Raw genomic sequence first — 144,179 nt, forward strand, 5'->3', positions numbered from 1 at the left:
TTCGCGTGTGGAACTTCCCGCGCACCCCTGAAATACACGCGCCCAGGCTATTCGCGTGTGGAACTTCCCGCGCACCCCTGAAATACACGTACCCTGCTGAAATCGCGTGTAAAACTTCCCGCGCACCCCTGAAATACACGCGCCCAGGCTATTTGCATGTTAAACTTCCCGCGCACCCCTGAAATACACGCGCCCAGGCTATTCGCGTGTGGAACTTCCCGCGCACCCCTGAAATACACGCGCCTAGGCTATTCGCGTGTGGAACTTCCCGCACACCCCTGAAATACACGCGCCCAGGCTATTCGCGTGTGGAACTTCCCGCGCACCCCTGAAATACACGTACCCTGCTGAAATCGCGTGTTAAACTTCCCGCGCACACCTGAAATACACGCGCCCAGGCTATTCGCGTGTGGAACTTCCCGCGCACCCCTGAAATACACGCGCCCAGGCTATTCGCGTGTGGAACTTCCCGCGCACCCCTGAAATACACGCGCCCAGGCTATTCGCGTGTGGAACTTCCCGCGCACCCCTGAAATACACGTACCTTGCTGTAATCGCGTGTGGGACTTCCCGCGCACCCCTGAAATACACGTACCCTGATGGAATCGCGTGTGGAACTTCCCGCGCACCCCTGAAATCCACGCGCCCAGGCTATTCGCGTGTGGAACTTCCCGCGCACCCCTGAAATCCACGCGCCCAGGCTATTCGCGTGTGGAACTTCCCGCGCACCCCTGAAATCCACGCGCCCAGGCTATTCGCGTGTGGAACTTCCCGCGCACCCCTGAAATACACGCGCCCAGGCTATTTGCGTGTGGAACTTCCCGCGCACCCCTGAAATACACGTACCCTGCTAAAATCGCGTGTAAAACTTCCCGCGCACCCCTGAAATACACGCGCCCAGGCTATTCGCGTGTTAAACTTCCCGCGCACCCCTGAAATACACGCGCCCAGGCTATTCGCGTGTGGAACTTCCCGCGCACCCCTGAAATACACGCGCCCAGGCTATTCGCGTGTGGAACTTCCCGCGCACCCCTGAAATACACGCGCCCAGGCTATTCGCGTGTGGAACTTCCCGCGCACCCCTGAAATACACGTACCCTGCTGAAATCGCGTGTTAAACTTCCCGCGCACCCCTGAAATACACGCGCCCAGGCTATTCGCGTGTGGAACTTCCCGCGCACCCCTGAAATACACGCGCCCAGGCTATTCGCGTGTGGAACTTCCCACGCACCCCTGAAATACACGCGCCCAGGCTATTCGCGTGTGGAACTTCCCGCGCACCCCTGAAATACACGTACCCTGCTGTAATCGCGTGTGGGACTTCCCGCGCACCCGTGAAATACACGTACCCTGATGGAATCGCGTGTGGAACTTCCCGCGCACCCCTGAAATACACCTACCCTGATGGAATCGCGTGTGGAACTTCCCGCGCACCCCTGAAATCCACGTACCCGGCCAAATCGCGTGTGAGACTTCCCGCGCACCCCAGTATACACGCACACGTATTTTTTGTCAGCGTGTCCGTGTTTGTCGGTACCCCTTTGCACGTCATTTGTCCTGGAGGGCCACAGTATAGGACATTCATCATGGCAGTATATAGGTGCTATTTGTTGGCGCACCTTTTGGCGCACATTTCTTACAGCCGCAGAGACGCTACCGCCTGCTTTCTTGTTGCGGTCGTGTTTGTGCCTTTGCGCTGGTTTGAGCGTGCGCTTTTTTGCCCTATTCTATTCCATGAATACGTGTTGTAGGCGAGCGTGTGGGCGTTCCGCGCACTTGTGCCCTGTACTTCCCCCGTGACGCCCACGTTTTTGCACGTTGTTCCCCATTCCGAGTGTTACGCCCGTGTTCCGCCTACTTTTGTTGCGTGCGCCGCGCTATGTGCGAATTTCGCTGTGGCCTGTGCGATTTTCGCTGTGACCTGGCGCACGCTGTTAGATGGCCTGTGCGCCAACGTGCGCGGCGCACTTTTTTATCGCACATCCGCTGGTTTTCTCGCGCACGGACTTCCATGAATCGACGTGCGCTGCTTTTCGTGCGATTTTCGCACTTGCACTGCGATTTTCGCTATTCCACTGCAATTCGCACGTTTTTGCCCACTTGCGCCGCGCTAATTATTCCATGAATCGGCCTCTAAATGTATAATGGCGCCACCAGGTTAAAGCATAATCAAACATAAGTGTGACTTAACAAAAGTAAACGACAAGTTATTTTTTGTTATCTTGGTGAAACGCTCTACGTGTTAAGGCACACACCTTTAGAAAAGGAAGTCAAAAGTGAAGCATAGATAGATAGACATGCAATAGATCGATCCAAAGATAGCTAGGTAGCTAGATAACCGACCTACAAAAGGATTGATACACCTTAAGATTGATAGATGGACAGATACATAGACATCTATAATAATATAAGATGGATGATAATAAAATAATACACAAAGTGTCAATTTATGAAATCCAGCTACATGCGTCATAACACCCATATGACAAGACATATCAATAGCTAGCTAGCTAGATAGATAGATAGATAGATAGATAGATAGATAGATAGATAGATAGATAGATTTATGGATTGGAATAACTATGTATATATTGTTCTTTTATTCTGTTGACTGGAGAATATTCAGTGTGTAGACCAGGGGTGCACAACTGATTTTGACAGAGGGCCAAAAGTACCCTACATGATGGCTATAGTGGGCCGAAAAGTAAATGTGAGTGGGGCGGTAGGCGCAGTGGGGCGTGGCGTGGCAGGAGGCTTTTTTAACCCCTAATTTTAATTAAACACTATGCCCCATAGCCCCCACCCCTCAAGCAAACACTATGCCCCATGGCCCCCACTCCCCAACCAAACACTATGCCCCATGGCCCCCGCCCCTCATGCAAACACTATGCCCCAAGACACCCACCCCTCAAGCAAACACTATGCCCCATGCCACCAAGCATGCACCATGCATACATACTCATACAGACCCCAACCCCCCATCCCTGCATACAAACTAACAAGCATACACCATGCACCCATGCAGACCCAAACCCCCACCCTCAACTCAGCACACAAACCCACAAGCATACACCATGCACCCATACAGACCCGAACCCCCACCTCCGAACTCAGCACACAAACCCACAAGCATACACCATGCACCCATACAGACCCAAACCCCCCCCACCCCAACTCAGCACACAAACCCACAAGCATACACCATGCACCCATACAGACCCGAACCCCCCATCCCCAACTCAGCACACAAACCCACAAGCATACACCATGCACCCAGACAGACCCGAACCCCCACCCCCAACTCAGCACACAAACCCACAAGCATACACCATGCACCCATACAGACCCGAACCCGCCACCCCCAACTCACCATACAAACTCACATGCATACACCATGCATCCATACAGACCTGAACCCCCCACCCCCCAACTCACCAAACAAACTCACAAGCATGCACGCATACAGATCCGGACCCCCCACCCCCACATCTCAACATACACTGAACGTGCACACAACAACAACAAACATTCAGGCAGACCCGACCCCTCCAACCCCCCCACCCCCCAGCATCTCAACATACACTTCACTTGCACACAAACACATTCAAGCAGACCCGACACACACCCCACCCCCGCATCTCAACATACACTGCTGACATACAAATACAAACACACCCATACACACCCGACACACACCCCCACCTCCGCATCTCAACATACATACAAAAACAAAAAACACAGTCAAAACAGACCCGACACACACACACACACACACACACACACACACACACACACCCTTACCCAGACGTGCTGGAACGCTGGCGAGGCTTCTGGCACTACGGCTGGCGTGGCAAGCAAGGCTGAAATGCCTTCCGGCATCAAGTCTTACTGGCCACGCCAGTCGTAGTGCTGGCACTCCATTGGTGCAGCACACAAGCACTACGTGGCTCGTGGGAGCTGCGTGGTTGGTGTGCACTGAACCAATGAGGGCCAGTGTTTTGTCCGGCACGGAAGACAACAAAGACTTTCCTAATGGAGGGCGGCCGATGCTGCTTGCGGGCCGCCCTCCATTAGGAAAGTCTTTGTTGCTGGCGGGCCGGACAAAACGGAATGGCGGGCCGCAACTGGCCCGCGGGCCGTATGTTGTGCACCCATGGTGTAGACTCATCATACTGATGGCCCTGTTTAGTTCATTTAGATTATTCCCTATATTTAACATCTTCAGGCAAGCAGCTTGCTGTCGAATGATGTCATTGTGGAAGTAAAGGTCACATGAGGGCCGACGCTCTTGGTGTGAGCTTTCTTGTGCTATTCTGCTGTAAAATCAAATTTGGAATGTAAGCAACTGAGCACTGTTACTTCGATTAATATGCCTGTGGCGTGCCACGTGGTTTTCGCAATGCCAATTCCATATGGCAAAATGTTTATATAGGTGACGTATAATACACACTTAGATACATTTGTTGGATTTAGGAATTACATAAACATTACCCAAGTTGTGTTCCACGCTGACATCATGCTAACATAAATGAGTGTTCATTAAGTGAGCTAAGTAGCATAAACGCATCCCTCCCTCGGTGTACACCTGACCCATCAATGCATATTTATAATTAAGATAAACATTCTAAGGCAATGTCATACGTATTACCGCATGCCGACTCCCTTCCACAATAACACACATGAGCAAAACAATGGAAAAGAGGGCCCAGGTGCATGTAAGTGAACTTCACAATGGAAGTATTTGTAACTGTGCTCTGTGGTGTTCTAAAGCAGCCAATAGAAACTCCTTGCATCTTGGTACGAAACGTGTTTTGCTCTCATTGTTTATTTGTTCTTTCGTTAAAATATATGGCAATTGTTAGTTCTACTTTGATAAGGAACTTAGGTGTGCGGGTGGTGAGACGAGACTCTACGTTATTGTATCACGTTATGGGTTCCTCTAAGGGGTTTTATGGGTTTATTTAGGTATTGAGACGGAAGAAAGGAGACAGGAGAAAACTAACTCGTGTTCTATGCTATGGGATATCAAACTCGTGAGGTCATTTGAGATGCATTTCTGAGCGCATAGTGTTCTTTATAGTTGTCTACGCTTCTGTCATGTTTTCTGGTAAAGCTTGTCGTCTGCAAGGTGGGTGGTATGCCTGTGCATGATGCATGCCTGTGTCTTCAAGCATTATGACGTGGCCTATTCATTGATGAGGTGTATGTAATACCAGTGATTTATTTTTGACACTGATCGTCGGATTCCCATAGGAACCTCGAAAAAAGGAATTGCTAATAATGTTTGACTCTCGATGGGAGAGATAGCCGCAGCTATAGCCGAGGGTATCAGAAAATGAAATGCAGGATAAAATCCATTTGCATGAGGACACCAAGTGAATTTTGGCAGTGGGTGGGCAGGGGCTACATGGACTGCGTTTTCAATACAAAGCATTTCTGTAGCCTTGGTTATGGACAGAATAACCGTGAATAGCCGCCATTTAAAAGCAAACAGCATCTTGGAAACAGCATGTGTTTTGGGGGAATGGAAGAGAGTGTCGGAGGTGTGTGGGGAGCAAGAACACAGAAAGTGGAGACTTGGTGAGGTCCTCGGGGAGCAAGAACATATTTTTTTGTGGCCAGTTTTCCAATATTTGCTCCTATAATATGACTACAGATAGCAGCAGGTATCTGCAGTTCTGTACCCAAGGCTAGAGGAGGAAAAAAAGGGACAGACGCTGCTTAGATTCAAAGAGAGGAAGGGGTAAGCCACCTTAGTCCATGTTGCCTAATAAATGTGCCAAAATTGCAAGACCACTTAGAGCAACATGGCCTGAGAGGGTGGCCCTTCCTCGCTTTCAAGCTAAGCAGGCTTGGTCCCAGTCATTGTATGGATGGGAGACAGTCCACAGTCCTTGATGCCGGATGCCGTGTGTTTTAAATATCTCATAACACACTAAGAAAACGCACAGCTTCCGCATTATTTTTTTAAAAACTGTGCTACTGTCAGTCCTTGAAAGTATTGCACTCACAGACAATTCTTTTGCCTTTTTCTGAATTGCATTCTGGTATTTCTAGTCTCTCAGTCAAGATGGGTGAATAATGCCACAATTGTACACTTGTTGCCTAATGTAGTTCTATAGGGATTTATATATTTGAGTGACCCTATGGTATGCCTACTTTTCAAGTTATCTTTATAAATCAGAGTATTTTTGAAAGCCAGTCATGGGGTGTGGAAGGAAAATTATAAGAGGGCAAGTAAGTCATGAGTATTTGCCCACAATGTGGCAAGTGAGTTTGGAATCCTAGACATTTGTGCAGTTATTTGCCCGTGGTTGTGGCTGCTTTTCAGGGCACAAGTAAAGGGCGCACGTGGGTGGACAGCGTAACTTTTTTCTAGAGGGCAGGCAAAATCCCTTGTTTTTTTAGGTTTGCACACTTGCTCAATGTTGTATAGTGCTTGGGATGGATGCATGAGGCTGGTGATGTAAGTTAGCATGTTGTGGTATGAGTGAGAGAATGTTCTATCTAAAGGTTACACACAAATGCAGTTAGAGAAGCTTGCTTAGGTGATGGGTGCCAGTGATTTTCCTATGTTACATTTTATGTAACTTATTGTAACTGAATAAAACAACTTACTGGCAACCTACCTGAAGTGCCTGAGGATCATGCTTTACAACAATGGCGACAAGCTGGTCTCTGTCTGAGGCCTGGAAACAAACCTATGTGGAAGAAGAAGTTTAAGCAGACAAATATGCTGCAGGAGGTGCAGAAAGGAAAAAAAAGAGGAACCACTTCCCCTAAAAATAAGTCCCATCACACAGGGTGAAGAATAAGAAAAGGGAACGGTGCCCCACTAGTAGACCATGAGTGAAGAAAAAAATGAGCTGTAAGATGTACCAGGGCAAAGAAAAAGGCAACTGTGCCCCCACTAGAAGATTCAGGGTATAGAGCTATTACCCAGGGCAAAAGAAGAAGCAAGGGGTGTTATGTCCCCTATAGAAGAGCCAGGGTGAAGCAGTACTGCATTCAATAAAACCCAGGCGATTAGTTGGATGTTCCTAGGAAGAGGCAATTCCCATGGCTGAAGTAGAAATGCACAGAGATGAAGAAGGTCTGCGCTCCCCACACACATAAGTATCAGGGCGAGTGGGGGACCATTGGCTGGTTCCTGTACATTTTATCAAGGATGAAGCAGTAATTCACCAGGATAATTAGCCTTTGTCAGAGTCTCGGGGACTCTGGAGAATTCGACCTTTAAAGAAATATGGTATGCCTAGGAGTTCAAGGAGCGCTTGATGCTTTGGAAGAAGCCAAAGTTAATTTTACCACTTGTACTGCCATGGTGTGAGTGACGGTAGAGCATCCGCCGCTTACATGGGTGCTGGTGGAAGGAGTTACGGAGCTCCGCCGTGCTCCATAGCCTGATACAACCAATTCATCACTTTGTCTCAACATTGTAATCACAAAAAAGGCATAACATATTCAACACATGACGTCAATTTGACAAACGTTTTACTTACGACCATGTAGCATAATGGGGGAATGTGGAGTCTGCAGGGGGTCAAGGCATGTTTGATAGGGACAGCTTTGTTTTTCCCAGACCTCAACTTAAACTCCGGTCACCGTCAGGGCAATGATGTACTGCGGAAGGTAAATGATACAGTGTTTGTTCTGTTACTTGTTCGCGCCTAGTTGCTCGTGAGATCAGGCCTTCAGTGGAGCCGCCATGATGACGTCATGTAGCATAATGGGGGAGATGGCGACCATGTGGAACGTGATATCCTCACCATTCCATAGAAGTGACACAAAGAGACGAGCGCTGGGAGTATGCTCATTCTCAGAATGTTAGAATAAAGGACCCTATGGCATCTAAGCATCGTTCAAAAAATTGTGATAAGATCTATGGGAAGATGCAGCAAGTGAGGAGCGTTTCTGTTAATGAAGGGTTGGTGAGTGAAAACGAGATCCTAAAAGAAATTACCTGAATGTGGTGAAGCCATACAAAACAACCAGCATTGTCAAGAGGCGGAAGGGCTTCTAAGCAAGTGGAGGTCGCGGGTAAGGAGGAGAACAGTGGTGGAAGCTGCAGTGACTGCTTTGAACTACAACCATTGACTGATGTTTGATGCTTTTACAGTAACTGACTTCCTCCACATCGGGTGATCGAGAGCAGGATTTTGGTTGAACAGAGACAAGAAACTAACAATAGAGCGCGTATGTAGTGAGCCACCCATCATTGGTATTTAGTGTTGATCCCATTTAGGGTAGTGTGCAATTATCCTTAACATGTTGCTGCCAATCTGATGGCAATGTTTTGTTTTCTCCATACGGAAGTGGAAATGTGGCTTAAAATGCTTCTGTGAGTTCAGCACCAAATGAAGGTGAAAGTGCTTACTGAGCACGTGGTAAAGAGTAGCCAGAAAGTTGCTGATGATAGATGGCACAATTGGATTTTGAAGGCATACCGCATGCAATGTTATAGCGTTCTTATTCTGTTAGAGGTGTGAAAATGTTACGGCTGATGTTAGAGTACATGCTGTGTGGTTGTGTGCATGGATGATGCACACATGGGAAATTGTGTATTTTGTTGAAGTGGTGGATCCGAATACCATCGGATTGCTTCATGTGCATTTTAGTTTAATCAATTTTGAGGCATTTCGCTTATGCTGCAGGGAAAGAAAGCAACAAGGACTCTTTGATTTAAGCACATGTTTTGCAGATGTCAAAGTTGCGATATTAAGGAGGGCAAGTGAGACTGTAAAATGTCTTCACATTTTGATTTTCCATGTAACATGTGTGATGTGAGTCTACGTTGACAATTGTTTTTGCGCGCCATGTCTTGCACATTTGTTTTGCTTTACACCCTTTTAGATGGGCTTGGGGTTTATGTTGTATGTCATGCAGATGAACAATTTTAACATGGGCACTTTTCAAAATGCTTCTGTGTCAAGTGTAATATAGTGCCTCATCACCACTATTGTTTTACATTACACATGCATGTTACCACCTATGGTCGTTCAGTGTTGCTGTGGTATGGGCATAATGTATTTGGTGAAGTGGAGTCAAATTTTATGCAGGTAATTTGCTGTGGATGTTTCTATGGATGTAAGTGGTGTTCATCACTTGTTGAGAACTGTTGTTGTGAGTAGACGTGAGAAAAGTTGCTGTAGTGGCCCTGTCACACTAGTGGTAGTGTTCTCGTAGAGGTGCAATTGTGTAGCATGTGGGCTGACAGTTATGATATTTGGCAGTTGTGTGACACTTGTAGTAGTGGAGGAGATTGTGTGTGAAGGACACTGGAGGACTTTGTCCACCAGAATTGCTGCCTTGCTGTTTGCCTAGCAGACCACTGGCAGGTTGAGCTTGTCCCGGTGTTTAGTTTGGAGTTTTTGTATGGTGGCAAGTAGGTGTTGTTTTTTAGGCTAATGTCAGGAAGTGGACATTTGTGTATTGGTGTGCAGACAATATTTGCGTTTATATCAGTGAGTGGACGAGAGTACACTGTTGTGTAGGTAGCTTATAAGTGGTGTATGGGAGCATATATAAAGTAACTATGTTTGAGTTTAGACGTGGCATAGGATTGACAAACCAAGGTTTCCTGACTGACATACTGACATGTTGAGATTTTCGGTCAAGGATCCAAGGGAGAAATGGTTGGCCTCGATAGGCTAAATGCAGAGGGCTGGCCAATCAGCTCCTAGGGGCCTTTCACTGCCCTGGAGGTGCGAGAATTCCTGCGCCAGCCATCTGAATGAGTGTAAACCTTGCGGTTTACTTGTAGTAGAAATGTCTCAGTCAAGCTCATAGAAGGAGCAGAGCCACAATATTGCATTGTGAAGTTAAGATGCAATCAGCAGGTTGGTTGTGTAGTCGGATGTCCAGTACAGCTGAATAAGGTGAATAAGCACACAAGCTTACCTTAATGTATCCGAATGTCAGGTTAGGTTGGTACGCAACTCCTGCAGCGCACGAAGGATGGGGAGCCCTGGCTCCTGGGCTTCCACAGGATGATGAGTAGGAGGCTCAGACAGGAGTCTTGTTTGTGCGCTTTTTTTGGGGACCGGTTTCTGTCTGCCGGTGGCCCACAATAGGATAAATGCAGAGGGCTGGCCAATCAGCTCCTATGGGCGCATTCACTGCTCTGGAGGTGCGAGAATTCCTGCGGCGGCCATCTTAATGAGTTTAAACCTCATGGTTTACTTGTAGTAGAAACCTTTTTAAAAACACATACAGCGGTCTCAGTCACGCTCATAGAACGAGCAGAGCCACCATATCTAATTGTGAAGTTAAGAGGCAATCAGCTGGTTGATTGCGTGATTGTTTAAAACCATGGGCTCCCCAAAGGCACCCCATCTCCCTTGCTCACTGCAATATGCACCTACAAACACTGACCCGTGCACTCCCTCACACCACACTACCCATGAGCACCTCCTACTGCAATTATAGGCCCTGCTCTAGGCCAATGCACCACAAACCTAAAGTCTCTCACTCACCCAAACAAAATCCCCAAATGCTGCTCAACTCACAGACTCCCACACCTCTCACACCTCCAGATCTCCCTACAGATAATAAGACAACTCTGACTATGGCCCATAGGCAAGAAACTGCTCCTGCCATGTCCACACACAATGAAACAGCCAAAAACACTGACAACACTGCCCATACCGAGCAAAACGCCACACTATCGTACACCAACTCCATCCACACAGTCCCAACCATATCACTTCACCTCCCTCTCCTCATTACCCCTCTCCTAAATGCACACTAATCAACGCCCGTTCCCTCCCTGCTCATGCAGCAGACCTACACGATCTGATCACAACCCACAACCTAGACCTTTGTGCCATTACTGAAACCTGGCTTCATGAAGCATCCAGCCTAGCCCTAGCTATAGCACTCCCTATGGGCTATACCATTTTCCTCGAGGATTTCCCACTCATTAAAGGTGGTGGGGTATCTCTCATAGCCAAAGTCTCCATTGCCATCAGAAAGATTGACCACTCATTCACAAACAACTACAATCTCTTATCTCTAAAAATATCTACCTCACACAACTGCACCATCACTCTACATATTGTATACTGCCCACCGGGGCCACCAGCTGACTTCCACTCATCCATCACACACCTTGTATCAGACAATCTCAAAACATCTTCCAAGGTCATCCTAGCAGGCGACCTTAACCTAGGGCTTCATGATTCCAACAACACCCCAGCAAAAAACCTTGCTAAATCACTGGAAACACTAGGATTCTCACATTCCACTATTAAACCAACACACAACAAAGGCTGCACTATCGATTGGATAGCCCACCACAACTGTCTACTAGATATCACAGCCAACTCTCCCCCTCGATAGACAGAACACCACCTCATCCTCTTCACACTCTCCACACCTAAGTCCAAAAAGCTACCGCCACACCTCACCCCACTCCCTCCACCAGAAGTGCAAGCCTACTCACCAGGGTAAAGTTAGCCCCTTACCTCATGGTCCCAGCCCTTGATGAGCCTTTCTCTAAAGATCCAAATATCTTGGCTCTCTCCCTCAAACACCAGTCTCTCTGAAGCTATTGACGGCATTACACCCCAAACTGTACGCAAAACCAAATGGACCAAATATTGAAACACCTGATTCACTCCGGAACTCTCAGCTCTTCATGTAAAAAAGCATGCAGCCCTATCGAAATGGCAAATGAATCAACTTGCCTCAGAGAAGCTTGAATTTAACAAACTGTCCAATGAATATAAAAAAGCCATCATCCTCGCAAAAACTAATTCATTCAGCACTAAAATTGATACTGCCACGTCCAACTGCAAGGACATATTCTCTATCTTCAGAGAGTTAGAAACTCCAGCACCCCCTCTTCAATCCATCATAAATAATGAAGCATGGTGCACGGACATACAATCACCTGTGCTCCACAAGCTTGACACCCTACAGAACAAAATCAGAATAAATCAACTTAATCTACTCCACTCCAAGACTGCCCAAACATCCACCCCTTTCTAGCGGACTACCGACACAACACTCTTCTCGTTCAGAGACTTCAATGAGACAGATGTTGCTGCGATCATGAAGAGCATAAAACCATCCATGTGCAAAGATGACATCTGCCCAGCCTCCCTTATCAAGGAATGTGCAGACTTGCTCACACCTTTCATCACAGCATTCATCAACACCTTGTTTGCCTCAGGATTGGTTCCTCCTAGCCTAAAAGAAGCCTGGGTTTGTCCCCTTCTAAAAAACACACACTTGACCCATCCAATCCCAATAACTGCAGACTTATAACCACTGTGCCCTTCTTGCTTAAGATTCTTGACAAAGTAGCATACCTGCAAGTCCAGGAATTCTTAGAATCAAACAACATTCTAGGTGCTCGTCAATCCGGTTTCCGTGCTGGCCACAGCACTGAAATGGCCCTATTGAACCTTAAAAATCAAATGGACGATATCAGAGATTCAAGTAAACCTGCCCTATTCCTTTTTTAGATCTATTTTCATCATTTGACCTTGGGGATAACAAACTACTCTGTCAACATCTCTCAACCTCAGCCTTCTCACCTAACGCAATCACCTGGATTGCCTCATTCTTACAAGGAAGAGCTATGCGTGTTTTCTCAGACCAACCAGCCGCTAATCCGGACACCACCCTCTTTGGAGTACCGCAAGAATCCTGCCTATCCACCATTGTGAAAAACAAAATCAAAATATCGAGGCTGAGTACCCCAAAAGGAAATACACCGAACATGGGTTACAAAGGAACATACAAAGTATTGCATTCTTGGTGAGGGACTGTTTGTGATGACACCTGCTGCAGTACAAAGTACTTTATTTTATACTGGATCCAGTTACAAAAACAGAGCAAAATCAGATAGCTATCGGCCCTTAGTACAACACAACGAACTCCAGCCTGGTTCAGTGTGTTCAGTGAGAGACGTTGTACATTAGAATGCATTCGCTTTTTATACACTTGGTGGGCACGATGTCCAGCCCCACTTCGGGTCAATATTCCACTTAATACATCACCGATCTAGGGTTCGTGCCAAGTCTCGAACAACCGCATATAACTGGTTTTGCCTTTAATACATGTATCAACAAGCCTATGCAATAACTGTGTATTCTAAGATTTTCCATGCAGGCCTTCTCAAACATTAATACAATGTAGTTAAACAGATGTTCTACGTTCAGTATTTGAATACATTGCTTCAACATATGCTCGTGGATTAGTTTCATTGCACAAGTAATCCTTCTACACACAGGTCAACGAAGGACAAGATCTCAGTTCACGACCTCAACAAGTGGCCTGCAGGCAAGTTACATATTAGCTATGTACAGAGGTTAAGACAGCCATATTGTAATTCTGCAATGACATCGTCCACCATTTTAAATCACAGGGTGACTTTTACAAAGGGAATCCTAAAATGGCGGCTTACATTGTTTTAAGGTCAGAACCTTGCGACGCGGATTCTTTTGCGAGCTACTTTCGAGCAGCTTGGCGTAGGCCAATATTAATATATTTATTGCAATAGGAGGCACGATATAATTTCACTTTTGACACCATGGTCTACAACATTTTCATTATCTCCCTCTTCAACTTACTTGACTTTTTCGGCATTATGAACATCAACTATGCCGACGACACTCAAGTCCTCATCCCTCTCTCCGGCAAATATGAGGCTGATTCCATCACTCTTAACTCCATTTACGCCACCATCCACACATGGATGGCTAAAAACTGGCCATGCTTGAACGGGGACAAGACGGAATTGCTACTGTTAGCCCCCACTGACTCACGTTTCATTCTGGATGACCAGTACCTATCATTCACCATCAACATCACAATCCCAGTCTCAAATTCTGTCAAATCACTCTGAGTCTACTTAGATACAAACCTAACTATGTCAAGACAAGTAAGCGCAATCGCCACCTCTGCAGCCTACTACTCCAAACTCCTCAATGCCACCAGACCGTTCCTCTCCACCACGAACTGTCTCACCATTGCTCAGGCCCTCATAGGCTCAAGGCTGGACTACTGTAATGTACTCTATACAGGAACCTCAGTGAAAAACGTAGACAAATCACAAACCATTCAAAATAACGCTTTTCACGCAGCACTGGGCATCTCCAAAAGAGAACATATCTCAGCAGCGAGACAGCAAGCGCACTGGCTGCCAGTCTGCCAGCGCATCTTTTTCAAAACACTTGCAATTACGCATAAATGCATCCATCACACCGCCCCTCCCTACCCTCTCTCACAGAGTCATTTTGCCTCCTGCTGCAAGACCCACTCGCACGCCATATGCCAACCTACTGCCTGTCCCAAGAATAAAACGTTCTAGAAGCAGTGGCGCTAGCATCCCCTTCATTGCCTCCAGGAACTGGAACTCTCTGCCCCACTCCATTAGAGTTCAACCCTCTCATCTCGCCTTCAGCAAAGGCAATCAAAACCAGATTGTTTGTTTAAAATTACCTAACCTGTACCCTGTGCATGATTGCAGATCAACATGTTGCCCTGCTGCATTTCACACATGTGAAATGGAACCAATGTAATTAAACTTGCATACTGTAACCACCCCAGCATACTGTAACCAAGGCAAGAGAGAAAGTAACCAAGCCACCTTCCTAAAAATGTAAATAAGAAAAGTACCTAATGGGCTAATGTAACCTAATAACCCTCTCATGTTTTCTGAAACTAAGATATAATCTTCTAACATCGCCTTGATGCCCCTGGACTGTGTGAGTGTTGTATAAATGTGAATAAATAAATAAATCATAAGATCTAGGGTGTCATTCCTATTCTGCATATGTTTCGGGTATGTTGAAGGCCAGTAATTTTTTCCCATTTTTGTTGCTGCTTAAATGCGGTTAGTTGGGGTTGTGCGATATGTGACACCAGTCACCAAGAGAATGGCCATAAGCCAAGGGTCTTGTAGCATGCTACTTAACCGAAGTGTGTGACCCTTGGCAAATAATTGAATCTCACTGTGCAATGTCTAAAAACATTGTGAGTTCTCAAAACCTGCAATCTTTCATACGTAACAATACCACTGTCAAAACATGTCAAACTTAGTTTGTGATTGATGAATATACTTTGAGCGATCGTTGCAAGTGTTTTCAAATAAAGAGTAGCCGTGCCCACAGGCTAGTTGATCGGTAGTGTTCTAAATGGACATTGGACACGGCCGAAGGCTATACCCATCGGCAATGGCCAAAGGCTACTTGTCCGGTAGTCTTTTAAAATGGACAGTGGGCAGGCTGAAGGCCATGGCTAGTGGTCTGGTAGTGTTCTAAAATATACAGTGGGTCAGCCATGTGCATAAAAAAATCAATGGAATAACTAAACCCTTGAAAAAAACTTAGGTTCCAGGGATGTTAAGGTGAGCAATGCATTGTAACAAATCCTTCGAAATTCAGGGAAAAAACTTTTGTTGCAGTGACGTTAAGGTGAGAACTTAATGGTACAAAGCCCCTGAAATTCAGCTAAAGCTACCTTAACTTCACGGGTCCTGTTGTGCAGCCTATGACCACAATGATGACATCAAAATGACATCACAGATAACATAACTGATGACATCACTGGCAACATCACTAATGACATCATCTATGACATACACACACGTATTGTATTAAACAATTGGATACTATTCAAAGATTACTTTTACTTTGTACAGTTTGTGTATAATTTGAATTTCAACATGTTAATCACGTATAAGTCACACAGAAAGAAATATACCTCTATGTGCATGTTTTCAAGCAAAGGTTGAATTTTTCATTTATTTTCTATACGTATATAAATGTAGAGCAATAAATACTTTTTCTCTCAACAATCATGTATGCAAATCTTAAAATATATCATAATACATAGTTGTTCCCTGTTTAAAAACACTTATGTCCTATAGATAATTATACGTGTACACGTTTTTCTTACAATGAAACGATTGAGTATTTGCACATGCTTATTTTAAAACTTAATAAATAATAAGGGTTCAACATGTGTGTCTTATGTTTATTTCTATTATTTGTTTTGTAAATGTATATACAAATTATATTATAATGTACATACCTTGGATATATTTGGCACAAACAGGAACATTCTAAGCAGTGTACTATTTATAATTCAGATATCATCTTTTAGCAAAGTATTACAAATGAAAGCTTCATAAGTAGTAATATGATGAATGTGTAGCTGTTTACTGTTTTAAACAATATAGTCATTGTTATGAACTATTCCAAAATGCTATTATCAAATAAGTACAAACATAAGGGTGGCCTTAATATGGGAAAATACCTAGAGTGATCTTATGTCTGATGCCATTAGTTAAATACACGCTTTGTTCCTCAAACTCTTGCGTTTCTCCGATTTATTTTTATCGACTTCATCTACTATTCAGACCTTCCAGGATTTTGCGGCATGAAATGGCAAATTTTGTGGCATGAAATGGCAAATTTTGCGGCACAAACCTTTATTTATTGCGGCATTTTTGCGGGACATTTTGTATTAACTGGAGGGTGTAAGATTGCCACATTGCAGGAAATAGGCAGAGTGCAAGGCTACAAGAGAGCCAGGGTATCATTATTATGTACCTTTTGTATTAATTTAATAGGAAGAGTCCCAGATGTCTCTGGCTTGGCAGAACAGTGTTTGATATGGCTACATTTCTGGTTTAATGTTCAAGCCTATTTAATAGTATTTCAAAAAAGGTGGCAGGCACTCCTCTCCAGAAAGAACATGGCATGATTACCTGTTCTGAGATGAGAGTTTGCAGCACATGCTTTTTGCTCACTGTACCTTTCACAGATGGGAAATGTCCATTTGCATATCAGTCTTTGTCTCGCCCACATGGGCAGTCCAGCACCGAAACGCTATGGCAATTCCTCTCTGAACAAGAGTACCAAAAGCAACCGCATACACGTGTTATCATGCCATGTTCTTTCTGGAGAGGAGCGCCTGCTACCTTCTTTGAACTATTTAATAATATTAACTAAATTGATCATTATAAATTGTAATGCTGAAAATATTCCCCTTCTATGTTCTCCAATCCCCCAAACACCCACACACCTCTCTCACCAACACACATCTCACCAACTCTCCATCCCAACTTACATTCCTTAACCTCTCACTCTGTCATACAAATACTCACGTGCTATGTCACACTGTCAAGTCACAATTTGCACTGCCCAGCCCCTGCCACACTCCAAATCATACTCCCAACTCACACCTTACACTCTACAATTCCTCCCGCAATATACAGTTTCATTCTTTTGTGCTGCTTCTGCATCTTGCATCCTTTCTCCCATTCTATCACACTCTTCCCTCATACTTTTTCCCAATCTGCAGCTCACTGCCTCTTTCTGGCCAACCGCTTCCTCTCTGCTTTCTGGCTCACTGACCACACGCTCCCTCTACTTTCTGTACCTCTGTTCGCTCTTAGATTTCTGGCCCACCGCATCACTGCTTCCTCTGCTCTCTTGTGCTGCGCTTCCTCCTCTGACCCACTGCTCTCCCTTTGCTTTCTTGCCTATCACTTCACATCTCACCCATCACTATCCCTCTTTCATAGTGTAACCATTATTTTATATTTTTTTTAAAATGTAGATTTTGACCCAGTTCCTCAAATAGTGGGGCATTTAAAAAAAGAACGGAGGATATGCTATTCTTAGACAACCCATTTTTGGAAATGAGCAGGTCACCTTATTCTCAAAGGTGACCGGCGCATTTCCACAGGCTTGAGCTGTAGCGCAAATTGTGCGCTGGCCAGCTGCCTTGAATGGTGTTCTGGGTTGTTTGACCGAAGTGTAATTATTTGCGGCAGAATTGACCGTAGTCAATTTCGCTGCGAATTGATTTGCACTTTAGCCAAACAACCCAAAATGTACCTTTCACCACCACCCCATCCCCTCACCTACTTAACTGCTTGGTCGCTGCCACTTCCCCTGCAACCCTGCGGTGCCAGATCCGTCCCTCTAACGTGGGTCGGATCCGACTCTGCAGGGTCCCTTTTTTGTTATTTTTTGTTATTTTCTTTTTTTTTTTGTCCCCGGCTCCAATTTTGAGGAAAAGGGGAAAACACTTATGCAACCACCCTAGACCTAAAATGCGGAACATGGGGAGCGGGTGACACCCACGCAACACATGTTCAGTATTTATAAAAATTGATCGAATAGTACTGGACGAAATAGGTCAAATTGTAACATTCGATAGATTTGTGTCATCAAAATGGGCAGTACTTTGAATAGAATCGCTCTCCCGACAGTGTTCTGCAAGCTCCTAGCGCCTTTCACAGGGACAGGCCCTCCAGGTGCCTGCCGCTGTAAAATGCGACCCAAAAATTGCATTTTTATCCTGTTTGAGGAACAGAAATGCAAGCGGCACAGCAGCGGTTCATACCTTAAAAGAAATGCATGACAGGGTCAGGAAAGACCCTGCCATGCAGTGGCAGCCCCACATCCCGTGCGCGTAGGGTTGCCTACAATTTCTGCACATTTAAAAGTGCATCTTGCTTGGAAATGAGGGATGCGCTTTTAAATTGACAAAAACGCCACTTTATTTGATCAAGGAGGTGAAAAAGGCCATCTGAATGGGCGCGCATATAGAATGTGCCCATTCATGCGTCCCTTGTGAATTGGGCTGCACTTTTTTGGTGCGCAAGTGATGAGATATGTTAGCGCATTTCATTACTTGTGTAAAAAAAAAATTTGAGAACCTGTCACCCTGAGTATTATTTTTTTTAAAAGTAGTTTTTGCAGATTACTTAAAAAAAAAAAAGTAAAATGTTTTTTTTTTTAAGATGCAATTTTTGCACAAAACGGCCGTTTTTGCGGCATTTTGCACAAAACGGCCGTTTTCGCGGCATTTTGCGGGATCGCAAAATCGCTATAAGCTGGAGGGTCTGACTATTTCATCATCATTACACAATCACATAAAACAAGCAAACAAACAGACATACTCGGCCATCCACATGCATTTTGTCTTCTCTCATAAGACTCATTTTATCCCCTAAAAATATACTCCATATGGAGTGTGAACAGTTCTCATCTTTAATCGAACCCATCTCCTACTGCTTGCTTTAGGGGATTTTAAGTACTGTTCCTTCTGTTACGCTCTTTAAAGCGCAGGCACTGGGTTATATTCTCTACCGTGTCTCCTCCTCATAGTACTTCTTAAATTGCTTGGCCTCCCCTCAAGTCAATTTCTACTCATGTTTAACACTCATCGTTCCTCAAGTTACATCATCCCTACCTCTCTCCATTACATATTTTCCCCTTATCGTTCTATTTAACCACTGCCCATTCACTCTTTTGCCACCTGGCTCAATTTGCACTCACCATTCGTGTTTTTCAGCTTCCGATTCTCAGGATCACACATCTCTTCAGTCGCCTCTTCAACCTTCCATTCGTTCAGCTTCCTGTAGACACCGGGAGGGGTTTTTGAGGAAACTGGGGGAACCCGTCTTACCCTAGCTTGTACAAGTCTTACTTTACTCTAAAACCATTATCTACAGGGAGCTTCACGTCCGTTCAGCCGAATGGCATAGGTCGTGTGATATTGCTGGGACCCCAAAGCTTACTTTTCTCGATGGTAATATCTAAACCATCTAATCTCTGCTACCACATGAACTGAGGTTCCTCCTCAGCCCTTTAAGATGGGTTAGCAATTCCTTAGAGATGGACGGTAGATGCAGAGCTTACTCAAACATCAATACTGGAAACAACTCAGATAGTTGGCAAAAGATTTTTAATATCAATTATCTAAAACAGGGAGTACAACGGATATCAACAGACATCCGTCTCTCTCTCTCTCTCTCTCCCCTTATACCTCAGCGTTGCTCTGTATGACGTTGATGGTGATGACATCACCATTCTTCTTCATCATTCTACCGTCCTGTTTCTTCCGGAATTTCATTCAGATAACCATCGTATTGTCTCGTATGCAAGTATGGTTTCCTCAATGGGAACCTTGCCTCCCAAATTCTCCTTGGTATCAGTAATTTCACTGGTACCGCACATCTTTCTCACTCCCACTCCGGCATCCAACATACAGGTGCTGTGGGAGAGATGGTAGAGGTGGGGGTACTAACCTCCTTCTCTACACTAATATGGCATGCTACGCCATAGCCCAACAGAAAGGAGAGAAAGAAGAGCACTGCACTGATTATTGCCTAATGATGCCATGCTAGAATGCTACATCACACTCCACCAAATAGGAGACTAAATGGAGCATTACACTGCTTATTGCCTAATGACACCATGCTAGCATGCTACATCATTACCCAACAGAAGGAGGAGGGACCAATGAGCATTGCGCTGTGTATTGCCTAATGATGCCAATATGCATGCTACATCATAACCCAGTAGAAGGGTGAGAATGAGGAGCATTGTACTGCTTATTGCCAAAAGAGTACATGCTCTATCATGACTCAACTGAAAGGAACGAGGAGCATTGCACTGCGTATTGCCCAATGATGCTATGCTAGCATGCTACGTCATAAGCCAAAAGAAAGGAGAGAAAGAGGATCATTGCACTGTTAATTTCCTAATGATACCACGTTCCTCGCATACTACATCATAACCCAGCAGGAGATGTAGAAAGAGGAGCATTGCCAGGGGTGTCATTTCACCAAAATGACACAGGTAGCACAAGTGACATCACCCAACCCTTGACCTCTAATGGCATCGCAGGAAATGATGTAATTTGACCCTACCCCAAAGGGACATCACGGGACGTGATGGAACATGACCTTTCACCCCATGACAAAACAGGAAGTGGCATCACATAGCATTGTCCCTAAGTACACAACGAAAGATATGGTTACAATATCACTGTAATGTGATATACATTTCATTCAAGAATGGATCACCATATGTATCGTTAATATCAGTGTGTATAGGCCCATATTACCGAATTACTGTGAATGCAAGCAAACGTCCAAGGCCAAATGATAATGTGTTATTATATAGCACGTACAATTAAGTGCTTTGTGTAGAACAAATGTACATACAATATCACCCAACCTGTGTTGGTATTCATTTATCAACCTCAGAAGGATGAAAAGGCTGAGTTGGCCATGCCGGGATTTGAACCTGCAACCTGCAGATCACACTCACCGGCTATAGTTAGCTTACCAGCTATAGTAAAAAAAAGCAATTACATGTCTGAATGTTCTCAAAGTCAGAAAGCAAATTACACTCTGTATTGAATACCATTAAACTGGTAACTGAGATTTAACAGCAGGCCAGTTCATCTGCAGGTCTAATCCAAAGGTGGCCTCATGTCAAGCCTGTGTGGATCTACTTTTCAGGCTTCAGAGGTTGGCAAAATACATACCATTGGGAGGGTTCATAACCGTCTATTAAAGAAATTAGAGTAGCGCAGGGAAAGCAGTGCACTCATACGGCATCCCGTACTCTGGTCACTTGTTACCTCCTACATGCAAACAAACATCTTGAACAGCATGCGTGGAAATTATAGACACATCACAACAAAGCATTAATTGTGGCACAATGAAATCAAGGGCCACTTTATGTGCTATGGTCAAACATTTCTACACTGTACACAAGCTTTTAGGCACAAGGATTTTGTCAAGTGACCCAGGACACCGATATGGAATGTCTTGTGATGATCGTAACAGAGACAACGGCAGAAAAAAAACATGCTATAACTGCAACTTGAGAAAAGCAAAATACATATTACGAAATGGATGCTATTCTACTCTAAATGCTTTTTGGAGGCTTCTGTCTGCATTGTGAATTTGAGGTGACTAAGAACAGACTAAATCAATGACTCATCCCCTGAACTGTGTCTGAAATAAACCTTTAGTGAGTCTAGCAATTATTGGATAGAATTCCAGAAAGATAATTATTTGTCATTCCTATTCTTTCTTATTTAGGGTCACTGCTCGAAGTGTTACACTTGTGGAACCCCCTGTATTTTTAATAAGCCTGAACAAGAAAGTCAGCCACTCCAGAAACAAAGAGCCACATGGCACACATCCCAGGAGCTTCCATTTGTAAAAAAAAAGAAAAAAAAAATATTTTTTTAGGGGTTCCACGGAAGATTACAGGGGTAGCAAGGGAGACCTCAGGGGGCGCAGGTGGGACAACTGGCAAACCCCCCTCCCACATGACGTCTGTGCGTATTGCACTGTCCATTGCATAGTTAATCTGTGCTTACATGTTACAAATTGCCTTTGCTGTTCAGCAGACCAACAGTAATACATTGCGAAAAGGTATGCATTTTATCGGGAGCATTCAGCAAGAGGGCGCATATACTTTATACTATGTATATCACGCCCATAACAACGCAACACAGCGCTTTTGAAAATCAATTAAAGAGATCTTAGCACTAGAAATTTCCTAGCAGCAAATGCATTCATTTTCATGTGCAGTCTCTAAATTCCTAAGTACCATGTATTTGTTTTTTCTTGCTAGATGACACTGTGAGTTTGAAAGTGTAATATTTCCTCTCGCAAAAATCGAACTTCATGTATGTGTCTGGGTGCATGTTAAATACTGTGCTTGCGACTGTAATGTGCACTCAAAGTGTAATTAAATTATCTCAGCACCTTTCGTGTATACATTAGTTTTAGTTTTAATAGCCAGTGACACATTGAGTGAAAACAGTGTGAATTTCTCAGGCTCGTAAATCGGGAATCTGCCAAAGCTCACGAAACCTCACACATTTAAAGCAACTTAAAAATAAACCTGACAAAAAGACAAGAAGGCTGCCTCTCTCTGGATGCATTGCCTGTTATTTCGACCCTTAAAATGAAACTGCTGTTGTGTCTTTCCTTGGAATGTAAATAACAAATGATCTAGTTAAACCCTCTGGCCTTCTTATGTAAATGGTTTGCACCATTCCAATCCTTCCTAGCAGAGCGGCCATCTTGGTGATGAATTACCAATATTCCTATGGTAGTAAGCCATGTGAAAAATCTACTGCAAATGACAGCCTGCTATGGAGCCTGAAGTAATGTTGTACATCATGAGACGAGACATTAAAAAATACATCAGACACCACTTCCTGCACAGAGGAAAGGATTGCAGGTTGTGGTAATGCCGGCAGAACCCCCACAGGCTTATGAAAGGACGAGCTAACCGGAAATCGGCCTCTCTAGAAATAGACTTGCAGAGAGAAATTGTTCTTTAAATAAACATCAGGGAGGATTGTCCTTCAAGGAGGCTGCTTACGTGCACATACTGTGATCTTGAAGGAGGATGCTTGTTTGCATATACTGTGATCACCTTCAGGCCACACGGAGGTGCTGCTGCTTGCGGTGGTGGCTGGACGTTGCGCCCTTGTACCCATATATCTGAGCTTCTTAGGGATGCAGCACTCAGAGTTTGGAGTATGGAGGCTGGTTTGGTATTAGTATCAATCGGATGTCAGAGAAACTAGTAATCTGCACCTGCTATTTTGAAGGCACGACTAGAGCCGGCGTCAGTGTTTGCCTGGTCCTGTCTGTGCCGTGGTGCTGCCTGCATTTACAGCATAGTCTTGCACCACGGGCAACAAAGAGGTGAGCGTGATCATTATGAGGATCTAAACGAGGGGTGAGTAGATGAGGCAACACCATTGGAAAAATATGGAGAAAATGGAGCAAACATGTTCCTGACCTCCCCAGTCTGATTTTGGGTGGAGCATAATGAGAGGCAGCAGGCACCACATCACAAAGCAAGCCTACCAAGCTACTACAACACAGACATTAAATATCTGCTAATGGGCATGGCCGATGCAATGAAGTTTGTTCAACCTTGGAACAAGTGATATCCTTGATATGTGGCTTTTGGCATTGAAAATATTAAGCATTATGGACATTTTAATCTGCTGGATTTATTATTCAAATGAGTTTCAACCAGTCCCAGCCCTAGTTTTCAGAGCACCTCCCTGTGCTGCATGTTATCAATGTCAGAGTTCTTGGCTTCACACCACTGTGCTACAATTATGAGTGTGGTAGCAGATTGGAGCAGATTTAGCGGCACAGACAGCGCTCTAGTACTTCGATTGGAGAAGAGCGTGGGTCTACGTCAATATGCCAGATTCTTGGTGTTTCCAAGAAAACTGATGGCTGCCGCAAACGCTTGTGGAGGGCCTGACATTGCCAGTCTGTGGTTGTCAACAGGGGACCACGGATTGAATGTCCTCAGGTCAGCATTGGACATGTACTACTTATCCCTTGTTGTCAGAAGAGCCCTTTCATCATCAATCTGATTGAAGCAGCTGCATCACATGCGCCCCTTTTACTTTTCAATGGAACATGTTAAAAAGCATGCTATCTATCTAAATATATATAAAGGTAAAAATGTGTTTGTGGCGGGATTTGTGGCGAAGCTTTGTTCCTTATACATTTCCACACCATTCCAGCAATCTACACCACATTTTGCATAGTTTCCTGTTAGGACACTCCGAACATTACTGACTACATGACATTTGGACACCCCTCCCCTTTCCCCGAATTTCAGCAAAAGTCAAAAATCTTTGTGGGTTTGTGGCAAAGTGTTCCTTTTACAATCCCACACCATTTCACCAATCAGCAACACATTTTGCATAGTTACCTGTTAGGACCCTCTGGACATTACTGGCTACATGACAATCGGACACTCCTCCCTTTTCCCCGGATTTCTGCAAAAGTCAAACATTTGTGTGGGTTTGTGGCAAAGCGTTCCTTTTACAATCCCACACCATTTGACCAATCAGCAACAAATTTTGCATTGTTACCTGTTAGGACCCTCCGCACATTACTGGCTACATAAAATTCAGACACCCCATCCCGTTCCCTGGATTTCAGCACAAGTCAAAATGTGTGGGTTTGTGGCTTGGCAAAGAGTTGTTCCTTCTTCAATTCCACACTGTTTCACCAATCTACACCACATTTTGCATAGTTACCTGTTAGGACCCTCCGGACATTACTAGCAACATGGCATTCAGACAACCCACCAGTTTGCCCCAGATTTCAATACCTTCACACATGAGACGGTTGCCTGAAATCGTCAAAACTACAATGTGGTCGTAGAAGGACCGGTCCCGACACGAGGAACAAAACTCGAGGTCCAGGCCCTAGCATGCAACAAGATTTGTGCATCAAAACGTACCACAACTAACTGCACCATGCCAGGGTGAGGCAACAGGTGGGGAGGAAGCACAGAAGGTCGCAGTATGCAGCAGCAGCACACCAACGCTTGCCTTCCGCAATCGTCTGCTCTGTGGTATGTCAGCCAGCCACAGCGCTCATTCTCAGTGCAGTTTAATTCAGGGTGCAAAGTACACCAAGTGATGAGCAATCCGGAACAGCGACCTACAGGATCAGTGCTATCATGTTTGTCTAAAGAACCTGTTCATAGAACGGGTACCTCTGCTAGTGACATATAATTTGAGAAGGAAGAAGCAGTTTGCAGAAAGTCGTAAGAGAAATATTAGTCTGCTGGATTCATATATAATTGATATAAATAAATAAATAAATTAATTAAGCTGTCCGCAAGGGAAAGGATCCTAGGAATTGTGCTGTGCAAGGACCAACTTCACCACTCAATGATGATGCAAAAATGTTCACAAGGATATTTGAAAGTCGGTTGGATCTTATCCTTATTTTGAGGTAGTTACGGGCAGACAATATCTGTAAAATTCTGAATTGCTCCAAGTCGAGCGCTGTTGGGCTGGCTAGAAGAAGGAGAAGTGGAGGCCATGTGGGCTTGCCTTAAAGAAGCTCACTAGGTGCCTTGCAGCGGCACCAACGTCCACGCCAAGTCGAGACCTTTTGGGCTGACTGGAAGAAGGAGGAGTGGAAGCCTGTGCTCCGCACTGAGCCCTGTCCCCTGGGCTCACCTGAAAGATGCTCACCAGGTGCCCTGCACCAGCACCCAAATCTGCATGAAGTCGAGCACTGTTGGGCTGATTGTGAGAAGGAGGAGAGGAAGCCTCCGCTCCACACTGTGCCCCACCCCCTGGCCTTGCCCAAAAGATGCTCACCAGGCACCTAGCCCGGTGCCAAAGTCTGTATCAAGTCGAGTGTTGTTGGCTGGCTGGGGAAAGGAAGAGAGGAAGCCTGTACCCCGCACAGAGATACGCCCCCTGGGCTTACCTGAAAGATGATTATAGCGAAGAGAACAAGCACACCAATATGTATGTTTTGCTCCTGAAGAAGAGAGATTTCTCTCGAAATGCGTAGAGCCTCATTAACATTATATTTTTTTATATAAAATGTTGACTTTAAATTGAGTAGCATCTGTCCTTTCTGTGATTTAACATACATTAATATGTGTTACAATTGTTGGATACATTAAATTAAAGACACTTGGGAATTGTATAATTTGATGAATTTTTATGTGCTATATGATTGAAATATACAAACCTTTTTCTCTTTTTTATCGAATAAGAGACTTGAATTAAAAATCGATAAAATCGTTTTTTCTCCTAAATTTATATAAAGCAGTGTTGTCAATAGATTGACATTATTCATTGAATTCTGACTGAAAGTTTTCTTTCAGTACATTTATGTGTGCAGGGGACAGGAGTGTCCATTAACCCTGGGCATTTTGTTTGGTTCACTTATCTGAAAGATGCTCACCAAGTGCCCTCCGCCAGCGCCCAAGTCCATGCCAAGTCAACCATATTTTGACTATTGTTTGTGGTTAGGTTTTGGTCAGGTTATTGAGATTCTGCTACTTGTCTAACGATTTGTCAAAGCACAAAACCCTAATTAGTTTATCCCTTGACAAGGATCCAAAAATGAAAACAGCACATATTCTGCCCCCCTAAAAGAAGTGAACATGCTTATTGACCAAATTGAGGTATTGTGTGATGATTGTAGGAACGACAATATAGGTGCTAAACATAATATCACTGCCTCTACCAACGTCTTATGAACCTTGGACCTGTATACAAACATGTAACACCAAGGGACAATTTGATGATTACAGTCCACAATTCCAGCCGAGATACCCAGACCAAAAGAGAGGTCAACGTGTGTCCTTTCCCATCGAAATGTATAAGGGAATCACTAGCCAATCACCAACCCCATCCCCTTCATTACTACTTACAAGAGGAAGGGTTGAGCAAGGGAGAACCAATTATAATGAACTATCACTGGTAGCCTATCCATTGAAGGAGCTAGCAATGTCAAGTTATCAAATAGGTTTCTCTGCTAATGGACAGAGACATCGGCACTACTGATGATGCAAAGGAGGTACTGGAGAAGACAGTTTCCGCAGATGAGGTTGGGGATGTATCCGAAGACCCTTATCCTCACACCCTGTGTTCACAGATATTAATGTCAGATACCCAAACTAACGAATGACCATGCACTAATTGCACAATTGCTGCTCTGGAGGTCAAAAACTTATGTGAGCTAATAGAAAACCTAACTAAAGTTGTAAGCAAGCTCACTGGTTAAATTAGTTTACTGAAAGAGAGACCTATGAATGTCATAATATATTATACCCTTACTCCACATATACAGGAGACTAGGAATGATAGCCAAGGGGTAAAGACAGGGGAACATTTTGCCAACATATAAGGAGTGATTGGGGAATTTGTTAGGAACCACCCACCACTGGCAGGTAACTTTAGTGTTGGGAACACCTCTCACTCCAATCCAGCTACAAACGTGCTCTGTTCATTGTGAAACAAGGGGGGGTGTGAGTGCTAAACTCAGCAATACACATAATACTTAGAGTCATTATAATTCCCAGTATAGGGTCAATGTGGAAAAATGTTGTAGCAGGTGACCTGCAGGGATAGACTCATTATGCATACACTGGATTAGATCCAAAAAGTGCTACTATTCTGTGATCAGAGAAGGTATTAAGGAGGTCGCCCATTCCCAAGATCCAACACATGCAGGGTATGATTACATCAAAATCAGTTTCTATGACAATGATATGGACAATAATATCTTTGCTAGTGATAATAGGATATTACCCCCTTTGGGCCTGAAAATCGAAATTATAGGGAAACCTCCTGCTCGAGTACTCCCAACAGGGCAAAACAGTGCAATGTCAAAATAGCTTGACATTCATACTCCCAGTCGATGCAAGACACCCCAAACCCGGATATTACAGTACCTGGAAATGTGTCACTTAGTGAAGTTAAAGTTGTTTGTTAGAGTATTGCAGGCCTCTCAAAAAATCTAGACGACCCATATTGGGTTTACTTTATCATTACCGATGATATTATTTGTTTCCAGGAGGCTTGGTCTTGTAACCCATTGACCATGGAGGGTTATACCATTCTGGTAATGAAACAAAGAAGTGTCAAAGGGCGATAGAGTAGGGTGCTGAGCGTATGGGTTAGAACCACACTTAACGTGCAGGTTGAAGCAATTGCTGTAATTACTACCGATCCACTCTGGCTTTCAATAGATTTACCAAGTCACCAGTGTTATTTCTTGGCCAATGTTAATATTTGCCCCTACAGTAGGATTGCTCTGCCGACAGTACATGATATAGAATCTGTATATGTGCAGCGGTATTGCCCTGATTCTAGGTGACTTTAATCTCCAGTATGAGCCCCAGAAATAGCTTATTGAATTCCTTTAAGAAGAGGACCAGATGTGGGGTATCCCCACTCTACAGCTGGCAAAACCATCCTGACAATACAAACTCTGGAACCAGCTCACATTTTATTTTGAAGGGATGTGAGGGCGTGCAATGACTGTGTGGCTACTGACATTCCAACCTCTCCTACTTTCCACATGAGGCAAATCAATAGCCATTTTCACTACACTCTTTTAGACATACTACACTGGGAAGTTGCCACAGAACTTAAAGTTCACCCAAGAACAGAACGCGACCACCATCCGATTTCCATGTTTCAAAAAATGTGTGCCCCTAGGCACAGGAGCATTTTTCCTCAAGCCAATGTTGATCTGACTTTCTCTAATAATAGGAAGAGATTCAAATGGGAAGCGATAGACCTGGAAGTCATGTTGCCGCAAACTTGTTCAGATATACTGCCTTTCCTTCAGATAGATTTTGATCAAGAGACACCCAGCGATGAGATACTTTGGATAGTAAATGAGAAGTAATCAGATCAACTAAGTCATCACCTGACCTTACCCCGAAAAGCTACACAATCGAAGGGAAAGTATAATAGTAGTACAGGTTGGTATGATCAGGAATGCAGGAACAAAAAGTGGGAACTGCAGACTGTATTACACTCTGCTAATCCCTGTGACCAGAGATCCTTGGCAAGTATTAGGAAAGACGAAAAGGAATTGTTAAGAAATAAAAAAGAAGCCAAAGCTATAGCTACAGCCTAATTCAAGCTACATGAAAGAAAGTTCAAAACACCTCCTGGTGATTGTGAGGCTTGCAACCCGTTTGAACTTACAATTACAAAGGATACTTGGTACACTTATTGTTCCAATCTTTACAAGGAGGATAGACCATAATTTCCAGAATCAAGGAAGGAACCACTAGTTTTCTGCTAGCACTTGGTACAGCTGTGGCAGATCATCTGGTATTTTCACTTAGTGAAGTGGGCGACACATTAGCTTCCCAACGTGGGGGCAAACCACCTGGACCAAATCAAATTCTGGTGGTTTTCTACAAACTAGAAACAATGGTCCGGACTGCCTATCCTCCAGCTTGTATTTAATCTACTCCCTAGGAACATAGAGTCCCCTCCACCTGGACGCAAGATGAGATTCTTCCTATATAAAGGAAATGTGCAGAAAGAATCCAGACAATTATCACTCCATCTCCTAGTTTTGATGCCACTGGTAATATATTTGGCAAACTTGTCCTCGCTAGATCAGTAGAATGGGCAGAAGATTCCAACTGTAACAGTGAACTGCAAGTCGGATTTAGAAAAGGTTTTAGCACTAACGTTTATGCTTTTGCGATCGGTGTTTTAAATGTGAAATATGTTGTTTTGGCCTCTGGTATGTTGTGTTTTCGTTTTTACCTTTGATGGCATACCCCGCCCAGACTGTGGAAAGTACTTCAAAGTAAGAACATTTCCAGTCTGTTAGTAATTTTGCAGTTGACGCCAGTAATACCGTTAAGGTTAGGTATGGGAACAGAGTGGAGTGCACCAGACAGTTTCCAGTGGAGAAGGGTGTGAGTCAAGGGGGCAGCACTCTATGGAGCTGAACTGTGGAGACGTGTGAAAATCTCCAGTCTAAATACTACAGAAAATACATTTCTTAAAAAGGCCTTGTGACACCGAAAAGTGCATCTAATTTGCTTGTGCACTTTGAACTAAGTTTAATCCCCATCACCGATCTGATTGCCCTGAAACCACAGTTTTACTGGGTGAAGTTGTGGTCTAACCAAGTATTGGGGGCTATCGTAAGGCACTCATGGACTTGATGAACTGTGATGGGGCCAGCAACCTTCCATGGTTTGTCTATTTTAGGTAAACATTGAAACGTCTGAACCTGGAACACTTTTGGTCTGAGCCAAGGTCCATCCAGGGGAATTGTAGTAGCATCATTAAAGATAATGGGCCTCATTAAGACCCTGGCAGTAGCCGTGCCCTTATTAAGGGCACGGCTGTCTCGGTAATGATTTTTTACCGGGTCCAAGAAAAGTTCAATAACCGGGTTATGCCGACCATGGCGGACCCGATAATTGCCCTTTTCTTGGACCCAGTAAAAATCAATCCCCATTCCCATTTGAGCCCCTTAGGGCTCAATATGAATGGGGAGCATGCTAACAACGGGCCCGTTAATGACGGGTCCGTTGTTAGCATGCTGGCCACCTTGCGGGTCCCGCTAAGAACGTCTGGTAAAACCAGACGTACAGAGTGGGTCCGGCAAGGGGACCTCATAATAGGGCATCCCGTAATGAACGGTGCCGGTCCCGTACCGGCACCGTTCATTACGGGAGCGCCATAGTCATAATGAGGCCCTCTGACAGAGATTGTACCGATTCGGACCACATTGACCTCAACAAAATGCACCTACATGCAATGACTTTAGCCAATACACGGCACCAAACACCATCAACTGAAAGGCCAGTCCCCCATAACTGCGCGCAAAGGAGGCACATGACGGACAAAAACATCAATACACCACTACACAGACACCGAGGCCCCAAAAATGTGCCTATTAACATTAGTAGTGCTCAGTGGGGTCATCATGAGGCTGACAGCAATGTAGCCATGATGAGAGCGTTGATATCACAGGACACCTGCCAGGTCACCAAAACAAACGACATGAACGGACACAGTGGATGGGCACTCACAAGGCACTTCACCCCCCTGCATACATTGGTTGATGGCATGCAAAACAGTCCATGAGAAGAATGCACATATACCGGTCACATAGTGTGAATCCATTTCTGCATATAAAAGTGGTACAAAGTAACAGTTGAATGCATGCCATGGTGGCACGTCATGATTTGAGATTTGATGTCATGACTGACGCATACATTGATGCCCACATACAGGTGATGCAGGCTATCCCCTGAAGAGGTGGCTCCTTACACCAGCCGGGACCCACAGAACCAGCACGAGGAGGACTTCAATCGTGCACATACACAAACCCGTGTGGTGATTGAGCAGGCATTTGGCCTATTGAAGGCACGGTTTCGCTGCCTCAGTAGGTCTGGTGGGGCACTCCTGTACCGCCATGAGAAGGTGGCAAAGATCGTCAATGCATGTGTCATGCTACACAATATGTACATCAGACGGAATGTGCCCCTGCCCCCTGACGCTGAACTGCAACCACCTGACGATGAGGATGAGGAGGGTGGGGATGGGGCAGCACCTCAGGGAGGCAGCGATGCACAGGAGGGGCGTGACATGCGTCGGACTCTGATCAACCAATGTTTCTAGCACACACGGATGGGGGGTGTCACATGGAGATGGCAATTGGGGCACTGTGTGTGTCTGGGATTGTGGACTGTTCACCAATAAATCACACAAACCCAATTAGCAATGTCCACACATGTGATTTGTGATCAAGCAAAAATTGTATTGTAAATGTGAATTCAATTAACACACCCACTCCCCCTTCCCCCTCAACTCCCCAACACACCCACTCCCCCCTCCCCCCTCAACTCCCCAACACACCCACTCCCCCCTCAACTCCCCAACACACCCACTCCCGCCTCCCCCCTCAACTCCCCAACACACCCACTCCCCCCTCCCCCCTCAACTCCCCACAAAAGTGCGCGGATGCCTGTGTTGAAGTGCCTAATGTGTAATTCATCCACTGGGTGGCCTCTATTGGCAGCCCCCTCTGCCGGCCCCCGGGGCACCCCTGCCTGTACTCCGCAGGTTCCTGGCCGACCTGCAGACGGGGCTGCTTGAGACAGTACTGGCAGCGGAGGAGGTACTCGGCTGCTCACTAGGACGCATGTCCCTCATTGTCTGTACAAGCTCCGAGAGCACGTGCCGCACCGTGGCAAGTTCGGCACAGATGTCCTTGGTGGAGGATTGTATAGCTGCCTTCACAGTCTCAGCACATTTTTGCATTTCAGCACTTGCACCTCCACAATCGGCCACATGCTGAGTGAGGAGTGAGGACAGTTGGTGTTGCCTTGGTAATATTTGGTCCAGCGACTGTTGGTATTTTTGGGCATTGGAAGATGCCATTGGCACGTTCATTGGGCTACTCCCCTCCTCCACACCTTCCACTGGGCATGGAGTGGCTGGCCATGAGTTATCAGGGGATAGCCCCTGTGGGTTGTCAGCATGCAGGCTACCTGGGGACAGGTAGGGGGAATGAAGATGGGCAGTGGGGGGACATTCTATGACATCCTCATCATTCCCCACATCACTATCAGAGCAAGCTGCAATGGCAGCAGTCTCCCCAATCGTACTGCTTCCTGCAGACACAGTCCCTTCAGTGGCCACCAGTTGTTGAATGTCTGTTGCTGGTGGTACCATGCTGCTTGCCTTGGTGGTTATCATTGCCCTGGCCTATGTTGTGGCAGTCGACTTTGGCTGCTGTGTTTTTTTTTTGGTCCAGCAGAGGTGGAGGGTTGGTGTGGTATTGCCTCGGGCCTGGCCTTCTTGGCAGGTGTGGTGCCAGTCTCGTCCTCGCCTGGGTCCGAATGGGAGCCTGCGGTGGAACAAAGGAGGGAAAGTGTTATTGATGGGTCTGCGGACATTGAGCAGGCATTGTGATGACTGCCATGATTTTGATGACTAGATGGTGCACTTTGGAGGCAGTGACATACAGGTTGTCTCCCTTTTGGGTGGGAGAAGCAAGCAGGAATGTGGGTGCCTACAGTGAGAGTGTGCATACTGCATGTGTACAGGGTGTAGGTCAATGATGCCTGTTGGCAGTCTTCTGCTGATGTGTTGCGTTAACCCTATTAGGCAATATTGTGCTTCCCATGAAACTGGACTTGAGGAAGTTTAGCATGGCTTAATTTGAGGCACCTACCTGATGTCGGGGCACCTCTCTCCATTTCACCGACCCCCTCGATGGTCTTGATGCCAATGGTTGTGGCACATATCTCCTCCCACGGCTCCATTTTAATTGGTGAGTCTGCTCCTCCACCAGTTACCATGCCCAGGTTTCTGTTGGCAGACAGAATGCTCCTTACACGGAGCCGGAGGTCGTCCCACCTTTTCCGGCACTGTTTTGTGGTGCGGGGTGTTGTTCCTACTGCACTGACCCGCTGTGCGACTAGGTCCCATATGGCCTTCTTCTGTGCTATTGCCGGTCTGGTCATTTCAGTGGAGAATACGATGTCCGCGTTTTCCTGTAGGGTTTCCGCCAACATGGTGAGCTCTTCCCTACTGAAGCGCTCCTGCCACAGCCGATCGCAAGATTTTTTGACAACTTTCGGCATTATGACGATGGGTGGATGTGGGTGAAGGTTTGTAGCGGGTCTCGGGGTCAGATGTGCACTGGTTGTGGAGGATTTCAATGGATTGTGTTTTTAAAGATGGCCGCCGTGCTCTTTCCCGTTCCGGTGGGATGGCGTAACTTCCGGATCCGCTTCTTTACGGTCACCGCTAATAGAGTTATCGGTGGGTAGGGTGGCGGTGGTGCAGCTTGAACGGCATACGATGCCGGTAGGTGACGTTTTTGGGATGTTAACGGCATGGAGCATATTACATTATCTGCATGGCACAATGCTCGTGCCCGAGAGGTCATAATTTACCGCTTTTAACGGTTTCAGGCAAGCACGGACACATTAGTTTCGCCATGCCGGTAATGTCCATTACTTAGCGCCGGGGTCGTAATGAGGGCCAATATGTTCTAAAATGGAATATACCAAAAGAAAAAAGATAGGCTTCCAACATGATTATCTCACAGAAACTCCACAACTAAGAGCAACAGCAGATCTACAGACCAGTAAGAAAACACCTTACCAGAAGCTAGTAAGTGTACTGCATTTTACTCATATATTTCTAAATATTCTATATTAGATACAAAAAAAGTGATACATTTTTTTTTTTCTTACAGAAATGTCTAGTACTCTGGAATGGCTAGAGGAGCATTTCCCATGTGAGGAAATTTCTGAAGATAGTGAACCTAATGGTAGACACTTTACTATATAAACCAATTAATAAATATTATTTTATATACATTTAACATATACATTTTTCTTGTACAGACCATACAACATTGAAAATAGTAAAGAAAAATAAATATTGGATAAGACTCTCCAGCACATGGAAGAAAAAATTGACCTACTCATGGCAAATTTCAACAATTTAAAAAAACTTTGTGGAGGATCACTTGAAACAAAAAACTAGATACCATTGTCCCACATGTACCTTTCCCCCTCACCATATCCCAGTCAATTATCCCCAAACCCTCTCCATGAACCAAAACTTTTGATGAGAATTCCATCCATTCTTCACCTCTGTGAATCCTATTGAAACCCCCAATTCTCTTGTGTTTTTCTCAGTTTCTGATTCACCTTCTCTGTCATAGTTTAACATCCATATATAATAAAGTAAATTAGTGAAAGGTATTTGTGGAAAAGTAGTGTATTTACCATTAGATCTAAAACAAAATGTGCACACTCTGGGAGTGCAACGTCCAATGGAGCAATCTTTAATTATCTTAGTAAATGGTGTACCTATAAAAGACAAAAAAATGGCAACAACTGGTAGATTTACATAAAGTTAGACAAGCCTTGCAATATCTAAAAGACAATAATGAATACTACAAAGATATTAATATTGAAGAAAACTTGAAAGAAACCACTGAAATAATTCAAGAGTCACCAGAAGCTGGTCAATTTGAGCTTCTAGATCCTGCTACAGTATCCAATACTTTAGACCATTATACAATTCATCCATTGCACTCTAATGACACAGTAGAAGATTCACTAGAAACGTACCAAATGCGACAAACAAAAGGATCACCAATCAGCATATGGGAAAAAAGTATAGAAGCACATGCTTTTCCTGTACTCATTCCTACTGGGAAAGGAGGAAGGTACGATGATAGACCTATTCAAATAACAGCATCAGAATACCGCTCGTTACGGATGTATTCTGAAGATCCAAGATTTATGTGAAATACATATTCCACCTACTCTTTGAAAGTGAACTAGCAACTCTATGTTACGGAGTTGAACACACATTAAAATCAGGAGCCCACTTTCAAAATATGTCAGCTACACACTTATTCCAAAAAGTGCAACAAAACGATGAGTTTTTACAATCAAGTATTACAAATCTATTAGCAAACATGCGTGGTACTAAAGAGTACTGGTTGCGACGTCATGGAGATGTACGTTGTATGATAAGAAACCTTGGCCCACCCACTTGGTTTGTTACATTGAGTTGTGCAGAATATGCATGGGAAGATGTACATGATTTCCTACGCATATCAAACAAAAACAAAACAAACATAGATATACTAACACCTGGAGAACTTTGTTCTCTAGATCCTGTTCATGTCTTCAGTTAGACATAGTGTTAAAGGTAAATCACCTAAAAATACATATTACATAAAAAGAACAGAAGAAGAAAAATATATCAATGATTACAATGCAATCATTGCCCACTTATGGACAGAAATAAGATGTGCAAACATAGATGTGCAGTACATTGCAGACAATTCCACTGCAGTTGCACAATATGTTACAGCATACTTAACCAAAGCAGAAAAAACAGAGCTCCAACACCTCTGGAATGACCTGTCATCAGACAAAACACTGTCTCAGAAATGATACAGCTTGGGCATAAAAATGTTCTGCCATAGAGAATGTGGCTCCTATGAAGCAGCAGATCATTTAACCGGTACTGCTTTGAATGGAAACTCTGAAAATATAGTATGGCTAAGTCTTGGTCCTCCTAAATCTAGAAAAAGAGTTCTGAAATCATACGACAATATAGAAACAATAGCCAAACATGATCCCAACAGCCAAGACATTTTAAAAAAACAATTTGCTGGACACATACTACCCAAACAGAAGTACCACTTGGGAAACCATGTGTCTATATCACATAGCCCAAAACTTCACATACAAAATAGTATAAAACCTGTTGAAAAAAAGGTAGATACAGAGTGTCAAATTGTGAAGGCAGGTTAGTAAAACTCACCAAACCAAATTTAATTAATCATATCAAATTGTCATTAAAGATTCCTCAACATAAATAACTATATTACATGTCCCTGCTAAAACTCTTTAAACCATGGAGAAAAGAAGAAGAAATACTAGATAACTATGACTCCCATGAAGACGCTTTAAAAGCAAATGAAAGCACTATAACCGATGTAAACTTTACACAGTACAAAACAATGTTGCACAATGAACAGCAACACGAAGAAGAACTCCAGGCCCAACTAGATAAGGACACTCCTGACAGTAGTCAACCTTCTGTAACATGAAGCCAAGAACCACTGGGAGAGCCACTAATAACAAATGAGGCAGAATTAGCTATGACGGAAGTAGAAAACACCCTTTGTCAGTATGAAGATAAAGAAGACTTACTAAAATCTAAACTTAACAATGAGCAACTTAGCATTTTTCAAGAAGTAACAAAAGAAATTGCACATGGTGTACAACATGAAAACAAAGAATGCACCTGCCAAAATTACAAACCTATACTACTGTACGTCAGTCGTGAAGCTGGTTCTGGCAAAACATTCTTAATCAAAATCATCAGTAAATTCCTTCAACAATTGACAAACAACAAACTGTCAGCTGTTGTCACTGCCCCCACAGGTTTAGCTGCCTACAACATAGGGTGTGTCACTTTACACCGATTACTACTCCTGCCAGTAGAACACCAGAACAAATTAGACTATCACAAACCTTCTGCAGAAGCTGCAATGGAACTACGCAGAGTATTGAAACAAATGAAAATGCTACTAATAGATGAAGTGAGCATGGTCTCCAACCTAATGTTGGCTTTGATTCACCTCAGATTACAAGAAGTACTCAAAACAAACTACGAAGAGCTCTTTGGAGGAAAACACAATATTGTTTTCGGAGATCTTCTTCAATTGACACCAGTGAAAGGTGAGTCTATTTTTAAAACCTTAGGACACAAACTATGCCGTAAAACTGTTGGCAGCATAGGAAATGCCAAACTTTGGCAACATTTCCAATACAGAGAAGTAACAGAAAACATGTGGCAATCTGTAGATCTCACTTATGCCAACATCTTAAAAAGTATTAGAGTTGGTATACTATCTCAAGAAGCACAAGCAATATTGAAAACCCGGCACATTCATGCACTTTATGGCGATAATGCATGTGCTATGGATGTTATGGAACAATTAGCCCACAAAAATGTCATTTTGTATGGCCTTAATGCCAACTCTTGCAAGCTATTGCAAATTCAATGAAACAATGTTAAAAAAAGAAATGCAACCAATAATTGAAATTAGCGCCACAGACAAACTAGACAGACATGGTATGACACTACCCATGTGTGAACAAGCCACAACAAGACTAAATAGTTTAGAAAATTCAATCTCCAACACAGCTGGATTGGAAAAAATATTAAAATTATCCTTAAACTGTAGAGTAATGCTTAAACGTAACCTTGACGTGGATCAAGGACTAGTTAATGGAGCACTGGGTACAGTTGTTGGCTTTCAAACATACCCACGTGACAACAACATTCGGTTTGTCAATATTCTCTTTGACAAACTTTCAGAAGTGAAAAGGATAGGATGCTCAACAGCTTGATTCCTTCTCTTCAAAGACATGTACGCAAAGAACAATTTTCTCTAACTCTTGCATACGCAGTCACCATTCATAAATCACAAGGTTTTACCCTAGACAAAGCATTGATAGACATTGGTAACACAGTCTTTAAAGAAGGCATGAGCTTCGTAGCACTATCACGCTTACGTACACTTGACAGTCTATTTCTAATCAACTTTGATGCAAGTAAAGTAAACGCTGATATTCCTTGCATTTTAGAATACAATAGACTTCGATCACTATATACCCCCATCTAAAAACTTGTCCTGTTCCACAAAAAGTAAAATGTAATAAAAGTAAACTAAATCAAACAGAAATGCAACAGGATGTAACTGCAAATCCTCCAAAGAGAATAAAAAACAAATACTTCATCAAGTATCACAAACAAAAAAGTAACTATTAGGGAAAGTAAACCAGGTACTTCTTCAAAAAAGGAAGACAAACTCAAAAAAAAGCACTCAGATACAGAACTACCTGGTCCATTTAAACTTTCAAATGTAATTGGTGTAAGTTGCTACGCAAATGTAGCAATGAATATTCTATTTCAATTACCATCGATTGTTGACAACATTTACTTACACTGTACAGACCAATTGTGTTTGCAAATAATAGTACTTCATAGAAACGCAACAAACAATCCTGACAACACGTATAGTTTTTATGGAATAAGACAACAATTGGACTACTGTGCTGGAATGGTGAAATTCACTATAAACTCACAGGAAGATCCACAAGAATTTCTAATGTACTTACTACAAGTACCGGAAAACAAAAACATACCTATAAATGAAATCTTCCAGATTTCATACATGTGGAAACATACATGCACTCTCTGTAACAATGTGACACAAGAAGAAATCCCCAATGAGTGCTTCGTGTATGTAACAATACCTAATTGTCAATCAATTCCATTTCAGCAACTTATACAAAATTCAAACCATGGTAGATTATGTACTACCTGCAATTCGGATAATCACTCCACCTTATACACATAGTAAATACGTAATACTAATGCTTCTACGTTACAATGCAGATGGTACCAAAAATAACTGCAAGCTGACTGGATTCACAAATGGTCATGTATCACTTGGTAAGAAAACCTTCACAACAATAGGTATAATCTACCACACAGGACACACAACCAATGCAGGTCACTATACTGCATATATAAAAAAATGTGGATGGTTCAAATGTAATGATAGTACCATTACTCTAAAGCAGAGATTACCTGCAAATCTTACAAACGCTTTTTTAATCTTCTTAAAACCAAAATGTATTAACTGAACTGTACTTAAACAGTAACAAAACTTCTATCAAAAAACTGTAAACTGTTAAAATATGCTAACAGCTATCTAACTGCCCCAAGATTCTACAACAACTAAACAGATAAATGAACACCACTAAATTATGTCATAAAATAGACAGTTAGAATACGCTGACTGGTATCTAATTGCCTCAAGATTTTCAAAAACCAAACCGATAAATCAATACCACTTCATTATAAAAAAACTAAACATTTAGAATATGCCAACAGGTATCTAACTGCCCTTAGATTCTACAACAAATAAACAGATAAATGAATACCACTTAATTATATCATAAAATAGACAGTTAGAATATGCCAACTGGTATCTAACTGCCCCAAGATTTTCAATAACCAAACAGATAAATCAATACCACTTCATCATAAAAAACATAGACAGTTAGAATATGCCAACAGGTATCTAACTGTCCCAAGATTCTACAGCAACTAAACAGATAAATGAATACCGCTAAATTATATAAAAAAATAAACAGTTAGAATACGCCACCCGGTATCTAACTACCCCAAGATTTTCAATAACCAAACAGATAAATCAATACCACTTCATTTTAACAAAAAATAGACAGTTACAATATGTCAACAGATATCTGCTCCAAAAATATGCAACAAGCCAACATATAGAACATTAGCCAGAAACAACAAGTGAACACTGAAAACAAACAAACAAATAGACTGTAGCATAACAAAAAACGTTTTTTTTAATCCAACATGGATTTTTTTTTTTCACAGACCCAATGATTTTAGCAACAAACACAGAAACTGAGCAAATTGCACAGTACACTGGTTTGTAATCTACTAAATATGAGGGTAAAAAAGAAAATGTTGATAATTCCATGTTATAAGTCGTTACAAAATACCAATACTAACATGATCTTTTCTTTTATCACTGAAATTAACACGGAATACATGTACTCCAGTTACTAAACCAAACAGTAAGTATATTATAATAAGTATAACCATCGCAGCAAACCACACCCATAGTGACTTATAACTTCACTGTTTACAAATTTGGCCTTGACCATGCACCCAAGACTCTAGGCCCTGGCCACAACCACCGCAGCATACCACACCCATAATAGCTTATAACTTCGCTGCTTATAAATTTGATCTCGTCCATGCACCCAAGATTGGATAAGCCACTTTGGGTGTGCTATGCTGCGGTGTTTGTGGCCAGGGAATAGAGTCTTGGGTGCATGGCCATACGGCCATGCTCCAATGACTCTATGTCCTGGCCACAACCACCACAGCATATCACACCCATAGAGTCAAATATTTTAATCATGCCATATGGGCACTTTTAATGTCCGTGAACATGACAAGTGTTCTTAGAACAGTTTCAACTTGCTGCGAACAGTACAGACAGGCATAGCATCCTCAGGACACACCTATTTTGTTTATTTACGAACATCCAAGGACACATGTTCTTAGAACAATTTCAACTTGCCTACGGACAATACGGACAGCATCCTCAGGACACACCCATTTCATTTATTTACAAACATTTCAGGACACCGCGTGCGTTCTTAGAACAGTTTCAGCTTGCCTACGAACCATACGGCCAAGCTTAGTGTCCTCAGGACACCCCATTTCCTTTATTTTAGAACATTTCAGGACACCCGTATTGTCCGCGGTGAGAACGAACGCAACAGGGGTGCCTGCCACCTAAATAAATACAACATTTAACCCATTTCTTACTCCCCCTCCCTCCCCAAACAGTCTTACACACCAACACACTTTACTAAATAGTATTTTTTCACCAAGTGTCACCGTGGTATCCGCGGACGTCCGCGAATCCAAGATGGCGGGTGTTTCCAAAAATCTGTCGCACTTCACGCTCTTCACTGTCCAATCAGTGCACACGTTGCATGTCTGTGGACATGACGCAAGCCGATTGGCCAATCAGGTCACGGTCCGCGGAGCGAACAGGGAAATGTGTCCGTGCACCGAACATAGATATCACTAATTTTTTGTGACCTACTTTTTGGTCATTATTTTAAAAACTACTGGACGGATTCTCACCAAATTTGCAAAAGCACACTTTTGGGACCAAGTCGCTGCTCCTGCCACAAATTCGGTGAAAATCCATCCAGCGGTTTGGGCTGTAGGCGTGAGCAAAGTTTTTTCCCCATTCAGTCTATGGGAAAAAAAGAAGTTTTGGGACGCCCCTTATAACTTTGCCCCCCCCCTTGACCAAACCTCACCAAACTTTGCAAAAACATTCAGAGTGACCCATATACTTTTTCTGCCAAGTTGGGTGAGGATTCGTCCAGGGGGAACGGAGTTATAAGCCACCCAAAAGGGGTCTTCCTATGGAAACAGCAATTTAACCATAACTAGACAGCCCACAGTAGCGGCCGTGTAGTTATGGTTAAGTTGCTAAACCCATAGGAAGACCACTTTTTCAGCAGCTATTAACTTTACTCCCCCTCGAGGAATCCACACGAAACTTTGCAGAAAAAAGTATATGGCCAACTCTGAATTTTTTCTGCAAGTATGGTGAGGTTACGTGCAGGGGGGAAAAGTTACAGAGGGGGTCGCAACTTTTTTTTTTCCATAGACTGAATGGGCAAAAACTTTGGACATGGTTAGAGCCCAACCAACTGGATGGATTTGCACCAAATTTGCAGCAGGAGCGAGGACTTGGGGCAGAAAGCATGCTTTTGTGTGTTTGGTGGAAATACGACCAGTACTTTTGCTGCAAAGAACTGAAATGTACGTCACAAAAATGAGTGATATCTGGCTCCATTCTGCGGACCCATTTCCCTGTTCGCTCCATGGACAGAAGTCTCCTTGGCTTGCAGTACGCTCTGCTGTCGGCAAACTTTGAACACGGCCGATGGTTGGCTGCAGGGAAGCGTGTTGTGTGTCAAAGTTTTTAGGAAACGCCACCGTGGTGTATCGGAGGACAGTGCGGCGCACAAGGGACTGACAACCAGATTGTACGCCATTTGGTGGTGGGAAGAGGGGATGGAGAGGGTGGGGGAGATGGAAGTGGTCCATCTGAAATGTGTGAGTATTAAGTGGTCGAAGATGGTGGTGTGCCTGCAGTATCCATGCATACTGTGCCAAATCACCGGTCCCTGCACAGGCGACTACCATGTGTGGTGAATGCAGGCAGCCTTCGTTAGGCCACAATAGCTCGTGCTGCGACCTCTTACCATGCTGACTGGTGGTAGCTGAATAGCAGACGGGAAGTGCATTGCAAAACATATATTAAGCCATGTGGCGGTGGGAAGAAGGTATGGAAAGGGCGGGGGGGTGAAAAGTGATTCATGTGATATATGTCAATAGGTGGACAAAGACGTTGATATGGCTGCAGTATCCATGCATACAGCGCCAATGTGCAGGTCTCTGCACAGCCGACTACCATGTGTGCTGCATGCAGGCAGGCTTCATTACGGCACGATAGCTGGTGCGGAGACCTCTATCCGTGGTAACTGGTGGGAGCTCATTTGCAAAGGGGAGTGCATTGCACATGACATGCACTTTGTAAGATAGCGTGTACTTCGGGGTGTTGTGTGTGGTAAGCCCATAGCCCATTCCATGCACGGATGGAGGCTTTGCACCAACAACTATGTGCCGGTGTTGCAATTAGGTTTCACATTGTTGCCTTCTGTGTGTGGTTCGTCAGCATTGCATACAGTGTCCATTTCATGGGTGTGGTGCTTCTTAACCCATCCTACAGGGTTTACTCCATGGCTGCAGCCACTGGAATGAACAGTTCTGCAGTGAGTGCACTGAGTGCACTGAGTGCGGTGTTATAATACCGTCAGTATAGAAGAGGATAGGGTTGGAGTGCATCTTCTATGTGCATGGTTACTGCAGTGTGTGAAGTGGGTGCCATTTTGAAATAGTGTGTGTATTGAAGTGGACAGGGGTGAACTGCATTTCGCATAGGATTGCGTGGTGTCCATTGTGCAGAGTGCTGTATATTGTACTGCCGTATGAGGTATTGCTTTTGTGTACTGACTAGAGTGCTGGGAGCCATACTATGTGCATGAAAGTGGGCATGGGTGCCGGAGGCTGTGTTATGTTTGTAGATTCTGCTAACTGTTGCATTTTTCCATGCACAGCTGTGTTATGGTGCGCAGGTTGGGTAGCAGTGCCGGTGGCTGTGGTACGTGTGTGGAGTGTGGTTCTTGGGCACATGTTTCCATGCATGACTGCATTGTGTTGCGGTGGGTGTGGGCAAGACCTAGACTAATGGGTACATGGCCAAAGGCGGTAGGCACGCACCGCAGCAATGCAGTTTAGACTGCATCTGTCAGAGGGTGCTCACCTTTACAGAATGGTTGTGGAACACATTTTAGACTTGATAGAGCACCAGAAATCAGCTGACATGCATATACTTTTGTTTCTTTATTTTTTATTTATAAAATTGTTTTAGTTGATAAATCAACTTTTTCAATTACAACATTTTCAGAATTATCAACACGTGTATACACAGATTCATAATTTTGTCTGCCAGAAGTTAGAATGATCATAATTACAGATATTCATTCAGTTGTTTACCAATAGATTTCATGTATATATACATTTTTTTTTGACTAAATGTTAGGATCATCAAAACAATAATTTAAGTTTTAGCAGCATTAAAAACATTGACCTTAAGGAATCAACATGCATCCTTGGAAGAGTAAAATGAAAGCATACTTAAGATAATCACTAAAACCCAATCAAAAGGAATAAATATGATTCAGACTAAAAATTATAAGTGGATACATGCAGAGAAGAATAGAACTAAAATGCCATCTAAAAACAAGGTCAGATAATAGGGAACATTTTGCACATTATAAATTCAGTTGCTGCAAGAGAGAACTGACTGTATTAATAATTAAGCCATTAAATTAAATGAGTAATTTGGACTAAAACCTTTTTTACAAGTACATAAATTCAGAAAAGGTTAGAATTTATAATAGGAATCTAAAAACAAAAATGTGTCCTTGGTCAATTAATCAGGAGAATCGTAAGCATTATAAATTCAATTGCAGGAAGAACTTGACTGTATTGATAATTAAACCAGACTTGTCGGCATTAAAGACTTCAGTCCACATTTGATTTTTTTGAGAGCGAATCTCTTTGTTTAAAATGTTTGTAAAAGTGGATTTTCCTCATGTCTACTAGCGCTTCCCATTCAGTGACTAGATGAATAGTATTTCTTGCTTATCGGATAAGTTGTAAAATCTACATATAGAGGGTAAAGCGGCATCCTTTGCATATAATGCAATTTGACTTTTTACTTTACTTTACTTTTACTTTTCGTTGGTGATAAATTTAATCGAAATGGAAGAAATATGTCAGCATACAGACGATCCGGAAATATCTTAATATAGCTAGGTATTTCATTTAGTGCTTATATTATAAATGCTCCAGTTTTAAAAGAAGCATATCAAGAACACTTCTCCCCTTTAGCAATACAATCTTGCCTATATAGTTGAGTTAAGCTTTGTCAGGAAATTCAAGTAACAGTTCAATAGGAATGTCAGCAGTTCGTAATATTTCTTCAGAAGTCAGTTTCCATTTTTTTAGTGAATTAGGGGCCATACTTTCCAACATATTTTTAAAAACCGGAAATACATTTTTTGACACCGTTGTAGAGAGCATGGCGTTCCTATATAAGGATATCATTGACCATGAAACTGATATGTTCAATGATATAAGCCCAAGTTTGAAATGAATATGGGCTATTGGTATACTAGGCGGGACCGGTAAAATTGCTTTCCAATAAATACCTTCTAGTAAGTCCCATCTAACCGATAGGTACATAATTTTAGTTTGGCTACCATAGGTAATGATAGGGATGACGTTTTGTAGGTAGAACATTCTAGCAGATAATAATGAGAAGCTCACATATTTTTTCTGAAGAGCCTTGGCTTGTGAGGCTAATGATCTCATTCTTAGAGTAAGCTCTTCTTTATATGGTCTATCTGAAGGATGTGAATTTATATTTACTCCTAAATATTTGTTGTGTGATATTTGAATGAGGGGTTTCTTGGCTAAGCTCCAGTTAAATGTGTATCTCGATTTCTTTGTTATGTGCTGAAACACTAGAATGTTAGATGTTTTTGTATTTATCTCTAGGTTATTAGCTTCAGCATATGAGCTTTCTCTGAAGACCAATGGGAGTTCTATCTAAAAGTACAAGGTCGTCAGCATACAATAAATACAGTATATGATGGGTCCCAAGACTGGGGAAGAAGGAGCGAGCATCCTTTAAAACACTATAAAAATCACTAATATAATAATGTAAAAGTATTGAAGCAAACGGACAGCTTTGTTTCAACCCTGCATTTGTTTCTATCGATTGGGAAAGGAGGCCATCCGTTGTGAGTTTTGTTTTAATCGTGGTATTGGAGTAAAACTGATATATTAAATAATTAATATATTCTGGACAGTTTAGTTTAAAAAGTTTATTCCATATACTGTTGGTTGGTTTGGTTAGCAGTAACAAAATTGCATGTGAATGAAAGTGGGTAAGGGTGCCAGAGGCTGTGTCAAGTTTGTAGATTCTGCTAAAAGGTGCATCTTTCTATGCATACCTGTATAACGGTGCAGAGGTTGGGTAGGCATGCCAGTGGCTGTGGTGCGTGTGTGGATTGTGGTATTTGGAGACATGTTGCCATGCATGGCTGGATTACGTTGTGGTGGGTGTGGCCAAGGCCTAGACTGTTAGGTGCATGGCAAAATGCTGTAGGCCATGCACCCAAAAGCTAAGGCCTTTACCACACCCACCGCAGCAATGCCGTTTTGATTGCATTTCTCAGAGGGTGGTCACCTTTACAGAATGGTTGTGGAGCACATTTTACTTTGCGTAGACCACTGGCACTGACATGCATATATTGTTGTTTCCATGGGTGCGGTCATTGTTAGAACATCCTACGGTTTTCGGTGTACGGCTGGAGAATGTACAGTGAAAAGTCTTGCAGTGAGCCCACTGGGTGCAGTTTTGTAACACTGTCAGTATAGAAGAGTGTAGGGTTGAAGTGAATCTTGTGTGTGCTTGGATATTCTGGTTTCTGTAGCTTCCTGGGAGTAGGCCCAATGTTGTGAAGATTGTGTGGTTTGGTTGCCTTTGACATCATAGTTTGTGAATGGAAGTAGGTAGGGGTGGCGGAGGCAGTGGTATGTTTGTGGAATCTGCTAACTGTTACATCTTTGCATGCATCGCTGTGTTAGGGTGCTGGAGTTGGGTACAAGTGCTGCTGCCTATGTTACGTTTGTGGATTGTGGTTTCTGGCCACATGTGAGTAGACATACAAAACAAAACACAAAAACAGGCTCTTTTCAGAGCTGCCCCCTACCCTGGTTGAAAGTTATTCCACCACTCCCGCGTGTGCACAGCACGACAAGTCCGCGGACTTTGCGATAGTTGCAGGGTGGAACGTGTTACATACATCCCTTTTGCAGATGACAGCCATAGAAATGGGCCTGTAGAGGCTATGGGATTGGTCAATAAGGTTTCTGGGTGTGGTGTGTATGCACAGACTGTGGTATACAGTGTCTTCATGGACAGGAATGCAGAGGGTGCGGTTATGGCTGTGTGTTTCATGAGCTACAGCGTGCAGGTTTTGGGGAGTTTGAAATATATTGATTGAAAGTGAATGGAAAACACTGTGCAGTGGCTGCTCATTTTGGATTGTATCATGTGGATGTGTAGTGCTAAGATTACCTACAATGAAGTGACTGATTTTGGTTTGTCTGTGTGACACTTTGGTGACGCGCGATCATGCCCGCATAATTGTTCTTCATTGTGGAGGGAAAATTGCACAGCATGTTACACGAGTTTCAGTGCCGTTTGCGATGAAGGAGGCACTTGCCCAGGTCATGCGTCTGTTTCCGTTCTCCTGCATAACTATCTATCGCATTTCGCAGACACTGATGTGGCTGCGTTATTTTTCATGTGGTCTGCAAATGGAGAAAATGCAGTGCATTGTGACAAAGTCTATTTGTGCCTTTCTACGACATGTGCCAATGGCGTATTTCCCACATGGGAATATGACATTTCACAGCACGAACAGTTTTCCCCACCAATAACGTTCATCTTACTATTCGTGCCATCCGATTTCTGTACGCCCTATACAAATTGCCTTGCTGCCCTTCTTTAAAGTAGTGGAAGAATTTTTGTAGTAAGTGTCGCACACTCACACTCAAACTCTTCAAAACGCTCTGCAAAACGTAAAGAAACCTCTTTCTACAGCAAACCCCTTTCTACCCGATTCCTCTACAGTGTTTTGCACAGTGCCACTCCTCCCTTTACTTTGCACACATTGTGTGGAGCATATACGGTGCGCCGAGCCCTGCAGCCGTTCATTGGCAATTTAATTGTTCAACTCTGAAAGGAGCTTTCTTTATTTCCTCTTTTTCCTTTCCAAGTTCATTTCTATTTATTTTGGTCTTCTAAAACATGCCACAGAAGGAACGGCAGGCAAGGCCCGGTACGGAAGTGGCAGCACCTGCATGGATAGCATAGGGGATGTGCAGAGAGAGGAAAATATTGGGTTGCCCTAAAATACATAGGCGCCATGCATTGACATGCTTCCGGACGGACCCGTCCCACGCACTTCCAAGTACCTTCCCTCTGTAGAGTAGCGCATTGCAGTACATGCACAGTACAATGCCCTTTGCCGGGTAAGGGTCTGTAGCGGCATATGGTCTACAAGGATGTTTTAGAGCTCCACTCCCCTACATGAGTGTCACTGTTGTTGGCCGCAGCAGATGTGGAAAATGCTGTACATGAAATTACCCTGCAGCATTGTTGGAAGGGCTGTACCCTGCCCACTGGTCTCTTGTGCTTCCATTTTCCATTTCAGTTGTCGTCACATGGAGTACAAACACTTGCTGCTATGCCATTAGCCATAGGACTAGCATTCACGGAGATGCATACATTCTGAAATTTAAGAATGCTTCCAAAAACGCGAAACACAGCTTTATTACGTAGACCACCACTGACATTGTTTGTGCTCTTAAGATTCTGCTGTTTGCTTAGTTGCCTCTACATGCACTAGTATGTGCGTGACCAAGCCGCACCAGCTTTGCCATTTTGCAGACTCATTACAAACTGTCACACCTGCAGTTACATGTTCTCTTCAGCTTTATGACCCGCAGGCAACCCCTTGACACTTTCTGTCACAGTGCTCAGTGCAGAGGCAGTGTGTCTGTTTCACGGGTCATGGAAAGGCAAGCAGCACATCAATCAAATTAATGAGACATTTAACACGCTCACATTACACTGGAGGTTGCAGTTCATTTTTTTTACCAGTGGGCCTCATATGGCCCGGCGTGCTGCAGCCATACATTGGTAGGTTTGCACAGCCACCCACGTAGTTGGCAGGAGTATTAGAAATTTGATAGCCTACCGTATGAATCCGTAGGGCTGGTGACAGGGGCGGGGTTACCAGTACACAAAGGATGCCCTACGCATGGGTATAGCTGTCCAACAGATACACGTGTGCTACCACAACTAATTAAAAATGCATTAGAAGATGCACCCATGGGCACTAATGGAGTCCTACGGATACCTGCAGTCTGATTGCACATACTCTGACCAGGTGCATTCTCCATAGGAAACGTCCATATTGCTCACCTGCAATCATCTCAGACAGTACTGTGCGGCACAGATTCACCCTACAATGTTAACAACAAAAGAGAAACCACTCAAACACACACCAACGCTTACCATGTACATCTGTAATTGCTAAAATACACCAACACTATTAGGAAAAGGAAGGGGTAGCACAAATGGATGCATAAACCCGAGAATTTGGCCTTTCCACAAGTTCATCATGAGGGCAGACAAGGAATCAGTGACAAACCATTCCTAATGGGACGTTATGGTTCTGTTGCAGTACCAAAAACCTATAATTTTCACAGAAAACACTATGCTAAAGCAACGTTCCGGTTGCAGTGCCCTAATAAAAACCTATGAAATTCACACAAAAAAAAAAAAACATTGTAAAGGGACCCTATGGTTAAGTTGCACTACTAAAAACTTCTGAAATTCAATGTAAAAAACGTTACAGGCACGTTATTGTTACAGGTAAAACCGCAAAACCCCTGAAATTCCCCACTTATGGTAAGCTAAGCAACCATAACTCATGCTACCACTGTGCACTGCAAGGACTAACACCAATGACATCAAAGTTGACATCACAAATGTCATTGATGACATGACTGATGACATCACGTGTGGCTCCCTCTTTTTTTGTTTAGTGACATATGTACACCGGGTGCTTTTCTTCACTGGGGATCAGGAACTACAAATTGAAAAGGTTCTATATTTGTTGACCTTACCCTTCTCCTATCGTCTTACACTACTTTCCTTAGGGTTTCATTGGTACGCACAGTAGTGTGAAACGTAAATTATGCATTATATATTGCTTCATGTACACCTAACATATTCTTTTCTGTAAGAGAGCATATTGGAAAGGAAAGCAAGGCAGCCCAAGTGGCACTCCTTCCACAAAAGCATACGGGCATAGGAAAGGAAGGAAACTCTGTAAATAGCACTGCCTGAAAAGAATGCGTACATCCGCCATCCCCTCAAAATCCATGTGATGGGAAACGTTACGGTGATACCTCAATCACTTCCTCCCCTCACAACCAACTTGTGCAAATCCCCAATTCCCCACAATAAGTATCCATTTCTGGTACCCCTTCCCTTTCCTAATGGTGTGTATGAATGTGTGCAGGTAAACGTTGATATTTAAATTGTTGTTGAGTGTATATATGGTATTGTTTTTTTCTTAATGCCGTTATGACACAGCGGCGCACCATCCTCATAGGAATGTCTGCAACTAAGAAAAAGGGAGGTGTGCTACTCACACCGCACTTGCCCGGTCTATCCACAATGACAAAAGAGGCATCCGTACAATGCCACTACGACCCGCAAGTCGGCATCTTGTGTACCACCTATAATTACATGTATACATGTGTACCTGTGACTCTGTGTTCTGGTAACACTGCCACTGTGAAGCATATGCAAACAAACTTTAATTCGTTTGAGCCACCCACGTCCTACAGGTAGCTATACACATAAACATACCACCTGCAACACCCTATAAACACCCAGCAAGTCCCAAAATGGTCGGTGCACGTGTGTCGCACTATTAGTCAGTACAGAAGTGGCAACGGTGTGCAGCGGACACCTATCCACATGCGCACAATGTATTACACTCAAAATGCATCCTGCGAACAGCCGTCCCATGGGAGAACAGTGGGGATGTCAGCAGGCGACCGCACACACGCTGTCCATGGGACCTTATTTCGGGGACATGATCCGGACTCTTGGACAGCGGAAAAGTACAGTGTTGTACAATGTACAGAGTGTTTTTCAGAAAATACACGCTTACAAACACATTGCATATGTATATATGTTTTTTGAACAATGTAGGCCTGTTTGCCGGGTGCAAGTTCTCCACAGCAGCCCTACAAAAGGCCGCACCCCACAGCTCCTCCAATCTGTTTGTAGCTTTTCAGTACAGAGTAGCAGGCCACATACGTTTGCCCTGTAATTGATGTTGGACCGAATATGCTGTGCTACACAGCCTTTACAAGTAATGGTAACCATGTCAGCCTGGCTCACTACACACAGTAATGGAGAAAACTATTAACGACCATTCCTGTGTACCACACCCTCAGTTATAGTGATAGTCCCCACTGTCCCATTCCCATGGGTATCATGCTAACGATTGTACTATGAAGCACATGCGTTTCCCCAAGTACTGTGAGGGCCATGCCCCAATAAAGCAGAAACATTCCTTCTTCCCTTTCCACTTTCTTCTTTCCAGCACGCCATCATTCAGGAATGTTAGAATGTTCCACACGCATCCACCAATCACAGTGAAGAGTTCTCCATGTTACAATATCAGTTCTGTACACCAGTCCTCTGCGTACACACCACACCCAGAAACAGTATTGCGCAATATCTCAGCCTGCACAGTCCCATTTCCATAGCCATACTCAAAATCCCCAGATGTGGATTTCGTGATGCGTGCATGCGTGGGGGAATAAATTGCAACCAGGGTAGGGGAGTTCGTTTTTAGGGGCGGCTCTGAAAAAAGCCTTTCTTTTTGTTTATTTTGTTAGGTGCTTCTAGCGAAACACCTTTTTTCGCTCGTTTTTTATTTGATTGTGTTTTCTTGTGCTCACATTGTTACAGTAAACTCGTCACTGCATCCTGTATATGGGCAAGCAAAGCAGCTTTACCAATGGGCGACCACGAAATGCCATTTGCTTAAAAAAACTCTGCATTTCCACAACTAATGAGGTAATTGTTGCAGTAGAACATCCCACGAGCGGACTAAAAAGTATACATGCTTCTGTTGATGAGACACCTTCGAACCTCTGGCTCTGAACAACTTCCATGAGCATTTTCCCATACTCTTCTTGGTGATATGGATGAGAAAAGCACCTTGGCAGTGGGAAAGAGCCTCTTCACTACATTCAGCAACCTTTTCAGTCAACAGAACAAACCTAAACAAGCCACGTAACCCATATGCATTCCGCCGTAGTGCATGCGGTTACATCGACAGTAGCAAAAGTGGGCAGGTCTCTGAAAAGTGCATGCATATCGGCAAAACTGCAGTCATAGATAGCGCACTACAATGTGTCCACTCCTTCCAAACCAAAATTGACATCAAAGTGTCTTTCCTGGGCAAACTTGTGCAGATCTATCACAAATGCATTTCCCAAAGTCAACACAATGGGTTTCACCATGTCAGCCAGCCTCACTATGCAGAGTAATGTACAACAGTATGACTGCCCCTTCCTGTGAACCACACCCACAGTACCTGTTTGGATAATCCCCACAGTCCCATTTCCATTGGCCAGCATGGAGAGAAGCGCAGAATGTGGCACGTGTGCTTCCCAAAGTATCGCAAGGGCCATGCCCCACTACAGCAGCGGTCCTTCTTCCCTTTCTACCATTTTTTTCCCACCACTACCTCACTGCCTCACTGGGTACAGGCAAATAGTCACACACGCATCCACCAATGCCATCCAAGACGTTACCATCGAACACTGGCAGTTCTACACAACACTTCAAATGTACCGTTAGAAATTCAGCCTGCAAGTGTCCTGTCATTCGAAAGCACATCCAGTAGAAAGTTCAGTAAAAGATTGCAAGATTTGTGCATCCACATTCCTCCACATGAGCACCCATCACCACAAAATGGAGGCATGAAAGCCTTTTCTGTAGTATGGTTACAACTATGTTATAAGTGCCTCTGCGCACGGTATCTGCCACTGAGCATCCATTATGTTCTTTAAAAGCATACTGTTTTTTTCCCAATCCCCTACCATCAAGTGGCACTTCAATGCTATGTGCTTGCAACTTTTTATCATACATTGTAATATCGAAACAGGAACTCTCTGTTTTCCTTCCTACAATGCTACCAATTGTTTTCCCCACTAACTCATCTCCTACATAAATCATAAAAATATGCACCAAAAGCAGCACTGAATCTATTTTACCAACCTAAAGCAAGTTCCCAAAATGTCACTCTCTACACAGCTGCACTTCTGTCTAGTCTGGACTATTGAAAAAGGATCTTTTTAAATCTGCCTGCTTCTACTCTCTGACCTCTGCAACATTTGTACGTCAGCTCACATTCTTACAATGCGGTCTTCAGCGCAGCCTGTAGATTGTGAAACAAAATGTAATTACCACTGGTCAACAAAGACATGCCATTTGCTTTGAAAAAGTTTATCTATCGAGAACCAATGTTCTCATTCTTACAGGAGAACATCCCAGCAGCACTCAAGAAGTCACACATGATTCTGTTGATGAGACCCCTTCCGACCTGTGGCTGGCGACAGGAATCATTGGAATAGTCCCATATTATTCTCAGTGGTATACATGAGAAATGTACCTTGGCAGTGGGAAAAATGTGCTTCACTGCTTTCATCACCTTCTTCGGTTGACGGTACACACAGGAACAAGCCATGGAACCCAAATGGAAGGCTCCATAGTGCACGACCACACCATGTACGGTAGCTAAAGTGGCCACTTATCGACATACTGCAAGCACAGTGCCAAAACTGCACACATCGCCACAGCACCACAAAGCCTCCACTCCATCCACTTCTGCCATGAAAGCCTTTTTTTGATGACATACTGGAACAGATCTTCCACAAATGCATCACCGACTAGCAAGACAGTATGTTTGGCCATCTCTGACTGCCACCCTCACTACAAAGAGTAATGAAAACAAATATTGCAGCCTTTTCATGTGACGCACACCCTGAGCACCTGATTAGACAATCCCCAAAGTCCATGGTGAGAAGCACAGAATGTTGCACGTGCGCTTCCCCAAGTACTGCGAGGGCTTTGCCCCATTAAAGCAGGAGGAGTTCTCCTTCTGTCAGTCTAGAAAAATTAGATGCCCCTCGAACGGAAGGCAATGTAGGATACTTGACTGGCCGAAGACCAACCGCCTCATTTTCAGTGTTAAGAATTGTTGTGTCTATAAGTACTTGTAATAAACATATAAGTAATCCCAAGAAGCCTGGAAGTCACTTTACAACATTGGCGACGAGGATGGGATTACTTATATGTTTATTACAAGTACTTAAGTCACAGTTACATGAAGTTATATACATAAGTGGACAGGACATAACACTGGCTCCCATCACCCAGGCTGGGGAGCTCTAACTGGCTGGGTGTGGAATCCTTGGGTAAACATTCCGACATTCACGAGGCAACACTCCAACATGACATCACCAGCTTTCACATGCAGAGACAAGCACATCACAACACATCTCCTTCCTTTACTGATAAACATTACAAACACACTCAGGCACGATATAACAAGAATATATAGTTATTAGTCATTATATAGTCATTAGCTTAACTAGAGTGGAGCTATTTTAAGATGACCAAAATCGCCATTTTGTTTTCTCTTCGTTTTCTCTAATGCTACCTCTTTGCCTCATGTAACACTGCTTTGCTGAGATATTATTCTGCTTCAATGGTCCAATGTTGTTAAAAGGCATGTTGAAACATAATGCCGTAAGCCAGACAGAAATACCCGGTTCCCTCCCTCACGTATCGTTGGAGGCAAGGAGCAAGGCATTCTAATCAGTACACAGATGCCAGCGAGTCTCCCTAGAAGAATAACAATGTACGAAACTAATATTAAAAGGTTTAAATTATGTTCTTCTTTGTGGCCCCCCTTCTTGAGCACTGTGAGGCCCCAGAGAGTAAGCTGACTTCTAGAGCGTGAATAGAAACCAGGAGATAGCAAGGCCTGGAATGTGACATCCTCCTACGCACACCTTGTCCACAAAAACAGAAGCGTTGTGTTCTTTAAAATAAAGACTTGTGTCTGTAGGTCTGAGATTATAAAGTGTTGCTAAATATAATGGTCTAAGGTGTCATATTTGTCACTATGGTCAATCATCGCCTCCAAGTCAAAAGGAATGAATTAGGGGCGGCATCGAATGTGTCATTACTGATTGTAAGATGCTCATTTTGTATATATGTAACTGATGTACGATTCTCGCTCTCTTGCGTCCCCCGAGGTCTGTTAGACACACGTCGTGGGACGTGGGACCATTTGGCCAACTGGGACTATTTACTTTGCAATAAACCCTAGATTTTGGGAATACAACCTTGTGTCTGGCGTATCAGTTCGTTTGTGGTGATTGTGCCTAGTTTCCACATTCGAGGGTCCCTCAGGGGCCCCTTCAAGATGGTGCCCGAATAGGGACCCTCCCCCACTTGTTCCATTGTGTACGTTGCAAAATATGGAAAGCGGTAAGAACGGCGATGGGGGGAGTGTTCGAGCCAGGATCAAGAGGTGTTCGGGGCGCCCCTTCATAAGCGATGAGACTCCTTTCTGCAGATCTGCACATAGCTGATCCCTGATTGACGTGCCCGGCCAGTGAACAAGGAGGCGAGGGTCCCTAAACGATGCAGAGCCAAGATACGCAGACACAATGTCATTGGTTGCGTCAGTATACAGACAAATTGTGTCTTGGAAAGACAAATTGACTAATCAGGTGAGTCGTGCCCCGATTCGTAACTAATCCTGATATTGGTTGAGAGTTAATTTTGCAAAATCAAACACCCAGAGTAAGTTTGATTAGCCAAGGGTAAGGTTAAAACATGCCTGGGGTATTGTCCATCCTAGCAGGGCTTTTCCGCTGCGGCAGACAATCTTTGGAAACTGGCCAGGTCGCACCTCCGGGGGGAACGTCGGCTTATGATATGTATGTGAAGTATGGTGTGGGAGCGATAATGTTTTTTGAAATTTGGCATAAGCAAACCAGAAAGCAGGAAGATCTTCAGTGGCCGAGGAATGGGAGATTTGAGATGGACACAATAGATAACCTGGAAAAGGTTTTGATAAGTAAGAAAGCACGCCCTGCGGAACTTGATATCCTTAGGGACTGGAGAAGGGAAGCAATGCTCCGATTTAGAAGTAGAGAGAAACATGCGCGCAGGCATAAGTCAAAAGCGGAGAAAGTGGAGGAAAAGGAGGAGGTGGAGTGAAGTAATAGTTTGAGGAAGGCAAATAGACGCGACCAGTTGAATATTGAAAAAATATATTCACAAAGAGAGCTACACTCATCAGACGAGTTGATAAATAAAATATTAAATGAAACAAAACAAGGCCCGAGAGTAGAAACTAAAAAGACTACGTCAGTAGCTGCCGCTCAGCCTCCTCCCGTTGCTCAGCCCCTCCCAACCGCAGCACAGCCACAGGCTGCATCAGTAACCACGCTGCCCACTAGTCAGCACGCCCCGAGTGTTTCACAATTACCACAGCCCCAACAGACATCTCCCGCTCTCACTGCCCCCTCCGCACCTCCCGCTCAAGAGGGTGTCTCTGTCCCAACTGCTCCCCCAATAAGCGAACTGGAACAAAGTGAATGTGTGAAAGGGACCCGCAGTGCGATCAGCAAGGAGAGAAAGCGAGAGCTGGAAGAGCAGGCGGAAATGTATATAGACGAGAATGATGAGGCGGCCACGTTAGCGTCGATGTATGATTTCAGGAGGAGCAATGAACGACAGGTATTGTTGGAATGCATGGGGGAATATCTGTCGGCACAATGGAAAAGTTAATTGGGAGGTTACCACCACAACGATTGTTGGATTTGAATGCATTAGCCCGTTGTAGAGAGAGAGATGAAGAAATAAAAAAGCATTTGGACTGACTTTTTGAACTTAAGAATGAACTTGATGAAGAATATTCTGAAATACTTGCCACACCGGGGTATAGGAGGAAGGATATTGAGAGGGGTAGAAAAGAAGCAGTACCCACTAGACAGCAGCGATTCTTGCCGCCACCAGGGCAGACTGGTGCTAGGCTAAAAATATGTATACGAGAAGCGTTAAAATGGTTTTCAGATCCTAGTATTCCCGCAATTTAAATACATGGAATATTTGATGAATATTCTTTGCCGATGAAAAGGAAAGCACTACAGATAATGGTTGAATATCTGATAGACAGAGATATAAGCGAGAAGAAAGCCAGCCCCCCCGAGACAATGGCAGTATATAAAAGGGCATTGGAACGAGGGACGGGAGAAACAGCTTTATCCGTCGATCTTGGAATATTATTGCAAATGAGAGAAGGGGGAGGAACAGTGAGCACGATATTTCCTATGAGGGAAGTGCCCCCTACCTTTGTACCGAAGGTAGAGATTCCTGCGGTAGGCACCACTCCAGCTCAGGTAACTCCAGCACATTACACAGCCCAATATGTGCACGTCCCTTTCTCTAGACAGGAAGTAAATAACATAAAACAAACGATCCCTGATATACGAAAGAACCCAGCGGGCTTCTATAAAGAAGTAGAGTCTTTATTGCAATCTTCAGTGTTCACTATGAGTGATATAGATCTAATATTCCCAGTAATCCTGCCAGCGGACATATGGAAACAAATAAGGAAGGTAGATGATGAGACGGCCTACGGCACCACTTGAGCAAATCTAATGCAGGAGGATAGAAATAAAGAAGTAGGTGCGAAACCGGGGCCGAATATGATGGTGTTGCCAGCACGAATGGTACAAAAATTGAAAGTTTTTGTCCCAGAGAAAAGAATTCAATGGGACAAATTGACCGCGTGCGTTCAAGGTAAGGATGAATTGGCTACAGATTATTTTAATAGATTTGAGGAAGTATTTACAGACTTCAGTGGCCAGGATGTAAGCACGGAAGCGGGAAAAAGGTTGTTTGTTGACAAATATGTGAGAGGATTAATACTCCTGATTAAAAACTTAATAATGACATCAGAAAGTGCATGGCAAGCGAAAACATTAGGAGAAGTATTACACATGGCCCAATATTATGAAAATCGAGTGAATACAGAGAAAGGGAAGGAAGCGAAGGAAAGAACAAATTTGAAAACAAGGGTGTTACTCCAGCAAGTATCAGGACACAACAGGGGAAGGGGAAATGCACAGAGCAGGAGTAATTTGAACATGCATGGAGGGCCCTTGGGATTAAATCAATGTGCGTATTGCAGAGAGGAAGGCTGGCGAGCGCAATGTCCACACTTGCAAAATAGAGGTGGCTACGGTCAGAGAAGACAGCACAGAGGGCACCCAGGAACAAATGGCCACAACAGAAACCATATGCAGCAGCACCAGAATAGTCAAGGGAAAGGAGCACAGAATCAAGGCCAGGCTCTGAATCAAACTACTTTTACCCAGAATCAAAATCATCAGGGTATGCAAAATGAAAATAGAGGAAGAGGCGGGAAAATTTTTGATACTCAAACGGGTGCATACTAAAACAATAGCAGTGACTACACTTCGGATGATGCGTTGTTACCCCAAAAGGACAGCCCAAGACAGGCGTCAGAACAAGTATTTATTCCCATGAATCAGAAAGGACCCTACATAGAAATGAAAGTCGGGAATGTAGAGCATAGATTCCTCGTAGATATGGGGGGGCAAAAGTGCTCGATAGACCATCACTTAGTTCCAGATATACCACTGTCAGGGCGACAAAATATTTCAGTAGGGTTCGCAGGTACCCCAGTAATAAATCCCGAGTCCAAGCCAGTAGCAGTAACAATAGGCGTTTTTACTGAACATTATCCTTTTCTTTTAACAGAGAATTGTGGGGAAAATCTCCTTGGATTGAATCTATTGAAAAAACTAAGCAGTTATCCACTGTACACCAGATGGGGTATTCTTGACTATTTCTCCACTGAATGTGCCAATATCTGAATTTGTGTCTAAACCATTAACATGGGAATTGAGTGCTTGCATTTGGGCTATGAATGACAGTGATGTGGGATGTCTGAAAATAGAGCCAGTGAAAATTGTTTTAAAAGAAGGAGTAACGCTACCGCGTATTCCGCAGTATAAAATATCAGCAGAGGGAGAGAAAGGATTGAAAAGTATTGTTTCTGACTTGGTGAAATTGGGAGTGATTGAAGAGATTACAGGCAGTACATGTAACAGCCCCATTCTTCCAGTGTATAAGAAAGGAGGTAATGAAGTACCGTACCGTTTCATAATTGATCTGCGTGCACTAAACAAGGTAGTAGATCCTCAATTCACGTTGGTTCCAGATGTTACCACAATTTTGACAATGATTCCTGTCTCGGCAGAACACTTTAGCATTATCGATCTGAAGAATGCTTTCTTGAGCATTCCGGTACACAAAGAGAGCAGATATTTGTTCGCCTTCACTTTAGGAGGACGATCATTCACATTCACACGCATTCCACAGGGCTACACAGAAAGTCCAAGTATATACAGTAGAGCATTAAAAGAACAGCTAGATATGCTAGAACTACTGGTGGGCTGTGTATTGCTACAATATATTGACAACCTATTAATCGCTGCTAACACTGAAGAGATTTGTAAAAAAAGTACTGTCCTGTTATTGACTCATCTAGCTGCGCATGGCCATAGAGCAAGCTTAAAGAAATTCCAGTACTGCCAGAAAGAAGTAGCTTATTTGGGATACCTACTTTCAAAAGAAGGGAGAAGACTAACGCCGGAGAGAATAGAGAGCTTTTCTGGTATGCGTATTCCAAAGACACAGAAAGGAGTCAGAGCTATAATAGGCATGGCTTCTTGATTTGCTCAAAACTGTACTATGTTCTGCTCCAGTACTGGCACGCCAAATTATGAACAAGTTTTTAGGTTGTTTGTGCATGAGAGTGAAGGTTGCGCGTTATCTGTTTTAACACAGGAACAAGGTGGAAGAAATAGGCTGTGCGGTTATTTTTCTTCCGCGCCCACTACAAGGATGTTTGCGAGCTGTTGCAGCGGCTGCTGCGTCAGTGAAACAAACAGAAGGGATGGTATTGGGGCGCACCTTAATTTTAATGGTGCCACATGCCATAGACGTTCTACTCAATAGAACGCAGACGCAACAGCTCACCTCTGCTAGATTGACTAGATATCAAATTGTATTGTTTGCACCCCACATCCAAATTATGAGGTGTAGCACTTTCAATCCAGCATAATTATTGCCAATGCCCGGGGAAAAAGTTGGTGGAAATGAATCATCCCCCCATGATTGCTTAATGGTTACTGAGGAAGAAACAAAAGGGAGAATTGATTTAAGTGATACCCCTCTAAAAGAACCAGATGGAGAACTGTTTTTGTGACTGTTCCTGCTTTAAATTACCTGACAGCACTTCAACTGCCGCATATGCCATCACCACGTTAAAGAGCATTGTAGAGAGTAAAAGAATTCCTGACAACTCCACCCAAGCAGCAGAGATAATTGCTTTAACGAGAGCCTGTGAAATTTCTGAAAACCTAAGTTTAAATATATATACTGACAGACAATACGTCTTTGGCGTGGTTCATAACTTTGGTCGACTGTGGGCCGAGAGAGGGTTTTTAACATGACACGGGGCTAGAATCCAACATGGCCTTTTGATTGTACGATTGCTGTCTGCACTTACGTGTCCAAAGCACTTGGCAATAGTGAAATGTGAAGCGCATAAAAAGGTGACATGCAAGGTGGGAGAGGGAAACTGATTTGCAGACAGAATTGCGAAACAAACTGCCACTGATTTGAATAAAAAAATGTTAACAGTACAGTCGGAGGAAGTGCCCTGTGTGATAGAGAATGGAACTGTCACTGTCAAAGAGATGCAGGCGGAAGCCACTGTTGATGAAATCCAAGGGTGGGCTGAGGGCTCTGCAGAATTAGATCTGGAGGGTTGTTGGGTGGATAAGAAGAGCGGGAATTGGATGTTGCCAAATGCCTATGTAAATGCAATGGCCACAATGGCTCACAACCCCACTCATATTTGTGCAAAGAAAATAATTCAACATCTAGCCACAGTTTGGGAAAATCCACTCATAAAAAAGAATGCAGAGAGGCTGGTACAGAATTGTATCACGTGCCTACAACACAATGTGGGGAAGGGAACGGTGACTCCAACAGGCAGTTTTGGCCCTCCCTCTATGCTGTTTGAGGTGATCCATTTTGATTTCATAGAAATGGAGAGATGCCAAAACTTGAAGTATGTTCTGGTGGTTATATGTGCATTTAGCAAGTGGGTGGAAGCGTATCCATTAAAAGACTGCACTGCCATAAGTACGGCGAAAGTAATGTTGAAGGAGTACTTCTCCCGCTTTGGTCTGCCCCGTGTCATAAGGTCGGACAATGGTCCGCATTTTGTAGGTGCAGTAATACTGCAGATTTGTGCAGGCCTCCAAATCGATAAGCGATTCCATTGCTCCAGACACCTCATGAGTGCCGGACTTATTGAACATCACAACGGCATCCTGAAATCCAAAATAAGTAAGATCTGTGCAGGCAGCAAGCTAAGTTGGGTGGATGAATTGCCGATAGCGCTACTGTGTATGCGAACATCTGTGCAGGCGAGAACTGGGCTCTCCACATACAAAATCGTCATGGGAAGACCGGCAAATGTTTGGTGTGCACCTCAGCCGAAGTGGAACACCCTGTACTCAGCATTTATTGTAATCTGTTAATGCAAAAATTGTGTTTGATTGATCAGCAGGTGCAGGAGGCATTGCCCATAAGATACACCAGCCTAGGACATGCATTGGAGCCAGGAAACTGGGTGCTAATAAAAAACTTTGAGCAAAAAACATTATTAGCACCCAGGTGGCGTGGGCCCTACCAGATCCTACCGACTACTCAGACAGCAATACGGGTGGATACATGCCACGCATGCCAAGAAAGTCTCGCCGCCACTTCACACTTTGACTGATCGGGACGACGAACAGAAAGAAACAGCGGTTCCAGAAACGAAAGAAACAATTGCCAGTTCTTTGCCACAGAAACTGCCTGATCCTGAAACAAAGCCTGATGAGATTGCCATAAAAGAGGAAGGGCAAAGAATGCCCCAACTTTGTCCAGCAGATTCTGCATCACTGCTGGCCGACACCAAGCATATACCTCTGTGGCACCCATCATCCTCTGTTGCGCCACAGCCTGCATCGTCGCCTGGGCGCCCATCATCATCTGTCATTGCGCCCCAGGCTGACTCCAAGCTTGAGTCCGGAAGTGCACCCGCACTATTTGTCGATCACACGATACCGGGAACATATCGGTATAAACTGCAAAGCAGAAAAAAGTAGTGATCACGCTCTTCATCTTTTTGTGATTTTGTACCTCTGTTTCCTATTCTCGGATGAAGTAGGAACCGGAGGCCTAGAGGAGAGTGGCGTGAGGGTTGTGCGAATCAGACAGCCCAACAAACGTGGCTCCTATGTGCTAAATACATGTGTCCTGAACCCGAGCGGACAAGCGGGGTGCACATGGTACAAAGGCAACTGCTCTGAAACTTTAGAGCGATGTGCAGATGCACTGAAATCTTGCCAAATGAATGAGCAATCCAGGCTGATAAAAACTGGCATAGAAAGACTGTAGACATTTATCGAACTTTCTGACATTCCAAAGAGTGCATCGACAGGAGATATTCATGACGAACACAGTGGAAGAAGAAGAACTGTGAGAAAAGATGCTGGAATCAGCTTTCGCTCCCCTCCTGCACCAATGCTGATAATGAGTTAAACGCAACACATAGAAGGTTACAAAAAGGGAATAGTCGGAAGAATTGTATGTTGGGTTTAACAATAATAATGTGTATAATGAGTATACTGGCCCCAATATTGACCGTATCAGTATTATGGTACTTGAAGTACTTTTGCCTGTTATGAACATTTCCACGACGGAAAGCCCAGTTCATGTGATTTCCTATACCTTGTCCCCAATGGAAGAGAGACATAGGGAAGGGTATGGGAACAACACATTACTATTAATAATGAACATGACACACTCAATACTAAGAAAAAACAATTGTTGGGTGTGTGCCCACTTGCCACAGCATGGTGCTAAGGGAATCGGATGGTATGTACTGCCCCTGCCATTGACCTCTGCATGCTATGCCTCTCTGAGTGCCTTGTATTATGGGAAATGGAACGGGAGTGAAACTGGTCAGTTAGACAAGACAAACATGAATGAATTTGAGGAAATGATTATGAAACCCGTGGATTGTTCCATATTCAATAAAGTACAATTGATTACACCAGCGATAATGCCACAGGATATATTGTCTGTGCCTTATAATTCATCTGTGATCACGTTTCATATGAACCCAGAATGAATTAAGGATGCAGAACCCCCTTCCTATACAGTAAATTATACTCCACATTCTGACCCCTTTTGTTTAAGGAAAAAAGGCTCTTTTCAGGTGGGGACATTCACTAGATGCAAGAACATATCATTCCTTGATAAAGAAGTAGAGCGAATATATGTGGGAGACCCTGTGTACTTAATATGTGGAGAAAAAGCATATCCTTGGTTACCTAGAAACTAGGGAGGTACATGTTATTTAGGTTTCCTGTTTCCTGTTCCCTGGGGTGTTCCTTTCAAAAACAGCAGACATAGCCAGACATAGCCAAATTGACCAGGTCACGACCTCACCAGAATATTGAAGACGGGTTGATTGTAGAGGACATAGTAAAATCATTTATGCCATTTTGGGGCCCAGCAATAACCTCTTATAATACAAGACGACTGTCCAGAATATTAGAGGAAACAATAAATGGAACAACCAACATATTATATAATATGACCCTTGAGGAAAAAGGAATTAGATTAATGTCACTGCAAAATAGAATGGCCCTCGATATAATCTTAGTTGATCACCGCAGTGTTTGCAACATCGTGGGATCAGCGTGTTGCGTATTTGTAAACGACTCCTCCCCCACGATTTTCGAGGCGATAAGAAAGTTACATGTTTTGAGCTCTGATCTTCACCACCCTGAGGGAGGATGGGAATTGAACATAAGCTCCTGGTTTTGAGAGGTGTTACGATCCTGGGGATGGAAGCTATTTGCAATCTTAGTAGCAATTCTAGGAATATTCATGACATGTTGTTGTTGCATACATTGTCTCCCTATAGTATGCACAGAGATTAGTGAAAATTGTGTACAGATGATGGAACAAAAAAACACTACTAAAGCAAACACACACAGTGGTGATGAATCCAAAACAATCAAAGAATTCATGGCAATCGATATTGATGATAATGAAGGGGAGACGGCTTGTGTGCAGGATACAGAATCAGAATCAGAATTAGATTCAGACACTTGGTCGAAGGAAGATGCAATGTATGGATGAGGCGTTTGGCATACGGCCAAGAGGAGGGTTTGTCAGTCTAGAAAAATGAGATGCCCCTCGAACGGATGGCAATGTAGTATACTTGGTTGGCCGAAGACCAACTGCCTCATTTTCAGTGTTAAGAACATATAGTTATTAGTCATTATATAGTCATTAGCTTAACTAGAGTGGAGCCATTTTAAGATGACCAAAATCACCATTTTGTTTTCTCTTCGTTTTCTCTAACTCTGCCTCTTTGCCTCATGTAAAACTGCTTTGCTGAGATATTATTCTACTTTAATGGTCCAAGGTTGTGAAAAGGTATATTGAAACATAACGCTGTAAACCAGACAGAAATGCCCGGTTTCCTCACTCACGTATCCCTGGAGGCGAGGAGCAAGGCATTCTAATCATTACACAGATGCCAGTGAGTCTCTCTAGAAGAATAGCAATGTACAAAACTAATATTAAAAGGTTTAAATTATGTTCTTCTTTGTGGCCCCCCTTCTTGAGCACTGTGAGGCCCCAGAGAGTAAGCTGACCTCTAGAGTGTGAATAGAAACCAGGAGATAGCAAGGCCTGGATTGTGCCATCCCCCTACGCACTGCTTGTCCACGAAAACAGAAGTGTTGTGTTCTTTAAAATAAAGACTTCTGTCTGTAGGTCCGAGATTATAAACTGTTGCTAAATATAATGGTCTAAGGTGTCATATTCGTCACTATGGTCAATCATCACCTCCAATTCAAAGGGAATGAATTAGGGGCGCCATCGAATGTGTCATTACTGATTGTAAGATGCTAATTTTGTATATATGTAACTGATGTACGATTCTCGCACTCTTGCATTCCCCGAGGTCTGTTAGACACACATCGCGGGACGTGGGACCATTTGGCCAACTGGGACTATTTACTTTGCAATAAACCCTAGATTTTGGGAATACAACCTCGTGTCTGGCATATCAGTTTGTGTGTGGTGAGTGTGCATTGTTTCCACATTCGAGGGTCCCTCAGGGGCCCCTTCACTTCCTATTGCCACCCTTTTCTGTGACGCACACCCTGAGCACCTGATTGGACAATCCTCACAGGCCCCTTACCATGGCCGCAATCCTCAAAATCCCTGTATGTAGATTTTGTGCTGCGTGCAGGCGTGGGTGAATAACTTGCAACCAGAGTAGGGGGAGTTCGTTGTAAATGGTGGGTCTGAAAAGTGCCTTTTATTTTCTTTTTTTATATGCTTGTAGAGAAACACCTTTCTTCATTTTTTATTTGATTTTGTGTTTTCTTGTGCTCACTTTGTGACAGTAAACTCTTCACTGCATCTTATAGACGGGCAAACAAAACAGCACTACCAATGGGCGACAACGAAATGCCATTTGCTTGGAAAAACTCTGCATTTCCACAACTAATTAGGTCATTGTTGTAGAAGAACATTCCACCAGCGGACAAAAAAGTGTACATGCTTCTGTTGATGAGACACCTTCCTGCCTCTGGCTCTGAACAACATCCAGGAGTATTGTCCCATACTCTTCATGGTGTTATGGATGAGAAAAGCACCTTGGCAGTGGGAAAAATCACTAGATTGAGCAACCTCTTCAGTTGATGGAACAAACCTAAGCAAGCCCCTTAACCCATATGCATGTCACTGCAGTGGATTACGATGACATCCGCAGTAGCAATAGTGGCCTGGTCTTTGCAAAGTGCATGCATGTCAGCGAAATTGCGCTCATAGACAGCATTCCACAATGCGCCCACTCCTTCGAAACTAAAATTGCCATCAAAGTTTCTTTCCAGTGCATACTTGTGCAGATCTATCAGAAAGGCATCACCCAAAGTCAAGACAATGCTTTTCGCCATGACAGCCAGCCTCACTATGCAAAGTAATGTACGACAGTATGACTGCCCGTTCCTGTGAACCACACCCACAGTACCTGATTGGATAATCCCCAAAGTTCCATGTCCATTGGCCAGCATGGTGAAAAGCGCTCATTGTGGCATGTGTGCTTCGCAAAGTACCATGAGGGCTGCACCTCAGTAAAGCAGGAGCAGTCCTTCTTCCCTTGCCACTATCTTTTGTCCACCACTACCTCATTGGGTACAGGTAAATAGGCACACACAATTCCACCAATGCCATCCAAGTCGTTAGCATCTAACACCTGCAAGTGTCCTGTCACTCGAAAGCATGTGCAGTAGAAAGTTCAGTAAAAGATTGCAAGATTTGTGCATCCATATGCCTCCATATGCGCACCCAGCAGCATAAACTGGAGGCATGAACACTTTTTTTGCAGAATGTTTAACACTGTGTTATAAGTGCCTCTGCATACGGTATCTGCTACTGAGCATCAATTACGATCTTTAAAAGCATACTGTCTTTTTTCCCCATACCCTACCATCAAGTGGCACTTCAGTTGTATGTGCTTGCAACGTTTTCATTTACCCATATCATACATTGTAATATTGAAACAGGAGCTCTCTACTTTCCTTCCGGCAATGCTACAAAATGTTTTCCCTACTAACCCATCTCCTACATAAATTGTGAAGTTACGCCACCAAAAGCAGCACTGCATTTATTTTACCAACCTAAAGCAAGTTTCCAAAATGTCACGGTATGCACATCCGTGCTTCTGGATAGCCTGCACTATTGCAACAGGCTCTTTTTAAATCAGCCTGCATCTACTCTCCGCCCTCTGCAACGCATCCAGAAGAGGACTGCGTGAATTGGGATTGTATCTCCTCTGCACTAAAATGTCTGCAATAGCTCCCAGTGTGTGCGAGGAATAAGGTAAAAACCCTCTGCATTATGCACAAGACCTTCTGGGCCCTGGGACCTCAATAAATTCAACTCTCACTTACTATATATCTCTGTGCTCGCGCTCTTCCCTCATCCGCCTCCAACTCCCTCAGGGTCATTCGCTTCTGCAAGCAACAAGTTGGTGGTAGATGGTGGTAGATGATTTTTTTTAAAACAGCCTCCCTGCCTCCCTGAAACTTGAGGAGAACCATTGCGGTTCTGGAAGCACCTCAAAGCCTTTTCTCTTTGCGTCTGCATCTTCTTCTTCTCTCCTCGGCTGACTGCCTCGCGTAAACTGGTTCTGCACTGCTTACCTGGTGACTCTGTGATGTCAGGCCCATGCCACCTCTCCCGCAAGGCGAACCCCTGCACTGCCTTTTTAGCATACCCTTCACTTGGGAACTGTTTTCTGTATCTCTAACAGTTCCTGCACCACCTGATGTGTGCACTTATCCTTGCACTTGACTCAATCGGCCCGTATTTTTACTTATTGTAATATCTTCTTCTACCTAATACTGTACCTTCCCCTCGCCCCACCCATGCACTTGGGCAATGTAAGTCACATCTTGACTAGTAGATTTGGTGTCTCTTTCTCCCATCTGTTCCACCATCCCTTGTCTTGTTGTGCTTTGCTAAACGTGTATATAGGTCCATTCCACAGGCCATAGCATACAGTTGCACATCATATCATATCATACATAGAATGCATTCATGACAGTAGGATGCCAGCCACTTACCTTGTACAGTGCATAGTTTGTGTGTGTCCGCAGTACCCCACTTACTGCACACTTTTCAAAAATTATAGCTCCTAAACAGCACTGCATTCATGTTACAAACTTCAAACAAGTGCATACAGTTCATGCATACACCCAGGATGACTGACCATTACCTTGCCCACTTCCACCATGGGCTTCTGCACTTCTTTGTACAAAGAGACCTTCCACTAAACTTTTTTGGTACACACCACAACCACAAGCCTCATTGAGGAGTGTCTTTCGCTCCACAGTCCCATTTCCATGGCTCCAATCCTGAAAATGGCAGGATGTGGCATGTGTAATCCTGAAAGTACAGCGTAATCCGCAGAGTTTTCGTGCTGGGCGGGGAATTGGGAAACAAGGTAGGTGATTGGGTGTTTAGTGGTCCCTCTGAAAGGGTTTATTTTTTCTTGGTTTTTGTGCTTTTTACATGTTTTGGATTTGTTTTTTACGTTCTTGTGAACCACCTTTTTTGTTTTTTCTCTTTGTATGTCTTTCTGTTTGCTTCTCCTCCAATGCTTTGTGCACAGTGTACACGACAATGGTAGTGCCAATGGTGGTCAAATAATTGCCATTTGCATGAAAGCAGTGTATGTTTTGGAAATTCATGTTCTCATAGTGGGTGGACAACATACCATCAGGGCATATAAATGCAGACATGCTTCTCGTCATAGGACACCTTCTGAGCTGTGGCAAAAAGCCACATCATGCAGTCATCAACTTCTTCAGGTGACGGGACAAATGTCCATACGGCATAAAACTCAAATGTAGACCTCCATAATGCACCACAACTACTTCACCAGTAATGATGGAGGCCACATATCTGCAAAGATGAACCATTCTACCAAAACTGCATGCATGGAGACTGTCACACAAACTGTGCACTACTTCAAACCGGAAATTAGCAGCAACGCCTCTTTGCACAGCATGACTGTACAGATCTTGTACATATGTATCACCCACGATCAGCACTGTGCGTCTCTCCATGTCCACCAACCTCATTACACAGAGAGTATTAGGAGAAAGTAGTACAGCCCCATCCTGTGAATCACACCTTCGACGGATGATTCCATAATGCCCACAGTTCCATTGGCATGCCCACCATGCTGCGAATGGCAGGATGTGACGCATGCACTTTCTCAGCTAGAGCGAGGCCTGCACTCCAGTAAAGCAGGGGCAGCCCTTCTCCCCTCTCCAATGTTCTTCTTCCTGCACTCACTCATTGAGGATTGTGAAAAATTCATGCATACATGCACCAATCACAGCCAGGAAGTCTGCAGTCAACAACACTATCATATTGTACAACACTCCTTATTTACCGTTCAACACTCTGAGTACACGTCACATGTTCTTCCAAAGCACCTTCCGTACAAAGGTGTGGGAAAGAAAATTAGATGTCAGCATCCAAAATCGTCCGGAGCGGCACCCATCACGCCGTTCACCATGCACAGAAGAGTCTACTGCTTGCCGACACCCATCACAAGATAATGGAGCCCTGCATGAGAACATGTGGCTATAAACCACAATCCACAAACGTAACATAACCAGCAGCACTTCTACCCAACCCCAGCACCATAACACAGCGATGCATGAAAACATGTCACAGTTAGCAGATTCCACAAACATGCCACTGTCTCCGACATCCCTACCCACTTCCATGCACAAAGTATTATGTCACTGGCAACCAAACCTCACAATCCTCACAACATTGGGCCTACTCCCAGGAAGCTGCACAAACCAGAATGCCCAAGCACATTGCACTTTCACTTCAACCCTACCCTCTTGTACACTGACAGTGTTGCCACACTGCATCCAGTGGGCACACTGCAAGACTTTTCGTTGCACAATCTGTAGCCGTACTCCAAAAACCATAGGATGTTCCAACAGTGACCACACCCATGGAATCAACAATGTATGCTTGTCAGCGCACTTCTGGTGCTCTATGAAGAGTACAATGCGTTCCACAACCATTCTGTGAAAGTGACCACCTTTTGAGAGATGCAGTCAAACCTGCATTGCTGCAGTGGGTGTGGTGAAGGCCTTGGACACACCCACTGCAACGTTATGCAGCCATGCATGGCAACATGTCCTCAAGTACCACATTCCACACACATACCACAGCCACCGGCACTCCTACCCAAGCTCGGCAATGCCATACGGCTATGCATAGAAAGATTCAGCTTTTACCAGAATCTACAAACTTAACTCAGCCTCCAGCACCCCTACCCACTTTCATTCACATACGATGGTGTTACTGCCAACTGAACCAACCAACAGTATTTGCATGTCAGCTGACTTCTGGTGCTCTATCAAGTGTACAAAGTGCTCTACAACCATTCTGTAAAGGTGAGGAGTCTGTGACAGATGCAGTGTAAACTGTTTTGCTGCGGGGGGGGGTCTGGGCAAGGCCTAGACTATTGGGTGCATGGCCTACAGCCTACAGCCTTTGGCCATGCACCCAATAGTCTAGGCCTTGCCCACACCCATGCAACATAATGCAGGCACGCATACCATCATGTGCTCACTTACCACACTGCACACACGTACCACAGCCACCGCCACTACTACCAAACCTCCACACCATAATACAGCTATTCATGGAAACATAACACAGTCTCCGGCACCCATACCCACTTTCATTCACATAGCTCTCTATTCAGTACAGAAAAGCAATACGTTACATCGCAGTACAGAAGTCATCACTCCGTGCAAAGTCACCACTTCGTGCAATGCACACTAAGCAATCTCATGCACTATGCCGTTTAGTCCATCTCCTCTGTTCACTCCACTAGCTGCAGCCATGGATTAAACACTGTAGGGTGTGCTAAGGAGCACCACACCCATGCAATCAAAATTCTATGCAATGCTGACGTACCACACAAAGAAGGGAACAATGTGAAACCTACTTCCAACCACGGCACATAGTTGTCGCTGCAAGGCCTCCATCTTTGCAAGACAATGCAGTACACTGTATCTTATAATGTGCATTTCATGTGCACTGCACTCCCGTTCTGCAGTTGAGCTCCCAGCAGTCACCCAGAAATAGGTCTCCCCAGCAGCTACCATGCAGCAAAGATGCCTGCCTGCATGCAGCACACATGGGAGGTGGCTGTGCAGAGACCTATGATGTGGCGCTGTACGCAAGGACACTGCAGGCACATCAACATCTTCGTCCACCTAGTGACTTATCTCAGATGATTCACTTCTCACTCCCCCGCCCTTTCCATCCCTTCTTCCTGCCACTACATGGCGTAATATATGTTTTGTGATGCACTCTCCGGCTGCTATTCAGGTACCACCAGGCAGCACGGTAAGAGGTTGCGGCACAAGCTATTGTGCTGTGACGAAGGCCACCTGCATTCACCACACATGGTTGGGGCCTGTGCAGGGACTGGTGAATTGTCGCAGTATGTATGAGGGAAATGATCTGTCTTTATAGAGGGTGATGGCCTCAGCATTAACATTACAAGGTATTTCAATCATCGATGGGAAATTTAGTAGCTCTTGTTGCGGTACTCACTCAAAAGCTGTCTAAAATGTTTCCTACTGTTGATTCTCGATGGTGGGGATGTGGAGAGATTGGTTGATAGTGGTACGTGCAGCGGGCATACAAACATGCTCAGATCTATTAGCAGGATGTTTTGTTGTGTATTTCTTTATTTGTTTATTTTAATTCTTGATAGAGCGCCAAATCGCTCTCAGGCCTCATGGAGCACATAAAACAGAAACAAGACAGACAGTCAGAAACAAGTAGAGAACTCAGGATCCAGATGATTTAGGAGTTAGAGGGGGTGTTCTGACAGACCGATGGATCTTCACCTTATTTTGCTTGGACTGCGTTTGACAGAGGCTCCATCACGTTACCACAAATGGCCCATTACTTGCTTTTGGTGGTGAGGGAATGTTTGTTATCAGTTTGGCATAGACCATGCCCACCCTGTAAGGGGGAATGGTTACGTAAAACCTGTGGCATTTAATCACATGATCAATGAATCACAAATGAATGCAGATGGGGTATGGCTTCCTTTAGTGAAACAATACTCTAGACGATGATTGCAACCACTGCTATGAGAAAGCAAGCAGCTGTTTGCTTCTTCATTATGGAGCTATGTTTACTTAGAGGATGTTTGAAAATAAGGCTTACTTACCCTTGGAGCTTCGTTCCACCCAGGGGCGCTGAGTACGCCCCCCCCCGCGCTGCCCAGGAAAGACCAATTGCGTGAAAGTCCCCATATGTTACAATGGATTTTTTTTTGGGCCCCCCACGAACCCCTGCCGGGTAAACAAAAAGGCTACGTCCCTGGTTCCACCAGACATTATGGGAAATGTTCATAATGAAGCCATAGAGGGGAAGGGTAGGGGGTCTAGCATAATATTGAGGAGAGTAGCTGTGTCGAATTTAAGCTGACGTAGAGTTGGATTTTTATTGTACGTTGAGTTTGCTGTGGTGTGATGGTGTTACTCATTAAAGGTGGCAGGGTTAGTTGTTATCATTTGTGTGTTATTAAAAAATCTCAATAGATTTGGCCAAAAAAAGAATAAAAACTTGTCCTGGTCGCGATTCTTGGTGACTTGACAGAACACTGCAGCCTTGCTATTGTTATCTGGGGTGTCACTGGAAACCGCTTAGTCCTTTTTGCATAGACCTGCATAATGGCTTGGCACTTGAGGGGAATACCTCTTGCGCTTATATCTATATTTTTGTAAAACAATACAATGTGATGGTGCAAAGGAAATCCACACTCGCACGTTTTTCAATGACTAGAAAACGTTGAGCAACAGTTACGCTACCCCCGATTAAGTTGACTTGGTAGCTCACTATGTACCCTTGTGCTGCTGTGCTTGACATGCTAGTCACCATTTTGAATTCTGGCATATCACATACACTGAGCACCAGCAAATAAATGGGAAATACTAAGAGTTGTAATTCACAGGGCTGCGCGACGGAAAAAAACAGCCAAAGTAAGCAGTGTATAAAACGCGTTATTATTATTGTCTTGACTGGCAATCTGTAAATATTTAGAATTTCACGGCGGCGGTTTTTTCCTGCTTTACCGAGACACTTAAAAAAATACCCGTGGAATATATGACACTGTTGCTTTTAACAGATAGCCCTTTCGGGCTGATGAAAACAAGTACGTTTTGCTTGAGACAGGATGGGAAATGCAAGCCTGTAATGGAAACAATGAGTCACCCGCTAATAAGAAAAAAGGCGGGACCTTGTTGAACACACGATATGTCACGTCATCATTTAAGAAGAAAAAGTAGGCCTTGAGAACTCACAGTACAATCAGAATGTGTCTCCCGCCAGTAGACTCAATAGGATAGGGTGGGCATGGGCACCCTGTCAAGTGGGGTATTATGTCTATGAAAGCAGGTGAACAGTTTGGATACCACGCTCTCTCATATCAAGGCCCGCAGTGACGTGGCAAGCTCTCTCATATCAAGGCCGGCAGTGACGTGCAACCAGAAAAGATATAAATAGCACTAAGCGGCTGAAACCGCAGACATCCTGGACAGGATGAGAAGGAAGGGCGGGACATGTTAGCAGATAAGATACTCTGTAAACAGTCCACATTATTCGCGGTATATTTTAGGAGTTCCCCAAGTGCCCGATTTTAAATAAACATTCGGGAAGGGCGTGTATTAATTTGTAACTCCACGTCTGCAGTTTATTTGGTTTGTAGACAACCAAAATTACAAAATCTCCTTCATGTGCGAATCTAGTACTCAGCACTATGCTGCATGAAGAAAGGTCATATCAAATTCTAAGTTCTATAATCATTGCATCATTAGTCACAATGGCCCTCATTAGGACCCTGGCGGAGTGGGTTTCCGCCAGCGCTAATCGCGGCGGACCCGTCCGCCGTACTACGAGTTCCCTTAGCGCCATGGAGGTTTTCTCCGCCTGGTTTTACCGGGCGGAGAAAACCATGGCGCTAAGGGACCTCATTGTTAATTACGCCGCCGTACTTTACGGCGGCGTAATTGACTCCTTCCCCACTCCCATTATACCCTATGGGGCAAGAATGGGAATGGGGAAGGGTAAAATGGGGATTGGGGATTTACCGCTCCGCCAAGGTCGGCATGGGGTGGTAAATCCGCCAACCCCCATGGCGCTATCGACGGCTTTCCGCCGTGCTTCGCGGTGCATTTAGCACCGCGAAATCCGCCAGGGTCGTAATGAGGGCCAATGTCTTTATGAAATGTGCGCACGTGTGAGTTTTGGATTACTTTTGCAGAACTAGATAATATAGGAATCCAACCTGAAGCAATTTAGATTCAACTTTTTCGCTATTATGCACTAATGTTATTAACTTTTAATGTAGTCTCACATGTTTTGACTAGGATCCAAGAGGCTGGTATTTCAGCATCTGTCCTGAACTGTTTTGAAGCGTTTTTGTCCTCCAGGCGGCAATTGCTCCCCTTACCCCCTTTTTGTTCTGTTTTGTCTTCAGTCACATGTGGTGCTCCTCAGGGCTCGACCCTTTCACCTTTGCTTTCCAACATTTCTGTACAACCCCTTGCTCGCCTGATTCAGTCACATGGCTTCTGTGTCTTCTCGTACGCGGACAACACTCAACTTCTGTTCCGTCTTGACAGCGATTTGGCCAGTACAGCAATGCGTCTGTGTATGTGTTTGAAAGAAGTGAGCTCTTGCATGAGCAAAAACTGGCTGAAACTTAATGAGGAAAAATGGGGTCGCAAACCTTTGGCCACCATCTCTTGGTCCTCTTCCAGTCCCAGTGAATGCTGTAGAGAATGTTGGCCTCAAAGTTACAAGCTCACTCACTTCTGAGGTACACATAAACTCGATCTGCGGTGGCGGTTTCTTCAATTTGAAGAAACTGAGCAACATCGTGCCATTTATTCCCATCAATTGTCATGCTCCAGTTATATCTACATTTGTAATTGCGAGTTTGGACTATTGTAATGAACCTTTTTGGCTCAAGCTAATTACCTGATTAATCGATTTCAGGCACTGCGGAATTCAGCCATTCGCCTGGTCGAAGGAATTCCTTACGGCCAACATGTTTTCCACAGCACAGCAAGACATTCATTGGCTGCCGGTGGATGCCTGAATCAAATACAAATCTCTCTGCCCAATTCATCAGGCTTATGATAAAAAAGGGTGCCTGTCCTTGCAGGAGAAATGTCTCCCCTATCAGCCGAAACGTGTCCTGTGGTCATCCTTTTCCTTTCTGGTAACAGTGCCGTCCTATCGTCTGCAACGGTGTGGTGGCCACGCCTTCTCAGTAACAAGATCCAAATTGTAGAGTTCCCTCCCCTTGTCCCTAAACAGCATGCTTGATTGAGCAGTTCAGAGCGTCTCTTAAAACCTCTCTATTTGGTTAAACTGTGATATTCCTTGTCTGGTCATTTCTCATGTTAGCGCCTTGATGCCTTTGGTGAATAGCTGAGCTATACAAATGCAATGATGATGATAGTTGTAAAGTGAAGAGTAATGGCAGGAGTCACCTTTGTACACTCTTCACTTTTCCACTGTTTGGTGGAAAGGAGATACATTTCATGGAGGGTACCTTCTGCATGAAAATGACCCACCGTTTGTACCTCTACTTGATGCCATTGGACATGACAGATCAATAGAATAAAGCACCATGTATTCATTGAACATCCGAGCCAATATTGCTTTAAATATGAAGTAATAGAAATATTGACAGACATGTGATATTTAATATTATGTAATGAATACATGGGCTTCATTTTACAAACACCAAATGCAGTTGTAAAATATTAATCTCCGATTCCCATACGTTTATACTGCAAATAAGCACTGCAATTTGGAATTCCCACCAGTTGTTAAATTACAACTGGCTAAAAGCATATTGCAAGCGTTTCGTACAACAACATGGATTTTGCCACTAATTAAAATCTAGCACCAGCAGTAAAACCTGGTAGTAAAATACCACTGGAACAGTTTTTGAGGCTAGGATAGGACGCTTGCAGAAGCACACAGTTCCCCATGATGACATGTTATATATAACAACACATGACACACAGTATATTTTGTGGTATCTGCTAACGGGTGAGACAATTTGTATACTATACTACGTTAATTAAGCGTTAAGTCCCTGTTCCATGGGCTGTACCATTTGGTATCAGCCCGGGGCCTGATTTAAAGGTGTAAAGGGCAGAGCGTTTCAGCCGATCAGTCGGCTTGAAACGTGGGTTAGATCAGCAGCTTTAGTGCGTGTTCCTAGCCTCCTGATTGGCTGGCCCCCGCCCCGCAGGGTGCTAATAAATATTTCTACAGTGCCTGTCACCACTGTAGGGTCCCTAAAGTACTTAGGCTTCTCTGGTAAATTCCATATTGTACGCACACCAGGGATAGAGCAGACACTGTTCTTTTGGTGGGGAGGACAATGCGAAAGAGTGAGAGGATAAGTGTAGTAGGATTGCAATGGAAACAAAGAGTTAAAAACATTGAAAGGTACAAGGGGGTTTAGAATGAAGGAGTATGATTTGTATTGTAGGGGTGCATGTGGAATCATTGACAGTGGGCCCAAATAATGTTCATTGAGAAAAGAGGGAATATGCACTCCCTGTGATGCTGAGCAACATTGATTGTGCAATACTAGAATTAGTCAATGCATAGTTCAGTGATGGACTTTAGATGTGCTCAAGTGGGCCCTTAAAGTGCGGAGGCTTCTTTGCCTTATTTGAATATTTCCTTCCATAATAAGGGAGGATGATTTAGGTGTGCCAAGCCAACTAACAGAAGGAAGGACCAAAGCAAGAGGTTATCAGTACAAAGGTGAATGTGGGAACACAAAGGGAAAAGAGGGAAGGAGGGAATGGATGAATAATGTTTGAAGTAAATGTCACTCTGTGGTGCAGAATGGAAGATTTTTTTATTAAAAAGCAGGTGCCTAACAGGCTGATATTTAACTTAAGAGTCAGTGCCCAGAAAGTAGTATACAAGAAATTAAAAAAATACTTATAGACCTAGTAATTGGCACCGAGAGTAGAACTGTGTACTCTTTTTTTAATTGTGCATTTGGTTAATACAAAAGAGTATTAAGAAAGGATCATACAAAGTCATCAAATATCAAGAAATAGCAATAGTAAGTCACATTACATACATTTAATCATTAGAACACATACATATAAAATTGATAAGAGAATTTTCCAATTAAATACCAAGATATAGAAAGAGAAAGACAGTAGTTTGATGTGTTATACAGATTTTAAACATAGTGCATAACGTGCAGTAGGTTAACCTATTTCCCACCAGACGATAACGAGGGCCAATCTCCAGTGTATGAGGTTCAGTTGTAGCAGCTTTAAATTGCTTGTTCGAGTAGAGCAAGTGCCTCCCTCCATACATAATAGGCTACCGCTGTTATGACCAAAGATTCTGCCCCATGAATTGCACTCCAAAACTTGTTGGTAACAATAGATTCCTGTTTATTAACAGAAAACCTCTTATCAATTTGAGTAGCATGGCCTTCAGAAGGGACAAGATGTTAAAAGGTGGTGACTGGTTTCTACAAAGCCCCTGCACAAACATCTGAGTCTCTCTTCATAAGGGATTTTGGTAGCCACCAACATATTCATAGGTGGGAAGTAGGTTAAAGTGCAAGTAGATGACAACCTTGTTCAATATCCGGGGAATGCATAATTCTAAATAAGGGGAAAGTTGTGCATTGTTCTCTGGGTGGTGCTGCAAACACTACTAAGTGAAGAATCAGGCTACGATGAAATCTTAAGGTAGTCTACCTCTGTTTGCGGGGAGATCATGCATTGAAGAGCACCTCTTTGTTGCCTCATTCTAGCTCATTAATTTTCTATATAAGGGCAAATCCCACATAGATATACTGTGAATTGGGAATGTGTTTCTGAGTTGAGGGAATGGTATGCTCAATGTGGTCTATCATATAAATGGCCTCTATATATTATAGAGTTACTGAGATCTAGTATGATTGGCTGTGATGAATTGCCACCTGGCAAGGGCTGGAAAGCCCTGTTTTTTTTTTTTTTATTGTGGCGTGCATTTAAAGGCCCCAAACAGAAGTCCATTTCAACTGAACAGCAGCATTTAAACACTGCAACCAAAACAGCCTTGCTTTACTTTTATTTCACATGAGTGGCAAGAATTTAAACACTGCAACAATAAACGGCCTGGCTTTTGCTTTCCCATTCACATGAACAGCAGCATTTAAACACTGTAACCAAAAACGGCCCTGCTTTGCTTTCCCTGTCACTTGAATGGCAAGAAGTATACACAGCAACCAAAAACGGCCTCACTTTTTGCATTTAGTTCACATGAGTGGCAAGAATTTAAACACTGCAGCCAAACATGGCCTGGCTTTTTTCTTTTTGTTCATGTTAAATGAAAGAGCCATGGGGAAAGGGGACCTACCCATCATCATCTATGGACAAGCAGCAATGTAAATGCACCCAAGGAGGAGGAATGAAAGAATCCTGTAACCTGCAAGACAGGATTTTTAAACATTAAAAGCCAAAATACGGCCTGCACATGTGTTGCAAATTAAAAACAGCTTTAAAAAGCCACAATGGTAAAAGATATCACTGCTCACACAGAAAATGTCAGGAAACATGATGTGGGGGGTGACCAAAGCAAATGTATATTAGGTTTCACCCACAAAACTCCTGTAACCTGTGAAGAGACACTACTTCAGGAAAAAAAACTGTTCTGGCTGAGGCAGGACTTCACAATGGCAAGCCCCACATCCAGCTGGATATCACAACTATCCTCTAACTATCCTGTAGTAAAATGTGATGCTGGGGGAGGGGCCATAATTCCCTGTTCTGCAGACATGATATCAGGAATGCAGGGATTTCAAAGAAGGCAATCATTGGCTAAAACATGACAAGAAGGTGCAAGTTCTTGTTGGACCCACTTCAAAGAACAAACTGCCAATTTTAAAGGGACTCATAAAATAAAAACCTCTGGTCATAGGTGAGCCGAGGGGAACAGATGGCTGTGGGGGAGGAAGTGGCCCTGCCACATGTTGAACAGACACTCCCAATTGATATTTAAAGACTGTTTTCATTTTTAGCAGCCATAAGACTTAGGATTGATCTCAATTTTATGCCATTGTTCATGTAATTTCCATGCGGTTTTGAGGATATAAATTGAATTTACCTGGGACTTTGCGGACTGTAATGGCCAGTTAGGCTTGTTTTCTTTCTGATATGAACATGTGACAAATGAGACAGTTGGTGAAAAGATGGAAAATGAAATTAGGAACATCTTGATCATTTGCAGATTCATAACTGTTGGACATTTTATGAAAATGCCAAAAATGCTCCACATGGTCATGTATAAATTGTACGGATTTGGAGATCATCTTATCTAATTCCTCTGGGGACCAATTCTGTTGGTGACGGTGCACGGTACAAATACCTTTAACATAACATAACATAGCATGATCAACTAAAACCACTTATCTGTTTCATATGGCAGTGGCTAGTATAATTATAAAGTTATGATAAATACTTAGTTTTTGCCAAAAAGTTGTAATGAGAACAAAAATGGTAAAAAATGCAAACAGACAGATGGTGCTCTCCTCCCCTGAACCAATCCTGAACCAATCCTGACAGGGGGAAGAGAAAGGGTGGTAAGTGGCCATTCTGAGCGGCAGGGATAATTACAGTGTAAGGGACTCATAAAAAACAAACTCTGGTCATAGCGAGCCCAGGGGAACAGATGGCTGTGGGGGAGGAAGTGGCCCTCCCACATGTTGAACAGACACTCCCAATTGATATTAAAAGACTGTTTTCATTGTTAGCAGCTTGCACAGCCATCAGACCTAGGATTTATCTCAATTGTATGCCATTGTTCATGTAATTTCCAGGTGGTTTTGGGGATAGAAATTGCATTTACCTGGGACTTTGGGGACTGTAATGGCCAGTTAGAATTGTTTTCTGGCTGATATGAACATGTGACAAATGTGACAGTTGGTGAAAAGATGGAAAATGAAATTATGACCATGTTTCATCATTTGCAGATTCAAAACTGTTGTACATTTTATGAAAATGACAAAAATGTTCCACATGGCCATTCTACATCATATGGATTTGGCGATTGTCTTATCTAATTCCCATGATCAACTAAAACTGTATATCTGTTTCATATGGCAGTGGCTAGAATAATTATGAAATTATGATACTTAGGTTTTGCCAAAAAAATGTAATGAGAACAAATAATGCTAATAAATGCAAACAGGCAGATGGTGCTCTCCTCCCTTGAACCAATCCTGACAGGGGGTGGAGAGAGGGATGGTAACTGTCCAATCCGAATGGCAGGGATAATTAGAGGGTGTTCCTGCTAGATTACAAAGTTAGTGATGTAATTTCTGCTATATAAGGGGGACGGTCTGGGACTCAAGATACACACAAAAACTGGGGAGACAGGAGAAGGAGGACGGAGAGAAGGCTGCTGAATCTTACCATCTTTGAGAGTGCAGTGACCAGACCCCTTGCCCTAGCTGTCCAGAGTGTCCTGAGATCCAGCTGGCTTTTGTAGTAGTACATACAATATTTCCCATTGAAAACTCCAATTGCCCATGTAGTCCAGTCATCTCCCCGTAGAAGAATCTCTTGTTTGCCTGTATATGTTAGCATGTCTCCTTTGAAACATCTCTCAGTAGTCTTTCTAAATCCTTAATATTTTTGTTAAGTAAATCAATTAATTCCCCCATTGAAATTCATGGTTCAAGATTGTTGCAATTCAAAATCAACCATATTGTTCCTGGTGCTTTTATTAAATTGTTATTGTCATTAAAGTGTTGCCTTAAAAGAATTATTCTCCTTGTAACTAAAAACCGAATGTATCCATGTGTTGTGTGCAAACTGCTGTTCCCATTGTGATCAATACCTTTTGCCTAGAAGCCTACCAGTTATGAGCCTCTGTCCTTGTCAGTGAAAAACCGATTTTCCTATTGTAAGCTAAACCTCCTCCCTGAGCTGCCTGTCATTGTAAGCCCCAGTGTAAACGAATTTCCATTTGCCACCGTATTTTCCCTTTGTATTTGATTTTTCTCAAAACTGATATTCCTACTTCATTTCTATTTTGCCCTGGTGTGCTGATTAGTATTCTCTAAAACGTTCCCTGTCTCCTAAGTGTAAGCAATACACATGTTCTTCTATTCTGTCCCCTCGCAGTTGTGAGAAATAAACAAAATCCCATTCTTCCATTTTGCTCCAAAAATGGATTTTCCCTTTCTTTGCTGGCTTCCCATCTTGTGGTGGTGGGCTTTACCCCAAAGCTGATTTTCTATCTATATTCCTGCTCCTTGCCACTGCCTTCCATTTAATGGAATCAAGTCCAAATTGATGTTTGGGGGTGTGTATTGCAAAGGGGAGTGCTTTACTGTAGATCACTTTGTGTGGAATTGTTATTTTCCAGTGTTTTCATTAAAACAAAAGCAAATTTAACAGTCTATTTCAACCTGAATGTATTTTCCTGTTTGTCATTATAACAAAAGCGGGTGTATCAGCCCATTTCCACTCGGTCGCTCTAGATAGAATATTGCATTTGTGTTGCCACAATTTTGGTGGCTGTTGTATTTTGATTATCCTCATTTATATTGAATAATAAATTAATAAAATAAATTATTAATACACACAGGACTGGTACCTAGTCCATTGTGACAAAGAGTGTTTGTGGAGTTTTGGTGCGAGATGGGTTGAAGGCCTGCTCAAAAGAATCTGCAGCATATTGAGATAAAAAACATTTTGTTGTGCGCCACATTCATTATAGGGAAAGGCGTCCCCTGGCTGGAGTGTGCTGTGGAATAAACTGTGACATTAGCTATATTAAATATTAGTATTCAGCGAGGGAAAATTAGATTTTAACAATCAATCTGATTGCCTCTTTCTGGGTCCTTACCAGCCTGACGATGACTCACCTGCAACAAGTCAGAGCGCTGCATATTTCCATCCCTTTATTCCTCAGGCCACCATGGAAAGGTTGAAGGAACTACATGCAATCCTGGGGGCAATCCCGGGGGCGTGGCCTGGGCTCATGGAGGGAAGGCATGTCCTGCGTGAGCTCCGTCCGGCGATAGCAGTGATCCCCCACAAATTGCAGATGCGCGCAACTCTAACTTACACAATCACCATCAAAAGGCAGCTGAAGCACTTCCCCACAGTACGGTGGCAGATTTGGAGAAAATCGGTGCGGGCTCTACACCAAACGGAGCCGCGGAAAGCAGACTCTCAGGCCCGCAAGATGGCAGCCTGAATGTAGACCTGAGGAGCAAAGGGGGAGGGGCGAACCAACACCGAAGGCCCCAGACGAGGCTAAGAGAGAGCAGCAACCCGCCGCTCTCTGAGAGGCTCTATCCTAACTGCAGCCGGAGGCGGAACGAGGACGCAAGAAGCAGGAGACTGCCCGAGGCAGAGGAGGTCAACCGGGCCAAAGTTGAGAGCTGCTATGCGGAGACTGTGACTGCTGCTGGCATTACGAGGTGAGCTCCACTGAGGCCACGAGGGCTGAGGCACACATCCCAAGCAGAAAAAGCAAACACCGCAGGACGGCAGGGAGCTGCGGGCGGCAGAGGAAGGAGTTACAGAGTGAGGCAGGGGCCCAACTGGGAGCACAGTCGGGACCTGGGCGGGGCGGACGCTTACCAGCGGGATCTCAAGCTATCACGGCACCAACAATCCCAGGACCAGCTAAAGGCACAACTTGGGGGCACTAACTAACTGACCGGGCTGAGCAGTAAAAGGCGGAAGGCCCCACACACAAGCAAGCAACAGGGAGGCCAGTGACTCCCCTCCACTACGCAACACAGACCCGAGACACAGGTGCTGGAGCCTGGCGCACTACAGCAACATCGGATCCTGCCAGGCCCACAGGGCATAACTGGATGCATACCAGGACACACAAATGGGGCTAGAACGTGCAGAGGGAGCCGCTACTGCAGCACTCCCATAGCAGACAGGGCTCTGGAGACCACTGCTGACACAACGCCATTACCGGAGCACAGCTGCACTGTGCATAAATGCCTGAGCTCGTTAAGAAAAGGTTGATGCACCACTCAGAGTCAACACAGCATAGGTGTACCTGCTGGACTATTGTGAGCCCCTCTCAAGACATCACCAACACGGCAACGTGCAAGGCCACAAAAGAGATGTCTCATCCCAAAAACAAAACCAAGACATCCATAATGGACTCATTTGCGACAACGAGGCCCAAACAGCTGCAAAATGGAGCCACTGCAGGGGACGAAGCACCTGCCCCCTGTGAGTCACCCCAAGACACACAAGTCCTCCAGGCCATAGCGGCGCTCAGGTCATTCATTGAAGCGAAAATAGAGGAGGTCAAGTCAGTCTCGCACCTGATGCACCAAGATGCCCGAAAGCTGACAGAAAGGGTGACCACGGCGAGACAACCTTGCAAAGCACTGTCGAAAATACTTCGGAGCTACAGGCGAAGGTCCAGAAGCTTGAACTGAGAATAGCCCAACTGGAAGCGCGCTTGGAAGATGCGGAAGGTCATGCCCGCCGCAGCAACATACGTATATTAGGTGTACCAGAGGACATGGAGGGGCCGAACCCAACCGACTTTGTGGAGACCCTACTCCTACAAGAAATAGGGGCTGGGAAGTTCAGTCAAGGATTCTCTGTTGAACGGGCTCACAGATCTCTGTAGAAACGGCCCCCGCCAGGATCATACCCTTGCCCAATAATTGCGAAAATCTTAAACTTCCGGGATAGGGAAACAATCCTGAGATGCTCTAGAGAAGGAGGGGAGATCACACGGAAGAACTCTAAGATAGTAATGTACCCCGACTACACTCCTGCGGTGCAACAGGCCAGAAATTCTTTTGTGCCAATAAAAGCGAAGCTGCGGAAACTGAATCTCAAGTATATGTTGCTCTACCCTTCCCACTTGAAAGTCATCTACAACGGAAAAGCGACATTTCTGGAGACCCCTGCTGCAGCAAACATAGGCTGGAGCACAATAACCTGGCTGATGAAACCAACCCCACGACGCAAACGGAAGTTGCGAGATGCAAATGAAAAAAAGGTCTAAACCAGGACTCTTTGTCACAAGACAGCACAGAACTGGATGATTGATCTTAGCCATCCATGCAACAACAAGGTCGCAAAACAGAAGTAGATGTCATTGGATACGCATGCAACTGGCCGCAGTGTGGCTACAAGATGTCCTGGATGGGGCTGCAGGAACCACACATGAGGGCCGACACGTCCCACCCCCACGAAACCGGTGCTGGCAGGATGCTGGCACACCACCCGCGCCCGAAGACCTGGAGAGGTCCAGACGATGCAGGAACCTCTGAGCATTGCAAGTTGCAAGCAACTGCTAGAGGCAGTTTATTGTTGACTGGTTCAGTTCTGTCATTAGTTGGAATGAAAGTTATCACAGTTGAAAAGTCTCCAGATATGTGCACAGAAACCTTGGGAGGCCTGGGAGGAGGGCCGGGCCGGAACAAACGGCACAAAGAATCAATGCGGTACCCCGTTTGCGCGGAAGCTGTGACGAAGACCCGAGTTGAGGGACCAAGGAGACCTCGGGAACTCTTCTCTGGAACGACATGGCGACAGGAATCAACGTCTTAACCTGGAATGTGTGAGGCCTGGGCTCATACCTTTGCAGAAATAGAAACAGGTCGTACCTCCGAAGGAAAAGGGTCGGTATAGCCCTACTACAAGAGACGCACTTCACGAAAGAGACTGAGACAAAGCTGAAAGTTCATTGGGGAGGTCAGGGGTTCGGAGCTACCTATTACAGATACACGAGGGGAGTATTCACCTGGATCGACCCCCAACTTCCCTTCAAACTGATCGAGCTGGAGAGGGACCCTGAAGGCCGGTTTGTGATACTGAGGGGCCACATCGAACAGACAGAGGTATGCATTGTGAACTCGTACTTTCCCAACACTAACATCCTTGCCCATCTGAACTTGATGTACACTAAGACTGCACAACACAGAAACTGTGTCTTCATTTGGGGGGAGACTTTAACTGTGTACACGATCTGAACCTAGACAGATCTAGACCCCCCATGGGAGGCCCAATGGCGGCCTCATCGGTATTCTGCGCCATGCTAGACCAACTGGAATTGGCCGACATCTGGCGCGAACTCCACCAGGGTGAGAGGGGATACTCTTATTTTTCGTCCCCACACGGCCTTCACACTAGAATTGATTATATTCTCATTGGAAAGGAACATGCATTCCAGATACAGAAAGCCCGATACCTGGGGAGAACCGTCTCTGATCAAGCACCCCTTCTGGCTGAGTGGAACAATACGGGACCCAGACCCCCTATACCCATGTGGAGAATGCCAACAGAGTCCTTAGGGGATCAGGCTTTTAGGGAGGAACTCTAGGATGCTACTGAGTCCTACATAGACCTGAACATGGGAAGTGTGGGCAGGGTGGGCACTGTGTTTTGGATGCGCTGGAGGTGGTAATGCGGGGAGAGATTATAGCAAAAGCAGGCGGGATTAGAAGACACCTGAGATCAGATCTGGAAAACCAAGAAAAAGAAATTGAGAGGCTTGAAGCTGCCCCCTAGGAGGGGAGGACGTCCTTAGACAGCTAAGAGAGGAGTGCAGTGTTGCCTGGGGTAAACTAGCTAAATTTGATTACACAACCAGAACTGCCAGGGCACACGCGGAAGCAGATAAGCCTGGCCGCATGTTAGCCTGGCTTTTTAGGAAGGAGCATCCCAGACACCTAACCACAGCTCTAGTGGATGAGGATGGCACCTTGCACCAAACACAATCGGGTATCAATGAAGCCTTCAAATGCTTTTATGTCAAACTATACTCCCATGAAACCCAGATCCCCAGAGAGGAGATCATAGACTCACTGGAAGAAATAGGGCCGCCTAAGCTGTCACTAGCACAAGTTGAAGCACTTGACGCAGACTTAGACATAGAAGACATAACAGAAGCAATTCAATCTCTAGCTACAGGCAAAACGCCTGGCAGCAATGGGCTACCCTCAGAATTTTATAAGACCCACAAATCGACCCTGGCACCCATGCTGCACATGAAGCATTTGAACATCGAGTCCTACCCGAAAGCATGAGAGATACACTAGTGGTCCCAATACTTAAAACCAACAAACTGCCAAAGAATGCAGCTCCTATCGCCCCCTCGCAATGTTGAGCTATGACGTCAAAATTCTCACCACGATCCTGGCCATGAGACTGTCCAAAACCATAGGTGAGATAGTGCACCCCGACCAAAACGTTTTTGTACCAGGCTGAAACACCTCCGTTAATTTGCGCAGGCTCCAACATATAATAGATCAGACCAACCAGAAAGAAGGCTCATATGCACTGCTGCCACTGGATGCCATAAAGGCTTTTGATTCGATTTTCTGGGAGTGGCTGCTAATGGTGCTCGAAGGGTTTGGATTTGGGCAAGGGTTCATTAGGTGGGTAAGAGTGCTATACACAAGGCCACGAGCGCGAGTAAAAATCGGGAAATACATCTCTGCAGTATGGGATATAGAAAGGGGAACCAGGCAGGGCTGCCCACTGTCACCCATGCTTTATATCCTGGGACTGCAACCCATCGCAATTTTCTTCAGGAAACAATTTTTTGACGCAGGAATAAGGGTTGGGGGGCAGGACCACATAATCTCACTGTATGCGGACACCGTACTCCTGTACATCAGAGACCCGCATCTAAATGTACCAACTGTACTAGATGTCCTGGATAACTACTCCAGAGTTTCTGGGATACAGTTCAGCAGGCGAAAATCATGCCTGTTCCCCCTGGCAGACCTGAGGGGATGAAACGCGGCACACCTCCCTTCAGTGGGAATACAATGGCAAACTGAATCCTTCCGTTACCTACGGGTAAACATCCTACATACTCCCACACTAATGCACAAGAACAACACCAAGGCAGCGCTCCCCCACCCTATGCAGATCGATTGGGTTCTGGTCTAGGCTTCCCTTATCTGTGATGGGAAGGACATCAATCATCAAAATGATTGTCCTCCCCAGATTCCTATATGGGTTCCAGAACGTGCATTACTACATTAACGCCCCCTTCTTTCGCTTGCTAGACACACTGCTAAGAGACTTCCTATGGGGGAAAAACAGGCACAGAATTGCATTCTTCACACTAGTTCTACCACATAGGCAAGGGGGGAAACAACTACCACACATGGAGAAATACTATTTAGCGGCACAACTCAGCCATGTAACCAAATGGCTGGCTGAAGACACCACGTCTGAAACGACACTGCTACGACAAATGATCTCCCCAATACAATTGAAAGAACTAATCTGGGTGCCTCGACAGCTCCTGAGCAGGTTACTGCTACTTGTTGAACTGGCCAGGAAAATATGGCTCAGGGCCAGAACACTCTTGCACATGAGACACCCATACTCACCGGAGATCCCGCTGCTGGCAGACATATGCACAACCAACGCAGACCTGAATAGCGTCAGACTCTGGGAGAGATTCGGGGTATACACCTGGCGGGACCTGCATGCAGGGGGCAATTTCCGGGAGTTTACCACACTACGAGAGGAGGAAGACATGACAGGCAGCCAGTTCTTGTGGTACCATAAGATCCGAGGGAAGGCACGGACCAAGTGGGCAGCCTGGCCTGACGAACCCGAGGCAGACCCCCTAGTCACGCTGTTATACAACCTGGTGGAAGGCGGCAGGCCAGTGTCTGAAATTTATGGCCAACTCAATGATACCCCAAACCCTAAAAGTGACATGCTGCGGTCTAAGTGGGAAGAGGACCTTGGAGCTGACCGATAAAGAGTGGGACAGGGCGCTCATTTACCCGAAGGAGGTGTCCAGGAACTCCAGGTTCTGTCTTATACAACTGAATGTACTGTACCGCACGTACCTAACCCCACACAGAATAGTGAAGTTTAATAGACAGACATCATCCAGCTGCATATGGTGCAATAGCAGAGAGGTAGATCTGTTCCACATGCTATGGGCCTGCACAAAGGTACAGAACCTCTGGACAAGAGCGGGCGTGACGAGATACAAATGGTCACCCAGCACATGCCTGCTGGGAACTTACCCCAGACTAGCCAAATCTAAACACACAATGAAACTCATGGACATGGCGTGTGTACTAACCAAAAGGACCATAGCAATGGCCTGGAAACGCCCCGCAGGCCCACAGTACAACACATGGCTCAAAGAGCTGGAACGATGGGTGGGTGCGGAAACCAAAGCCTGCGAAGACAGCGTGGTCAGATCCACAGACTGCATGGGCGGGGCCCTGGATGCATGGATCATGATCCCCCCCTCAGATGATAAGCCCCATGAATGCTTCACAGACCCGCAACGACAACTCGCCAATTATGAAACCACCTTAGCAGGTACACCTTGGAAAGCTATCTGAAACCCCTCCTATCCCCCCTGCTCCTCAGCATCCCCTCTCGAGCTGAGAGAGCTTCCAGAATGCACAACCAACATATGGAGACAGTTATTGTTGTTTACATTACTTTGTACTTTTCTCTCTTTCTTATCTTCAATCTCTTCCTTTATTTCCTAAGAATAAATGCCAATATGCTCATGTTTCTATGACAAAATGCCAATAAAGAAATTTACAAATAAATACATGCAATCCCTTCACCCCGATACATGGTGGCCATTTTCTTCCATTTTTACTATCTTTTTAATGGCCGACATTGAAAGGAAAAAGGGACTACATGTAGTCCCTTCTCCCTTTCCATGGTGGCCGTCTTCTTTGCTTACATTTTATTTACTTGTTTGAATGGCTGCCATGTAAAGGGAGAATAGACTTCATATCCCGTTCCATTATGGCCATTTATTATTCTTTTTTTAAGTTGCAAAATCCCAGACCATCTCACAACTGCTTTTAGTACCGCAGTCCCATTGGCCAAGTACTGTTAGCAATAAGCCCCTCGCCGGGGACTGTGTTAAGGCCCTTGCTTTTTTTGGGGCTGCAACTATGGGTCCTAGGGCATTTGTTGGCTGAAGTGGTAATGCCCCCCGCCCCCTGAGTTTGGGGCTTATTGCTTAAATAAAATGATGCAGGTAATTCAATCTCTGAAAAGGAAAACTGCTAATCAGATGACCCTTTCATAAGATCAGTAACAAAAGCATAGTGTGTACTTGTACTCTGCTGCATTTGCAACACCTGCTCTACCAGTGGCAAAGAACAGGTTCAGAGGTCAGACAAGCCCCCTTGACATCTGCAGTGGCATCCAGGTCTATGCAGCACACAGGCTGCATTTAAAATATGCACCCTTGTTCCAAGAACTGCATAATTCTGGAGATCCTGTCCTGGTGGCACACTGAACTGTATATAGGCCATATCTGAGTTAGGGTATGGTGGCCAGCATCTCTCATAGCTATTCCTGCCAAATTAACTTGATTTTACACATGTGTCAGCCTGGTAGGTCCAGTTCAGCTGTGGAATGATTAATGTGTATTGCACCCAAATTAGGCCTACCCTATCCCTGACAGGACTGTGGCCTTGAGGAATTGTTTCTTATTGTTCCTTTGTAAGGGCAGGTAACACCCTTACCACCAGGACAGCCACAGATGTGCAATGGCACACCTATTCACAGAGAGGTAGGCCTCACACCAAGGGCTGCATTATAAAACAACCTTTGTTTCTATTTAGAAGGAAAGGGGCAGTGTTAGTGTAGCCAGATAGGGATCTGTACACTTTTGGGAGGGTTCTGCCAGCTTCAATCTTGCTGCCTCTCTTTCTCCTTCCTATCCCATCCACTTCCTCCGGAGCAAAGCAATGTGGGTGTGTCAAATCAGATGGGCAAAGTCTACCCATTCCAAGAGCAGGGATTGGACCATAAATTTGGCTAGCTTTAGCCCAATCAGCAATTGCCTATAAACACATGGGCATTCCACCACTTCTTTGAATCATCTTGAAGTATCTTTGGATCATCACTTGATAAGATTTCATTGGACCCTGCTGAGAGAGCAGTCCTTTCTAAAATTGTCCAGCTGTGAGGTGATGGCAAGTGTTCCAAAGGCAGAGTCTAGCTCTGTCCCCTTGAAATCCCTAGGTACCATTTGGGTGTTTTACTAGAACAGAATCTAAGATTATGAACAACATTTGCCATTTTAGGGTTTTTTTTTTTTCAGAATTGTTGGACCTGTTTGATGAATGGCATTGAGCCTAACAAAAAAGATTTAAAATCAGTACTCCTGCCAACTGAGAGCCCATGGAGCGAGAAAAGGGCTGGAGAAATGTGTTCTTTATTTACCCTGGGTAAGAAAATTAAGACAGTGGCAGTTTCAGGAATGTTGTCAGAAAAAGACAACAATATATTATATACAAGTATTAGTAGATTGGAAAATGCAATATGTTGCCTAATAATTTGCCATGACAAAATGCTATGGATGAAACACATGTTGGCATGGCGTGTTTGTAGTATAGAAATGTACACTACTTACATTATGGTCAAAATATGTGTGATGTTCACCAACTACTGATAAAACTACATATTGAAGAAAGCACATGTCAATAAGAGGCACATTTTATTACATAAACCTGTCACCTTTATATGCCTACAGTAACCAGAAGGGACATCTTAAGCTGATGGCACAAAAAGTGCATAACAGTAGGCATGGATTCCAAAAAACATAAATTTGAAATTTGCTAATGTCATTTGCATTATTGTGTGCTGAAAGATTCAATGAGGGTAGGAAGGAGAGACAGCTTTGAGCCAGATAAGATTTTGAAGTGGGAGTATTTTACTCCCTATTTTTTAAATTTGGCAGTGAATTTATTTTTTAGGGTGTATAAATGTAAGTCCAATTCCCAATGAGAGTATTTTATAAGTGAGTAAAAATATGTTTTAACTGGAAAAAGAAAATGTTTTTGTTATAATTATTTATTTGTACCTAGTTATTCATGCACATTAAACAATATGTTTACTTCTTCTGATGAGGCAGCTATAATAGTATTATTTTCCTGTGGTACTATGTACACTACTGGTCCAAACACATTAATGCAGATGTGTGTTTGAAAGCAGGGGCACAGGGTTCTACGTGTCAGCTTCCTATTTTTTGTTGGTAGTATTTTTACTCCCTATTTTTGTTTTTTTGAGTATTTGCCTATTTCTAGGGAGTAAAAGTGGCCAATAGACCACTTATATGTAGTGCTGAGAGAATGATGAAGATTGAAGGAGAAGGGTGAAAGCAAAATGCCATGCGGGAGCCCAAACTGGGACTTTTTAAAGGTAGATTGAAAGTTTCCATTATTGTGCACAGTGAACTATGTCTAAGTATTATGATGCTCATCCTCTGAATCCGATGAAAGAGAGACTGGGCCTCATTATGAGGTAGGAGGTAGCCATGGTGCTATTAGCACCATGGCTACCCCCTTACCGCATTCCAGGTCCGGGTTCTTGAAATAGGGATTTACGGGGTCATTCCAACCTTGGAGAACCCGGTAAGTCCCCATTCCGAGAACCATTCCCCATTCCCATTCGAGCCCCCATAGGGCTCAATGGGAATGGGGATGGAGCTAATAATGGGCCCGCTAGTAGCGGGCCCGTTATTTGCTCCCTGGTCCCTTAGCGGCTCCCGCTAAGGGCGCCTGGTAAAACCAGGCACCCATAGCGGGATCCGCGAAGGGACCTCGGAATAGGGCAGTAAGGGTTTACCGGCACTGGTCTCCTTACCGGTGCCCACTAACCTTTACCGCCCACCTCGTAATGAGGCCCACTGTGTTTTAGAATAGTGTTGCCAGAGGCTGGCACGTGATCGGGAAGGATCAGGGCTGTATGACTGTCCTGATGCCCAATATTATATAGATCATCCCAAATTGATTAAAGTGTATATTCTGTACAGAGACCAGGTCTAAAGCCTGTGTCAGCTGAGTCTTATGCATCATTTTATAATAAAACCATTTTTAGATGTCATATTTTCTACCTATGGACATTGCAATACTTTTACCACCAACATTAACTCAGCGTAAATCAGCAGTCATTTAGTAGAGCATACAGTATTCTATAAGTTACCCATCTGTAATTCAGGATATTCGACTATCAATTATATTTGCCACTTTCCATTGGCGGTGGAATACCTATGCTTTTTTTAAAGAGAGGCACTGTGAGGTACAATATGGAATCAGGATTAATTAGTTTTCCAATATTTCATGGGGTGTAAATCAACGTTTTTGTAATGGGGAATCTGGTCAAAGGTTCGAATCATAATGATGGAATTATAATGCTCCAATGTATAATTATTACTATGTAAAGATCAAGCAGGCTTTTGAGAATTGGTTCATAGATCACCTTCTCTATAATGCTAACATGGGTGTGCCTGTGAAGCGTATCTCCAACAAATTGTGTGTCCTCGAAAACGTGTACTCCACTTATGTTTTTGATTTGGCATTCTGCCAGTGGCAAGTCCTGTGTCCTAATGGCGGAATTCAAGTACAAATATTTGCACTTTGTGCACTTTAGATGTTGAAATGAGTGTACATGTACTATTTGTTTGTCATTTCTATGGACATTTTAGGAAAACGTTGTTTATCCCATATGTTGTCAAGCACACAATTGTATCTTCATTTGACACACAGGTATTTTTGAGATCAACTAATGATCTGGAGGTGATTCATGTGGTGTCTAATTTCTTAGATTGTGCGTCAAACTGTCACAAAGGACGTGTGATCAGGAATCAGGAATCGGATGTTTCCACATATTAGATACTGTGAAATTCTTCATTGAGAATTGCATTTTTGCACAGGAGAATATGTATTTTGTATTTCAAATGTACTTTGTGTCTGTTGATTTTAATACATTTTAACATTTGATTATGTATATTATGCTGTGGTTGATGCTATGTGTTTATGTATGTGATTTTCCTCCCTGTTTTTTTTACTGTGGTGCTGTGCTTCTATGGATACGCATGCATTATCAGAATAACATGTAATATAATAAATAAATATTGCAATACCAAATGTCTGCCCTTAAAGCAGTTGCTTCCAAATGATATATAGAAAGAATCCAATGGTTATTTCCAGACATAGTAAAAAATGGTCTAAATCTAGTCACTTTCTGAAAATCTACAGGCAGGCACTTTTACAGAGGTTTTGACAATAGATTAATAAATACGTTCAATCATGTTTTTATACCAAATCGGTTACACTGGTAATTGGTAACATCAGCATTTCTACCGCAAAACAGGCCATCATAAAGAGTTCTTTTTAATGTTAAATAGGAGAACATCTCGATATAAATCTAAATATTTTACAGAAATGCTACCCCCCTGAACTACATTACTTATATAATATGTTTTGGACTACAATGCCAATGAGCTTTCCCCATTTACTATGCTGGCTAGGGATCATGGGAGTTGTAGTCCAAAACAGCTGAAACGACACATACTAAATAGCCCCTAATTGATAACGATAAAACCACCTCAAACTACTCAATAATGCAGAATTACGTCATGAATGTAAACATTGCTACCCTTGCTAGCTCAATCCCAGATACATTTCTCTAGTAAATAGTACAATAAATTGTGATTGGCTGAAATCCCCCAAAATGTGAATCCTGCACATTCCCTTCTAGCACACTTAATGAATTACAATCGTATAAAAATGAAAGTCCATTCACAAGTGCTGTCTAGAAAAACATGGATTTCTTCGTTAATCTAAATTGATGGTAAACGACTTGTGCTGGCATTGTCAATCAGGAGATCCACCCTGTTACCCATGCTAGGTCAATGGAGAAATAAATGCCATAGTGCAGCTACTCATAACAGCGGAATCATCTCCTAAATGGTGTCAAAGAACGTTTCAGTCCCTAATCACATTTTAGTTTCTGTTGGTTTAACAACAAAAAAAGAATTATACCAAGACAAGTTCGTATAATTACCTCTTTAAGACTGTTCCAACTTATGTAAATGACTCAACTACTACGGCTGGACCTTACAGTAAACATGTATGGGTCTAGAGCAACAATGTTAAATCCCAATAGCCCAAAAAGCGTGACACCTTCTTGAAAACCCTTATTTGATTACTAGTGTTTCAGAATGTCCAGGGTTTAGTGTGATCCACTCAAGCAAACTCACGATCTGCATATATAGAGAGAATCATGTTCAGAAACCACTCCCAAGCACCAGGATTGGCCAAGTTTACATCTGTATAAATCATGACCCTATGTACAAAATAAATAAACAGTATCAGAATCCCAAATATGTAACATGTTTCATCTTTATGATGCAGCATTAACGATAGTCAGAACCATTTAGGGGCCACTGCGAATAATGCAACATAGGCACATTTTTCTTTTTTGCATTTTTTTTTCAAATATTTGATGAAGAACATGATTTATTTTTTCTTGACTCTCTCTAGTTGTTTGCACGAAAGATGAACCTTCCCAAAGTCCTGCTTATTGGATATCTCCAGATATATGTTTTGTCTTTTACTGTCTATGGTCTTCAAGGTGCCTTATTTGTACGCAATGCAAATCGCCCTCTATGTACAGCACCCCAACACCCCGTGCGGGGGTAGCAGAGGTACCTGAAATAGGCAGAGGGAGCTGGGAAAGGAAGCACTCCAAAGGGGAAAAAGTGTAGGGTTCAGTGGAGTAATCCTCAATTGGCAATGGTAGAATATAGAAAATGTGATGGAGAGCAAGCAAAAACACAAATGCTCCGACTTCATGACATCTGCAAAAGATATGCATCAAACACGTGTGCTTTCTTCCAGTGTATGTGTGTTTGTAAATGGCCTCTGCTAAAGGAATAATTAAAGTTGCAGATAAGGAACCAGCAAATTTGTAGAAAGCGCAGGCAATCTTTAGAAAGGTCAGCGGCCTCTGATATTTGAAATATCGCGATTCTGATCTACGCAGCACGGAAAGACATGAAACAAGAGATGCATGCATTTACATTTTTTACAAGATCCCTCTGTTTCAAATGATCCCTGAGACGCAGGAATGTCCAGCACCAGCATGAATTGGCTTTCCGCTCCAAAATGACTTCATAGCACAGCAGCAGCAACAAAACTGCTGGTTCGCAAGTGCCTCCTTTTCAGTTGAAGACCAGCATAATATTATGCTCAAATATTTTAGGTGCTTTTAATATAGCATTCTTTGCCCTGAAACCAAGAATGCTCACTAATTGCCGAGGGTTAAACCGTGCTGCTCACCATCAGTGTCAGTGCTGTCACAAGTCAATTACAAGAGGCTCCCTGTACAACAATCCCCCTAGGGCACCCTTCTGGCATCACATGAGGGATTTATGTACAATTGCACTTGCGGAAAAACAGTTTTTATATTTATTTGTATTTGTATTTATTATTGTTTTATATAGCGCCTTAATCCAAGGTGCTTTACAGTTAACAACAAAACACATAAAACATAGAACAGTAGAAGCAGTAACAGTAAACATGAATCAAGCCATAACATCGGTATGTAGAACAATTTGCATATGAGGGACAGGAGAGTCATATGAGAGTAGGGGAGTGGGGAAGGAAGGAGAAGGAAAGAGTAATGAGTGGTGTGAGCTATAGCGAGAAGAGAGCTTAGGAGAGATGGGAAAAAGTAAAGAGAAAGAGAACAGAGAGAAGGGAACTCGGAGGGTGAAAGGAGAGAGGGGGAAGTGTCAGGGAGGGGAGTTAAGAAGAAGTGATTTCTGTGAGGTGCGGAAGGAGGAATAGGTGGAGGAGGAGTGGATAGAAAGAGGTAGGGAGTTCCAGTGTAAGAGGGCAAGGAGCTGAAAGGAGCAAAAACGAGAGGAGGCACAAGGTGGTGGGGAACAGAAAGTAAGAAGAGACCAGCAGATCGAAGGGAGCAAGAGGGGGTATAGAGTGAGAGGAGAGAGGAGAGGTAAGGAGGGGCAAGGTCATGAAGGGATTTAAAGACAAGACAGAGGAAATTAAATTTAAGTTGGGAGTGGAAAGGGAGTTTTTCTATGCACAATTGCATCACTACCAGTGGAACTACTTTTACACTGGCTGTAAGAATAACTGAGCTTGCGCAATCATTGCTTAATCCCACTAAATATACGGCTGCATTGAAAGGTCGGGTGGCAGAGTTAAAATGCCACTTTGCTAGGGACAGAATGGATCTTTGCACTGCCTGCACAAACAAAACAACACCAGCAAAGTTTCCTGACAGGAAATTATTTGCATGTTTAAACACATTCTTAATAAATCATTGGCGTTGGTGGTTGCAGCATGATTGGTAAATTGTGCTCATTCTTGGCAGTCCAAATCAAAGACAAGAGAATGACAACTTTGTAAGATGTTGTATGGCTTGCATATTGCAAGTTATTTATTTAAGAAAACAACTGAATTAATGCACTATAAAAATACACTTTGCACGGTTTCATGAATCAGGGTTTGTTTCAGCAGTGCAAAGTCACTTTTCAGCAGTGCAAATTCACTTTTAACCAGGCAAATATTCCATGAATCGGGCCCTTAGTGTAACACAAAAATGCCATTGCTAATTCCGAGGCTCTCTTTCGGGAATTACTCATATATGTGCATTACCTCTTTTGCAATTTGCCTTAGATAATAAAAAAAAAAGACAGATTTACAGCACCACACCACTTGGAAAAGGCACGGCCATAGCAGAAGAAAATTACTAGGTAGCCTTCAATATCATGAGGACACAAGCCTTTCAACTGCCAGAGGGAAAAGGGCATTGCACACTTCTTGGAAATATCATTGTGTGCTTTACCACGAGGCTACGTTAAGTATTTTCCAATGTGCTCCCAATTTCCTATTGGCAAACTGAGGGCATTTAAGTTATGTGTCCAAGAGCATAAGGTCTGCCAGTTTTAAATGAATTGAAGACTTGAAAGTGTTGGAATCCAAAGTCAATGAACCATTCTTTGCTACACCCTAGCCCACAGCTCATGTGGCTGTGGCTGTCTGTGTGAAGAGCGTAGCCCCAACGTTCAGACTTTCTAGTTAAGGAATAATAGAAAGTTCCAGCTGCTGGAAATTCATTTACATGGTGCTAGTAAGGGTGTAATGCATCTAGTGATTGCTCTCATAGGAGTCATAGGGCCTCATTCACAGAAGCGTTTTATAACGGCAAAACCCCATTGGAAAACGCTCTTTGAATGAGGCCCTTAGTGGGGAAAACATATGTGTGATGTATTACATGTTCTCGACTGACTGTATTGCAACAATAGCTTGCTTATTATGTTGATATTATATGTAGATTGACTCTGATTTTCATCCTACTACGATGGTACAATGAAAATAATATGAAAGTAATATTAACACCTGCTTTTTAAATGGCAACAGATAATTAATTATACTTGCAGTGCACGTGTAACACCATCAGATGTATTATTTAGGCAATATGCCACTAGGCTACGGGCCAATACCGCAGAAGGTAATGCCCCCAGGGTCCAAGCGAGGGCCTTAATGTAGGCCCCGGGGGCATTATCTTATGCAGTAATGTCCTGCAGTCGAGGAGCATATTGCCATTAGTACCCCGGCCTGTTAGATTATGGTACTAATGTATATATTTTTTTCAGCTGAGAGACATGTGGTTTGCTGCCGGCAAAAAAAAAAACTTTTAAAAGTTTTTAAAAATGGCTGCCACAGACAGGAAAACGTAGTCCCTTCTCCCTTTCCATGTCTACCATTGAAGTAAATTGAAAGGGGCAGGTAAGGTCCGGGCGAGGGCCAATTTGTTTTACAAGCTCATTGACCCTCGCCGGTTACTAGTGATATATAATTTCTAAATGCATATCTCTTTTTATCATGAAGCCAGCACTTCAGTGAGTTAAGCACCTGGCTCAGACACTGCATAGACCGTACATCACAGGTTGGAAACCAGAAAGGGATGATTCCACCCCCCCCTCACACATACACACTCTTGAAAAGTTGATAAATGGTATAATCAAGATGGGTAATTGTAGAGGCGTTGCTGGGGGGTGTAGGGGCTATAGCCTCTGGTATTTTGGTTGTAGCCCCGGATAGAAGCTCAGGAACTACCACCAAAAGGCTAGCTAGCCCTGAATCCTGACAGACCCGACATTAGTGTATCCCCAGATTTTTTCCAGACCTAGCCACACCTCTGCCATACTTATTAACACCTATAGATTCAGCTAGTGGAACTAGAGTTTGTGCTCATGATCTCAAAATCAAAGGGTCAACATTAGCATTATCTGTCACTACAACAATACATATATATTTGACTTACAAGATCAGAGCAAAGTTAGCATTGCTTTAAAAGTTATTGAATCATTAAGTGCACCTGGAAAATCTACACTAATCTGAGTGGTTTGCTGAGGGTAAACATGTTTGTAAAGGGATTCCTAAAATGTTAGAACGTACAATTGTTTTATACTTAAAGTATTGTGTACACATCATATTTCAATGTGCTGCAAGTGAGTGTCCAAAGAATTATCGGTGGAATGCATACCCAAGAATATCTTTATATATATATAAAAGTCAAAAGTTGTGTGTGGGTTTTTGAGTTTGTGGCGCGTAGCGTTGTTCTTTATACAATTCCACAACGTTTCACCAATCTGCACCGAATTTTGCATAGTTACCTGTTAGGAAACCTCTGGACATTAGTGGCAACATGAAATTTGGACACCCCGCCCCTTTCCCCAGATTTCAAGAAAAGTCCAAATGTGTTTGTGGCTTTGCAGACAGGCATGGAAAGGGAAGAGGGGATCCGTACGAGCCCCGTCTTCCCTTTCCATGGTGGCCATCTTAAGACAGTATTTTCAGTCATTGAATGGGACTGCCTGGAGGTGCTAATGGCCTTTAGCCCCCATTCCAATTTCTGGAACAGGGGGTCACTCTTCGCTCAGGCCATTAGCAATTCTTAAATGTACAAACAGAAGAAAACAATAAAAGACACTAATTACTTGCCAAATATTTGTCAAAGCAGAAGAGGAATTAGGCAAAACTGAAACAGAACAAGAGGAGAAAAATGAAAAAAGCTGCAGAAAACAACCTGAAAATGTTTAAAAACTGAAATGGAGCAAGAACAGAAACATTAAAAAGCATCAAAGTTAAATAGAGAAACATCTTCTGCATAATTAATTTACTAGAGGGTAGAATATTTTGCATGTGTTTGAGACTGTTGTGTGTTCTTCCCCACCAATACAATACATATATAAAAAAGAGACTACTTTTGGGTACTCTCACACCTACGAAATTCATTTGTGCCTACGACTGCTTTGGCATGCACCCACACCTACAAAATACACGTGTGCATAACACGGCTTGTAAATACTCAAACACCTACAAAATGCACATATGAAAGCATGGCTTTTGGGTATTACCAATCCTAAAAAATTCCTTTGGGCATGAGTCCGTTTTTGAGTACCTTCACACCTACAAAATTTACATCTGCTTAAGAGTGCTTTTGATTACTCCCATGCCCACAAAAAACATGCATGCCTAAGACTTGCTTGGTTTAAACCAAACCTACAAAAGGCACATGTGCCTTACACTGCTTTTGCTACTTACACCAGCGCAAAATGCATGTGTACCTAACACTGGGTTTGTGTTAATCTCTGCCTACAAAGTTGACATGTGCCTAAGACTGATTTTGAGTACTCCCTCTGCTACAAAGTTCCCATGTAACTAGCTCTGCTTTGATGTTCTCATCCACCTGCAAATCTCATGTGTGCCTAAGACTGCTTTGGAATATTCCCACATCTAAAAAATGCATGTGTACCTAATACTGTTTTCACACTCTCCCCACCTACAAAAATCATCTGTGACTAAGACTGCTTTCGCGTAATGTTGTTTATGATATGATATGATATGACATTTATGACGCCCCTATACACAAGTGTTTCACGGCGGGACGAGGCAAGGGAGGGGGAACAGAGGGAAGACACACAACGATCCTACTAGGCCAGGTGTCATTCAGATCGCTCAAGTGCATGGGAACGGGGAAAGGGAAAAGTGTATGGGGAAGGGAGAGGGGAAGTGCAGTACATGGGATAGTAGAATAAATAAGATAAATAAAAACAGCCAGATGGTGGCAAGTGCAAGGTAAGAGCAGACATAAGTCCTGGTAGGGGGACTCTGGGGATACAGAAAACAGTCCCCAGGTGCGGGGGTTGCCAGGGAGGCAGTGCAGGTGTGCAATTGGCGGGGCCTGGGCCCGAGATCAGAAAGGGTGGCCAGGTAACCAGTGCAGTTTCAGCCAGGAATTCAGCAGGGGAGAAGGGGAGAGAAAGCAGAAGCAAAGAGGAAGGTTTTGAGGTGCTTCGGACCCGGAGATGGATCTCCTCATGTTTCAGGGAGGCTGTTCCAGAGGGAGGCCCCTGCCGAAGAGAGAGATCTACCACCATCTTGTTGCTTGGAGAAGCGACTGACCCTGAGGGAGTTGGAGGCGGATGATCGAAGAGCTTGAGAAAGAAGATATTTAGGAAGAGAGAGTTGAAGGTATTGCAGCCCCAGGCCCCAAAAGGCCTTGTGGACAATGGAGAGGGTTTTGATCTTAATCCTCGCAGCCACTGGGAGCCAGTGCAGAGATTTCAGTCCTGGAGAGATACGATCCCTGGGCTTGAGGCCAAGGACAAGTCTTGCAGGCCTGTTCTGGATAAGTTGCAGAGGCCGGAGAGTAGAGGCAGGCAGATTTAGATAGAGGCTGTTAAAATAGTCCAGCCTAGAGATAACGAGGGCTCTGGAGACAGTGAGCTTCTGGGGGAAGGAGAGGAAAGGAACAATACCGCTGAGGAGGTGCAGCTAGTAGTGGACTTCTTAGAGACGTCAGAGATGTGAGGAGAGAAGGAGAGTGGAGAGTCGAAGATAACCCCAAGGTTTTTAGCCTTTGCGGTGGGAGCAGGAAGAGGGCCAAGAGAGGCCAGCCAGAGAGCTGCAGGGAAGGAGGGAGTGGGTGTGCCAATGAGTAGAATCTCAGTCTTACTGGCATTAAGGCAGAGGTAATTGGCGACACACCACTCCTGGATAGCAGACAGACAGTGAGAGATGAGGGAAGGAGAGGAGGAGGCCAAGGATAGCCTGAAAATGAGCTGGGTATCATCCATATAGCACTGGAAATTGGGGCAGAGAGCGGCGATGCAGTTGGCAAGTAGTGCCAGGTATTGGTTGAACAGCCAGGGAAAGAGATTAGATCCCTGGGGGACACCACAGGTAGAGAAAAAGATATCGGAAAGGAAGGACCCAAGTTGGACCTGGGAGGGTTGGTCGGAGAGGAAAGAAGTCAGCCATACCACAGCCTGACCAGTGATACACAGGTTATCACAGAGTCGGTTGAGCAGGATGGCATGGTTGACAGTGTCAAAGGCAGAAAAGAGATCAAGCAAGATGAGGGCACACAGGGTGTTGGAGTCAAGGTTGGAGAGCAGGTCTTCATGGATGTTCCGGAGAGCAGTTTCCGTGCTCTGGCAACTCTGAAGCCAGACTGATGGTCATGAAGACAACCAACAGATTTGGTGTGGAGATTAATCTGGGAGATGGCCAGTTTCTCCAGGAGCTTGCCCAGGAAGAGAGTAATGGAGATTGGGTGATAGTTAGCCGGGCAGGAGGGGTCGGCAGAGGGTTTCTTAAGAAGAGGGTGCACAAGGGAGTGCTTCAGGGGGGATGGGAATACTCCAGTGGTGAAGGAGTGATTGCAGAAATCATCCAGGGCAGGAGCCAGGGAGTCGATGTGGTCCTTGATAGTTTTGGAGGAACAGGGGTGAACCTGTTTTGACAAGACTTTCATTGATCGGACTTGTCTAGAAACCTTGTCTGCAGAGAAAAGGGGAAAGGCAGAGAAGGAGGGAGTGGGGTGGCTGCAGAAGAGCCAGAGGAAGAGTGGGGAATAGAGGGAGGGAGTCGATAGGAGGAAAGTGAGGACAGGAAGTCCTGAGTTTTTGAAATGAAGTAAGAAGCCAGTGCTGTGCAGAGGGCCTGGGAAGGGTCAGGAGTGGTAGAGACTGTGTCAAGATTGGCCAGTTCCTTGGAGATTTTAAAGAGTTCAGCCAAGTTGTTAGATGCCACAGAGATGCAGGCTTGGATATGAGCTCTCTTCTTGGTGAGGACGGAGAGCCGGTATTGCCTTTGCAGCAGGCGGCAGGCCAGTTTGTCAGAGGATGAACATGAAGCATGCCATTTCCTCTTGGCCACCCTGCACTTGCATTTTAGGGTGACGAGATCTGAGTCATACCAGGAGTTGCACTTGACTTTGGGCTTCAGACGGATTCTCATGACAGGGGCAAGCATATCAAGAGTATCAGATAAAGAAGAGTGGAGCATGGAGAGGGCTGTGTCATGGTGAGAGTCAGCCAAAGGGGGAGGAGGGGGTGAGAAGGTGGCAGCGAAAGCCTCAACTGGCACGCACTTCATGGGTCGGATGACGGAGAAGGTGGGTGGCAGTGATGGTGGTGGCTTGGCCTGAGGGGTAGGCAGGGTGAGGTGCGAGGATAGGAGAAAGTGATCACTCCAGGATAGAGGAGTGGAGAGAGGGACAGAGAGTGGAAGGTCAGAGGAGATCAGAACATCGAGAGTGTGCCCTGCAGAATGAGTCATGCCAGAGGGGAGAATGGTGAGTGAGAGTCGCAGACGTCACACAAGGGTCCAGAGGGGGGACAGGAGGCATCCAGGTGGATGTTGAAGTCTCCAAGAAGGAGGAGTTGAGAGGTTGAGGCCAGGAGTGAGGAGGAGAGGTCCGCCCACTCAGAGAGGAAGGAGGAAATCTGACCAGGTGGTCAATAGATAGTAGCCACAGTAAGGGAATGGCTAGGGGAGAGTGAGAGCCGGCGGACAAGGCATTCAAAAGAGGAGTAGGTCTGCGTAGGAGTAACAGAGGCAGGAATCCACTCTGGGAAGATAAGGGCTACATCCCCACCAGAGCAGTTGGGCCTGGGCACGGAGAGGATCTTGTAGCCGTCAGGTAGGAGCGTGTCAAAGCTGGTGACAGAGCTGGCCGTGAACCATGTCTCAGTGAGACCGAGGATATTGAGGTCAAGTTCTTCAAGAAGGCGGCAGATATCAGAGGAATGTTTGACAGCAGAGCAAGAGTTAAGAGTGGCAATGTGGAGAAGGTTGCCATCCTTGAAGTACTTCTGGGGGGGGTGCAGACAAGAGGTATGCCCTGTGGAGGTGTATAAGGAGCTCGAGAGGGGGCAGAGAGGGAGGGGGAGGCAAGGTAGCTGAGGAAAGGGGAGGGGACACAGCAGGAAAAGAAAGGAAGTTGATGAGGCACGGGAAGTGTCTATCAAAGAGGAGAAGGTTGGCCTGAGGGCCTTGGACCAAGACGGTCCCATTAGAGTAAACATCAATGATGATCTTAGAGGAGAGGAAGGAGGCCAGATGGACGTCCCCACGGGTGCCACCATTAATGGGAGAAGAGGAGAAAGGAGAGAGCACGGAGACCATATGGAGGGTCCATAAATCTGTTGAAGGCACGACAAAGAGTATGTCAGTGAGAGTTTCCTTGAAGGATGCACTGTTTTGTTAACTATGCAGAGGAAGAGAACAGTAGTATTGTGCCAGCCACTTTCAACGTCAACCGCTGCAAGCCCCAAGTAGTTCCACTTTTAGTTTCCATCAGTGTTGAGTAAAATACAAGGGCAATGCACCTTCAAAAGAACCCTAAACACTAGAAGACTCGGACCCACCCTACAACATCTGCTGCTGGCTAGGATTGGATAGAGCCCCCATCATGGACACATTCTCATTGGGAGAGACCTTCAAAGTAGCTGAAGTCACTTATAGCAGCTACCCATAATCTTTAATTGGGCTTTGAATGAGGGCTAAATATAGTGTATTTGTGGGTTTCAAAAGCCGAACAAAAACATGACAAATTATTTCAAAAATTATAAACAACATTGGGGAAAAAAATACCCGTGTTGCCTGCCTTTACCTGGACATGAGGTCAAACCCAGCAGAACCAATCACCAGGAAAAAGTGCAACCTGAGTAAACCCATGGAAATTCTAGGACTGGATGTTTACACAGACTGTTTCACCCATTCTTATCCAGTACAATGGCACAGGTTGCTACAGGTAGAAAAGGAAAAAGAGTACATTACAGTGTGTAAATGTATTAAGTAAATTAGAAAGTGTAATAAGGGATCCAAATAAAAAGCATACAGGTATGTCAGTCAGAAATCCTGTGCGATTAGGTGAGATGTGAGATCTCCAATCAACCAAAGATGGAGCCTTGCACCTCTATGCATTTATATACTGTTACCCCTTCATAATAAGGCAGAGAGCAGGCATTAACTAAGCGCGGTGGGCACAAAACATGGATTTTCCAGGATCGTTTTTCTAAAAGATTGGAGTATACGAGTCAGCGCTGCCACTGTGTGCCTGGGTGCCACCGACATGTGCATCTCAATCGCTCATGTTTGTCGCCTGTTCCCATTTCCATACCCGAAAATGAAATATAATGAATGCCATAACAAAGCCCACTGCGTCTAATAGCCTATTACCCCCACACCCACACACATTACAAAGATCATCTCTGCCACACACATGTCCTCACATACCACTTCCATGCACCACACTACACACACACATGCTCATGTACCCACACCCACATTGCACATTAACCCAGTGCACAAGTTCCAAAGCTGCATGTATGTGAACTCTTTTTTTTATAAAATTGGTGTGCTTCTTGCGGTTCTATGTCATTATTTTGACTTTCGTATGTCGCCTAACCAAAAGAAATTTTTTTTGCCCGATTTTAGGCAGCCTACAAAATCAAAATAATGAAATGTTTTCTCTCCCCATCCACCACCCCCTCCCAACACTCCACCCAATCAAAACGCAACAAACACACACACAAACACCCAAAACACATCCTCATATCCACTTACCCGTTCTCTGTCAAGCCCGCTTCCGGGCCCTGCCTTGCCTGTCAGCCCCTACGGCTGACCGTTTCATTTAGAAAGACCTCTCTTCGATTTTTTTTTTAAATTGTCTCTTGGCCTAAGACCCTTCTCGCATAATGGAATGCATATACTTGTTTGGCAAAAGCAAACGTTTTCTATTTTGCAGTTTTACGACATAACAGCAATACTAATGTAACTGGCTAAAATCAAACGGATTCAAATCGCTAAAAAATGAATTCTGTCGAACTGCTGCCAATATTCCTCATCAAAACTCAACCCTTTATCATTTACACAAACTGACACTACTACGCTAACTTTAATACACATGTAGAAACATACATCTGAAGCGTACCTCTAATTTTAACACAAATGATTTTGTTTTCCTGTCGAGTATATATTGAGATCCCCCAATAAGCATGTCAAACCTCAAATACCAGAATGCAAAGTGCTGCATTTTTAATCCCATGACGAAATGATCATCTAACACCTGACAAAAGAAAGTCAAGATTTCTGAAACTTGTGCTGCAGCTGTGCTACTGCTTTCCACACTTAAACTACAAGAAGACCTCTGCATAAGTCATGTTCTAATAGCTAATGCAGATAGATTGTGCAGTTCACCAAAACAATTGTTTTATAGTTTGCCAAGCAAGCAGGCACCACTGCAAAGGAAATGAACGACACTCTGATGAGGCGTGTTTTCTTGTTAGAAGACAAATATTGAGAAGACACCTGGTGGCTGATTGGGGCTTTTTCTATTCACATAATCATTACCTCTCGTATGGACTCTCAAGACTTATCAACTTCGAGGTCTTCTTCTGCAGTCCCTTTCCAACTCATTGCTATATCCACAGAGGACCAGAACTATATAAAATTGAAATGATGGACATGCCTCCAATCAAACAGCAGGATTAGTCACATTGACATCTTCAGTAGGAGGCACATCAAGGGTAATGCAAATACAAAAACAGACATGGTTCTGACACGGAACTGATGAAGCCTGTCATTTTTGCATGGTGCATAAAAGGATGTGGTTGGGGATGGCAGAAGACATCAGGGGTGTTTCAGTGGGGACATTTTTCAAGTTTAGTAACATCAAAAAGAACAACAGACCAGCACAAAGGTCAGCGTTGGAGAGGAGATTCAGGGCCTCATTACAACTCAGGCGGTAAGGGTTTTACGGCGGCGTAAACAGCGCCGACCCTTACCGCCTGAGTACGAGGTCCCTTAGCGCCATGGAGGTTTTAACACCTGCTTTTAGCAGGTGTTAAAATCCATGGCGCTAAGGGACCATGGAGTTAATTACGCCACCGTAATTTACGGTGGCGTAATTAACGCCTTCCCCACTCCCATTATGCCCTATGGGGCAAAAATGGGAAAGGGGGAAGGGTAAATGGGGATTGGGGACTTACCGCCCCGCCAACTTCGGAATGGGGCGGTAAGTCCGCCAACCACCATGGCGTAAACGTAGTTTACGCCATGGTGGTAAAGTCACGGCCCAGGCGGTAACTTACCGCCTGGGTCGTAATGAGGCCCTGAGTATTGCAGGGGAAAAGAAACATCATCAGAGAATTCATTGTGTGATAGCAAAAGTGAGGGAGGCCAAGTCAGCAGTTCAGGAAAACCAAACTGTAGGGGTTGGTGAAAGGTGAGAGGGCAGGGAGCTTGTCTGTTGGACGAGGGGAGGGCATTGGAACAGGGAGAATTAGCTGCATCAAATTCCAGAGGAAGGAAAATAAGGGCATCATAAATCAACAGTATCCTAGCAATCACTGAAAAGGGATTTAATAAACAACACGTGTAATGTGTCTAGACCCCAAAGATCCATCTAACCTCAGGCCCACTACTAATTGTAATTTTCTTCTTAGAATTCTTGATAAGTTTGCCATGTCACAACTTAAAATCTTTGTGGAATCGAATGGCGTTCTCCATAAGCAACAATCGTTTTTCAGGCCAGCACACAGCACTGAGACGGCAATTGTTGATTTACAGACCCACATGTTGAACATCATGGACAGTGGAAGAGCTGATGTGCTGGTCTTACTCATTTTGTCTGCAGCCTTCGACGTGCTTGACCACGATCACCTCCTCCTATCACTTGAACATCTAGGAAACTGCTCCAGTGGAGCCGTTGAATGGATCCAATATTTCCTGTCCAACCGGGTATCCAGAATCTACTGGGCTGATGTTTTCTCCGGCTCAGCATCCATCAAGTGTGTTGTGCCTCAGGGAGCTAGTCTGTCCCCTGTATTACTCAACCTGTATTTAAAACCACTGTGCTCAATCCTTCAGGACTCTGGCATATTCATTACAAATTACGCTGATAATACACAGCTGGTCCTGCAGGTCAGTAGTGACTATGTACTTGACCCCACAACCCTCTTGGCACATACAACCTTATCAAATCTTGGATGACCAGAAATTGGATGTGCCTCAATGGCAGTAAAACTGAACTAATTATTTTTGGCAAGCTCATTCTAAACTGAGCCTAGACTACAAGAGCTTTGACATCAAGAACTGCACTATTCCAGTACAATGCAAGGTTAAAACCCTAGGCATTCAGCTGGAATCTTCTATGAACGCAGAGGCTTACGTCAACCAGATTAGCATCAATTGTCACTACTACCTCCACCTACTTCATAATATTGAACATTTTGTCACAGAAAGGAAATGAGCTACCATCAATCGAGCAACCATTCTCTCGAGGCTGGACTATTGTAACATCCTGCTAATCGGTGCCAACAATCCTTGCCAGAAAAAAAGCCAGGTTGTACAGAATAATGCTGTGTGCATTATTAAGAAAGTTTGAAGAAGAGACCATCTCCAGCTATAGATCTCTCTCCACTGGTTGCCAGTGCGGGAACACATTAATGTTAAAACTGGCACTCTTGTTTATCGTTGTCTCTTTGGGTCGGTCCCATCCTACCTAAAGTCCCTAATTTCCCGCCACTCTCCTAGTAGACCACTATGCTCCTCTAACCTTGGACCGATCAACTGTCAGGGTTTCAAACAATCGAATGGATTAGACAGATCATTTCTAGTTGGCGCTGCCAAACTGTGGAACACACTTCCACTGGCCCTTAGGCTGGCAGTAAACACACTGGCATTGCGTAAAGCTCTGAAATTCTAGATATTCAAGTATTAATCGCCCTACTCTCTCCACTGGGCCCACTAGGAGCTTGATTGTCTTGTTTTTTATGTTTGTCTGATTGTGTAATTTTCGCACCCAGATGGCAGTGGGCTTCGACACACTACAAATAACTAACTAAATAAATTAAAATAACGTTGTAAATGCTGGGCTCTTGGAATTTAGATAGGAAGTCGTCATCAGATTACAAACAGGACAGGCACAGTTCATCATAATGACACACAACTTCAAAAGTGTATCAGAATTGGCACAAGTAATTGCTGCTCAGCATGATAACTTGCTGATAGTGGTCAGCTCCACTGCTCATATTAAAGGCGACGCTGTCCCCGCCTCCCTTGCCTGCTCCTCCTTGGAGAGAGACTCCACTTTAAAAAATATGGGGCCTTCAGTACACCTGTGTCAACAATCTAGTTGTGCCCTGCTTATCCCCTCATGCTCACACAACAAAAAAACCTCCTAACCTGAACATCCTAGCTTTCTTCTTTCCTCTCAAGAAGCAGTATGCACTTGTCTGGGCGTCTCTCTGCAAGTGGACAAAGGGGTCATGGGCTGAAATGGCCTCATTTGGAAGATCTGACTCTTATTTCAGACTCGTATTTCTGTAGGTACTGAGGACACAATATCTGGTTTCTTGATGTGACTCTCTAAGACAGATCAATCTTCTAGAGCGTTCTATGTCTATTCATCAATGGTGTTTTTTTTCGATGGGTGTTTTGCTGGTTTATTTCCTGGAAAAAACAAATTGGAAAACACGTATTTTTATGTTTGGGGGTATCCTACACCCTTATTAGCTTTACACTATTCCCGACCCCAACCCCTTAAATACCCTTACCCACAACCCTCTACATTTTTCAATGAGTTTAAAAAAAACAAAAATTCGGCAACAAAAACATCTGAAAAAACACTGTTGATGAATCCACGTCGTACAAATCTAGAGGGTGAGGGTAGGAAGCCAGGCATTTTTTAAAAACAAATATTACTTTAAAATGTTTGAGATATTTATCCGGAGAGCTGTCGTTCTCGTCCTTAATACTGTAGAGGATTGGGCATTTGACAATCCGAATGAGTGTCACGTGGTTGTCCTTTTCTGTGCTCCTCTGCCTGACTATCCTGCTTTCACTCCACAATTTGATGCATAGTCGGGGTGACCTAACATGCGAGATCACATGTTTGCTAAGGATGTCACTCAGGCTTCTTGGGCTTGTGACTGATGACGCTCCATGAAGCGAAACACTAGTTAAGCACAGTAGTGGCACTTGTAGGTCAGGGACTCCTGCAGATATTGTTGGTTCCATTCAGTGCAAGAAGACAGCGAGGCAAAAGATTTGCATTGCTGAAGCCAGTTACTCTCTCCCTCCAAGTAGGAAACAATTTCCTTCTTAAAGGGGCAGCGATGGATTAACATGTGGAATCAAAAACACTGATGGTCCATGTGCTCTTAGCTTGACAGTTGTTTCTTGCCTTTCTCTTGTTCCGGGTTTAACCCAGATAATTGTGCTTACTATTGACCAATCTCTATTCTCCACTAACGCAATATTATTGAATGTGTTTTATTGATAATGGTCATCCACAACTTTAAGTTTAATAATATGCCTTACCCACTCAATATAGGGATTTCATGGACACCAATCAACTGTATTATCCTATACCACATCTATAACTTGCTGGCCACTGCTCACCAGTACAAACCTTACTGTGTTCTCCTTCTCCTAGAGCTACCCATAGCTTTTACCAATGTTTGCCATGCCTTTCTTCACTGTAATCTGTCCGACCTAGACATCTCGGGCACTGTACACACCTGTAATGCCACCTACCTCTCAAGCATATTGCTCGTCACCACCTTAGACACATTCTCTGAATAAAACCCCACTTCTTATTGGAATTCCTCAGGGCTCTGTGCTTGGCTGCCCACTCTTTACACTTTATACCTCCTCTCTAGTGGCAAGATCATTTTTTCTCTTTGATTCTCTTATCTCTTTGATGATGATTTCTGGATATTCGTCCCCTTTCCTGTCATCACATCTGAGCTCTTTCAGAATATCTGTGACTCCCTTCAGCCATCTGCCACTGGATGGTCTATGACTGCCTCTTGCTAAATCCATCGAAAACAGAACCCCCTGCACTTAAGGCACCTCCACTTTTTCCTCCACTTCTGACATTATCTACTGGATTTATCTCTCCAACTCTCATGCCTCACAATCTTAACATCTTGTTTGACAGTGCCATCAAGCTCCAGCAACGTATAACCTTGCCTGCAATTGCAGCCAGTCTGAACCATCTGAAAAAAATGTGCCCCTCCACATCTATCACTCATCTTAATCTCGCATCACTACACTTATAGTAGGTCACCTCGACCTCTGCTCCAGGCTACTACTAGTACTCCTGCTATGTTCCATTTCATTACGTAAGAAAATCATCAACTCCCTGACGTATCTCCCATCTATACCATCCCCTGCTGTTCTCACATCCCTCCTCACTGTCTCTGCTCTGGCTGGCTTCCATAATGCAGCCACTCCTTCCTCAATGTCCTTACTTCTGAATTTTAAATCAATTCACAGACAAGACTCTTCTTACTTATCATCCTTTACCTACCTCAACTTTTCCACATGTTCCCTGTGCACCATCAACACTCTCAATGTCTCTATTCCTTGTCTAGCATGTTCTGCATCTGCTTTCCTTCTCTATACTTCCTCATCACCACTGGAACTCTCTACCCCTGACTTAAAAATACCATGCTTCATCTGTGCCTAGGCACACTCCTGGAAAATGTGAAGTGCCTCTACAGGCTGAAGCTTTATCAAACCTGAATTCACTCTCCCATCCTTATACCAGTACTACCTCCATCTCATTGTATATCACCCCAAATCTCTTATCAGTCTTGTCCCCGGTTTGTGCCCGACCTCATGCTCATTAATGATTGCTGGCTACTCTCTCTGCTATTGCTATATACGACGTCTGTTATGAGGAATGCATGTATACTTAGTGTATCTTAAGTATGTGTTAAGATTGAAGCAAACTGTTTCCTTCAACAAATACAAAAATACAAAACTATGGGTTATGCCCTGGCTGCCAATACAGTAAAGAGCTGACTCGCAGATAAGCCTAACATCAGAAGCCTTAGTTGGTACCACCACTAAAGATGCTCCCAGTGCACCATAATCATGTCCTCACCATTTTTTGATCCTATGTTGCCATTTATATTTATTTCGTCATGTCTTCACCTCTTTGTGTTTATTGTTTGCCAGACCTATCTCTAACCTTGGTCGACCCAACTATTGATGTTTTATGTATGTATACCTGTAACATGCTGAAGTTTTTCCAGCGCCCATTTATCTCAGGGTTAGGTGCGCAATACAAATAATAAACATATACAAAATACAAATACAGGTCGTCCACCATTGCCTTAGCTTAAAACAGATGGTTTTGCTGAGTGTGGATGTTGAAGTTCGATTTGGTTGATGTTATTCGCTTGATTGTTTCACACTGTCAATGTATGGAAATTAATAGTAAATTGTGCTGTTGCAATTAAGTAATTTGCTCTATTGAATTGACAACCATGAATGTACCGTGAAAATGAATTGATAGAAAACAGTACCTCCTCTTTAACACCCTTCCTTCTAAGGGTATTTTGTTGCAAGTACAATTGTAATAATGAAATTAATAAATCAATAGGGCCCGATTCATGGAATTATTTGCGCAGGAAATAGGGAACTTAGGTGCCAAACTCCATGCAAAATCCAATTCTTTGATTCATGGAATTGAATAAGGAGGACTTTTCCTGGACTTGTGTGGATTTCATGTAGCCTCGCCCCATCTCTGCGAGCTGTCGAGCGTCATTTCGCGAGACACCACGCAGAGCATGGGTGTGGCTTGCGCAGAAGGATGGGAAGTGGGCGAAACAAAGAAAATGGGGGAACACATGCAAAACAGTGGGCTTTACTTGGGACGGCCTGTAGCCAGTCAATTGCACGCCCACAATTGCGCCAAACATCAAATATTCATAGAACCACCCATGCAGCCTCTCGGCATAGAACTGGCCACCTACATCTCTCGATCTCTATGCCACCCAAAAGCAGGCGTAAAGACACTTGCACATTTAAAAAAGAAAATACATTTGTATTGGTGTTTCGGCTTAAAAGAAAAACCTTTTACCAGTTACAACCGTTATCTTCAACAGACATTGTTCATCCAATAAAAACAATAAAAAAAGGTTTATTGCCATTAAATGTTCCTTGGAATTTGAGAGCTGTCAATTTGAATGAACATTTCTTTTAAAAAGTTTATCAAGGCAAGTGTCAATGGTATTCTGTCCCCCTGCATCAATAGGGTCCACCATGGATGACATTACCCAACCATTTTGTCCTCAGTTCTGTAATTGCTGAACAGAATAGCACTAGGTGCTTCAGAGTTTCCTTGGAGTCCTTTTGGGGGCACAGTCTACAGCTCTGTTCTGCTTCTCTGCTTCATTCCTCGCTGACCTGACACCTAAGATCTCTCTGGTAGGAAATAGGTTTAATCGGAAGCGCAAGAACTCTGTGTGGAAGTATGTGCTCTGGAATTTTAGCAAGTACTTTGGAGGTGATTTAGTGAACGTGATTCAAAGAGGGTTTTCCCGTAATACTTGAGTCCCAAACTTTCTTGCTGCGTCCTGATCCAATCTTGGTCCCATAACTTGCATTTCACACTGATGGGATTAATTAATAGTGTGTCTTCTGAGGTATCTAGGCTCTCAAGGATTACAGTGCAAATGTGTTTCCATTCTCGCAATGTAGCCTCTGTACCTTCCCGGAGGGCTACTTGCAGCAGTTTGTAACCAGGTGGTGGTGTAGGGAGGATACATTTTCGAAACAAGGACCATGATTTCCAGACCACCGCTGCGTGCATGGTGTTAGGCACAGTTTATACTAATGGCCTGGTTCGGTGTGCTACTCGATAGACGTAGAACCCTTTTCCAGAATAGACCCTCCAGTATCCCCCACACCATATCTGGAAGGGCGAAAAAATGCTTCTGCTCCGTATGTAAGGGTAGGAACCACCTTCATCCGGGAGAATGACAAAATACGGCTGATTGAGAATTTAAAGTTGTTTTTTAGGATTGTCCTGGCCTGTGCCGCTAAGTTCTTGGCCTTGCTTTGGAGAAGGGCCTCTCTTGGAGCATTGTTTGTGCAGATGATTAAACAGATTCCTAGGTATGTCAGTGAGCTTACAGTTGTAAGCTTCTTGCCATTTAGAAACCAGGAACGTTTGCTTCTGCCTCTGCCCCCCCCGTTGTTTCCATTATCAGGATTCAGGAATTCTTGGTGTTGATTTAGAGACAGTTGTCTCTAACATAGATTCGAAGGGTGTCCAGTTGTAATTGTAGACCAATCAGAGTTTGATCTACAAGGATAAGGGAGTGTGCGTACAAGAGCCTGTCAAGAAATTACCCAGCAAATTTCTAACAGAAACTGTCAGATATGAAAACGTTAAATAGTGCTTGGGCTAAGGAACATCCTTGCTTCAAGCCCTTCATTGTTGACATGGGATCAGAAAGTGTGTCCCTGCCATCCAATCGAAATCTGAAGGAGGTCCCAGGGTAAAAATCTTTCATGGCTTTCAGTAGGTCTCCTGGACAATTCCATTCTTCGAGCTTAGACCAGAGTTTTGTTTGATTGATAATATTGAAGGCTTCGGCCAAGTCTATCAAATCCAGGTAGAATTTGGAGGCTTTCTTCTCCTTAACATGTCCCTTTAAGATGTTTTTCAGGAAGACATTCAGGGCAATACCTACTCCTTTAACAAATACAGACTGCCTTATGTCATAGATCCCAAAGGTTGTGCTCCATTTTGCGAAACCCTGCAAGATAAGTGCAGCGAAGATCTTGCCTGCAACGTCCAGAAGAGCTATGAGTCCATAGTTTGCGGGGTCTATGACAACAGGGACTATGACTGAGGTTTTCCACGAGGGCGGAAATATTCTCACCTTTTTAATTTGGTTGAATAGAGTCCACAGGAATGATGCCCACAGCTCCGGATCTTTCTTGAGCATTTCATTCGACATCCCGTCTGACCCCGGGTCCATAGAGTTGCTTGCTTTTTGAATCACGGTGAGAATATCATCTCTTGTAATCTCTAAGTAATATCCTTCATGCCTAAACATTCTGGTGTCATGCAATACCGGCTCCTTTATTTGAAAGAATGAGGCAAAGTGGTCTACCAAGGAGCTTGCCAAAACTGTGTTGATCATTAAGGCCTGCTAGGGGGCACTCAATCTGTTGATAGTCTGCCAGATTTCGCTCATGTTTCTAGTTGCGATGCTCCTCAGCATTTTTCCAGAGTCTTGCTGCAGCAATTCATGTTTTCGTGATCTGATACAATTGCAATGGTTTTGTTTTAGTTTCTTACTAATGGTTGCTGTGTCATTTACAATCAGCTTTTTAAGTCGTTTCAGGTTTGCGTTGAGGATCTTCTTCCTCCTGGCCACAAGTTTGTCATATGTGTGCAATGGTGACAAATCACTTTTCTGGCCGTTGGTCCTTTTTTCCACAAAATCAAGCATCAGCTTGAGGTAGTCCAGGGCATGCTCACTAGGAACATCCTTGACTTGGTTCAATTGAACTTTGAGTCTGTTGATCAGCAATTCAATTCTCTCAGGATAGATAATTCATCGGTTTCTTCCCAGAGCTATTCCCAGTCTAATGGAGTCATTTGCAATCAGTCTCTCATTCATGGCCACGCATGTTAACTTGAGTATGTTGTGGTCACTTTGCCAGATTTCCCCAACTTCAAGGTCTTTTACTTGTTTCTGAATATTATGTGAGACAAAGATGTAGTCTCGGGTATTACCTCCCAGACCATTTTACCATGTTACTTTAGCTGGAAAGTCACTCTTGGTGTTCCCAAATATTTCTTAGAGACAAATCCTTCTGCCATGTCAAACCTCTAAATTCAGCCTCTGTCGCCGCTGTATTAGTTTTCTTGATGATGCATTTGTTGTTATCAAAACAGTGAATATTTAAGTTGCCACAGAGGATTATGGGGGGTCGGACCATATTTCTCTTGATCTATCCAGAAGGTCCATAATTGTTGATTAAAATAAAGCTGCCTCTGGCACTGCCATATTTCAAAAGAGGTTGAAATTATCAATGTTTTCGGTTTAGTTGGCTCAGTCCCACCCACCTTGATTGTAAGCACCTGGATGTAGGGGCTGAAATTCGCCAAAGTCAATACTTGCTAGTTGGTCATGTGCTTCAGTGCTATCAATAGGCCAGACACCGGTCAAACCTTAGACCCTTTGACTGCTACATCGAGGTAGATTGTGTATCCTGGCAAGATAGGCACGCTCCTCGTCTATGTTTCCTGTGATCAGATCATGTCGTAGGAGTCATGTTCTAGGTCCCCCTGACAAAACAGATGTCTGAAACCTTGTGTGTTCCAACTTCTGACTACAAGATCTTCAAGTGCTTTGTTGCTGGGCTGTAATGATTTACTGAATTTGGATACCAGATCCTCAGCCAACCAACAACAATTCTCAGTCAGGGTCCTCTTGGGGGCTTTATGGGAGAGGCTGCTGGAGCTTGCCTTGGAATTCTCGACCGTGATGGTGACTGATAAGTCACTTTTATCCGCACATGCCCCTGGTTGGGTGTTGGTGAAGAGTTGAATCTCAGACTGCCTTTCCTGGTCCCTGAGCACCGTTCTTCTCCCAACGTGGTCTGAGATTGATGGTCCAAGTCTTTGTTTCCTTCCCTCATGCCCAATGTCTTCATTTATAGATAGCTCTCTTAGGTCAAACCCCTATCTTTAGTAGATGTGATGCAACGTCTAGCAGCTGTTTTCTTATGAAGTTTGAGGGCAGGTGGATAATCACCATGTCCAAACAATCCTCTTTGGGAAAGTCGATGATCTTCAAGCCATTAGTTGTAACCAGGTTGAGCACTGGAATGTGGTCTAGCAGTCACAACACATTGGCTCAGTTCATTATCAAGCCATCTTTAATGTGGAAAACCTGTTCAAGATAAAGGCAGGACCCCTCTGTATGCCTATCATGAGGCTTTTCTGTTGTAGCAAGGTGCCGTTTTCCCAGAATCAGCCTCTTGTCATGACTTTTCCGATCTGGAAAGTTCTACACCTTGACGGTGGGCCTTTATTTTTTGTTACAAGATTATGAAAGGTCTAGTGTCACGGTTAGGGAGTTCAGTTAGTTTCCCTCTTTCTTCCTTTCTCTGGGTTGGTTATTGTCTGGTGACTGTCCTAGCTATAGGTGTGTCAGCATGAACCAGGATAGACAGGGTTGATGTATTTTTCCCAAGGAATAACATGTCGTCTAATTTCTCATTTGCAGTACCTGCTTCAAATTCAACGACTTTGGACAACAGACTGGATGACTTTGTAGCTTCTAGACTGGGGAATGTCATTTCAGAGCTCTGATCAGGCAACAGAAGCCCCTTCTTTTAGATTCCAAAGTTATTAAGGGCTTGCCCGATTTACCAGAAAAGTTAGCCAGTCATCTTTATCTGAATCTGCGATGTTGCTGTCACAGTGAGCCATGCTTGGAAGGGGCAGCTACTCTGATTGTGTTGTCTGGAGTGCTCAGGAATGCTTTCTGTTTCAGTAGGTTGGCCATTGTTCAAGTCCACATTATATACTTGTATATTTCCACCAATTGGGGGCCTGCACTTGGAACTTTCGGTGTATGGACCTGAGTGGGAGAGATGGTAGAACTGACATCCCCCTGGGCTTTTTCATTGTCTGACATTATGTAAGTAGATACATCCAGTAAATCCTCTATTACTTATATGCTTGAAGGCAAAAGGGGCAGGCAGGTGGCTACCTGGTGTGAAAGTTTGTTATCCACTGGATCAGGACCACTCTCACATCATTTTTAGAGGTGCAGGTAGAGTTAGGTTTCTCACAGAATATTTGCTTTTGTTAGATCTTGACTTGAAGCTTTTGTGTTTTGGGATTTTTTAGATGTTATCTGTTTTGTTTGTGTTTTTCTTCCCAGCGCAGTCCTCTTCCATTCAGTGGCTCTGTAAGTTGTTAAGGTAGGTTTCACTGAACTTAATTTCACTGACTCAGCCTTCTCAGAACATATTTCATATTCTTTTGACGATGAGATAACCTCATTAGGTGCAGGTCTAGTATCATCCAAAACAGGCAATGAAGCTGTGGCAATAGATGGCTCTGCTGGGTGAACAACTGACAGACTGAGATTGTTAGGTTCTACCTCAATAATACTGTCATTGTGGGCCTGTGTCATTGCTGCCTCAGTGTCATTGGTTCCCTCCAGTGATTCCTTGTCTTGCGAAGTTGTGATCAATTTTGTGGGGGTTCCGGACTATCTCTGCTGCCTCTGTGGGCAATGTTCTCCCTTGTCGAAGTATTATGATCTCCCTGGTCGGTGTTGTTGGTCCCTGGATCAGGCAAGGGGGGGCTCTTACCTGGTGTCCTTCTAAGCGAGGATGACAGGTCTTAGTTGGTATTCCTGTTGGTTTCCTTTTGAGGTCCAGTGGTAAGAAAAGATCTTTCTAGTCGGCTTTGTCTTTTTCTGCGATGATTGAGAATACTATGTAGTATGTTCATAGTCTGCCTCTCGTTGCTGTTCAAATTCTTCTGCCAGGCTGTCAGGAAGCCTTTCACGAATACAATTTTGGAGTGTAGCATCGCTAGGACGGTGGTGTTGTCCTTTAGTTGATCACCCAGGCCTTCATAAAGTTTCATGAAAGGGGCCGTTGTGATTGTTAGAGTCTCTGTCATGTTTGCATCCAGACCTTGGGTAGTCCCTTTATTGGGGCTTGCTCCAGTGTTGTCTTGTGACTTGTTCAGGTTTGTCGACGTTGACATTGCCTCGTCAAGCTGGGTGGGCTCTTCGTCATCAGTGAAGTCATAGGACCCGCCCCCGTGGTTTGGGGAGAGCCTTGGTCTTTTGTTTGTAGGCTTGTAATTACTTCTCTGAGGAGGTGCGACTGTAAGATTTGTAGCTTCCAAACTGCACAACCTAGAGGCAGGATTCTTTAATCCTGAGTTGCTGTGTGCGGCACTTCCACCTCACTAGTAATGTACTGATGATTATCCGAGGGTGTAGGATGGATTTCTTTGATTGTGATCTACTCCCGGTACCCCTTGAGGGCATTGTTAGCTGACCTGGTCGACTGAAGAAAGTCGTGAGTAAGGGCTCTAGACTCTAACTTTCTCATCCTTTCAAGCATTGCACGGTCCGACACCTCACTCCTCCCCTCCATTTGGAAGTTTGACTGTGCCGAGGTCAGCTTGGAAGGATGCCCAATTGACCTTGGAGTAAAGTGTTGGAGTTGATTGGCCTGTCTCCTCTTATAGGGCCTTTTTTGATCTTTGAATCCCACCTGGGTAGAGGTTCCCATGTTGAGTTGTTGGGCTTCTTCCTTGGCTCCTCTCGGTCCGGTGGTAGGGGAAGCAGGAGGAGCTGCCTGGTTTTTGGGAAGCTAGAGTTGAATTTGTTAGTAGTCACTGCTTGCTTAATTAGGATGTTGTGTGACATCATATGATGTTCTTTGCATACTAGGTCCAAGTGTGGTTAATTTTTTGTGCTGCCTGTGGAGGCTGCCTTCAATAGCAAAAGGCAACAAGGGCAGTAGGGTGCTTGCCGCCCCACTCGAAAATATGGAGGTGGTGGCATTCAATTCATCAGCACTTTGGGGGAAGGAGAGCCGAGGGGGTAATGGCAAGCTATCCTGATCTATCCAGGCCTTCTGAGGCTGCGTTGATGGGCCACAAAGTCTGTTGTTGGTTGCTAGACAGATGAGTTTGTAGGGAGCTGCCACCCCCTTAGCTACTTCGTTGTTTTTGATGGCTTCCTGGGCAGCTGTAGGGTCAGGGCTGATGTGGAGGGAAGACAAGAGGTTAGGGGAGTCGTGGGTTGACAGTGGAGTGCATTGCCTGCCACAGACTGCCTGAGACTGCACAACTCAGCAACCTTTTCAAAAATCTGCAAACGCCCCGCGTTGTGGGAAGGTTTTTGTAGAAAGGCTACTCCTTGTAAAAAATGGAAAGAAAGAATAGACCAACAGCCTCCCTGCCTGACACCGCACAACTCAGCAAATGCTGCAAAACTCTGCGCATAGGAAACACAGAGTGGATGTGGGTTTTCATGTTGTATTTAAGGGTGCGTGTACGCAACCAGGGTTCAAGCTAACTTAGGGGTGCACGTATGCAGTGATGCAGGGTGCACAAACGGTTTAGGGGGGTTTGCATGCAGATTTTCTGAGTTTAACCTGAGTTACGTAGTATCATACGCAAGTTGCCGACAACAGTAATTGGGGACCCTGCGCAGGCCTGCTTGCGGGGACCCCATGCACTGTTTAAGGGTGCGTGTATTTGTGCCCGGGGGATCATGCAGAGGTAGATGTTCTGGCTGTTTAGGTTTGCGTCGCGATGTGTCTGGGATTTCTGGTTGCGACTTGCGAATACAGTTACTTTGTGTTGTAAAATTCGATGATTACACAGGGTGCGCATTTTTTATTCGGCTCCCAGTGTCGTTCTTGCGCGTGGCAATTGCAATTGTTCGCCCTTTTTAAGTGAGTTCGATTTATTTACAGATGATTGGGGGTGCGGTTTCTCTAATCAGGAAACAGTAAAGAGCAAAAAATAAATGAAAGTACATTCGAGAAAAAACCTTCCAAAAGTTAAAAAAGGCATGGTTGTCATCACAAAGTATTTTTTTGACTTGTTAATCTGACCTGCTCATTTCGGTAATGACAGTCAAGTGGCACGGGGTCAGGGAGGCACGTTGAAACGCCCTGTGCATATTTTACTGCATTTTGGCCAGTTGTGGTTTGGATTCCTAACATGGAGCGGGATGCAGAGCCACCAATCTGATCAGTGCGTGCCCCCGCTTCCACAGGGGACTCTGCATTCATCTTTGCCCTCATCTTAATTCTGATGCAGTGGAGATACAGGAATGCCTGTAGATTTTGCCCCCCTTTTGTATGTGATAAGGAAAGGGGGTGTCCATAAAAATTAATTTCAGTGGCAGGTGTTGTCCACCATTACTAATCACGTGCTGACCCAGGAGGAGTATTCACATGTAGTGGATGCTGGCACGGAAACCCAGTATACCCCTGTATTCCCATGCCAACAGCCGCTCCATACAATCTGGATTTACTCTCCGGAGGTGGATGCAGTCAGAATCCATTCCAATGGATTCTATGGATCATCCAAATAAGGGTTGTGTTAAGGGGCACGCAGTCATGCACACCAGTGGCTTGCTGTCGCTGCCCACTCAACTATGACCTCCCAAATGAAACACATGCATGCTCATTTCTCTGTGTAGATTGGATATGATCTAGCCTCACATTTGCTTTTATCTCATAGGAGCACTGTGGAGCTACATGTCCTTAAAAGCAAACGGCGACCCTCACTAATAATCAAATGTAATTGCAAGAAACCTAATGCGTTTCAATGTGAGGTGTAAATTTGACAGCTCCCAGGCTATATACGTGCAGCTTTGCTAGAAAAGAGTGCATGAAATCAATATCTCCTTATCTGATCTAAAATATGATTTTCAAAGATTGAAAATTAGGTCAAGAAGGATGTGTTTGTTTCAGGTTTTGTCACATGCACTAATTGAAATCTTAGTTGCTTGTGTGCCCCCGGGAGACTAAGGTGCCCATATTGGCATTCAAAATGAAACCTTTATTTCCCTATATTACCTTGTCTTTTCTTATGTCACACTTATACGTTTTATTTTTGCAACCAGCTGCCCTCACTGAAAGATGAATAACCTGCTTTGCTTGCAGGCCCTTACACTATCGTTAAAGCCGCAGTGTTTTACGCAAAATGACCCAGTCATATAAACATGTTTTGCATTAAGGAGCAGATTTTGCTGCTCTTCAAGAGCATGCTTGGTTTTTATGTTGTGTTCAAACTGCCGTACAACTAAGGGGCTATTGTTTAAGTAAACATTAAACTAACAGGAATTTTGAATCGTGTGGAGTGTGCCTCTGTTTTAGAATTACAGTATTTGCTTCATAGGTAGATGTATGCAGATGACAGAACAGAACTTTGTTTTCCCGTTGAAAACTTGTAATCTTCCCCTTGGAATTCCCTCAACAATTATCTCGTTCTGGTAGGGTTTGATTTGTTGAAGTTCAACGGTCTCAAATGTCCCTTTAGCCTGTGTTCTAAATTCAAACCATACTGGATTATGAGCGTGGTTACCTATGAACTGTTTAGCCATATACCAAACCCCCTGAAATCCCCTTCCATGTGTTACACGTTGTAAGGGCGAGTGGTAAGCCATACTTGCTCTCTTTTTAGCATACACTTAAATCAGACTGCCATGTACATTGTCTGCCTTCTACTCCTACTCAATAGGACAGAGGGTTCCAGAATACTTAAAAGATACAAAAGGAAGGCAGTGATAACTGCTTTAAAATACATGCCTTTTTAGATATTTTCCGTTACAAACTATATTACAGAGGGTCGTATCTGTGTTCTTTTACGAAACATAAGACGTTATGCACAAAACTGTGTTGCTAAATATATACCCATTTTTTAAAAGAAATGGGAGCAAACATCTTTCCACCTTAAAACCTGGACGATACCCCCTTGCCACTTCGGCACACATGATCTATTCTGGCCGAACTGAGCTTTATAAGCTCGCATTACTGCTTAAAGCCAGTTTCAATGTTGTTTTCCCACAAAGGGCACTAAACAATGTACTATCAACCCATAACGTGCCCCTTGATTCTTTCTGGGCCCTAGAGACTGGTTAGGTCACATGCGTACCTTTGATATGATGTGGCATTTATAACACGCCCATTCACAAGTGTTTCATCCAAAGACATATCCTTTCGGTGGTTTATAATTTGCCTATGACGCCAGTGTTCATGTTCAGAGTGCTCCATTCTTCTATATAATGCATCTTCTCTGTTCATTCCACAGGAGTGTTTTCTAGATAGTTTTGTTGCAGATGGTGTTTTTGATTAAAGTGTCTATATATTTGTATAGAACCTTGATTGGACATTTTATTTTGGACTCTGCCACTGTCTTGTTTGGGTCCCTACTGGATCACATTGCCACCCCTCTTAAGAACAATGCCTTCACTCAGCCCATGTTACCAAAAAAGAAGAAGGAGGTACATCTCTTAACTGTGCCTGTTCAACCTTTATGATTCTAAGTCAATTCCGGGGGTGAGCATTATGCTTCAGCTTCTTTAATTCTACTGTTCATCAGTTTCAACAAAATAACTGAAAATGATATCAACTTTTGCTTTTTTTTAAATGTATTTTTTTAACTACATTTCCCTTTCATCACCACCCTTTCTGTAGTCCACATTTCCTGTCCTTGACCTCTAGCCACTTCCTGTCCTTTGCTCCACATCTTATGTTCCTACTCTTCAGCAAGATAAGTGCATTTTCTTACTGTAAGCACCTACAGTACGTTATTAGGATGGAAATGTTTGGTTTACCATGGATTATGTTACATTTGGGGCTGTGCGCGCATTGTAATTGTGGCACGATGCGCATTAGGCAGAGAGCTTATTGTTACACACAGTTCTGTTTCAATACTACAGCAGCACGACATGATCAGTAGATTAGACTGAAGCGCTTACATTAGCAGGGAATTGTGAGTGGCAGCATGCCAGCACGGCGTAGAGAACTGCCGCACCCCTGCATTAGACAAAGCAGGACTTGTGCTTTACTTCAAGCACGATCGGTGTCCCGCTCGGCTCTACCGGCTAGTGGGCAGAACTGCCAAAGAACGGTGGGCCCCTCGCTGGGGGTGCGGAACTAGCCGCGTCGCTCAGGCAACGTGGCTTAGCATTGTTTAAAGAATGGGCCACCATCGGGTGAAACCGTAGTGGCATTGACACATGCAGGTTAAACACGCAGACGGTATGGAGTTCCGTGTCATTACTGCAGCAGCGTGACACAGCGCTGAGGTTATAGAAGGATGCATACACCTACCAGTACAATCCCACTCACAATAAATAGCACATCACATCGCAGTCTAATAAAGCACATGGCTACACGCCTGAAGAAGCAGCCCATTGAGGTTGTGGCTGGTCAAGATATCAGCATGCTGTCCAGCTAGCACAATTGAGAAGGAATAGTGCTGCTACTGTGTAAAGAAGATATTTGAAAGGTGCAGAGAAAGCCACTGAAAAAAAAAGAAAAATGTGAAAACATACAATATAACCAACAGAGTTTATTTGTGGACATGTAATTCAGCTGGCACTGTATAGACTTTGGCACACAGCACCTTCAAGCCAGCAGACAAGTCTGATTATGAGTGAAGATGAAAAGACGCAGAGCGGCTTAGCACTGAGCTTCAAAGAGGTGCCTGGAAACCCATTGGTGGCATTTAGGAGAGGCTAGCCAAGCTAGTATCTATCCTTGGTCAGAAACTGAAAGGCACCAAAGAAAGGAATGAAAGCATGTCCACGAAGGCTGATGATACTGAGAGCCAAGAGGGGATTAGCAAAACCCGGAAGAGGAAATCCTCTTTGACTCACCCAGGTCGCAAGCATGGTGTATAGAAACAGGCCACAGAGGCAGTTGACACCTTTGATAAGTTGAAAAATGCATTTTTATAAAGTGAGCAGTGCCATGCCTCCTTACCCCAACCCCTGGGGAAGACAATACAGGAGATACCGATGCTGGCTCAGAAGATGAGTTCCCACGACATCTTCGCAGGACGAAGACAATAAGCCAAAAGAGGTGTGGGCAGGTCCCACGAGTGGCAAGAGAGTCTGGAAGGATAAACATCTGGAGGTGGCAGATTCAGTGATGTCAGACATGTTCAATCCGGACGATATCAGGAACCCCAGAACCTAGGACTGGCAACCATTGCCTAGAGTGGCCAAATATATGGCACCAAGAATAAGGAATGTGTTAGATAAAGATACACAGTTGCACATGAGGGAGGAATGCCTGTGCCCAGACATGGAAGGCAAGGTGGATGAAGCACCTAAGCTAGACAATAAAATGCTGCATAAAATGCTTGCATTCATTGAGTAAGACATCAAAAGACCTGTGGAAAGGTTAGGGCACGTCCTGGAAAAGCTGCAAGAGAAGGTACTGGATCTTACTGGACCTTTGGCTAAGAGTATGGCTCTGGCGGAGCAGGTCAGAGACACTGGTGAAGTGGTAGATGCACATACTTCAGCCAATGGGCACAGTGGGAGGTTTGCCTGCTGAGCAATGCAAATTGCGCAATCTCTTCAGAGTGGCGGAGAGGACTTCTCTTGAAGATCGATGCAAAGCTGAGTGATCTTGCAATCTATGAAGCGGAGGAAGCGGTGCAAGGGCTACTCTTTGGAGTGGCTTTTGGTAAAGATATGGGGCAGCTCGTGGACAGTTAAACCTCACTAGAGAAGGCACAAGCCTCTATAAAAAAGATAATCCTGAGCAGAGATTTTTCCAGGACCGGTGGCTATAGGGGTAGAGCAGCTGGTCAATTTCCATCAACCCGAAGTCCCCAGGGCACCAGAGGCCACTGCTGGGAATCAAGGCAACAAGATTCCTTCTTCCCCACCAGATGGAGATTCCCCGGAGTCCACAGAAGCAATGGGGAGCTGCAAGAGGCCAAGGTTCAAGCACAGGTGAGACCCGTAACTTATCCTCCAGTAGGCGTGAGGTCATGACAATTCTGGCAGAACTAGCAGGTGCTATCCAGTGATGCTTGGGTGCTCCAGATAATCTAAGGTGTACAGCTAGAGTTTATCCAACGCCCGCTTCAAATGGTGGGACAACGTCCCATTCACATGTCACAAGCAGAGCAAGAACTCCTTCATGACGAGCTGATCGAGCTCAAAAAGAATACGTTCCTGGTGCACAGGAAAGAAAAGGTCAGGCCAGTCATAAACCTGAAAGAGTTGAATGGCTGGGTAATATACAGACATTTCAAAATGGAGGGTATCCATTAGCTAAGCAACATTCTAAGGAAAGGGGAGTGTCTGACAAGGATAGACTTGAAAAACGCCTACCTCACAATACCCGTAGAGGCAGAATATCATTTGTTCCTAGCATTTAGCTCGGAAGGGCGATTCTGGCAATTTAAGACGATGCTGTTTGGTCTCGCCTCAGCACCATGGGCTGTCACAAAGCTCATGAGACCGGTGGCAGCAGCTTTCAGGGAGAAGAGCATAGGCATAGTTATATACCTTGATGATAAAAGAGAGACGCTGTTATACCAAACGGATTGAGTACCAAACCTCCTAGCTTCACCACAGTTTCTAATCAATGAGTATTAGTCACATAACTCACCCACAAGAAGGCTAGGCATTCTAGGCTTCGTAGCGGACAGCTTCCAGTGAGGAAGATTCGAGATATCAAGAAGGAGATCAAGGCCTGCCTCAAAAGACAGGTAATTTCCCTATGAGTGCTACCAAGATTAGTATGACTGTAAGCCTTATCCATACAGGCCATATTTCCAGGGCCTCTACATTACAGACCGCTCCAGAGACTGAAGATCAGGCACCTGCAGCAAGGTCTGAGATACCATCAGACGATAACTCTAGATCAGGAATCTAAAACAGAGTTACTGTTGTGGCTACAGAATATGGACGTGTGGAACGGGTGTGCCATATTCAGAGACAGCACGTACCTGGTCATAGAGTCAGATGCCAGCAGAGCAGGCTGGGCAGCTCGGTGCGGCGCACTGGAGACAGGAATCAAATGGAGCTCTGAAGAGTTACAGCTTCATAAAGACAGGGCAAACTGTTGCATACTTCGGAAGATGGACAACATCTCAGCAGTTAGATACATAAACCGCCTAGGAGGGACAAGGTCCAGACTCCTGGCAGAATTATCAAAGGTCTCTGGGACTACTGTCTACAGACAGAGATTTTGGTGATGGCCGAGTATCTTCCAGTGGCTCTCAATGTAGTGGCATTTGATGGACTCCAGAGGCTGGAAGCTCAATAAGAGGGTACTCCACCAGCGGAAGCAATTGTGGGGTCTGATACACACAGATCTGTTTGTTTCCAGGCTGAACGCTCAAACAAGTAGGTTCTTCAGCTGGAGACTAGACCAATGCGCCCTGGGAAGGAATGCATACCTTCAAGACTGTAACGGGAATATGCACTACACATTCCCCCATTCATGATTCTGAACAGAGTGCTAGCAAAGGTACACAGGGAGAGAGTGGCTATAGTAAATGTGGCACCCATATGGAAGTCCCAAGTATGATTTCCATCTCTGATGGAACTTTCCTTAGATTTTCTGCAGATTCTCCCTTCAGGAGCGCACCTACTCATGGACCTAGCAGGGTCGTTTCATCCCCTCAGTTTGAGGGGCACACTTCTTCTAATGGCCTGCAAGGTATCCAGGGACTATGGGCTTTGCCAGGTATTGTAGGCCATGCTACCCCGCTCATCTTTGGCTCTTCTGCTCAATCCACACATAGGAGCTAATATGCGGCAAATTGGAAAGCTGATGCAAAAGAAGAAGTATTTCTCCCATATCTGTCCCTATTGTAGCAATACTTAACTTTCTAGCTTCTCTCCTGGAAGAAGTCAGAGCCTTCAGAACTGTAAGTATGTATAGGTCTGCAATATTAGCAGGTCACTCACCGATGGACGGAGCACCTTTAGGAGAACATCCAGAAGTCATCAGCCTCATGAAAGGATCCCGATTTCACATTCCCCTGCGTCTGTGGTACTGGCTAGCGAACAACTCCTTATCACTGACTTAATTATTAGGGAAACTCACAATGTAGTTGTGCCTAGTGTCATGTAGAGGTTTCTAGGCCGTTAGAGCACTAAAATCAGATGGGAAGACGTACCGACCGGAGGGTGTCACCTTCATGCTCCGAAAGAGGACAAAGATGAACTCCTGTTATATTTCATATCCCTACTTGACCAGGCAGCATTGACTGTGTGTGACAGCTTGTATCTGAGAGTAAAACCACAGGACCATGAAATGGAATTTCACCCAGCAGGGGTGTCACAATTGTTGATTGCACGTAGGTAACCTTATAAAGTGGTAGCGATAGCCACCATCAACAGATGGGTTCACGAGATTATGCAACAGGCAAGCATTGACTTGGATCAATTTGGAGCTCACTCTTTGAGAGGTGCCATGGTATTCGAGGCATTCACAACAGGCATAGCACTAGCTGATATCTTGCGAGCAACGGAATGGTCCAGTGACAGTTAGTTTAAGACTTTCAATTTCAAGCCAGTGCCGTCCGTGGCAGAAGCAGTAATTGAGAGCTTTGAACAAGCATAATGCTTGCCTCCCATCTTGCCACAGAATGAAGAATACCCCTGTATACTGTGTAGGGAGTCTTGATTCTATTAAAGACAGAGGCAAGCATAACTCTCCCACCTGGTCCATGCACTGTGACTGTAAGCTGTTTTAACATCTTGTTTTCCTATACAAGTGTAGGGCAGTACATTCCCCACCCTAATGGTGTCCTTTCTGATTGACAAGAGCTGACCAGAAGAACGGCTGACCGGAAAGCAGTGTGAAACTGAGCCGTGGGAGCTTTTGCTCGACTTTGCAGAACTAGTTGTTGGAGAAGAGAGTGTTGCCTGACTAGTTATCAGTGACAATGTGGTATTCGTGTTATGTTACTGTTACGGATCAGTTCAGAGCATCCAAAGAAGAGGTGGAGAAAAGGACAGGATGTGGCTACAGGCAGAGGAAAGGAAGTGTTATGGACTACAGAAAGGGTGGTGATGAAAGGGACATGTTTTTTTTTGTTTTTTTTTTAAAGAAAAGAAGATGAGAAAGTTGATATCGTTTCAGTTATTTGGTTTGTAGAAGTGTGAGGCTGAGTAGGCATTTAAGCCTCTACTCAAGTCAATTAGTCACAGAGATTCAGTGAATTAGACCTGTTGCGCCTTATTAACTACATTAGGGGATACATTGTTGTAGGTTGGGCTTTTTCAATGGTGAGGATTTCTCATGTTAATCATGTCTTACTGATTCGTCATCTCATCATGTTATGGATATGTAAAAAGGTATGTTCGTTGGGAAGAAATAGATGCATCGAGCTGTGCATGACCGATTCAAGTCCATGGTCAATTTGGAACACACTAAAACTGTGAAATCATTAGAGAATGGGGCAGTTTTCATGCAATGACGTTCATATATCATTAAACAGGGGAATCCACCTGCTATACAAAACAGATGTTATGCTGCCTCCCACTGTATCCACGCATATCACAGCTCAAAAATAAACAAGGCTAAGAAGGCTTGCTTTCCAAAACAGTCACTCATATGTAATATAAGAATGATGTAGCCCCCCACCACTCAGGGCACTTTATCAGTGGCCTCCTTCCCTACACAGAGACACATGTATCACCTCGTTGTGTTATTCATTTAGTACTGTTATGGTCATATCTGTGCTGAGCATTCAACAGGCGGCAGACTGAAAACAAAGGCACACCATACAACAGTATGTTTGCTCTTGTAGCAAGCTGCCAAGCCCTTAGGCCTCTCCCCAAACTCCAAATCTCCAAAGTAGCCATTTCTTGTACATTTTTTGAGGGAACTGAAGCTTTACGTTTGCAGCAATATGTAGAGAGGCCTATTATCAATCACCTGCCCTGTAATGCAGACATAATGCACCATGGTGAAAGAGCTATCATAACATTGGTCATTTTTAATTAGGCTTGTATAACCATGCAGGTCTGGGATGAAGTTGTGCAATGTTGCTATATGGATTTATTTTTTGTTTCTTTGCTATTTGATATGATGTGGCATTTATATCGCGCCTATACACAAGTGTTTCAAGGCGCGGTACATTTGACGCATTGATGTATTTTCCGCTTTGTGTTATATTGCCATGTCTTTATAGAATATAGTAACATGGCTTCCAAGTCATATTATAGAGCAGCTCTGTTGAGTGCCTTCCATTTGGCTGGGTTATAAAGCAGTATTTGTATGCACAGCATCTTGGAATGGTCGGCCACTCCTGACAACATTATCTTTTACATGCGTATGTACACCAGCTAAATGATCATTTTTATATTTGCTAGCCATTTCCCTTGTCTGACAACACTGGGTTGGGTTGTATGGCGCAATGAATTACAGTGAAGCAATCCCTACATTATATTCTCACATAAAGTTATTGTTTGAAGAATCACTTTTGTTAACGCAGCTTGGCTGTGTTAGCTGTGATAGGGAGAGTGCCTTTGATTGATCCAGTTCCTGTTCACTAAAGAGGTATCACATTATCACCAATGGCACTGTAGGATGGTGCTACCCATGTTACATGGTATCTGTGTGATTACAGCGCCCGTCGAAAAATGTCAACTTTTTTTCCACGAACTCTTTACAATGCATATATATATTGCAGGTGAGAACCCCAGCAGCCCATCCCTACTCCCCCAACATTCATTATTTACTGTACCCATCCCCCCACATATATATATGCAGTGAAAAGGGGGGCAAAAAATAAAGTTGCCATTTTCGGCTGGTGCAGAAAAACTGGCACAGTAATGATATGATCCCCTTACGTATCACTAGATACATTGATCACAACAAATCTATTGCCCTGATCATTTGTAGAAAACCCAATTCTGGTCAACAACAGGAAAAGTAGTTCACAGATAATGCTATGTAGAGAGTGGTACTACACCAGGCCAGAAAGGGCCAGAAAGTCTCAGCAAGAGTCAGAGCATTGACTACAAGGCCATCACAACAAACTAGGTGGCCCTTCGTATTTCCAAAATCCTAGAAGTGCCCTCTAGAAATTCAATGGGGCAGCATGTGTGTGCAATTCAGCACCAGACAAACTTGTGAATGCAGTGTTTCAGGGCAGAAGCCATAGGGGAGCTGGAATCTGGGAGAACGTGGGGAGATGAGCGCACAGTGGCTACGGGCTGACCATTTGCATGCGTGCTTGCTGCAGCAGATGAAGGATAGCATGCCCCTGCTACTTTGTGAATTGGAAGGGCAATCCACATCCCCTGTTTGCTCATTTGCTTCACATTGTGGTCACATGATTTATCAGCAATTGTGAACCTGTGGATGAAATGGTTGCTGCGGCACAGAAGCGCAGCTCCCATTACAGCTTATCTTTCCATGCCAAAAATGCACATCACCAACTGCAAGTGTGCAACACGTTGCTAATGCACAACATGAAGACCTCAGTGGCAACCCATGGGAATTCTACTTTGCACATGTTGTACAGGCACCATGAGCAGTGCAATGACACCACAGAGTACTGCAACAGTCACAGCATAGCTCTACATGTCTCATTTTAACACTGTGCCATTGGCAGCTGCTCTCTAATGTCTGATCTGCATTATAACATTTGAAGGGGGCCATCAATAAGCCTAGCCATCACAATGCATGTCTGAGCGAGGTTCTCCCTCTCGTGTACCTGCTTGAGCTCAACCTGACCAACATGGTGAAGGCCCATGCCTTGGCAGGTGATGTGGATGCAGCACAGCTGGTGAGGGACCTGCTTTCAACCTTGTGTTGTGATCCAGGGGCAGTTGTATTCAAAGGTTGAGTACCTTATGGCTTCCTCTGTGGACCCACATTCAAAAGTAGCTGCTTTTCTTCTGTGTATCTCAGGGTAGAGGGACATGGAGCAATTTCACTGTGCAAATGTGGAAGGATGCATTTTTGCAGAGCTTGCAAATCTAATTGAAGAAAGAATGCAAGCAGCAGTAAGAATGGGTTTATAGTCATAAAATCGAAGAAAAAAAGTCGAAAGTGAAAAAAGTAAAAAAAAAATGTCCAAAAAAAGTCGCATTTCTTTTTTATTACGTTTTTTATTCGAAATGGGAGGGGGTTCCCCCCCAACCCTCCCCCAACCCTCCTTTTTTAATTATTTTAATTTTTCACTTTTTTTTACATGCGAGAGCCAAAAAATAAATATAAATAAAAAAATAAATCATTCGACGTATTTATTTTCGACATTATGTTTTCGTTTTTTTTGACTTTCAATTTTTTTTTTCGATTTTATGACTGCACACCATAAGAATGCAAACTAGGCCATATTTTGCCAGATACAACGTTCATGTCCAGCTCATGGAAGATAACAACATCAATCAGCAGTACGCCACTGGCAACTGTTGAAAGCTTTGTTAGCAGTACAGACACAGACTACATGAAGGATAATCTATGGGATGTGTAATCAACAAGAAAAGACAAAAGGCCACCAGCCACACAGATGTTTGATGCCTTTCTATTGGACACTTCACCCATAGAAAGGGATGATGACCCATTACAGTGTCTGTACATCAAGCAGCCCCTCTGACCAGTGACACTTGTGTGAATGGCTGTAAAATTGCTAGCTGCCCCCTGCAAGTGTGCATTCTGACAGAATTTTTAGTGTGCCTGAAGCTATTGTCTTTAACCGCTGGAGAAAAACTTGAATGTCATATGTGAACAATTGAAATGTATGAAATTGAACATTCACTTCATTGCAGATGACTATATAATGGCAACTACCAATAGCGAAAAAAGCAATTTGGATGATGATGATGATGATTTCTTACCCGGTACATGTCAGATGGGGAAAAGTGAAGCAGGGTTGTTTCAGGGTGTGCGTGTTTGAGAAATGGTTATCTGTATTTGTGACTGATTGACCCTGGCCAATTGCTGCTCTCTTACGCATGCCGTTGCATTGACTACAGTGCAAGTAATGCTTTGAATGATGATCACACACTTGTTGATAGTATTCATATTCTTCCATAGGACATCCTTTCATTAAGTTTCTCAGGTTTTTCCATAGGCCACCTCTTAAGGTTCTCATTTTCTTTCACAGTTTGCAGCCACCCACTGAGGTTGTTTGGCTCTTTCAGAAGGTGTAGCTACCCCTTAAAGCTCTCTCAGATTCTCTGCCAGGACACAGCAACCCCACATGCTTTTCATGTTTTTTCATAGTTTGATTAAACCTACTAAGGTTCTGAGGTTGTTTAACAGGTTGGAGCTGCCCCTTAAAGGACCCTCCGCCTCACCAAGAATAGGAGAGGTGGCGGGGATGGCTCTGTGGTCAAAAGTAGCATCAAAGAGCATGGGCACCTGGTACACCATACTCTGCCACCAAAACATGTGGTTCCTCATGTCTGCCATTCATGCCTATCACTGAACCCCAGAAATGTCATCCTGAGAACTTAGAAAGAACTGTGAGATCCTCCCCACAAACTGGTTCGAGTGACTGTCTCTGGGGAAAGGGGGACAGCACAGAATCAAAGGAAAAAGTGAATTCCAAAACCCCACCAATCTCAGGATGTCAGATTTTCTTTACAGATTCCCGAACTCTGACACAGAAAACTGCCCAAGATTCCCCAGTGTTGGAGTTCAAAATAAAGAAAATAACTACCGGCTAGCCCAAATTTCCCATTTCCTTTGCCCCCTGGAGGAGAAAGAAGGTAGGTTTTATGCCCCCATCTGAGTACAAGGGCAGTGTGCAATTTCAGCGCTGGTGGACTCCGGATCCCAAGCCACTCTTCTGTCCAACAGGGTATTTGAGCAACTTAATTCAGGAAGGGGGGAGAGTTACCAAATTCCTTTTACACCTCTTCCTGCACAACTCCAGAACTTCGACGGGAATGACATTCCCATTGAGGGGAATGCAGATATGGAGATCACAATTGGGTGACACAAGGTGAAACACCCGGTTATAGGCATGCCTCCAGAGGGGACCCCCTGTCTCTTAGGGAATTACCTCCTTCGGAGGTTGTCTCCACTAATAGACTGTGTGAACACTGTCCCTGGATGCAGGCTAACTGGCCAATAAAATTAAAACAGAGCACCAACTATGTCAGTCTAAATGGCACTTGCCACATGGTTGAGCAGCGGTCTGACAAAATTGAGTTCCATTTTCAGAACAATCAGGTCCCTGACATTACTGTAATTGCTGTAGGAAAACAAACTGGTGATGTTAACTCTTCTCCTTTCCTGAAAATCAACCTTCCTTCCAGTTCCAAGTGGCATTCCACACCGGAAGGAAATAGCCTGACATTTTATACCGATCCACAATTTGAAAACCCAAGTCCCATGATAAAAAGTGATGAAAAGCCAGCCCAAAGCTTGCCCGATATTCAGAGAAAGGGTGAACAGCTGTTCCTCCCCATTCAGGTAAATGAGGGGGGGGGCCTGTTCTCACCAGAGTATGCCTGAATAATGGAAAAAGCTTCATTAGCGAAGCGTTATTCAGGAAACTCCCAAAAGATCAGACCATTAACACATTTAAATTGATTGATGAGTGGGAAATGGGCCTACAAATTCCCAATTCCAAACATCTCCTGCCTAGCAGTTGCATGCTAAAAATGTCCATTGGTGATAAAAGCATAGAGCGTAATTGTTGGGTCGTGCGAGATGTCCCCTCTGCATTCTACTTAGGCAGTGACATTCTCAATCGGTTCGCAATTTATTTGGACCTCATCAAATGCAAAGCCTGGTCCCGACTCTGGGGCAACCCCATGGGCTTTGACAAGCCTGAAAAGGCATTTTGGTCAGCTCAATTGCTACTGTATGATGTTGAAATTCAAATTGGACAGGAGGTCACCATCCCAGGAGGGACCCGACAATACCCACTTTCCCTGAAAATGAAGAGAGGACAGAAACTCCAAAACCCAGACGATTATGTACATTTAAATCACCTTCTCCAACAGCAGGGGTTGGGTTCGAACCCAACACCATTAATTAACTTAGAACACAACACCATTCCAATATTGGTGGATATCAGCGACCCTAGGAGTATCACTATGGGCGCAGACACCTTTCTTGGAAGGGTGGTTGATGACCAGCATTTCTCCATGGACTTAGGGAATGAAATCATAGGACAGAACCCCAATGACTACTATGACTGTGACTATGACATATTACCAGAAAAGGTCTTCACCCAGCAAGGGGGGAATTTCTTGGTGTACTCTTCCTGTCCTTACAAGGGGGGGGGGAAAGGTAACCTGTGACATGAGGAAAGATGTGGTGATATTCCAGGTCCACAAGGACTGCTTTTCCTATCTGAAACCTCCTGTTCAGGCCAACACCATAACTAAAGATCTCTCCACGCAGCTGGAGGATACAGCTGAAATTTCAAAACCTGAGATCTTACCAGGCTTCAGGCATATAGTTCAGGAACGAGTCAACCTCGCTGATGCCTGTGAGACCGAGGAGCAAAAGCAAAAGCTGAAGCAGGTATTTTTAGATTTTCAAGAAATCTTTGCTGTGGACTCGTATGACTGTGCTCAAATCAAGATACATTCCACCTCCATAACCACAGACCCTGGGATGACTCCCATATTCATGAAGCAACATTGATTTCCTCTGGCGTCTATGGAAACCCTCACGGAAATCATAAAGAACCTTGAGTCCTGTGTGATAATTCATCCAGTCCACAGTACCAATAATCCGGTACTGGGGATTCTAAAACCTAATGGCCAATGGAGACTATGCACAGACCTTAAGGAGTTGAACAAACGGGTCCACATGTCCCGATGGCCCAGCATTGACCAGTGACTGGCATAGATCCAAAGGTCAAAGGTGTACACCACCATTTACCTGACCAATGGATACCGGACAGTACCCGTAAGTAGGGAAGACCAGTAAAAGCTGGCCCTCACCTTCGGGGGGCAGCAGTACACATGGACCCATTCTCCATTTGGATATATAAACTCTGGCAATGAATTCAAAATGTTTCTACATAAGGCCATGCCTGACTTGGGTGAAACGGGTAACCTTCCCTATGTGGATGATGTCCTAATTAAAAGATCAACTGTGGAGGAACACATAGCGTAAATCTGCTATGTTCTGGCCCAGTTTATCTATTTATTTTTTATTTATTAGCATTTATAGAGCGCACAGCAGCGCTTATGCATCGTGGCACAGTTATAGAGAAGAGACTTGCTGGTTACAAGGAGGTGGAGAGCATAGTGGTTACATGCTGCAGTTTAGCTAAGTGGGTACAGGGTTGCTTCGCTTGAGGTTACAGGATATAGTATAAATGGTGGTTACAGTTGTTACAGTGGTTATTAGTTACACCTTTAGCTAACATTGGGAACAGTAAGAGTTGAACAAAACATACATGGCTTAGTGTTTGAGAGGGCAGCAGGAGGGGACAGTTACAGATTTAGCTAGGAGCGTGAAGCAGAGTTAATTGAACAGCATAGTTTTTAGTGTTGTCTGGAAGATGAGGAGAGATGGTTCTGCTCTGAGCTCACTGGGGAGAGAATTCCATAGTTTGGAAGCTATGTGGGGGAAGCCTAGGCCTCCGGTGTTGGCTATCTTGATGAGTGGGACTTGCAGTTGGTTTGCATGTTGACTTCTTTTGGGGCGGGTAGAGCGGACTCTGTTGATAGTGTCGGTTAAATAGGTAGATGCAGTGTGACTCAGGCATTTGTGCGTGGTGGTTAGGATTTTGAATTCAACCCGTTCCTTAAAGGGTAGCCAGTGAGCAGCTCACCTGGCTTGAGTGATGTGCGCTCTTTTGTGAATGCTGAGGGCTGCACACAGTGCATTGTTCTGCACTATTTGGAGCCTGTTGATGTTTTTGGCTAAAGTGACTGCAAGGATGGCATTGCAGTAGTCCTGCTTCACACCGATAGTGGCGCGAGTGATGGAGAGGCAGTTTTGGGGGGAGAGGAGAGGTTTGATGGCTTTGGTGAGCTTGGTGGTGTGAGCTGAGGCTGAAGCAATGGCGCTGACCTGTCGTGTCATAAAGAGAGTCGAGTCTAAGTAGACTCCAAGGATCTTTACGGATGAGGAAACAGGGATGATGGTGTTGTCGGTTGTGAAGTTGTTATATTTTTTGTTGAGTTTGGGTAAGATTTCTTTGGGACCCAGGAGTATGATTTTGGTTTTGTCACCGTTAAGGCAGAGACCATTTATTGCCATCCAAGTTTATATGGTGGTGTATATTTGGAGATGGGCTGTTGCGTCTTTGTCGTAGTCACCAGAGAGGGGGAGCAGTACTTGTGTGTCGTTGGCATAGTTCATGTACGCTATGCCTAACGAGTCAAGTAGGTCAAACAGTGGTTTGGTAAACAGGTTGTAGAGGGTGGGGACGGTGCGAGATCCTTCGGGTACTCCGCAGTGAATGGTGTCAGGGGCAGCATTGAGCCTGGTCAGAATAAACCTTCATGGCTCTACCTTCTAAGAATGTGGTTATCCATGAGGTTGCTTTTGTAGAGAAGTGAGCTGCATTGGAGAGATGGGAGGTCAGAATGTTGTGATCTACAAGATCAAACACGGCTGAGAGATCTAGGAGAAGCAGGAGGGCTGGTTTGCCCTTGTCCATGATGTTAGTGATTTGGGTCTTGAGATCTAGTAGGGCGGTTTCTGTGCTGTGGCCTTTCTGGAAGCCAGATTGTCTATTACCCAGAATAGCATTGGTTTCCAGGTACTGTTGGATTTGGGAGTGGGCAGCTTTGTCAATGATTTTGAGGAGGAAGGGGACTGTGGTGATGGGACGGTAGTTGTTAAGGCATGAGTCATCAAGGGAGGGTTTCTTTATGAGAGGGCGAACCCACGCTTCTTTTAGGCTTTGGGGTACAATGCCTGAGGAGAAGGAAGCATTAATGAATGCAGTGATGATAGGAATAAGAGTGTCAGTGCACTCTTTGATGATAGAAGGTGGGCATATGTCACCTTTACAGGTGGAAAGTTTGATGTGTTGGAGGGGGTTGAGTACTTCCTTTTCTGAAATGTCTCTGAATGAGAAGAATGGGGTGTTGGGAGGCGGAGAGGGGGAATTGGAGGGGGGCATGTTGCCCTGATTGGGTAAGGCTTTGCGTTGAGAAAGGATTTTTCATTGAAGGAGTTTAATTTTGTTAAGGAGGGCTGATTGAAAGCTGGAGCACCAGGCTTCATCTTTAGATATTTTGTCTAATTTAGTGGGAGGGGTAATGAGATATTTGAAGATAGTGAACATTTCCTTGGATTTGGAGTTGGCATTGATTATTCTGAGATTAAAAGATTCAGATTTAGCTGTAAAAATTGTTTTACAGCTTATACATGGTGGAGCAGGTTTTGAATTCTGTCAGGGTGGAGAGGGAGGGCAATGATTGCCACTTAGCTAGGGAAATCTGAATCTGTGATTATGACCAGTTTGTGGTCAGTGTCAGTTGAAGGTTGCCAGAGCGAAATTATCCTTCCAGAAGGCACAGTAGTGTACAACCCGTGCAAACTCTTAGCACATGATATCACCCTGTGGGTGTCTGTCCCCAGGGGAAAAAAGTGGAAGCATTATTAAAATTGAAAGACCCCATAACTCTGCGTGAACTAAGGAGCCTTCTTGGACTGACTAATTACAGTTGAAAGCTCATAGAGGACTATGCAGAGGTCACATTTATTAAAGGCCAGGGTCAAGTGGGAGCGGGGTCCAGAACAACCTGAGACAGTGAAACAAGTGAAGAGAAGCCTCTCACAAGCACCTTGTCTAGCTTATTCTGTCAAAAATAAGGAGTTCTTCTTGGAGACAGGGTTCTCAAATACGTGCTTAACAGCAGTATTATAACAAGAGCATGACAATGTCAATAAAGTAATCTCCTATGCGAGTAAGACTTTATCCTCTGTGGAAGAAAAATTCAATGATTGTGAGAAGGCACTCCTGGCAACGGTGGGTAATTGAAAAATGACTGCCCGTTCATCCAGGGGGAGCACATCATCGTCGAGACACCTCAACAGCCTTTGCGATACCTCCAAAGTGACAGAATCCGGGCTGGGAATGTGAGTAATTCCAGAATGACTTCCTGGAATCTGTCCATGCAAGGCTTTCCTGTGGAGGTGAGATATGGCAAAACCAAGAAGAGTCCCCTCGCGCAAGGTTTGGCTGACTTGCATGATTGTGCCCGTGAAAACTGTCCTGAGGACGAAAGGCTCAAAACACAAGACAACATGGAGGCGTACCTGAATTCCCCGCACAAGGTCTATGAAGAAGACACGTGCAAGGAGATGCCCACCGTTTATGTGGACGGGTGCTCCTAATATGTTAATGTTAATAACAACGGGGAAAATGAACTGGTTGCAGGTATTGGGAATGCCTGGGTGAATGATGCTCCAGAGCCCTCTGCAGGGTACAAGATTGGTCCCCACAGTAGTCAGGTGGCAGAGTTGATGGCAGTTCACCAGGCCATCCTCACTATCGTGCAACACCGACTCCACGAACTGGTCATAATCACAGATTCAGATTATGTCCGGAATGGCTTTGTGGAGCACCTGATTAATTGGAAAACCAGAAGCATGCTGTGTGCAAACAATAAACCACTCAAGCATGTCAAACTATACAGACGATTGATGTTCTGGTCACCTCTAATGGGATGACTATCTACTGGAAAAATATCAAGGGTCATTCCACAATAGAGGAAACAGACAAAATTGGAAATGTCCTGGCTGACCAGTTGGCCAAAACCAGAGCCATCCAGGGGGATCTCCTTGAGATCGAGTCCCTTTTGGGGGAAATCCAGGTCGCTGCCATTAGCAGGTCCCAAACACTTGCCCAAAATGAACTCTCAACTGCCCAGTGGAGTAAGTAGACCCCAGATGCTGATTTGATCACGGCACAAAAAGGGGATCCGATTATTGGGAATTGTTATCAACACTTTGAAGACCCCGTGAATTTTCCTATTACAATTACATCTGGAAAGAGGATCTCCGGGAGTTGATGAAGTTTCCCAAAATGTTCTGAATTCAAGACGGTGTGTTGGTAAGGAGATCCATCTCTGGATGTGACAAGTGGGTGGTACCTACCTCATTCTGAAGCCTGATGCTGTTTGTTTACCAAATGGGTGGAATATATCCCACCCCAAATTGCAAGGCAGAACTGCAGCTGCCCTGATGATCAACCACATCTTCTTGCGTTTCAGCCTTCCCCAAAGGATTGAGTCAGACCGAGGAAGTCTCTTCACCAGCAAGATGATGACAAAGATGTGGGAGATACTTGGGGTGAAGAGAAAACTCCATATTGCCTACCGCCAGCCTCTAATCGGGGAATTGAGAGGTACGATAAAACAATTGTGGGCATTCTTAAGAAGTTTGTGGTGGCCTAGTGGGGACATCTGAATACCGCTTGTCCTGATGCAATGCAATGTCTCCATTTGCGCTAATGAATGGATGAAAAATTGTGCTTCCCCAGCATCTGCTCTACAGAACATAAGAGCAGACACTGATTAACGTGTCCACAACACATGAATATATTGAGAATCTGAGAAAACACCTTCAGCATGCTTTTGCGTACACTCAGCGGAATAAGGAAAAATTGGCAGAGGGGATGAAAACCCATTACAATTTAAAGACTACTAAAAAAGAATATCAAGTAGGAGACAGGGTCTACTTGTACAATTTTCAGAGGAACCAGACCAAGGAGCGTAAATTCCTCCCCTCCTGGCACAGCCCCTTTGATATTGTAGACAATATTTCACCTGTCGCCTATAAGATCCGCATCCCCAAAGGAGAACAGACAGAAGAAAAACGGGTCCACATCAATCAGTTGAAAAGCTGTCACCCCAGACACGCTTGGGGCTGATTGATGAGCCAAATCAAAACCGAGCAGAGGAGCCATCTGAAGAATGAAAAGAAAGGAGGAAAAAGCAGACCAAACTATGTTGATGCATAGGTATATCTATATGAAAGGGAGTAATTTATGTGGTGTTATTGTAAAAATGAAAGTAGATGTCACGAAAATTGCAAATTGTTGTCATTGTTCCGTTGCGTAATTTACTTGGTGTTATTGTAAAAATGAGAAAAACAGATGCAAAAAATGGCAAGTGTTGTCGTGGTTCCATTCTTGTAAATCCTACGGTAATAATGTCAGTAAAAAGTACTAAAAACTTGATTTTTTTTTCTATCTTCTATTAGAGAATTAACACCTTTACATTCCAGCCTGGAGAGGAACCCCCCAGGCACCTGGAAGGGAAGGAAGGAAAGAGGGTGCTGCACCATACCCTCTAACTCAAAGACGGAAAGGGATCCTCGAGTGTCACTCCCTGATGAAGGAGAATTACGCCAAAGAAAACCCCACTCTGCCCTACTCTTCCCCAACAAAAAGTCATGGAAGAGCAGGGGGGGGCGGGAATCTGTGGAGTGCATTTACAGGTGCTAACAGAAACCCCTTCACCTCAAAACCGCGTTTAAACATTGCCACGAAAAACGCCTGTGCTCTGCTTCCCTGGCACATGTGTGGCAAGCATTAAAACACCTATATACAAAAAGACAGTCCTATGTTTTATACGGTGTCGTTTTCGATTCTTCCCATGAAAATGGAATTCATTATCACAACATTTTATTAAACACCAGTCATCAAGTTCATAAAACAATCATAAAAATGATCATCATACATAAAACACATACATCATGTTAAAAACAACACAAGTGGAAGCACCATGCGTGAGTACATTACAGTGAATTTTCAAGGATCTCAAATGTGTATAACGAATAACACTTTCATTTCCATGCCTCACTATTTTCAGCTTATTGCATGTTGATATATTTAAAAAAAAAAACGACTTGTACAAGTTTCTGTCCTTAATATACAACCATGTAGGACATTCTTTAGGGGAATGTGTCTTGTGCCGATATTAAAAATCTTCTAAGGTTGGAGGGAGTACCCTGTTAACCAAAACAGACACCCTATTAGTAATTTAATTATAAAGTGTAAATCTCTAATTACATCTAAGCCCACCCTTACCCCAAAAAAGGGTGTTGAAGTATGTTGCTTATTACATACCTCTCTTTCCTAGTAGCAGCTCTTGGACCTTTTCTGGTTCCTTATGCAGATTCCCAATTTCTTCAGGGAATTCTTGCCTGTCCTCTTCTCCTCTCTAAACTCGTGCACAATTATGACATATTAATACCCTAGGCCATCTCTAACGTCCCATAAATGACTAGAAAGCATAGAATAATCCTGCTTACTAGTCTGGAAGTTTCCAAACAATAGATTTTTTCAGGGCTCTCTCAGATATGGACCTCAGATGTAAGTAGCCATCCTATGGAACAGAGTAAAAAATGCTCTGTTAAAAAATTCTATTTAAGACTGACAAAAGTATGTAATAGGTCAGAATATCAATAAGGAGTGGAACACTCACTTGTAGGTCGTAATGAAGCTAGAAGTTGCTTCCTCCCTGTGGGATTTCTCTTGTAGAAGCAAAGAAAACCGTCTTTGCTGCTTTAGGTGGACCCAAATCTGTGGAGATACAAATATCCGCATCCTCAATGAGTCCCCACTCTCAAATAAGTAATGGTTTCTTGAAAATAGACAGACATCCCAGCAGTGACCTTCTAAATATCATTCGCAATAAGGTACATAAGGCTGTGGAAGGACACATGATCAGTAAACAAGAGGGTGAATATCTGATTAGAGAGAATGGCCGGGTCTCCATCTTCTACACCCTCCCTAAAATCCATAAGAGTCTAGAGAACCCGCCGGGCAGACCCATTGTTTCAGGGGTGAACTCCCTCCTAGAACCTTTGTCTAAATATGTAGCGTTTTATTTAAGACCTTTCATTCCAACCATGAGAAGTTACATAAAGGATACTACGGATGCCATTAACAGAATAGAGGGCAACCTCTTTGATCCTGACACCAATTTATTGTTGTGTTTAGAAATTCAAGCGTTATACACCAACATAACAAAACTGGCCACATTGGGGGTAGTGGAGGAAACTCTATTGAAAAGAGAAGACGAAAACCCAGTCTCTAACTCTTTTATCAAATGGTGCACGGAGATGGCTCTGACAAAATACTTCTTCCAATTCATGGGACAGTTCTATAGACAAATTGAAGGGACGGCAATGGGGTCAGCCATGGCTCCCAATGTCGCTAATTTATATGTGAACATGTTTGAAGAAACTGTAGTCTATAATGATCGCAATCCATTTCAGAATAATATTCTATGTTGGCTGCATTATATAGATGACGTATTTGTCATTTGGAAAGGGAGCAATGAAAAAGCAGGTGATTTCTCCGGTGGTTTAACCAACAAAACAGATATTTGAAATTTACCAGCAATATCAGTAACCAGGAAGTTAACTACTTAGATATCTGCATTTACCATCAGAATGGGGTAGTATTAGTAAGACCATACACTAAAACCACTGATAAAAATGCTTTGTTGCACTTTAAGTGTCAAGGGTTTTGACCCATGTTAAATTATTATGCGACAACCTAAATCATACCTGTTTCCCTCTAAGCTCGCTGGGGGGAATTGGAACTTTGTATTGCATTTGTGTGTATTCCTGAGAATTGTGTGTGTTACTTTCATCTCCTTACATTGCATAGGGGGGGAGTGAATTTTCAAAGAAAAAGTGATCACATTATCTTTTGCTGAAATCATATCTACTTTATTTCTGTACTGCCTTTTATCTTTGCATCTCTTTGAAACCATAAAACATTCTCTGATACCTTATTCCCCTGTTCCTAGTCATAAGTCACCAGAACTGTGCCATTGTAGACAGAGAGAAAGAGGAAAACAATAAAATGATTTTGAGAGACCTGGATACCCAGGCAGAGTTTGATGAAGAGCGCCAGAAAGCTGTAGCCCTTCAACGGTAGAGGGTTGACCTGGCAGCACAGATGCAGGCTCTTACTCAGGAAAGGGATACCTTAGGCCAGGAAGTCTGCCAATTAAAAGAAAAAATTGAAGGAAATCACCTGGCCCTCCAGAGGCTGGGTGACCTCCAAAAAGAGCATCACGACTTGCTAGAGCACACCAGGAGGGTGGAAGATGCTCTGGCAAGAAAGGAGCAGGCCAGTAGGGATGGGGCTCAGGAGGTAACCCTCCTGCAGCAAAGACTGGCCCAGTACTCCAGGACCAATCAGGAGACACAGAGAGAGAATGAGGCTCTCTGTCAGCACAATGATAGGCTCCAACAACAGGTAGCCATGCAGGAGAGACTGATAGAGTCTAGTAAGGCCTTGGTTAAGGAACTGAAATCCCAGGCTCTTGCATTGCAACCAGGAGCAAGGGCTGATAGAGATGAAGTTCGCTGGGAAAGGGAAAAACCTGAGCATAACCTCAGGAGCTCTAGTACCAGAGGCCTTCATCTCTCCCAGTGCCTGGACTCTGCGACCCTCATGTCCCCTGGCGCACATGAGCACAGGGCCACAGGGATGGCAGATTACTCTCCAGCCAAAAGGATGGGGCTCATAGGCCTGTACCACCCAGGAATGGATGGGCGGGCATCCGGGTATGGGCACCCAAGCACAGTGCAATTTAGTGGAGAACCCCAGGAGAGTAGGCCCACTAAGGGCATCCTGAAAATCTCTGCCCAGTTAGGTCAGTGGGGGGGGGTACCCAGCAAATCCTGGTAGCAAGGAGGGATCTGAAGACTCCTCTGAGCATCACAGGACACAGGAGACCAGCTCCCCACATTCTGCCAGCCATTCCCAGGCTCGCAGAATCCGGGAAAATCTGGAAGATCAGACGGGCACCTCTGGGAGCAGTGCTTCTGAGTCGGAGGATGAATGGACCAGGGTTACCCGAATCAAAAAGGCCAATAAGGCAAAAAGGGCCTTGCTTAAGGACCCCTTAAAACAGATTAAGGCAATCAGGAGTGTCATCACGCCTTATCACAAGAACTCCAAGTATTCTGTGTGGGAACACTTGGAGCTCTTTGAGCAAATGATGGAGACCTTCCATTTGAAGGACAGCAGTAGCTGCATCCAGTACGTCAAATGGACATTCTCCCCAGAATACTCCAGTTTCTTTGCAGGGCTGGAGGACCAAAATCATTCAAGATGGTCCACCTATAGGGCAGCCATCTTGAAACACTTTTCTGTGCATAGAAATGCCCAAGAGGCTCGCAAGGCAGCCTACAATTTGCAATGTGGGGAGGATCAGGCCCCACAAGAATTTGTGCAAGAATTGAAGCGTGCCTTTGCGCAGACCACGAGAAGGGTGCGCACGGACAGCAGAGAATTCATCAACACATTTTTCCATGCTCTCCCCAAATACATAATGACCCAGCTCGTGAGAGATTTTCACGAGAAAAGATCTTTAGACTGGGTCATTGAGCAAGCCACCCGCATCTATGAGGTGCAGAAACTGGTGGAAAACAAGAATCAGCCAAAAAAAAAACAAAACCAACAGCACCCCTGCGGCTGCCAAGGTGGCAGAGGTAAAGGTTGCCCCCGTTTTAGATTTGGAGATGGGGCAACCTAAAAACCTGCCTTCACCAAATAATTCACACCCCAGAAGGCCCTTGGGCCAGTCACAGACAGGGAGTCAAGGAGGTAGTCCCACACATGGGGTCCCCCGCTTCCCTGACTATGCATGGGGTCCCCCGCTATAAGGGAAACAGACCAATCCTGGGTTATGTGTGGACTCCTCTGGCCCAAGGGGGGGGGGTCCAACCAAGCACCCAACCCAGGGAACTTCCCTCCGAACTTCCCACAGGAGGGCAGAAATTCCCCAAACACAGGTCAAAACTTTTTTCCCTGGTATCCACCCAATTTCCAACCCCAAAACCATCCATCCTTCTTTCCCCAATTCCCTGAGCCCAGACAACCTAATCTGGGAGAGGGGAGGCCAAGGGTGGAGGGGTACCCAAATCTTCCCAACCCAGGGTATTACCAGAGAAGGGACAGCTACCCTTCCCGGGATCAGCCCAGGGGAGAAAACAGGACCCTGTATCAGCCTGAGCGGGTTTCCCAGTTAGAGCGCCAGGTTCAGAACATGGCACAGGATTTGGGCCGCATGCTGAGGGCCCAACAGAACCCTCAGATGTGCATGCCGGCACAGAATGCCCCAAACTCTGGACCTAGTGCTCCAGAACAATGACGGGGCAGCACCCCAATAACCCACCGGTTCCCAGGGAGGAGGCACAGGGGGAAGGGGGGTGTAAAGCCTTGGAGGAAGCTTCCTTCCCAACTTGTAAACAGCCCCTGGAAAACCAGGAACCGGAAACAAAATCTCCTTCCCCTGAAAGTCTGCCACCCAAGGAGCA

This window comes from Ambystoma mexicanum, chromosome 6q (genome assembly GCF_040938575.1).
Source record: "Ambystoma mexicanum isolate Mex_15411 chromosome 6q, UKY_AmexF1_1, whole genome shotgun sequence".
In the NCBI taxonomy this organism is placed as follows: Eukaryota; Metazoa; Chordata; class Amphibia; order Caudata; family Ambystomatidae; genus Ambystoma; species Ambystoma mexicanum.